Genomic DNA, 144,179 nt, shown 5'->3' on the forward strand with positions numbered 1-144,179 from the left:
TCAGCAAAATCAAAGTGAAACTTAGAGAATAATGGCCAAGACCTGGCTTCCCACCGCTGCCAGAGACGGCGGGGTAGGCGGTGAGGGGGTCGCCCCAGCAGCCGTTCAGTTCCAAAGGTACAGAGGGTTAGTTCTGACACGATTACTAACTCACCAGAAGAAAGTGAAGCAACACGGAAAAAAGTAGCGTGGGACGAGCACAAACACTTACACGCCACCACACAGACCGTCTGAGCCGAGCACGGAAGGCAACAGACTTTCAGCACTGCCTAAGTCAGGGTTCAAACAACATCTAGTGTTAGTGGCCTCTTATGAATATCTCAACTGTTCAATTTAAACAGAGGTGAAGAGATAGGAGAAACGATATGATGAGTTTGCCCAAGTTCAAATATTACCCCCAAAACCCGTATTTTATTCAAGAAACAGAAAAGGTCATTTGGTGCCATGCTTTTATTCAAATGAAAGGGGAAAAACTACACGGTACCAGGAAGTAGCAAATAGGACAGTCCTTTACAGCACAGCATCGTAAAAAACCTGTAAGCGATGCTCCGGGGCGCACGGTAAGCACACCAGACACTGCACCGCCCGAGGTGCCCATGAAACCACAGTTAAAAAGCTGAATTCGGCTTTAAAAACAGCCAAATAAAAACGGTTAACAGTCGTTCGAAAGCAAAAGGGAAAAGCCGAGAGGAATGAAAAGCTTTCCAAGGCTGTGTCACGTGGCAGAATCTGACAGGCCGCACTGGTAACCGTTACGGGTCTGTTTGGCAAACGTAACTGAATAATTGTCCTCATAACGTGACCCTCCAATGATGAGAAGCACCAGTGTGTTTCAATAAGGTGGACGGATATCTCCAGACTTTATGAAGTAGCATAATTTTCATGTGTATAATTTTCAAAACATAATTTAAAAAAGATCTGCAGACTTAAATAGATCCACATTCTTTCCGCATGAAGAAAGCAAAACATACCGAGAGCGAGGAACTTCTGTGGCAACATTACATTCTACCTTTAGACACTGTGGACATTGCTGGACACACACAAATTTGAGAATAAAGGGTGGTCCTGTCCGGTTTTACTTAGTCGGTTCCTCCACTGTCTGGCAGCCAATTAAAAAAAATTTAATGGCCAAGTAATGTCACCAAGAAGATTGCTTTGATAAAGGAAATTTAATTGATTGAAAAGAACAAATTTAGTAATGTAGAACGCTTATTAATTCTCCTTTTGTCTCTATTATTTACCACATTTTGATTAGATTCACTTACTTGTTTTTTTTTTTAAAACTAGTCAATCTAAACATGTATTTGACAATCATTTCCTTCTCATTGTGATAGAAACGGTTGTCTGAAAGGTAACATGTGCAGTCCCCCAGTTTAAATCTCCATATATTATATACACAGTATGTATACACTTAAAATATAAGAGTTACATATATCCTGGTCTCTTACATGCAAACAGTAGATCACAAATAGTTCTGAGCTACACATATATCTTGCACAGGTACTGGAAAAAAATCTGTGAATTTTTTTTTTTACAGTTTTAACAAATATACATAAATATAAGGACATAAATTACAGTAAAATATTGACAGCATTTGAGAAAATGTTGACAACCCAGATGCACTGATGCCTAAAGGCCTTATAATAATAGAAAAGTACAGTTCAGGGACATCTCATTCCTACTCTTTTTAAAAAATAAGTAAATACATCATATGAGATATTAGTTATTTCTCTAAACAACTCAGTTAGAGAAATGTATAGATTTTAGTCTCTACTTCCCGTGAAAGAAAACAGACTACACATCTCATATATGCTACAATGCTGTCTTTCCCTCTAAGTTTACACGGTTGTCACAACACTGAAACATAACAGGGTCACAGAATCATTCAAGTCTTTTCCTGAGAATGAAGTTTTTCCCCAACTAACCCTCTGGTATACACTGTTAAAGGAACAAAGACCACATAGAGAAGATTTCAAGTGTGTACTTAATCTAAGCTGAACCACTTGAAAAGGATAAAGAAGAAGAAAAACTCAACGTAAGCAAAAGAATGTGAAGCTATTTTAAAATTAAAACGTAGCCCTTTGTACATGTTTAAAAATTCTAAATATAATTTTTTATATCAGTTATAAATATAATGTAAAGACCTCTTGAGAACTCATGGCAGGAAGTCTTACATCCTCTGATTCCGAGACTATTCTCCAAGTGTCCTTCACTTCCGCCAGCTTATAAAGTGACAAACTTTCAGAGAGATAGAGAGCCTTTTTGTTAAAAGAACAATCCAAATTATTCTGAGTTGGTCAGAAGTGGTGTAAAAACAGCACTGATTTAATCAGCAACTTCTTATAACATCTTCTTGGTTAAGCTCATGTGGTTTAAGTGAACCTATAGCAGCTCTTCACAACTTCTCCTCTTATTTAATAGAGAAACATTAATACTTGAGTGAATAATAAATATGGAATTGTAAATACTCAGCAGAATAATTCTTGCAAATGCTCTAACACCATTAAAACATGAGGGTTGCTGTAAAACTAAACACTAGTGTTTCTCTCGGCATCCTAAGGAAGATGCAAGTTACCTCTGAAGGCCTATTACCTACTCGCATGATCTCCACGTGAAACAAAATACAAAGGTATCTTGGGACAAACCCCCAGCAGAGAAAAACAGCAAAATAAACCATCTGAAGACAGGCATGTACGTTAAAAAGTTCTTTAAAAAAAAGCAACAAACAAAACACACAATTCGTAATCTTAGCCGTATTTCAACTAGTGTCCATATGAGAACTCAGTGCTTTGATGTATCGAATACCGAGCAGGCGAACCTCCACCTGTGAGCTGGACAGCGCGTCACCGCCTGGCCTATCACCCGTGTGGGTCCTCCTGCACTCCAAACACTGCGGTCTACATTCCAGTTGTCATGACAACAGAGCTGGATGTCCAGTTTCAATTAATAAAAGTCTGTTGGCAATTAGAAAGGTTTTCTATAGGCAGGAAAGATGCAGTGCAAATTTAGCATGAATGTTCTGAAGCGAGTATTTCCCGGTTCCTATGCTTTAGTGGGCAAAAGTTTCTTGGGCGTCACTGGTCTCTTGGTCTGCCATAAATGGCTGTGAATGGTAATGGCATCAACACTGGCAGATAAAGTTTTAGCGGGGATGTGGCTGAACTGTTTCCTGTCAGAATTATATTTGTAAAGGCCCTCGATCATCTTTTTAGTGATAGATTTAGGGCCTATCCCAGTCAGCTTATTAATCTCTTCAGTCTCTGGGCAGTAAGTGTACAAAGACCTGAACTGGCAGCCTGAATCCCGGAACAAGATTAGGAAGTTGTTGGCATCTGACTTCTCCATTTCCTTTAGGATAAGAAACAAAAATAAAAGCCCTTAAACATTTTGCCGAATATAATTTATATAACTGTGTTACATTTCTTGGCCAGTTTTTATGACACGTAATTTAAGATACAAGTTCTTAGTAGCCAAAATGAGGCATGCAATCCACGTCCAGCACACGGGGTTGAGATGTGTGCAGAGACCTTACCGCTGAGGTCCTGTTGGCTGTGCCGGAATTGTAGTCCCGGAGGGACTTAAAAGGGCTGCAGGGTCTGCTAACTCTCGGTCTCAGTCAAACTGTCTCTACCACTAACAACCAGGCATTGGCGATCTCCTTCGCAACAGAGCTTCATTTTAAAAAAGGCAGATCACGTTATCTGCATTTATGAAACGTGAATGAGCGACTCTGGGCAAGAAAATAATTTATAATTTTATATTATCATCTTAAGTCTATGCCTAGTCTTTAATAAAATCTGCGGTCTTCCAGAATCCCGTTTGAAAGTAAACTCAGTCTAACAGTGAGAACATAGTTAACAGATCTTTCATATGCTGTTGAAATTCTAGGAGTCCCCTGAAGGGAATTTCCTCCTGAACTGAAAGAGAAGACTCCTTCAGTTTTACAATGTTGCCAAATGTAATTTTCGTGCAAACGTGCTTACCTCCAGTATCTTTCTCTTCTGGCCTTCATTTACTCTTCCAGCCAAACAGCAATGAGCTAAAGCGTTTTGTATTATGTGCTTATTGGATTTTGCACTGGGTTCTTTGAAGAGCTTTGGTCCTGTGGCAGAATTTAATAACAGTAATAAAACAAAAACAGCATTCCTACGTCAGAAATACGACTGTGTTTAAACAACGCGACTGTCCCTACACCCATTAAACTCTGTAATGGAAAACCACATTCTGTGCCGGAGGGCCTCTGGCTGCTCTGCAGCGGTCAGAGCAGGTCAGAGCACTGTTGCATCCGCAGGGACACCCCTGGGGGCCTTCGCGGGCCTTGCTGTGATCGTCGCACTGCCCGTTTCCCCCCTTTCTCGGGTTTGGTAAGGTGATTGGTGACCTTAACGCACAATGGGACCGCAAGTAACTTTAGCTTTTAAAAGACAAGCAAAAGCTTCATCTTTTTCTTCTTCCGCACCTCTGGGGTTTTTTCTTAGCATTTTTTTTTCACAACGGTGTCTGTAAAGCACAGAAACCCTTTTTGCCACTTTGCTGGGACATTCGCGCTCGTGAAGGGCCGTGTGTTGGCAGGCTCCCTGCCCCTCACACTAACTCAGCTCTGCCCCGAAAGGCCCTCGGTAGTGTGCCGAGAAACTGGTTCTTTGGGAAAGAAAAAACATGAGCCCTGACCTTTACCTATTTCTAGAGTAAACTACTCCTACCGTGGCTGACTCAGGGCCAGCAATTGTTCTGCAGCCGCATAATTCCTGGAATTTTACAGTCAGCCCGTGAGCTGGTCTGAGCTGGTCAGGTGCCTGCCGCAGGCCTGCAGCTCTGGGCTCCCAGCGGTGCTGCAACACGGCCATTAAGCTGGCCTTGAAGGCTGACACGCTGCTGAACGGGGCTGTCGTAGAAGCCATAGAACAGGGAGGGAAAGCTCACACCAAGTCAGCCAGCTTTGCCTCCCTGGGCCTTTGGGGGCCACTTCCAGGGCCACACGGATGCAGGCGGGACGCGGGCGGTCTCTGCTCCTCCGCACTTCTCCTGTCCTCCCACCTACCTCTCCAGGGCGCTCACATTTCCTCTCCTGCTTCTTTTCTTTAGTTCTTACCTACTTTCCATTCCATGAGCTTTTCCTTCAATAACACCTCTGCAAACAGAGGCTGGAGGCGGGCCTGACGGGGACGTGCAAGGCTGGGTGCCCTCCTAGACCCAATGCATTCCCATGTCTTCTAGAGCCTCTCAACATTTTTTCAAGACGCACTGTTCCAGATACTGAAATCCCAGCGTTAGAGCAGGGGCTTGGTGGACTCTAGCTGTTCCCAGTACTCAGGACCGATGCACTGCTGAGGGACCCTCTCTAAAACTTCTTCAAACCCAAACCACAACACAGAAACGGCCTGCGTTTTTAAGGGAGAAGTAGAGGAACGAGGTGTTAAGTGGTGCTACTACCTTTTAGAAACTTACCTTAATTCTTCTGGGACAAACCATATCACTGAAACCGACTTACCTGAAAGTGACCACCTGCGTTCACTGTTTCGGATCAGTCTTCCGTGTTTAGACCGAGAGGCAAGTCGGTGAACCTTTCTTAGCACAGCCTGCGGTTAGTCTCAGCCCCATGTTAAACTGTTTCCCTAAAAATGCACAGGCACTGACCTGTGTACTCTGTTCCAGAAGCCACAGAAGAAGTGGTCGAAGCGTTCTCCCAGTCCTTCTCGCCATTTCTACTGCCACAACGGCTTGGGGACAAGAAGCCTTCTACAGACTCTGATCTAAATATAAATAACATTTTAATGCCTCAGATAGAGAAACACATTTGGGGTTCAGAAGGGTATACGTGAGCACCAAACACACTCAACCCAGAGGCTTTTAAACAAGAGGACGGTGATAACTTGGTCTCCTTCACAGCTATACATCCAAGTCCTGAGAACTCAGCAGGCACTCCCTAAGTGTCTGCTGAATGACAGAATGAATGGTTTGTCCACATGACAATCGGCAATTAACGCAGTGGGGTGGTAATACAAAGATCAGACCTCAGAGCTGATGACTGTCCCTAGAAACGCTCTTTTCTGTATATGGGTGTTATAGTATAAAATAATGAAATACTGATTTTTAGCTTCTAAGGTACATATATCCTAGAGAAAGAAAGAGACAGCGTACAAAAGAGATCTTTCCTAAGTCACGAGCAATAATTCCTTACTTTGGAATTATCCTAAAGGGGAAGAAAACTAGAGGCCGGCACTATACCGATGAGGTACTTTCTGTTTTTACCATGATTATATCACAATCGTAGTGGCAACGACTGATGTACAATTACGGTTAATGTCTTATTGGTGTCATAATTCTGCAGGATAAAAAACTGAAAGATGAACAGACCTCTTTACATATAAATTTCTTTTAACAGAAACCCAAACTCTCCTAGCGAGCAACACTTATAAACATTTGTGACTATGGTCCGTTCACTGGGAAATACAAAGTAACGTTTTCTATGAAAACGCTTACGCTGCAACTTACCTCGGGGTCCTCCTGCCTGAATGCACACTCTCGCTGTCGCCTGTGTTCAGTGACGCCAAAGAAAGGCTAGAGACTGAAAAGACACGATAAATTTGTGATCCTGAATAAAAACAAGATTAGAAATTCAAAAGGAACAACTGGAAAAGAGTCTGCTCATTAGGCAACACCAGCATATGAAAACGGAGCTCACGCAGTTTCTTTTCCTTTTTAGATGCATAATATGCTTGCATGCATGTACGCACAATTTATTCAAAATGAGCAAGGAACTACTTTTGAGAAATAATGAAATAAGTGAGGAATTAAGAGGTACAAACTTCCAGCTGGAAGATAAATGAGTCACGGGGATGAAATGTACAGGGTGGGGAACATAGTCAATAACTGTGTAATATCTTTGTACAGTGACAGGTGGTAACTAGACTAACCCTGGTGATCATTTTGAAACGTATGGAAACATCAAATGAATCACTATGTTGTGTAACAGGAACTAACACAGTGTTGTAGGTCAATTATACTTCAACAAACAAACCAACTCATAGATAGAGATCAGATTTGTGGTTACCAGAGGTGGGGGGAGGGAGGGGGAACTGGAAGAAGGTGGTGGAAAGGTACAACTTCCAGTTACAAGACAAACAGTCCTGGGGATGTGATGTACAGCAAGACGATTACGGTTTATAATTTATCTAACACTGCTGTGTGATATATGACACGAAAACTGCTAAGAGTAAATCCTAGGAGTTCTCATCACAAGGAACAAACATGTTTTTCTTTTCCTTTAATGTTGTATCTATACGAGATCAGATGATGGATGTTCAGTAAATTTACTGTGGTCATCATTTCATGATGTATGTAAGTCAGATCATTATACTGTACATCTTAAACTTATACAGTGCTGTATGCTAATTATATCTCAATAAGGCTGGAAGGAAAAAAAAAAGAAATAATGACAAAATTAATTGCTGTTAGGATTTATTCCAGAAACAACGTGGTAATATGAGATATAATACAGTGATTATAAGGAAGAAGTTAACAATAAGAAAAATTAACAAAGAAATCAACAAGAAGAATAAAATATATTTAGGAGTATCTAATTACCAGGTAGAAAATTAATTTATTAATTTCAGCCAATACCGGGTATCAAAAATTTTCACTGACTAGAAAAGGTAGAGTTCTCTTTATTTTTTGAACTGAAGTATAGTTAATTTACAATGTTGTGTTAGTTTCTGGTGTATAGCAAAGTGATTCACTTACATATTATATATATATATATATATATATATACACATTCTTTTTCAGATTCTTTTCCATTATAAGTCTATTACAAGATACTGAATATAGTTCCCTGTGCTGTACAGTAGGTCCTTGTTGGTTCTCTATTTTATATATAGTAGTGTGTACCTGTTAATCCCAAACTCCTACTTTATCTCACCCACCCCGTCCCTTTTCCCCTTTGGTAACCATAAGTTTGTTTTCTATGTCTGTGAGCATTAGAGGTCTCTTTAAACAGTCAATGTTATGTTATTTTCCTTCAGTTTTAGAATTACTCTAGGAATTCTCTAAAATTTTCCATGGCATTTAGTTTTAATAAAGTAAACATTAAAAAAATAAGAATATGCATGTTGAATTTAGAAAAAAATATTATCTCAACTCCAGAAATTATAAATTTGGATTTTTGACCATTTATATCTTAAAGGAGGGACTCATGAACTCCTGATCTTATATTCCTGGTTATACTGACATGTTCTGTACACATTCCTGGCACACAATGCTTATCCTTCAATTTACCAGTACAGAAAGGGCAGTTAATGATCCAGGGAGCTGACGTCTGCGGGCGAGCTCCCTGCCAGGTTAGTGTTTAAGCTGGATGTTCAGCCCCTGCGTTTGCTCTGTTGGCCATATGCATGCACACATAATACACTCAAGTCACCGGAAGCATCCTCTGCTCGTTCTGGTTCTGCACACAGGGAGTGTGCAGTTCAGCCCCGAGCACCCCCTGCCAGCGTGACTGCCCGGGCTGCTGTGGCTATGAACAGACTCCTCACAATGCACGTGTTACCTGGAGGACCTTTTATGGGTGTTTTGGGGGATTCGACGTGGTCTCTGTGGATAGACTTCGGCCGCTGCTTTTTCTGCTTTGCCCCCTGAGGCCGAGGTTTGATGACCGTGTCCATGTCTTCCATGAGCTTCAGCTGCTTGCGCCTCAGGTACTCCTGCCGGATGAACTCCCGGCGGGCTCGCTCATCCTCCTTCTTCTGACGTTCTTCCTCGGTTTTACGCCTAGGAAACAGGCGGGTACATTTCTTTGTGCACAACACTGTCAGGTGTGCGCTTACGTGAGAAGGAAGAATGATTCAGCCCCTGGGAAACTGGTTCATTTAAAATGTACTTGAGGGCTTCCCTTGGTGGCGCAGTGGTTGAAAGTCCGCCTGCCGATGCAGGGGACGCGGGTTCGTGCCCCGGTCCGGGAAGATCCCACATGCCGCGGAGCAGCTAGGCCCGTGAGCCATGGCCGCTCGGCCTGCGAGTCCGGAGCCTGTGCTCCGCAACGGGAGAGGCCACAGCAGTGAGAGGCCCGCGTACCGCAAAAAAAAAAAAAAAAAAATGTACTTGAGATCATTTAGGTCACTTAAATATACCATTAATAAGTAAGTACTTAAAAAATGCGTGTGTGTGTGTGTGGAAAATTACTTTCAATTAATGTTTCTGGAGAACTTTAAGATGCCTCAAACTCAGGATAAAAACATGCAACCAAGTAACACTTTGGGAAAATCACTTCTAAAAAGCACCCCAAATCAGCGTCGTCTCTATATTCTGCAAAGGTCCCTAAACACCGTTAACAAGAGTCAGGGGGACACCACCTCCCACGGACCCCGCGCAGCGGCCCCCACCTGGTCTCCTCTTTCTTGTGCTCCATCTCAGCTTCCAGCTGTTGCTTCCGCAGCTGGGTCTCTTTCTCCCTTCTTAATCGTTTCTCCAACAAAGCTGCCCGTTTCATGGCCATATCATTTTCTGCTTTTTGATCATCCTAAGAGTGAATGTCATTGAGAAAGAGGAAACATCTGAGGCACCAATATCCTCACGTTCAATGCTTGTGGCCACATGGAGGGGTCACTCTTAATAACTGAAACTCCAAACTGTCTAGTGAAGCTCACTCCAACCGCACCATAGATGCACATGTTCCAAAATTATGAGGGGAGAAATGAATTAAAGTGGTAATACTTTTATCAAGTAACAGAGGACACAAACTTCTTTGATTACATGTTTTCAAAACTTAGGAAGTTAGCAAAGAACAACATAAAAAGGAAAAAAAAAGACAAAGTTTTTTTGGGCCCTGATAAATAACTGATAGAGTGGAGAGTTTCCCCACAATTTTTAAAACATGCTTAATATAGAAAACTCAAGTAAAAGCATCAAAAAAATTAGCTACCCAAAGCTGTATCACATAAATGAAGCTATTGCTGCATGATTTTCTTTAAAAAGTTGAGGTCCTGACAGTTTGTTTGCTGGGTTCTGAACTATACCACAGGTTTTTCCTTTGAAGAGAAGACGAGCATACTTATACTCCTAACCCCAGAGCTAGTTCATGACCTGTAGGTGTCCTGAGCCTGCCCCAGCTTCTACCTGAACGCTCAGGGAGCTCAGAAGTCAGGAAAGTAACCAGCTGTAGAAGTGGTTCCCTGTTGTAACGATGCCTTGCTTATTAATTCAACAAGTGTTTCCTGCGTGTCTAATACATTCACAACATAGTGTCAGACATTACAGATACTAAAATATGAAAAAGATAGGGCACCTTAGGTTAAGGAGCTTCTAGATCCCACGGGGAAGAGGTACAAACAAGGTGCTTTGCACAGAAACCCAGAGAGAGATGAACTCTGAATGGAGAAAGTCAGAAGATACCATTCAAACAGTCAGTCCAAACATTCACACGTCTGTGTCAAACAAACTACACACACTGCAATATGCCAGGCACTTTACTCTGCTCTGGGGATAAGGAGATGCAGTGTCTCTAGGAGTTCACAGTCTAAGAGAAATCGTAACAGAAGCAAATCACAGGGTAGTTGGAAATTCTGGGTCAGCAGCATTACTATGAGGATGTTTAGGATACAAGAGACCCAGAGGAGAACATATTCACATCTACCCAAGGAATCATGAAAGGCTGCAGCAAACAGATGAGGCCTGAGGTTAGTCTTACAAAACATCCCAGAGTTATGGGGGGAGAGGGTGGACCAACAGGCTTGGATCAGTCTGTGAAAGGCCCCTGAATACATGCTGAGGGGTTTAAGTTTATCCAACAGGCAACTCTAAGAGACTCTGTCGAGTTATGCTACCAAGTGGCAGTGTGACGAATGGAACCATGACAGAGGCAGGGAGCCCCGTGAATGAGCTATGACCACGGTCCAAGGGGGGAGTACTGGGCAGTGAAAACTGAAGTGAGGAAACGAGGGTAGAGATGGACTGTACGTTTTACACCCAAGGATGCCCCTCTGTTCTCCTTTCTCTGCAGGAGCAGAGGTAGCAAGGTCTCTAAAATTAAACACATCTATTACTGTCTACAGTAGCAGCCTATTAAAAAAAAAATAGTAGTTCTACACGGTTAAGAGACAAAACACAACCCACATTCAAATTTCTAAACATTAAAAAGGGCCGAGAGGGCCATCTCTCTATGACCAACTTCAAAGTAAGTTACCAGGTTCCAATATTTAATGATCCTAAGTAAAACTAGCAATTGTAACCACTTCAGTATTCGCGGGTTTTGACCCCAATAGGACTGCTGTACGTTTCACTTAAAACCCGAAATTATAAACTGTTGCCACTGAGTGCTGTCTTTCTATCTATATTCCCAATTGTGGAGCTATTCAGGATCACAAACTATTTACTTTAGTCCCTTAACTAAAAAGAGAAACATGAGTAGCACACATATACATGTTTCTGATTATAAAGAACCCTATATTATTCCCTATAGGGAATTTGGAAAAATGTAAAGATGAAAAAAGGGATGACAGGAGAGACATTTTTAAATAATATTAGGCTTTTCTGGTTCTAATATCTATGATAAATTTCAAGATCTTACCATCACGAGGTGATACTGCTCAGTATTTGTGTTAGTTGGCTGTAGTATTGTTTAAACACATGTCACACCCAACACCGACCCTGAGATTAGGGGTCATATGCTACACCTTCGCCAATGCTTCTAGAGAAGCTATTTCAATGACAACTGCTCCAATTATATACTTTTAAATGTTTCACCTTGCACGAGTCTGTCTGGTCAGTTTTCAAAAGATTTTTTAGAAAACAATACATACAAGGGAAGATGGTCAGTATTAAGAAAATAAACTAAAACAGACTTACATGCAATGCCAAGTTATGAGCTTTTTACAAAGTGGCCACTGCACATCTTTTGGAAGAGTGTGAATCACTTGGTTTTCAAAAGGCTTTGGTGAAAGTGAGAGAGTCAGAGGGACAAAAACAGCACGTCTAAACATGTACCACGATGTGATGAAAGGAGGACTGTTCTAGAAACCAATGTGCCCGAACATAACTGCAGTCCGCAAGGGGCGGGCCAGAATACATTTTAGGATTAATGGCAGACCTGGAACGAGAAGGGCGGCTGCCGAAGCAGCAAGCGCGCCCACTGAAAACACCCACCGACGCAGGGGCCTGGGCCACGCGGGTTAGCGTTACCTTAAAGAAGAATCCACAGCATACTTTCTGGTCGTCATCAACTGGTTCCTTATCACTTTCTCCGTCATATTTTTCAACAGATACATCAGCCTTTTCAGGGGCTTTCAAATCTGAGAGGGAGACTTCAATCAGATTAGCACTTTTAGGAGCAGCGGGTGGGAAGGCAGGTCTGCAAGGAGGCTCTGCAGGCTGACTCACGCGGTCCTCGCTCCGGGTGGGCCACGCGGTCTCCGTGGCGGGCCGCGCCAGGCCCTCGGGAGCCGCAGGGGGCGGAGCCTGCGCCTCCTCGTCCTCCGGGATGTGCCCGTGCTGCTCCCGAAGGCCCGTGGACCCCTCCCCCTCCTCCTCCCCCTCCTCGTCCTCCGCTCCCTCCTTGCGTCCGGACTCCTTCGCTTCCGGCTCTCCGCCGCCCCCCAAGCACACGAAGGACCTGGTCTGAATGGGGACCTGACTCGGGGAGAACCTCCTGAGCCGAGGGAGGCTGTCCACAGAGCGAGGGGGCGTCAGCGTTCGGTGCAAGGGCGTGAGTTTCAATTCATTTGGCCTGGGAGTTCTCTGAGTTTTGACGGAGAAGGAGGCGCTCTTCCTGGCAGCGGGCTGCGGAGACGGGTGGGCAGGGCGGGGGGCTTCGGCCGGCGGCCGGTGGGGCTTCCCTGCGCGGGCCGGCCGGTGCGGAGAGGGCGGGGGCGGGGAGATGACCCAGGCCTGCTGCTCGCGCATGTGCATCAGCAGCTCCTGCTGCAGCGCCAGGCGCTGCATCTCCCGCTGCAGGACGAGCAGGGAGGCGTTGAGCCTCTCGATGGAGCGCGTGTGCTCCAGCAGCTCGCCGTCCTGCGGCGGCTCCTCCGCGGGGCAGGCCGGGCTCCACGGCCCCTCGGGGTCGCCGGGCGCACTCGGGGACGGCGGCCACCTGCCCACGGGGCTCTCCGTGCCCTCCTTGGGGTCCGCCGGGGACCCGCTCCTCGGGCCGTTCGCCTTCTGTGGCTCCTTCTCCGGCGGCCGCTCCGCGTACACTTTCCCGTCTTCCGCGCCAGCCGCCTCCTCCCGGGGCGGGGAGGGGCCGTCCCCTTTCCTTTTCACCACGGTGAGAAAGGCCGTCCGCCCCATCTTCTGCCTCTGCTTGGTGAACGCGGCCTCCATCTTCTTCTTCTGGGCCTCGATGGCCCGCCGTTTCTCCTCCAGCTTCATCCTGAGATGCACCACCTCGGAGGCCAGCAGCTGCGTGGTGTCCCGGCCGTGCGGAAGGCCCGTGTCCTCTGGGGTCTGTGCCCAGGCCACCACGTGAGGGATGTTGAGCTCCGAGCCCTCCGGCGTGGTCTTCTGAGAACTGCTGCCGCTGCTTTTTCCGTCGGTGTGATTCAGCTTCCTGAACTTCTGTTCGGCAAAGCTGGTCATCTTCACGCCGGAACTGGAGGAGGCGCTGCTACCGGGCTGGGACTTGGTGCTGACGGTGCTGGGACAGGGACTCAAGGCCTCTCTGGGGTTGTAGTCCTGGAGGAATTTGGATGTGTCGTCCACGTCAGAGTCCAGACTCACGGTGTAGTCTCTCAGGGAAGAGTCTTCATCCATAGTTTCCGGAATGTCCTCTGAAGGGACGTGGATCCCCGTGTCCACCTCCGTGTTGTCAGTGACGGGGCTCGAGGCGCCTTTCGTGTCCGCCATGCTCTCGGGACTGGACTGGCTGCGCGGGACGCTGCAGTTCAGGACGCCCACGTCCTGGCTGTGGAGGAAGAAGCCGTTGGCAAGCTGGTCCGGCCGAGGGGTGTGGGCAGGCTGCTCGGTGTCGTGGATTATCTGTAACGCTTCCTCGATGCTGGGGGTCCCGACCTGACTGCCGAACTCATCGAGGAGCACCCTGCTCTGCAGAGCTCCATTCGGAAGCCTGTGAGCCATGCTCTGCTTAGAACCTACTTCGTTTGTGTTTAGGGGCACGTAGGCCGTCAGGTGGCCGTGAGAGCCCACCTGAAGTTCTTCAATGCTTCCTGCTCCCTCCTCCCCATTTACTGGCTTGAAGGACAGATTCTTCCTAATGTTCTTGGATACACGACTGTTGTTCAGAGTAAGTCCTTCATTACTAATAGAACGAGTGATTCCTTGGTTTGGAGTGGATCTCTGTATACTACTTTCTTTATCGAAAGAAATATCAAATGAAACGCCATGCACTGATGATCTAAAAAAAAATTAAAGAGAAAATCTTTAAATAATCCCAGAAAGGAAACAATCTGATATCACTGAACAGCAACAGTTATTTGAAATTATGCTTCCTTTCTTTCCCATTTCTCATAATCACATTGTCCTCAAGGCGAGGGTAAGGCTGTCGGGCCACCCGTCACATTTGGCCCCTTTGGTCACTCTATCATCGGCCCACGTTGCCCTTTTCAAATGCAGGTACTAATTAAATTGCAATCTGGCTAACAAGGGGGTGGGGGCGGGGGATGAGCAGTTCTTGAGAACGTGAGTACACTTTTAAAAATAAGTCTCTGTGTACCTTTTCTCCTTGGGCCATGTCCCTATGAAGCCGTCAACATAGGACATAGATGAAGACCTTCTTATTCCTCCTTCAAATGCATAAAAGTAAAAGTCATTGAAATCATGTAAAAAAAATTTAACTTACAATAATTTAACAGATTTCACATAAGGTAAGTACATGTGGAGAAATAAAGATCATTTTGTTAAAAGCAAGCATAGAGAAGCAGCCCTTTTAGTGTGTCATATGTAACACTTTTTAGAAAAAAGAACTGGATACTTTTATTTACATTTATTCTCAATCATTTTCTAGTTAACCACTTAAATGGCATTTTCCTAGGCTTTTTCAAATACATTACCTGAGGCTGAAGGATGAGCTTGGGGACGTCTAGAAGGCAAATGAGGACGACAGTGTGTAAGCGCAGCTCCTTCCCCACTGCAACGTAAAATACACGTCAATCAAATGTCATAAAGTGTCTAGCTCTTGCATATAAATTTTAGATACAACAGCTGAAGTCGGAAACAACACTGTCACTTCCGACTCTCCATCCTAAGTGAAAAAAAAATTAATAAGGAAACATAATATAGTGTTTAAACCAAAGAATGGCGGTGATTATATGTATCTCTATGTATTTTATGTCTTTTAGCCCAAGAGCTTGAAACACTACTTTCATGTACAGCTCAATGTCCTTATGAGACAAGATACGGCACATTATTTTCATTTTACAAATAGAAAGACTGAGAATTAAAGAAAGTAAAGTCGTCAACTTGCAGTATTCTGGTCGAATCTCAATCTCTAAAAGTACAGGAATGATGAATCCCTGTGAAAGAGCCTGGCACCCCCTGCTCGCGGGCAGTCTGCACGTCTTTAACACTTACATTTCTTCTGATTTAACTCCACCCTGTTCCAGTTAATGCAGCGGATCACACAGTCTACTTCTCAGTTTCTGACGACATTTGGCCACAATTTAGTTTTTCTTTTTCTGCGTTTTCAGTCCACCACGGCCTACCTTGTAGCAGGTGAAACTAAGCATCCCGACCCCAATGGGCTGAGACTAAGCTGGGAGCAGGACGCCGTGACCTCTGCAGCTCTCTGCGACCACACTACCTCTCGGCTAATGCAAACTGCGAAGGTGGACAAGCAGCTAAAGGATACAAAGGTAAGCCACAATGCTGCATTCTTATTATTTAATGAAAGCTTAATTCACGAGCTTTCCAGAAGCAACAACGCCCGGAGCACGTGCACACCTTCGCTGTCGCTTAGCTCCCACAGCCCCTGCCCCTGCCCCGCACATCAGTTTCCTCTCACTGGCGTCCCGGGTCGTTGCCTGGGAAACCCGGGGAGAGGACCCCACGCTGCTCCCTGTCTCGTCCGTCTCTCTCATCCCCGCTCCAGTAGCCTTTCTGCAACCTCTACCCTTCCTACATCTACAACAGGAGCATAATCCTGAAGAGATGCAAGTTCAGTTATTAAAATAGGTTCACTCTTTTCTTCTTCCCCAAGTAATGGCTAAACTGTGGTACCTTCCTACAGTTGCCTTACTTCACGCCTGCACAGAGGATTTTGATGTGGGGTGATTCCCGTACAGGTTAGTAGCCAAGCAGTAGCTGCTACCAATGTCTTGCTTTGCTGTCTTCTTCCTTTGGCTTTTTTTCCTCGTAAGGTCACCATTCAGGTGCGATAACATTTGTAAATGTGGCTGCATTATTCCCAGGAAGAGCAGAAATCCTTGAATCCTTCCCCAAAAGTTCTACAATGGGAGAACTACAAATGGACCATATGGAAACTCATAGAAATGAAAGGATTACACAATGACTCTTCAAGGAAAAGGATTCAGACATCCATCTGGTTATAGAAAGTTCTTCCGCTGGGAGAAAGGAAAAAGGTAGCCACTCAGATATCTGAGAGACAGAGAAGGAATGAGTCTTCCAGAGAATCTTAAGACATTTCCCAGTGTCAGAAAGGTGGAAGGTCGTCCACTCAAGTTCCTAGAAATAATAATCATGGAATAACCTAGTCTTTAACTGGAAAGTTTCAGAGGTTTTAAAGATTTAACAGTACAAGAGTTACGACCCAGAATACTGAGTGTTTTCTAAATTTTCAGGGAAGGAAATGCCACTATCCAACCGACCCAGGAAAGCACTGAGGAAGTAGCGTGTACAAAGAAGTTTCCGACGGGATAAAACAGAGACGCTCCTGGATCAGCCACATTCTAACCTAATCCCTTTGTGGTAAATCTCAGGGGTGGTTACGAAATAGAAAACTTAGTGGAAGTAAGAAAATTTATAGGAGTCAATCAGAGGGTAAGGGAAGGAAAATGCCTTCTTAATCTGAAGGAAGTACTTTAGCGAGATGAGAAGTGCACAGCGCTAAGAAGCCCTACCGAAGGCAGTAAGAGTACTGTAAGGGTTCTGTCCATGCTCGTTAGCACACAGTGGAGAGAGAGACTTCTTAGATGTGAGGAGGGGGTGACAACTTCAGTACAAGTTCATATTTCATGCAGAAAGATTCAATTTCTTACTCATAATTTTTAAAATATATTTTTAATAGATCTGCTTGAATTTCTAAAAAAAAAAAAAAAATCCCAAAATACATCCATTTTAAACTTAAAATAAAAATCAGGTAAGTTAGGGAGCCCAAAGTCAATACACATTTTAGGTTCTAGTAAATATGCATTAAAAGTGCTTATAGGATCTGCTGAAAGACAGTTTTAAACAAATTAATGTCTCTATCACATACTTGGGTCAGAAGTCAGGATTACCCGGCTATTAAATGTTTACTTTGCTTCCAGTTCAGTTCCTGATACTAAGAACTAAAGCATGAGATAAAGATTCAACAGGACAATAAATATTCCACTGTGCTCTATGAATAGCTACAGTAACCAGCAAACAAAACAGTAGGGAAAACTGCCTCAAAGATTAAAAAATTATTAAAAAATGGAAAATTAAAAAATTTCCCCCTGGCCTAAGAGCTACCTGTCGTTTAAGCATCATATAATCTCAATTATAAACAAGTTATGCAGCAAAAGTTTAGTTTTAGGCTGATTACTTGGACCTTCCCACCTTTCAGTGCGATTCCTAAAAGCCTATTTATGAAACGTTCATTTCAGTGTAAATTTCAATTACGGTGATGTTAAAACAGGCTTTAATAGGGTAAGTTAATTGAAACGTGCTTAGTTCAAAGTCCAACTGAAACTTTAAAAACTCTAATGTAATAAGATTTTGATTTCCTGAGTGAATGGAATCGATGTTCTGGACTCTACCTTGGGGTGAAGTCAGAGCTGTCCAAGGCGTTTCTCTGGGCAGCAGTTAAGACAGGATCTGAGGGCAGATCGTCCACAGGTTCAGCTACAGGAAAGGAAAAAAAAACTCAGAATTACATAGTTAGCATGTTTCCAACACTGCTTCAGGAATTATGAGCCACAAATAAATGTTTAAGTTTAACCACAATTTTCCTTATTACTTATAGAGAAATCTTAGCATATTTAATTTTCTCCTTAAATAATTTTCAAAAGGACAGATTTTCTTTAAACTGTTCTTGGAAGTGTTCTGGCTTAAAAAATCCACTTGACTGGGGCTTCCCTGGTGGCACAGCGGTTAAGAATCCGCCTGCCAATGCAGGGGACACAGGTTTCAGCCCTGGTCTGGGAAGATCCCACACACCAAGGAGCAACTAAGCCCGTGCACCACAACTACTGAGCCTGCGCTCTAGAGCCCGCAAGCCACAACTACTGAGCCCACGTGCCACAACTACTGAAGCCCACGCGCCCTAGAGCCTGTGCTCTGAAGCAAGAGAAGCCACTGCAATAGGAAGCCCACGCACCGCAAAAAAGAGTAGCCCCCGCTCACCACAACTAGAGAAAGCCCGCGCGCAGCAACAAAGACCCAACGCAGCCAAAAATAAATAAATGAATTTAAAAAAATCCACTTGATTAAGGCTAATTGGGAAAAAAAAGGCTTAATATAAGATAAATAAACGTATTTAAAACAAAAATAAACGAGTGTCTAATTTTGCTAAAAGCTTTCACAGAACTTCAGTTACACATGGTCACTTCTACATCTATGAAACAGTTGGTATTTTGGTAATCAATTAGAGACAGAATTTCATTGGTTAGTAATTAAAACCACGGGTATAGTTTATATTTTTGTAAATAACGCTCATTTATTGTTTGCTTTGGAGGCCTAATATAACAGCTGTTGAATATTTTGAATAGTGGGCTTCACAGATGAGATCACACAAAGCGACGTACATGGAAACTCCATGTTAACGGTGAAAAGCTGTACAGTATCGTTTGTGGTAACTACTGAAGACACTTGGCTTTACGCAGTGGCCTTCGGGAAGGGCCTCGGCTGCTCTCTAGGTCTGCCTCGTTACACGACAGCTCTGCCCTAAGCAGCTCGGAAGCACAACAGGTTAAACACTCATTTCCTGCATGTTTTACAGAATTTGGCCTGGGACGCAGTGGGCCAGCCGACTGAAGGCAGCTCCTTCTACTCACCAGAGTGGTATCGCCCTCCCACGTCCCTTACCCACTGCCGCCTGAGTACGCAGTTTTCCCTCCTTCTTGATCTCTTGCTCTTCTTTAATATTTTTTGAGGGAAGGGGTGGGGATGGGGAGAAATAAGGGAAAATACAAAAATGGGGCACCAAGGAAAGCAGCTAGCTAGCTGGGAGGCACAGTAATCCCACTTCGTGCTGGGCAGACCGCTGGCAGCAGAAGAACCCAGAGTTGTGACGGGGGCAAGTTCTCTAGTGGGCCCACACTTATCACGTGGAATTGATTTTCCCCTACAGAAATTAAACTCTGGTCTTATAATGGAAAATCTGTTCTGCTTTAGAGAAAATACAGAGAGATTTTTTTCCTTTCATTTCCAGAGATCTTTACGGTAACTTACCCCTTTATTTCTTACCAGTGTCCTTATTATGAGCAATCAATAGATCGTGGTACCGTAACAATCACAAAACCTACTAGGGTTAAAAATAAATATAACAAGCCCCTTTATGGTTTAAGGGCAAGTTCAAATTACAGATTAAAGCCAAGCCATAATTTGAGTGGCTTCTGGGCAACAATGTTAAAAACTCAGACTCTGACAGGGAACAAAAAGCTAGGGATGGGGGTAAAAGATGCAAAGAGAGGAAAGTGGGAAAACAGTTAAAGCTACAAGTTCCACAGCATAAGCCGTGGAATGCAGGGCTATTCTCGCCACCCCCTTTGCCTCCCCTACACCATGTCTGTCACGGAGAATTTAGTGGCTTTAAACGTTGAGAGAGAATTTATCAAGGCTAGACTAGGACACAGCAACAGGCTTCCCTATAAAAGAATAACCAGGTGAGGCTATCTGAACGCTCCATCCTGCTTGTTTACGGGAACATTGATCACCTCCTTGCGGACGAGCATCGCGGGGCTGGACGAAGGAGGGCTTCACGACCTCAAACCACCAGAAGAGCTCCGCCATGAACACCAGGTAGTTACTCTGTGCGAGAGGCAAGAAGTTAGGAGAGAAAGCAGGTAACGCCCGACCAGAAAGCAATGACAGGGAGTTACCTATTAAAACACAGCTCGAAATAGCATTCACCCATCAAAATCTGTGATTTTTTTTTTAAAGAAATGATAAAGCTTATAATCCCTAAGGCTGTGCTGCGGGTTTCCTCCTCAGAAGCCTTCCATCCTCAGTTATATTTCTGTCTCCTGTATGTTTATTCTTCTCCTCAGCTGAGTCCTTCCTGCTTGGCTTTTACACGTGCTCAAACCTCTGCCACTGAACGCAGCCGAGACTGGCACGCGACCCTTCACCCTCCGGCATGCACCCACCTGGCCTGCTTCGGACTTGGGTAACACCGGCCTCCCCCAACAACCCGCTCTCAGCCCTCCCCTCCCTAATCCACTCCAGTCTGGCACGCAGGCGCCCTCGCTCTGAGCCAGCATTTGCCCAGGTCACCAACGTCTGCGTCACTAAATGAAACAGATTGTTTTCGTCTCCGTTGCCCCCAAGCCCTCAGCAGCATTCGATACCCCTGACGTCTGAAAACTGCCGCCCACACCCACCAGCTATCGAACGGCCCCCAAAGGCACAACTGCACTTGCACACGCACTTCCTGTTTCTCTCACTGTGCAAGTCGTCTTCCCCACAAGTCTGATCAGCTCCCATCCTTATTTCCCTGAATGGCAGCCACCCTCCCGGTGCACAAAGCAAAGCGGGGGTCACCGCGACACCGGCCTCTTTCTCCCCTCATACCCAGTTCACCGCCGAGCCTGCAGGTTCTGCGCCTCGACGGCCCTGGAATCCACCCACTTCTCTCCACCTGCAGCGTCACTACCCTCACTCAAACTGCTTCCGCCTCTTGGTCAGCACACGGTCATTTCTTCTTCGGCTTATGAAGCCAAACTTTTCAAAATGCAACGCCCCTTCCCCCGCTCGCCCTTGCCCTTGGGAGACTGACTACAGTTTACAAGCGGGTACCTGATGGGGTCCCTTTTCAGTTTCCCCAGCTTCATCTAATACCACATTCTCCAGGGTTCCTCATCTTACCCATCAGACTATATGGTCAAAAGGACAAAGCTGTGCTCACCACTACATCTTCAGTGTTTAAGACAGTGCCTGGTACATAATAGATGTCCAATAAATATGTACTGAATGAACATAGAAATGAATGAATAAACATATCATAAGAAAGGCCAGTCACTGGCAAAGCATCGAAATGTTGATACGGAATATCTCTGGGTAGTACGATGATTGTGATTTATAGTTTTTCTTTATACTTATCTCATAGTATACTTTCTAAAACCAAAGTATAAAATTATATCTAAAGCACTGGTGCTAGGTTCCAGCTCTTCCAGTACAGTTCACTGAAAGCTGTGTATATCTTTTGGAAAAACACTGTATAAGTACCCCGTAATTGTCTGTTGATAGGAAATTAATTACTATCTTAAGGACCCTGGAGCTCAACATCACTAATCATCAGGGAAACGCAAATCAAAACCACAAGGAGACACCAGCTCACACCTGTCAGAATGGCCATCGTCAAAAAGATAAGCGATGACAAGCGCTGATGAGGGTGTGAGAAAAGGGAACCCTTGTGCATTGTTGGCGGGGATGTAAAATGGTCCAGCCACTATGGAAAACGGCATGCAGACTCCTCAAAAAATTAAAAATAGAACCACCATATGATCCAGCAATCCTATCTGGGTACATAAGCAAAGAAAATGAACACAGATCTCTTGAAGAGATATCTGCACTTCCATGTTCACTGCAGCCAAGACATGGAAACGACCCGAGTGTCCACCAGCAGATGAATGGATGAAGATGTGGTGTACGTGCAGCCACGAGAAACAAGGGAGGTCTGCCATTTGCAGCCACACAGACGGATCTCGAGGGCACTGTGTGAAGTGAAATAAGTCAGACGGAGAAACACAGACACCGTACGGCATCACTTGTACGTGAAATCTGAAAAAGCCAGACCCACAGAAACAGAACAGAGTGGTGGTTCCCAGGGACTGGGGTAGGGGAAATGCGGGAGTACTGGTCAAGGGTGCAAACTCCCAATTATAAAATGAATACGTTCTGGGGATCAAATAATTATAGTTAATGATAACTGTATTATATACATGAGAATTGCTGAAAGAGTAGATCTTAAATGTTCACAACAAAAATGGTAATTATGTGACGTGATGAGGGTGCTGACTGATACTATGGTGATCATCATTCTGCTGTATATAAGTGAATCAAATCAACACGTTGTACACCTTAAACTTATACGATGTTATATGTCAATTATGGAAAAAATTTATTTTAAGCACCTTGGTAAGATAACTGTCCTAATAACATAATTGTAATGCGTCTGGCCACTAGATGTCAGCATAGTAAGAAATAATTTTCCCAGTAACTAGTTTATGAAGAGAATGTCTTTCTGAATTTACGATGATTAAACAGCAATAAATCTGTCACCATGTTCCTGGAATGGTACCAGATTAATTTCATTTAAGAGCTCTTCTTTCCTTCTTTCAGTTAAGACAGTCATGCAGCTGTACATTAACGTTCTTAAACACTGTAAATGACATCAAAGAATACAAACATACGGAACATAGAATAAAAAGTAAAAGTATGCTTTAACTCCTCTCCCTCAAATCCTAATACTGCAGTCAGAAGAAACCACTGTCAACAGTTCCGTGTTCATCCCTCTACAGACCTCTTCCCACGCCTCTGTATGTGTGCAGATGTGCATACAAACAGAAAAAGGATTTTTAAAATATATGTAAATTGCATCATGCCGGATATAAGGCGTGCTCCCCGCACGCTTCCCTTAGTAACTCCTAGCGAGCTTTCCGCATCCGTAAGATACCCCTGCCTCCTTCAAACAGCTGCTTTACAAGACGTTTCAAGTGTGGCCCTCCCAAGGTGAACTGCTGCCAACTCTTCACCACCACGAACAATCCTTATACGTCCTTCTGTGCACTTTGAATGTGGTTAGACAACGCCCATCTGCCCTCTAAAAAGAGCACACCGGTTTACAAGTCCGCCACGAGGGGAAAAGAGGGCTCACTCCCTACTCCCCACAAACAGCTGTTACTCAAGTCAACAAATGACAAGGCGGCCAGCACCATGGACCGAGCAACCTCTTGCGGGCTTAGAGCCTTAAAATACTCATTTGAGGTCAAAACTGTGGTTCTGATAATTTAGTAGAGAACATAGAAAGTGACCAAAGCCTTCTCTGCAGATAAGTATCTAGTTTTAAAGTGCCCGATTGAAGAAAATGTCTTTGTATCCGGATCACGCCCAGACTAAGTTGATCTAAACATCAGGGATATGTGTTATCTATTGGAAGTCCAAGGTATACAACTTAAGCAAATGTAACCTTACAATTCAATGTATTTAACGAGGTCATTTTTTTTCTTTGAGATCTCAGTAAAAGTATTTGAAATTTTTAATAGGAAGCGCCAGAAAAAGTATTAAGATAAATATGAAAATATCTCCTAACTTCCATTTTGGTAAAAACGGCAAAGTGTAAACATTCAAAATCAGTCCAGGTTTTTCTTGTGATGTGCTGGACAGTGGGGAGTGAGCGCTATTCTGGTCAACAGGGGCAGTGGCTTATTCTGGAAACGCCGTTGCCCCTGGCTCCGTCAATCTGCCTTGCGGTAACCGAGAAACGGGTACAGGAAAAAGAGAGAGACCGGAGAACGAGAATTTAAAGCATCACGAGGCACTAGCATTGCGCTGGGAGGGGTCCTTTGGCAGCTTCTATGAAGGTGGGCATCGCAGGCACAATTAGGACTGACATAAAGCTGTCCCTCTCGGACGTCAAACAAATCAATTGTAAGATCATTTATTCCTAAAGCCTTTAAACAGAAGTGTTAACTTCAGGCAGGTGTACAAGAGCCGTGAGGGAATTCTGCAGCTGCAGCTGCCGGTAACAAGAAGGGCAGCGTTCCCACCATGAAGTTCTGGAACCTGTAGCTAAGAAGCCATCATGCCTTAGACACGCGTCTGTCTTCACCACTAGAAAGAACGCCCTGAAAGGACGGGGGGTGGGGGGTGTCTTTGTGTTGTCTGCTGAGTTATCCCAACCACCTAGAACACTATGAGGCGCTCAATAAACATTTCTTGAAAGAAAGGCACTAAGCAACGGCCCCGAAGCTGAGAGGCCATGTGATGTCCTGAAGCAAGGGACAAGTGCATGGCTAGTAAATGAGATGACTTCCTGAAAGGTCCATTTCCAGGTAACTGTGATGTTTCCTTCCCTCTTCCTTTCCCAAGGCTCTGCCTCAAGTTCTGGGACCCGAGGGCCCCTTCTTCCCAGACAGAGTCCACAGTCCTGCTGAGTGTCCCGAGCGGCCACACCTCCTGCACGCTCCCCACAGGCGGCAGCAGCCCTCCAGGACCCAGAAACGCTTACTGGCTCGTCCTCTGTTTTGCTAACAACATCAGAACAGTGGTTTAATTCTGTACTATGACATTAAGTTTAGCTTTGCACTACAAAAGAAACCTGTAGCTAACAGTGTAGGTTTTTAAGAAATAAGAAATAAAATCAGCAGAAAAATCAAACAAAAACGATTTTTTCAAGAGTTCTTTTGCCTGAAATTACAGTTAATTTTGTAAGCTTAAAGCAGCTATACTGTTTATGTACCTGGTTATATGTTTTTTCAGCAAACTTGAACAAACAAAGGGGAAGAGGATGGTTGAAATACCTTTATGGAGGAAGCGGCGTACAGCATGTCTTCCAGGGCGAAATGGCAACACTGGTTCAAATATTCTTGGCAAAATTCTTGAATCAGCTGCAGATTATAGAGGCTATCAGCCAATGACATGGTTTCTTTCAAGCAAATATCTTCAAACAGGAAAAGAGCCAGGGTTAATTCTGATAATGTACATTTCATGTTCATTTTGTAATTATTACCTTAATACAGATACACAACTATGTAGAATCTGTCTGACCCACACATGTAACGGCAGTGATCACTACACAGAGGCTTAGAGACCAAGCACTCCTTCGCTCAACTACTTCCTAGAATTATACATAAATGTTCTTCTTAAAAGAAGCCGTCATTACTTATTAAATTTACCGTCTTAAATATTTCTTACCATCTATCCGCAGTTTCGAGACATTTCAGTGGAACACTTACCTTCTAATCTGACGACACCAGGACAGTAAAAATGAATAAGGGCAGCTAACGCACAGCCATCCGAGCCGTCTTTCAACAAATTTTCTACCAACGGAATGCAAGGCAGTTGCTTAAGCAATGTCTGCTCTTTCCTGTAACGAGCCTACATTAAAAAAAAAAAAAAAGAGGTGAAAATGAATAAGTACTAAGCAACATACAGGAAAAAGACAGTATTGTAGATTCCAATGTATCAGTAATAAAATATAAGTCAAGAGAAATGAGAACTACTCACCAACATCCTTCTTTTCTAAACATTACCTAGACCTCACTTTACCAACAGCCCTTTGGTTCTGAAGCCAAGTACTTAACGTAACATTACAGCGCTCATTTACGTGAAATTCACTTAGCCTAATTTACATGTAAAGCATCACAAAATGGATTTTGAACATTTGTTATCCAAATCATCAGCTCTGCTCTTTTGCAGATGATGAAAATCTTTCACTTTAAGGGTAGACTTCACTTAAGACCACACGTTCTCACATGGAAAGAGTGAGACTCGAGCTGAAAGAACGAGCAGAGGCATCAGAGTTGGGAGAGCGGGCCGAAGAATGTGAAACCATTCTTAAAGGAAATGTGGCGAGAAGAAACATCACTTTAGGAACTGGAATAATATCCAATACCATGAAGATATTCTGGCTCCTCATCTGAATGCTGAGACGATGCAAATAAAGTGTAACGACTTTGCAACTGAAAAACACCCTCCTGGTTGAGGTTGCATTAACCAATAACAGAGCAAGTACGGGGGTTTCTGCTCCCTCGCAGAAAAACAGATGAAATTCTTGTTTTCTAAAGACTGGCTGGCGTGAGTGGATACAAACGTGTAAGGCGGTTCTCTAGACAGGAGACGTGCTGTAGGACTCAGAGGTCACGAGAACGAGCTCTTAAGCCAGATCACCTAGGCTCAAGTCCTGGCTCTGCCACTTCTTAGCTCTGTGATCTTGGACGAGGTACTTTAGTGCTCATTTCTCGCTTTCCCCATCTGTGAACTGGGGACAATCACAGCACCTACTTCACAGCAGCACGAAGGACTACAGAAGATGATGGGCAGAAAGTGCGATGCACACACGGGCACACAGCGGGTAATCGCCAGTGGTCAGCTGCTACTAGCTATTAGCTCTCATTAAGCTGAAGGCTTCATGAAGATGCACCCTGAAGTGCTTTCTTAGCAAACTTTACAATTATAGTGGTTACTGATATTTAAATACAGTTTTTTTTAAGTAATCAAAACTAATTTTTCTTCTAACTCCATCTAACCTGATTATATTTCATAATTAAAATACAATTATGAAATATAATACTTTCGTGAGAATAACAGAAAAATATTATAATTTACTGAAAGAGAAAATTTACTATTTGGTGGTGAGGTCAGATTTCCTCTAAATGATATCCCTCAGAAGAGCACACACGTTCAAGGAGACATTTATCCCTATTTCCCTGTCACTGGCTACTCAAGAGCAAGGTTCATGGAACATCTCTTCCTCCGAAGATTTTCAGAGGAGCTTGTTCTTATGAATCAGTGGGGACTAGACATCTGTGTTTAATGGTATGTTCCAAACTCATAGACTACCTATATTCAGAAAAAAAAATCACACAGATACACTACATAAATTCTTTAATTGATTACTGACTTTTACATAATCCTTAGAAAACGGCCTCATTTTGCTGCTGGCAGATGGTTTAAAAATCAGCCATGAAAAAAGAGGAGAGAGGAGGGGAGGAAGGGGGAGAGAGAAAGAAATCAGCCAGTGGCCTCTTCCGGCCTTACGCTGCCCCTCACACTTGGTAGTAAGCACCCTTCCAGGTCCTCTTGGGCCAGCTAGAAACAAAAGAGCCACCTCTTGGGAATCCCCTACATGGGCTGGGCTCAGGGCCAAACTTCCCAGATCTCCAGGTCTACCCTTGTTTTCGGCCCACGGTCTGAACTGGACTGAGCCGAGTGCCCAGAGTCATGGAACAAAGAACTGAGCTGTGTGCTGTGTTGTACCGCACCCTGCACAAGGCACACACAGACACACACGTACAGAGCTTCATGAGGCTGCAGCCACAGAGGCCCACGGCTTAGACCAATCAGAGGCTCATACGTGGCGCGCCGAAACATCTTCCTGAAGATTGTATCCTAGGAGGGGCATCAGGTAAACCAACTTTTAATGCTCCCTGAAGGTTCATCTGCAGTTCACAAAGGGTCCAGAGTCTTTTATACTTGAACACGCTCTATGCCCCACAAACTTACTGCTCTTTCTACAAATGGAGAAATCTGGCATTTAAAAGGGACATACTTTCTATCTTTCAACATTATGGTGCACTTCTAAGTTACATTTCTGTTTCTGAGGGTGTGAAATACTTAAGTGGTCTATCCCCCAGATGTCACCGTGAAAGATCAACTCTTCAAGTCAAACCAGAATTGAATCTAGCTCAGGTCCAGTGCTGGGAGGGACACAGAACCTGTCACTTCTTTATTACACGAAAAGTATCCTCTACAGTTCAGGCCAAAAGGAAATGATCCTTTCGAAAAGATGACTTTACAATACAAATAATTTACATGTGCAATTCATATTCACTTTTACTAACATTATTAAAACTAATGCAAATCTATATCCATACTTTTTTTGTTACCTAGTTACTGATGGTCTGTGAATACTGACAGACTAGCTTACACTTTAAATTATTTTTAAAGCTTCTAATCCAAAATTTGACTAGATTTAAAAAATCTTTCTGTTTTACATTATGATCAAAAACACCTTAAAATCCAATCTCTACTTGTGACTAACAGAATTATACGTAATGACCATATCGGCAAGACATAAACGATACCATTCTACAATTACACTTCTGGAGAGCAAGTTGAAGAAGCTGTGCAAACTTACTGGAACCAATTTCCAAAACCATTTGGAAGGAGACTTCAGAGGAAGCAGCAGGAAAAAAGGGGAAGCAAAAGGTAAAGGGAAAATTCATCAGAAGTGTTTAAAATTAACAAGTTATAGTAAAGTTTCTGTTAGTGGAGTTCCAAGTTTATAGTTCTCAAAACATTTTTTAAATGTTAATACTTTACAATTTAGCTTAAACTATAGAGGTTCCTAACGATAAAGACCACCACCTTCCCTCCCCTCTCTCCTCTCCCAACATGGATGTGCGTTTTTAGGGTACCCAGGACATGCTGTGTACTTCGGCAGCAAAGAATTTTACCTCCCAGTTCTGGGATCACACATCACGTTAGAAACTAAATTTATATCACAAGAGGGAGTAGAGAGATTCTAGGGCTGGACTTGCAATCATTAAAATTCTTAGACATTAGGAGGCCAAGTCTGATAAGGGAGACTTCTTCCCAGAAGGAAAAGAAGAAAGACTGTTTCATAAGTGCATGAATAAAAGCAAATAACAATGTAGAATTGAACACAATGATCATTTCTTTTAATGACATAAAGAATTTCTTTCAATTAATGCGGGATAAAAAAGCAGTTGGCAATTCTCACCAGTTAGTATTTTGATAGAGTCTCTAAGGCAAGTAGCTACCAACACAAAGAGAATGTAAATGTTATTAATTTTACTATCTAGGGGTGTTCCAAAGAACATAATTTCATGTCTTTAAGAAGATGAATATACAATAAGCCCATAATTTCATAATTTGTCACTGTTTATCTTGGTATTTCCTAGCACAGTTTTCTGGCAGCCCTAAATGAATATTTGTTGAAGTGAACCAAACTAAATGGGGTCTCAGTTAAAATTCATAGTCAACTTCTATGCAGAAAGTTTTTCCTACAGAAATTAATAGCACAAATAACATTATTCGGAAAGATAATATAAATGAGGTATTTTCAAGAACTTCAAAGATCAGAAAAATGTCATCTCAAGAATCAGAAAAATACCAGCTTCCCACAAAGAGATAATATTTCCAATAATGTTTTCTTATTGCATCGGGAAGAATAACCCTAATAATTTTTTTGCATGTATTTGCATCTCTCGTTTAACCAAAAGTTTTTGGCAGCTGCGGTCATAATAGCCATAAAAAGTGCACGAGCAGGACCAGAGAGCAGGAAGCCCACGGGAACGCGTCAGGATTCCCAGTGAATGACAGGAATTTCAAAAACAGGAGTTCTCTCGTTTCTGAGACTAGAAGAATCCATAACACAGAAACTGACGATAACAAGAAACTACTATGGATTATACAAGACAGAAGATAAGCAAAGGAGTCTCTCGTGGTTCAAATGAGTCTGCATTTCTTGCAAAATATTCAATACTTGACCTTTTTACTAATTCAGACAACTCTGAAAGAGCTCCCCGTGGCTGCAGCTGGAAAAACGGAACAAGTCAATACCACAGGCTGGATTGTAACCCAAACTATACAACACACACTGGAGCCCATAACAATACAAATTAACACAGACTGGATTGCAACACCAGGTACAGAGCACATACACACCCATCCACACTGATACAAATGAACGGCTGAAGGACATAAATAGATGGAGAAAGTACGAATCTCACTTACAGAATTCCAGGTGGTGTATATACTCTTCCCTTCAGGGAGGGAGCTTAACTTCCCTCTCCTGGAACACGGGGTGGATTTAGTGACCCACTTCCAAAGAAAAGAGCATCAGAGGGGGAAACAGAAACTTTACAGTGAAGGAGACCACTTTCAGCAAGTGGTCAAGGTGGACACCATCAGTGACAAATCGTGTTCATGCCACGTGCTCCCTGATGTGGCGTGATGAGATGTGAAGCCACTTCTGTGGTGTTCTTCTCAAAAGGCCCACAGGCCCAACCTCATCACAGGACACAGGAGACAAACCCCAATTCGGGGACACTGGTAAAACACCCGGTCAGGACACAAACTGGTGTAATGTACATAAAGTCTGTAGTTTAGTCAATGAGAATGCACCAATGCTATTTTCTTGGTGTTGCCAAACAGGCCACGATTACGTAAGATGCTAACATCGGGGGAAACTGGACGAAGCTGTACTATCTTTGGAACTTCTCTGTAAATCTAAAATTATTCCACAACAAAGTTGATTTCAAAAATAAATACACACGAAATGAGGTGAAGGTGGCCAAAAGGCACAAACAGTTACAAGATAATAAGTACTAGGGATGTGATGTGCAGTGTGCTGTCAACACTGCTGCATGTTATATAGGAAAGCCGCTAAGGGGGTAAATCCCAAGGGTTCTCGTCACAAGGAACAGATAGGTTTTTCTATTCCTTTATGCTGTATCTATACGAGAGGATGAATGTTCACTAAATCTATTGCGGTCACCATGTATGTAAGTTAAATCATTATGGCGCACACCCTAAATTTACACAGGGCTGTATGTCAATTAGATCTCAATAAAACTGGGAATGAACGAATCAATGAACAAATGAATAATGATGGACAGAAACAGATTATAACCCATTAAATAAAATAAGAATGCATCAGTTCATACAGATAATAAAGAGAGGATAGGTAGATTGATAAATAGATGAGGTCACATTTGCTTATAATAGAATCCTAACTAATAAACGTAGAAGAAATGATAAAGTTAGAGAATTGCCATTTTGCAACCACCATAGTACAAAGTAACTGAAGTAGGTATCGTCAATAAATGCTAAGTCTAGGAGGTGGGGCAACACTGAAGAGGAACAGAATATTTACAGTCTCAGAGTACCCTCCTCTCCAATTACTTATTACGAAAGGAAAAATAATCATCATGCAGTCAAAAAACCCAAACAACATCTGAACCAACTGATCAAAATTAGTATCACCTAGTAGGGGCAAATGGATATCCCACGCCTCTGGATACAATACTGGGAAAAGGACACACTTTACATAGTATTCTAGGCTAAAAAAAGCACAACTTAATCTAACGATGAGGAACTATCAGAAGAACTGAAATTGAGGCATATTCTATGAAAATGACCTGTATTCTTAAAAAATGTCAAGGTCACGAATGAAAAAGAAAAGCTGAGGACTGTTCCAGTTTAAAGAAGATGAGAGATAACAACAGCTAAATACCTTACCTGACCCTGGACTAGATCCTGGACTAGAAAAATATATAAAGTTCAATTGGGATGACTGACAAAACTAGAACATAGGCCGTAAGTCTGATCAAAGCACTTTACTGACATTGTTACCTATCCTGTGGTCGTGTAAATGAATAGCTTTCTTCCTAGGAAATATACATTGAAATATTTAGGGGTGAAGGGGTATGATACATGCAACCTTCTTTCAAATGTTTCAGAAAAATGTACACATATATACGTCTGTGTGTGCAACATGTAATGCACAGAGCACACAAAATGTTACACTGATGAATCTGGGCAAAGGACATGTAAGGGTTCTTTGAACTATTCTTGCAACTTTTTGTTAAATCAGAAATATTTCAAAATAAATGTTCTTAACAAGTTATATTAAATCCATCCCAATCCAAATCTTTGTAGGGTCTTGTACCCAAATGCACAAGACTACTGATCTATAAAGCTGAAGAAATCTCATTTTTATAGTACTCTTAGGCAAAGAGTAAAATCACGGTACTAGGATATCTAACTAATGTGTAAGTTTCTTCAGACCAAATCATCTTTATAAAATATTGCTTGGAGAAAAAAAAAGTTATGGTACCATCTCTGAATTTTAAAAACGTTTAAATATATACATAAATGTGAAAGTTTATAAGGAAGAATTTTGTTTTTACAAGAATGTAAATCAAGAATAAAATGATTATATTTCTAGCCAAAGCAAATAGTTCAAATGCCCAAAATCCCACCGTTGGGTAACAGAGCAAGGCTGCATCACCTACTCTGTGCTTGGCAGTGTGCTCTTCATGAGGACCCCTGTACTTCACAGACTATGTGAAATGAACACTTACCTTCACAAAGATTTTCACAATGAGAAAAAGGATAAAATTCATTTGAAAATGAAGGTATTGAATCTAAAACATGGCACAGATGAACTTATCTACGAAACAGAAAGAGACTCACAGACATAGAGAACAGACTTGTGGTTGCCAAGGGGGAGGGGAGATGGGGGAGGGATGGAGTGGGAGTTTGCGATTAGCAGATACAAACTATTGCATATAGGACGGGTGAACAACAAGGTCGTACTGTACAGCACAGGGAACTATATTCAATATCCTGGGATAAACCGTATGGAAAAGAGTATGAATAAGAATGTATATATGTGTACAACTGAGTCACTCTGCTGGACAGCAGAAATTAACACAACATTTTGTAAATCAACTAGACTTCAATAAAAAAGTAAATGAAAACAAATAATAAAAGAGGAAAAAAATGAAAATGAAGGTATAAATGCTATGCTTGTGCTCAAGTAAAACTGTGTACTGACCCAAATATTTAAGTGAAGCACACTCATTCATTCATTTACTCAATCACTCACTCAGCAAATACTGGTTGTGAGGTCAGTATGTACAATTCCATGGGCCAAGTGCTGTGAAAAAGTCAGAGTGACGTGATCCAGTAGTGTCTGGATACCATAGTTTGCTTTTCTTAAAGGTCACTTAATCTGCAGTTGTTTGGAACACAAATAGCATTTTTTTCCATAGAAACAAGGTTTACTGGATCCTATGTCAGCATATAAAATCCCCATTTAGTTCATAATGTGTATGCAAAACTACAGAATTAAATCATATATATAATAAACGAGGTTTCCATGGAAATCCTGTAACGCAGGATGATGCTGAACCTTATTCCTGATTAGAGCCAGGAGCAAAATGGGGGGTGGGGGGGCAGGATTAAATCCATCTCTAGGGCAAGGATTTCTACTACTAAAGGGAGGGAAAGAGCAAGGGGGGAAACTGGAAAGGGCTGGGGGACTCAAGGGACAAGGCGGGGGCAGAGCTGGGGGAAGCAGTGAAGCGGGTGCAGATCTCCACTGGGGAAGGTGGTCAACAAAGACAAGAATCAAGCCCAGGGAAACCACTGTGACCCCAAGCACCAGATTGAGACAGAAGTGTAGGTGGTCTCCGCACAACTTGCCTGGCGCAGCTGGTGATGCACAAACCAGCTTTTTCCCTTTCCCTCCTCCGGTCTCCTCTCTTACAGAGTATCAGTAACTAGCAGCATTCGCCCAAAATGAACAGACGTGCTGTATAATAATGAAGAGACTTAAAATAACCCAGATGGAAAATAAAGTCTCTGCATAAGATAATTTCTTATACCTCAATTCAAATGCTAGACAACATGTTTAAAGGGCTCTCATTATAATATATTTTAAAAGATGTAGGAAATATACTTTAGGTCTTAGTATATAACAAACACAAACACACAAGTGTTTGGAGAAAAAAAACTCTAAAAGCCTGTTCAAGAAGTTTAAAGAATTAATCCGTGTTAATGTTTCTTCTTCCTTCACAAAATAACCATATGTACAACTTACAATTCCTGGAATGTAATTTTAGAGGCTGGTCTTACTACAAGTCATTATAAGGCTGATATATTGAAAAATGTTTTCCTGTTTCATATATTTTATCAAACAAAGACAAACCCATTATTTTTTGCCAAAAGAATGTCAGAAGCTGAGCTCTAGTCATTAACAAATTTTCCTAAACACCGTCATCCAATTAACCTTCATTTTGCACTGCTACTTACTTGGTATTTATGGAAAGGCTTTCTACGGTACAGTTAAGATCACCAAAAACTAATTTGATGAACACGCTCTTAACGCTTCCCCAAACAGCACACACATATGAACACAGGGTCTCACAAAGGCGCCTTTTTTTCTTAAGAACATGTACCTTTTGGCCTCCTGAAGCTTCCACTGTGTGGTGGTCTTTCAATTTCTGTGTTTGTTCCATTATGTCTTTCAAATGTTCATTTACCTTAAAATATAAAAACATTAATTTGAATTTATAGTCAAATATAACAGTAAAATAACATGTACCTTAAAATGCCTGTGTTCAGATCTCTGATGTCAAATACCAGTACCATGCAAATGAACAGAATTCCATTTTCCCAACCAGAAAAAAGTATTTTACAGGTGTTCTGTTTGAAATTCTAAAATTCATGACTTTACCAAATACTTGTTGAGTACCTAGTACATGTCAGGTACTAGCTGGAGTGCTAGGGGGAAAAAAAGGTACTTGATAACTTCTGTTTTAATGCTTGGAAACAATAAAACTTTTTTCAGTAAAAAGTTTACAATCTCATTTAGGACTGCTAAGTGAAAATTATTTTCCTCAAAAACACTCGGAATCAAACTCTTTTTTTTTTTTTAAATGTCTTCCTTGTGTTTTATTCTTTTCTTTAAAATAAATTTATTTATTTATTTATTTTTGGCTGTGTTGGGTCTTCGTTGCTGCACGTGGGCTTTCTCTAGTTGTGGCGAGCAGGGGCTACTCTTCATTGCGGCGAGCAGGCTTCTCATCGCAATGGCTTCTCTTGTTGCAGAGCACGGGCTCTAAGCGCCCAGCCTTCGGGAGTTGTGGCACGTGGGCTCAGTAGTTGTGGCTTGGGGGCTCTAGAGCACTGGCTCAGTAGCTGTGGCGCGTAGTCTCAGTGGCTCCGTGGCATGTGGGATCTCTGAGCCGGACGAGGGCTCGAACCCGTGTCCCCTGCATTGGCAGGCGGATTCTTAACCACTGCGCCACCAGGGAAGCCCTGAATCAAATTCTTAGGCTGTGATCTCATAGGCATGTCCCTGGATCATGAGTAGGTTTTCATGTGGTCATAAGGCCACAGTTAAAATACATGAAAAAATTTTGCATATGGGAACTTCTTAGGGAGAAGAAGTTATCTTCTTCAGTTATCTTCCCTGACTTATCTATCAGATTGTTCAAACAGCCCATAATTCAAGATGATTAAGAGACACTCTGTCTAGTGCAAAAGTATTTCTTCAGAATAGTTCAGACAAGTTTGGATTCTGAGTCACTGATTTTAAGGTCAGTCCAGTAATAATAAGCAAATGTTCAAGTTAATTAATAATGGCATTCTGGAAACTCTGAATGGTATTATCAACCACTGTAACTCTAAACTAAATCAATAATTTTCTAACCTCTTCTGCTGCTTAAAATTCAGTTCAGTGCCTAAGAAAAAAAGACTGAAGAATTTGAATTTATGATAAATTTAACTAACAGTTACGATACACTCCGAGGCGTTAGAAGGAATTTAACCAACACACAGATTCATCTTGGGCTGTACTGCCAAGTGGGCTGCCGTGCTCTAAGATCTTAGGGCGCCGACTTGGCAGCGTAAAACACTCTTCCGAAGAGAGAGCAGAAGCAGAAGCGACCCGGCTCTGACTCAAGACCCCCACTCACAAGCCACGGCCTTAATAATTTCCTGATACCTGAGCCTTCGTTGCCAGCTGGAATAAAACCTACTTCACAAGAGGTCTGGAGACGATGGCTCTAAGACGGTCCCCAATGATCCCCTTGAGCGTGGGCAGGGCCTATAATTTGCTCCTACCCAACAGAATACAGCTAAGGGGATGGGATACCACTTTGGCGCTTACGTCTCGCACACAAGCCCCACTCTCTCCTGCTGGCTTTGAGGAAGCACGCAGCCATCCCTCGAGCTGCCCTACAGAGAGGCCTGCATGGGAAGGAGCTGGGGGCAGCCTCCGGCCAGCAGCCAGTGAGGAACCGAGGCTCTCCGTCCAACTGCCGGACCTAAGCCCTGCCAACAACCATGTGGGCTTGGAGTGGACCCTCCACACCCAAACTTTCCAATAAGACCCCAGGCCTGGGCAACACCTTGACCCAACCTTGTGACAGACCCTGAAGATGGAGCATGCAGGTAAGCAAGGTCTGGATCCCCGACCCACAGAAACTGGTAATCCTGAGATGATTATAATAAGTGAGTAAATAACTGAGCTACCAGAAGTTTTAAGCAGTTAAGTTTGTGGTAATTATTACAGCAAAACAACTAATACAGAGAATAAAAGAGATAATGTATAAAATGTACCAAGTAAAGTGCATAATACAGAGCACAGACCCCATAAATAGAAACTACTGCCATGACTTAGAAACAATACAGCCCCAATGTAATTCCAGATATTACATGTCTGTAAGGGCTTTAACAAATCCTACTCAAAATACTTCAAGTTGATGTAATGGCATAAATCATCCAAAATACCAAACTCATGATTATAAGAAGATTTTACATGTTGATAAGTCATTAACTTTCTAATAGGGAAACTACACGGAAAGTACAAGACCTGGTCACTTCAAGTCATTTAACCTATCTGGGTACACAAGACAGATAAATGAGATAATTAGCTTAGTAATTCTTAAGCCAGTTCCCAGATGCTGGTTAGAAAGTTCTAGCACTAAAGTTGAGTCGTGACATTCTTTGCGCAACTCACGGATAAAAGTTAAAGATGTGTGTGTATCAGAGAGCCCATCGCGACTTGGAGGCGGTTCACCGCTGGAACGAGCGCTGAGGACCAGTGAACTAGAGAACATACAACGAACAGCCGGCGCTGGCATATGAATTAAAAATAAATGTGCTAAAACGTCACATGCATTTTTAAATATCCATTAATTTAAAAATGGACACTAGCTTTTATTTAATTTTTTTCATTTAAAAATACAAAATAGTCCTGTGTATCCCTGCCTTGATGTAAGTCTAAAGTCAGTCAATATTTTTTCCTTCCTCCTGAATAATACAAAAACCTTAGAAAGGCTTTAATTCAAATCACCTCCTCTCACCCCTCATGTTACTTTAACCTAGCAACATAGTTCTTCCTTTTTAAGGGCCTCAGAATTAGGCACGATGATGATTTTTTAATAACACTTGCTTAGATTTACCCATGTGCACACCAACCCCCCTTTTTATCATTGCTTCCTACACCCCACCTCTTCCTCTAGGTTCCCCTTCTTTCTTCCTGAAGTACAACCTTTCAGTACTTCTTTCTGCAAAGGTCTGAATGATAGACCACCTCTGTCTGAACAAATCTCGATTACAACTTTAGTCCTGGGCGAAAGTACAGAACTCTAGGTTCATCGTTATTTTTCTTCGGCACTTTGATGATTTTGCTGCACTGTCTTCTGGCTCAACTATTACTGCTGAGATGTCTACTATCCCGTTCCTTTGAGAGAGACTGTCTTTTATCTGTGGATGCTGCAGTTTCATTGCCATATATGTAGGCGTGGATTTATTTTAATTTCTCCTGCTTCAAACTCACGATGGTTCCTGAATTTGAATGTCTATGCCTTTCATCTATTGTAAAACATTTTCATCCATTGTCTCTTCAATTATTCTCTCCCCAGCCTACCCACTCCCTGTTAACTCCTTTTGGAATTCCAATCAGGCTTCTAGGCAAGTCTGTTAACCTCAATGTCATATATCCCATCTCATCTCTCTGGGCTGATTCTGGGTAATTTCTTCTCGTTAATTAACTCCCCTCTTCAACTATGTCTAATCTTCTGTTTAATCTTTTTATTTCAACGACTAAAATTTTCAATTTCTAAAGTTATATTTTATTCTTTTTCCAATATACCCTCCACGCTGCCTTATTCTTTCCTATGGCCTTTATTCCGTGTTTTATTTTCAGCCACTCAAGCATTTATTTTTGTCTTTTCAGACTGCTCTGCTCTCTGCAGCTCTGGCGTGTGGGCCTTGTTTGTCAGGTTTGCTGACTCTCCCGTGTACGTGACGGCATCTTCATCATTTCCTAAACGCTTGTTGTTGGTACTTTTGCATCTGCGAGAAGAGTGTCCCTCCCCCACTGCTGGGGACTCCCACGGTTTGGGTGTAGAAGTGACCTTCAGAGCAACTTTACCTCTGTTGGTCTGCCAGGTGCCAGGAAGATACCACTGGCCTGGCACTGGGCTTTCTGGTCATCTGTCGCCCCCCACCCCACGCTCAGTCCAGGAGGCCTCCTCCCCAGACCTGGAGGGAGATGCAAAGTCAGCCCAAGACGACCCGACAGGCCGCATCTTCTCGCCAGGGGGTGGTTTAGGTGTGGGCCTGAGAACCACCCTCCTGGGGGAGACCTTCTGGGGGAAGGTTCCTTTGCTGATAGCAGCGCCCAGAAGACCCTACTCTCATCTTTGCCGGACACCGTTATGACTGCACGTGTACGACCTCTGGAATCACCGCAGCCATCGTAAAACCATGCGTGGAAGTAGCCCCGTGGCAGAGCTGGAACCCCTGCATTACTGATGACACTAACACCGACAAGGCCCACCTCCAGGTGGCACTTAAGAGCAAAGACATCGCGGCTGGTGTGCTCGTTTCCACCGAGGGCGTGAGCTCTTGGTGGGTCTCCACAGAGGTCACGGTTCCAACTTCCCGTAACCGGCAAAACCCACGGCCTCCTCTGGCACCCAGCGACTCTCGAGCCCCGGCAGAGGCTCCACGGCCCCTGAGAGGCCACCAAAGCCTGCAGCCCCACTTTGTTTCTGGCACCCGACAGTTTCCTTTTCTGTCTCTGATGCTCAGCTCTGTAGCATAAACCTTTCCAACTGCATTTTATCACACACGTCCAGGAGTCTGTAACAGGAAGGGCTACCGCTGAATGTGACACGCTGCCAAAATAACTAAAATGTTCTGTCCCGGCAACATGTGTTACAAGGCGTCATAACATCCATGCATCTTGAAGCATTTTGATGGATTTACCAATTATGGGGGGCAGGGGTTGACAGGGCCCAAACTTGGGAAAGTTTATAACTTTTTCTGGGTTTTGGTTTGGTCCTTTTTCTTAGCATTTTCTTTTCTTTTCTTTTCTTTTTTTTTAAGTTAAAAAAGAAACACTTTCAAATTCAATATCAGGTAGTTGTAACTGATCTGTCAGTTTGGAAATATCTTCATGATTTTTTAAATAGTCCTTATCTGATTCTCTCCACAAAGCAAACTGGTCACACGTGAACGTTCTGAACCACTATTCCTTCACTTACTCATCCACACAGTCAACAGCGACTTACTGAACTCCGGACGTTGTGTTAAGAGGCTATAGGGACACAATGGTGCATCAATACAGTTTAGTCCCCGTCCTCACGGAACAAGGGAGACGGAACAGAAAAGGAAACAAGGGTGAAAAACTCCCCCCCACAAAAGCAATCTGTAAGGAGTGGTACAAATCAATAAAGAGGTGAGTAGAAAATCACAGGAGTGGGGAGACCTATCTTGGCAGGAACACTGTCCCAGAGGCGGGCTCTGAAGCGGCAGCCACGACACAGAGGAGGATGAGAGACAAGCAAAGGCCCTGTGGTGGGAAAGCCCGGTGCGTTCAAGGGAGTGAAAGAGAACAGGAAGGCTGAACCCAAGGGGGGCTACAGATGGAACTAGAGAGAGGTAGGGCCGAGTAACAGAAGGCGCCTGTATTCACAACTCTCGTGTACCCTGCCTGACTTAGCCATTGCAATCTTGTCCTCTGTGATCTTGCTTTTTTTAAGTTTAAGCTCATTTACAGTCAACAATGCTGATAACTATTCTAGCCATGTAATTCCCATTTTTCTATGGCAGCTTTTTTTTTTTTCTTTATACTTGTATTATCCAGAAGAAAAGGCAACTAGGTCAGGATGAGGCAAAATAAGAGCCAGAAGGAGAGCGGAAGGTGACGTCACACCCGGAGAACAGACGCCGACGCCGGGGCTGGTGGAACCAGCGAGAAAAAGCTACTCTGAGCTACTCTGAGGTGCAGGTTCAATCAACTGGTTCCAATCATGACCTGAAAACTGAAGAGGACACGGCTGCCTAAAGGTGTTGGACGTTCCGAATCAGGTGATCTCCTTATCTTCCGTAGACTCCCAGAGTTCTACAGTGCCAAGCCTGATTCTGTGGCTTAAACTCCCTCTTCGATGTATTAAACACCATCGCTTTGCCAAACACGGCACTAGTCCAGGCACTTACCACTAAAAAAAGAAAGATGGGCACAGTACCTGTCCTCACATCGATTATTCTAGTTTGTTCAAAGGATTAAACTCGGAAAAGTGCTATAAAGGAAACAGAGCATCACAGTAGAAAATAAGACTTGCCAGGTGCCTACTTTGGACAGGCTGCGAAGGAGAGCGCCATCCAAGCTGAGAAATGATAGCGCAGAGGCACCGAGCCGCACAAAAGGCTGGGCGATGGGCCACCCAGGAACGGGAAGCATCGCGTCCAAAGGCCAGAGGTGAGCCCCGCAGCTGGGATGAAGGTCCTGACCTGGGTCGGGCTGGGGGGTACTTTGTCGGCACTGGTCCACTTGACATCTTCAGTGTAAGATGTGAACTCAGCATGATCCGAGTGGCCTGAAAGCAACACCCTGGGGGTCCTGGCTCTGGTCCTGCTGAGGCAGCAGGTGTCACCCGGAGCTTCCCAGGGACACCGAGGAGAGCTCTGGACACGACGGCAGGACCGGGAGGGGGAGCCGCTGGAGGAGGAGCACGCCGAGTGCGGTCGGCCTGCGTGGCTCTGCCCTCAACCCACGCGAGGCTGAGTGGCTGGACTCAAGCAGGGAGCTGCAGCCCCGGTGGCTTGAGGAGCAAAGGGGTCAGTCACCGGCGTGGCTGGGTACCAAGGAGGAGCAGCCTGGCCGGAAGGACTCGTTCATGGAGGGGACCCCAACCCACACGGAAACTGCCACAGATCCTTGGCTGGCCTGCACTGTGCTAGCAGGAAGGGGCCCCGGAGCCCGGGGAGGGGACAACTGCTGGGACCCCGGCAGGGAGGTGGCGTGGCGCTCGGGCTTGGGGAACGCCCGGCGGTCCCGGGGCTTCACAAGGCTCACGTGTGAATTCGAGACGCGGACAGAAAAGCAGCCACTGGATTTGTCCAAATGGGAGCCTGCAGCGGCCTCAGCAGCGACTTCAGGGTGGGAGTGGGGGAGGGGACGGAGAGGTTCCGTGAACAGAGAAACAGGGTCTGAGGTGGATGGGGAAGCTTTGTTTATCAAGATGGGAGACAGCAGACCAGCCTTACTCTTAGAGGACGACCTGACAGGGAGGGAGTCGGGTGGCGGAGGAGCGTGAGTGTGGCCCACAGACCAGTGCTGGGACATTACCAGGAGCTTCTCAGAAACGCAGACTCCACCCCAGCCCAGACCTACAAGCTCCCAGGAGATTCTTTTTTTGTTTCTTTGTTTTTTTGCGGTACGCGGGCCTCTCACTGTTGTGGGCTCTCCCGCTGCGGAGCACAGGCTCCGGACGCGCAGGCTCAGCGGCCGTGGCTCACGGGCCCAGCCGCTCCGCGGCATGTGGGATCTTCCCGGACCGGGGCACGAACCCGTGTCCCCTGCATCGGCAGGCGGACTCTCAACCACTGCGCCACCAGGGAAGCCAAAGGTGAACGTTTTTAATAGTGGGGGTGTGAGAGTGAGGGAAAAGAGTTAATCAAGAACGGAAGGTCTGCGGTGGGTCGTGAAGGCCACGTGGTTTCTGACGATGAGTGGGTCCAGGATAGGACCGTGATCCCTACAGCTAACGAGTGGAGGGCAGAGTGCCACATGGGCCTTTGGCACTGACGCCGATACTACAGACCACGATGGCAGGTGCAGGAGTCTTCACACTTAGCTTCTCGTTACAAGCTCCACGCAAGCACTCAGCGGAGGACACCTGAAGATGCAACTGCTTTTCAATCCGTTCGGGTCTGTCTTGCTCACAGATAAGGTCTGATTTCTCTGGGGTTACAGTTGTAAACGAAAGAGAATCAAGAGGAATTAACTATTCAAATTGGTAAAGGGAGCGACAAATCGACAATTGAAGCATCTTCAGAGCACAAATAAGTAATCACAGCTCTATAAAAATTTCCAAGAGGAGGAATCTACAACCTATATAGTCGTATGCAAGTCAGCCAAGCAAACCCAAAAATCATCTCGTTGGAAATGAGAAACTTACTTCATTCCTGGATGTAAAAAATACTCACTGAGAGCTTGCAGCGTATAGTTAGTTCCCTACTTGGAGGGCTCTGAATTTTCTAATAATCTAATATGAACTAGATTAATCATTAAATGTAACTACAGATATTGTGGAATACATAAAATCTATTTCCTTCATTTTAACAGTATATATATATTTTTAAGTCTAAAGGGAATGGGAAATTTCAAGTAAGATCACACAACTTTCGTTTTCACTTTGATTTCAAACAAAAAGAGTAATGGAACCTGTCTTAGTCCGTTCAGGCTGCTACAACAAAAATACCACAGACTGGGTGGTCTGTAAGCAACAGAAATGTATTTCTCAGAGTTCTGGAGGCTGGGAAGTCTGAGATCAAGGCGCCAGCGGACTGTGTCTGGTGAGTCCGCTTTGTCACACGGCAGAAGCGGCGAGGGAGCTCTCTGGGGTCTCTTGATAAAGACAGTGGCACAGGTCCCACGCATGAGGGCCAGGCCCTCACGACCTAGCCACCTCCTGACACCACCACATTGGGGCTTATGACTTCAACATATGAGCTGGGGGGCAGGGGGACACAAACATTCAGTGTGCAGCAGAGTGAGGATGTGTGATGTTTTCTGGTTCTGAGACTTTTTTTTTTTACCCGAGGGAGCATATCCCTACCTTATTTATCCAGTACATGACGGCATCCTCGATGTCATAGGGCAGATCTGTGGCTTGGAAGAAAGCCGAGTACTGCTGAGCACACGCGGCCACCTTCTCCACACTGACCATCTCCACGGTGTAAGCCATCATGAGGGTGTCCATCATGGCCAGGTGAGCGCTCTGGAAACAGAAACCGAGAACAACCGTCAGAAACTGCTGCTTCTATATGTTTACACATTAATAATATTTCCTTACGAACAGGAGCAGAACTCAAGGCTATGGAAGACGAGCCTTGATGAGAAAGCACAAATGGTCCAGGCCAGAGGTGAGCTGACGGAACCCAAGTCATCTATCACTCAGATACTTCCTGAGGATCTATGCTCAAGACACTCGTTATCTCCTGCTCAGAGCACGCTCCTTTTCCTCTTGTCCTGCCTTCGAAAATGTCGCAGTCATCGGCTCGGCAACGCGACTTCAAACTTCAGAGCAGTCTCTGAGTAAGTGCTCTCCTCACTCCTCTCCTCCACGTGGTAGAAATGTACACATGCTACTTGTAAGCTGTCTCTCAAGGCTACCCTCCTGGTCTGGTGGCTCCGCTCCCATTCCCCTGAACAAAGCAAAAATCCTGAGTTTCCTGTGGCTCCAACTTCTTCCTCACGCTCTGCATCCGGCACAGGACGTCTAGTCTTTCCTTTGTGGCTGCTTTTTGGGAGGGGTGGTTTCAAACAGAAACGTTATATGGGGGGAGGGGGGTGTTTCTTAACATTTCCCAACATTACAAAGTATCTAAAGTCGAAAGTACCCTCTCCCCCTCCTGTTTCCCAAGAGCGTCTACGGTTTGGTACGTATTCTTACCAAAAATGTAATTTGGTAAGAATTTACACTGCTTCCTATTCTTTGGCGTCACAAACAACGCTACAACCTTGTGTGTCTCCAGGGACGATTCTCCGCCGTGGGGCTACTGGGCCCGAGAGCAACCGCATGCTAAGTTTTGATGAATAATCACTTATCTGCTCTCTAGAAAGGCTGCAGCAACGTTCACATCCCCCAGGAACGTTAGCAAGGGTGCTTGTTTCCCCACGCTGTTTGCCAACATTAGACGTCACTCCCTTTTTATCATCTGTATCGGTCTGAAGGTTAAAAACCCCACTCTTGTTCAGGTTTTGCACTTCTCTGATTGAGGACGGGCATCTTTTGTATGTTGGGCAATTATTTGTATTTTTTCCTTGGAAAACTGCTTGCTCATGTCTTTGGCCTACTTTTCTCTTAGGTATACTCACCTTTCTTTATTTCTTGATTTGTAAGGGCTCATTATTTATTAGGTACATTAGCTCTGGACCATTCAGGTAGCAAATACTTTTTCCTAGCCTGTCTTTGGACTTTCAACTTTATTCGGAATGTATTATGCTGCAGAGAAGTTCTAAGTAGTTACTCGGTAAAACCTGTCAATCTTAACGTTCTCCTTCACGACTTTGGAATTTCTCCCAAGTTTACAAGAGGCTCCCCCCGCACACCCCCAAGAATATAGAAATAGTAGCCTCTACTTTTTCTGTTATTGATACTTTAAATCCACGTGGAATTTATTTTTGAAGATGTTATCAACTAGGGACTAGTTATTTTTCCACATCAGAGACGTCATCATATCATGCTCCCCTAAAGTCTATCTCATCTTCTATATAATAAAGTCTAAGGCCCCTCCCCATCCATCCAGTTTTACAGCCCGCATTTCCTTCCCCCAATCTACATTCCATTTAGAACAGCCTCAGAAGAGCGTTTGCTGCTCCCCAAACCTGTCACCAGGCTTCAAGCTCCCATGCCCTCACCTGCTGTCGCCACCTCACACTGCAGACTAAGTCCTGTTGTTGGTCTGACTGTCACCCTCCTTCCGACCCCCTTTCCAATCAAGATGGATCATTCTTCCTACAGAGTGAGTGTACTATTTATACTTGCACGAAATTCTTTTCTTCTTTGAGCTTTATTGCGATGTAACTGAAATGCCACGCTGTGTGAGTTGAAGGCTGGACATACAGATATTGTGAAACGATGAGCACAAAAGGTTTAGTGACATGTTCACTGAATTCTGACTTCATTATCTGAAGCAGGGCACGGAAAACAGTATCTGTAAGAAGCTCCCCGGATGAGGCTAACAAGAAGCTGGCTGAGGACCACAGACTGTCCTGCTGCAGGACAGGCACCATCTCCCTGGTGAGACAGTGAGACCCCAAGGGCAAGGGCACTGTCTGAGCATCTTCGCACTCCTACACCTCACACGGTAACTGACAGCGAGCACGGGCTAAAGGAAGGAAAGGAGCTGGCCTACTGCTCATAAAGGGCGAAGAGCTAGCTCGACTCTGGAGGCTGAGGAAGTGGGTTCTGACTTGGAGGTGGTGACCAGCGTACTGAAAGCTTAGCGGTGTTTACAGGAAGGCAGGTGCTCTGTCTGAAGCGGAATGCCTGATTACGGCCATCAGAAAACCAACGGTGACTCCCGGTGCTGTGCTGAGGGCTTTATTAACACACGAGCTCTTCCAGTTCCAATCTCTGCGGAAGTGAGGCTGGAGATAATATACATTTGTTATAACCCTTAAAGCTCTGAAGGAAGCATCGTTTATGTTTTTAATGTGAGGAAGCTGAAGCTCCAGAAATTAAATCGTTCGTCCAAACCCATGTGCTCCTCCTATTGCGTCGTGCGGTTGGCGGAAGCTAAGTCACGTACCAATAGTTAGGCAAGAAATATGTTCTGGAAATGGTAAACAGACATCATATGCAAGAAAGAAAAATCAGCATCATTATTTGAACCTCAAGTCATATTTTCACATTCTCCCTCTTTTTCAGGCGGCTACTGTCCAGAGAGAGACCCCAATTCCTTTTCAGACTCAGAGTGGACACGGGATCAACCGCAGCGCGCCCTTCCACTCAGGTGATTTCTGCGTCCTCTCTCTATTCACTCGAGCCCTAGGGAGCGGGGTCCCGTCTTTCTCATCTTTGTTCCCAGCACAAGGTTTTGAGGGCAAAGTCTCAGTAATCAGTATTTACAGCATTACAAAGCATAACTCTTTTGAACAAAAATGTGGGAAAACATCTCAGGAGCTGTAAAACCATTCACCTCCTCTTCACTAAGACTCTTTCTCTTGGCAATTTATTCTACAGATACAATTTAAGGGAGAAAACGGAGCTGTAGGAATGAAACTGGCCGTTACAGAATTGTATGTAACAAGAAAGGAAGCAATGTTACCACCACAATGAGCAATTTATGCCATCCTAAGCTATTTAACAATAGGGGAAAATGTGCACAGTACAATGTTGAGTAGAAGAAACAATGCCATACTATAGCAATGCTCAAAATAAATATATACATATAAATGGGCAGACGTAAGCGTATGTACGTATACACCTTGAATATACATATAATATATATATAAAAAAACAGGAAGGAAAAGGAATGAATAAAAATAAAACTTACTTAGAAATGACCTTGTTATAATATGCAAAAAATACATTAAAAATCTATAGTTTACTTCAAAACTTAGGATAGTAAACGCTAAGTATAATTAGTAATACATTTTCAGAACAAAGCTCATCTCACTGATTACTTCACTTCCTAAATTTAAAAACAGACTTAAAAAAATTCCACTACAGTGTTTACAGATATTTCCATAAGACGTTCACCCACTTTTAAACTAAGAACCTTCAAATTTTATTATGATTTTTTTTTACCCCTTAACTTTATGAGGTAGAAGTAAATTTAGGAATTATATATAACAGAAACTATATACATAATGAATCTAGAAAGCATCGACGGTGAAAGATAAGCTGTAGGCTACAATCAATCCATTTGGGACGATTTATGTCTCTAAATAAAATACATGCATTTAATTGTTTACCCAAAGCATTGAGGTCAGAATAACAATAACGGCAGCTAGCACTGAGTGTTATGCTCCAGGCAATGTTTCCCGCATTTGTGTCAACTCACTTGATAACACAGCGCTGTGAGATGCACTCTTATTAAACCTGTTTTACAGATGAGAGAACGGAGCCACCTGTCCGAGGTTACAGAGCCAGGAGGTGCGGAGCTCGCATGGCCCAGCAGCAGCCTGCAGACCCCAGGGCTGGGCGCCGCGGTGGCAGTGCAGAGCCCGCCACCCAGGAGCAGCAGCAGAAAGGCTAGTGAGGAAGGAAAGCAGGAAGGTTCCCTGCATTTTAGTGAAAAAGGCAAGGACAAGGAGGCCCGGGAACTCACTGAGGCCTCTACTAGCTTCTAGATCTGGGTTACAGGTTACATTTTTGTTATCTCCGACCAGTGGAGTCTAGACAAAAATGATTTACATTTAGGTATCAGAAATGAAGGTTAAGGCTATTAAATAAAGAAGAGCATCGAAGTGTTGTAGGTAAGAAGGCTGTTAATGAGCCTCACAGATTAATAACATCCAAGTTCTACTATTTCATGGCTTTTTTATTCTTTTATCAGACGCAGGACGAAGAAAATATTTCCGAAACTGAACTCAGGCCTGTGGCGCAGTGGCCAGTGCACCAACCGTGTCCAAGCCCTCTTAGAGGGACACGGGAGGGAACAGACTTAACAGATGGACACGAACAGGAAGAATTGGAATTATTCTGCTAAAATGGCACACAACAGCATATACATATCACGCTATAGTTTGTCAAAGTTAATTCCGATTCAGAAAATAATATTTTACACATCATTTATTTATATAAACAAGTTCACCAAAATTTTCATTTATCCTTCATTTACATGGAGATACAAGGAAAATAGCACTTAAAGCCCTACTGAGATACCACTTCCCACCAGGAAGGCTATAATTAAAAAAGTCAGATAATAACAACCACTGGCAAGGATGTGGAGAAATGGGAGCCCTTGTGCCCCGCTGGCGGGAATGTTAAAATAAATAGTGCAGCCACTGTGCAAGAGTCTGGCAGTTTCTCAGAGTCTGCCCCAGCAGCTCTGCTTTTAGGTTCATTATACCCAAGAGAAACGAAAACGTGTCCACACAAAATCTGTACACAAATATTCAGAGTAGCATTATTTGTAAGAGCCAGAAAGGTGGAAACAAGCCAAACGTCCATCAACTGATGACTGGATAAGCAAAAACGATACCGCCATGATATTCTGAATGGAATATAATTCGGCAATAAAACGGAACAAAGCCTGACATAGGCCACAACATGTGTGAACCCGGTAAACAATGTTGTTTTCTAAAATGGATTGTGGCAATGCTTACACAACTCTGAATATACCAAAACCATTGCACTGTACGCTTAGAATGCATGAACTGTATGGTGTGCCGATTACACCTCAAGTCGTTACCCCCCCGAAAGATGAGATTGATTTATGATGCTCTGCTGACCCTTTTCCAGTGCAAACACCTCAAAAATGACCGTTCAGGTCTAAGTTAGGCAGTTAGCTATATCCGTGTGTTTGCAAAGTATCTTCAGAAGGACTTCAAGGTGAAGGGACACATTTTTCTGGACAGTGAAGTATTTTAGATATTATTAAAAAATAAATTAACATTTGCTTACTACCATAAGTTTGTTTCCTGCATAACGTTAAGCAGGAAACATCTATACATGAATTGATGACAAAAAGAAAAATAAATAAATATGCTGAGTGAATTCTATTTTCCTCCCACAGATATTTATGTTCACTTTCTTTTTTTTTTTTTATGTTCACTTTCTTAAGGCTGCAACTAATCTGGATAAAAGGTATAGTTTACTTTAGAAGATTATTATTTACGATCTTTCTTAGATACCGTTCATTATTTTAGTAGCTAGGATCTTAGCGATAGATTTCTATAGTTGGTATGAGAATAGAAATTTTCCAGAAAAACAATTTATTTCCAATCATAATGTTGGTCCCGTTATATGATAAGAAAATCTTAGCGTATCAAAAATTCAGGCTATCAAAAGTAGGCTGGACTCACAAGTGTAGGTAGTGTGCTACAGGAGGGGCAAGTTTTTTGCTAACATCACAAGGGTCTTTGGCCCAATGAGTGGAGTAATTTGATTTGATAGTAATACTTGCTACAAATGTAAGAAAAAAAAGAAAAAAAAAAAAGTAGGCTGGGCCAAGGAGCAAAAAGCACTGGCCTTAAAGACAAAGGCAGGACTTCCCTTGCGGTCCAGTGGTTAAGACTCCACGCTTCCACTGCAGGGAGCATGGCTTCGATCCCTGGTCGGAGAACTGAGATCCCACGTGCCGTGAGAGGCGGCCAAAAAAAAAAAAAAAAAACAGAGGCAGACTATCACTGAGGCAGACTATCACTGAGACAGCAAAGAGTTTAGCTGTAACCTACAGGAGGATCCAGGCATGGCTGTTCCAGTCATAATGATGCTGTATTCAACCTGTAGTAAACACACTCAGGACCAAAGTGGGCCAGCGTTGTTCTGCTACACCAGATGGAACGGTGGAACTGGGCGCCTTGGCAAGGGAGGTGATGTCCGTGAGGTTCAAACTCTTAACATGAATGACATTTGCTTGTGACCACACAAAAGTGATACATCGATTTTATTTGGACGCATCTGGTTAGACATGTGAATGGGGTAAAGAGAGAAAGGTAAAAAGTACGATTACCAGCATGGAACTGTTAGCACAGTGATACTTATTTAGCTGCCATTTAACTCTGCCTAAATTGAAAACATACCGTAGGACGCACAATAAAGCAGTCGAGAGTTCTCTTTAATCTGTGTCCATAAGGGCGGCACGAGCATCTGGCTTACATTCTGTCATTTGCACTTGGTGAATCTGATATCACACACCCAATGGAGAACTGTTTCCGAGATAATGTTGAACCAAACTGATATCAAGCTTTATTACAAAAGGAACACATGCAAGAAACAGTGCAGCCCAAATGTCTATCAAGATGCAAGTCCCAGGCCAATGAAAGAAATGATGTCTCCTGAGCAGCTCCATCACTTCCTCTGGACTATATTTAACCTCAACTGGCAAGTTAAGGATGTTTACCTGAGGCTGCACCGGGCGGACGCAGACAGGGACTGCACATTAGTAGCAAATAAATACGGTAAACACAGGAAATGGGTTACAGCAGTGGTTCTGAATCTGGCTCATCATCAAAAATCACAAATTTCCTGGCCCCAAACGTCAGAGGGGCCCCAGAATAGCATCCTGACAGGAATCCTGCCCCCAAAGGCCCTCAGCACGACAGACTGACAGTGACGTCACTCCACAACCCAGCGCCGTCAGGGGCGTCCCGGGGCCCCCCACCCTCCAGGGTCTCCTCTTTCACTGCTTCTCTGCGTGAACCTATGGTCCAGGAGCGCAGGTGATGAGCAAGCAGAGTGCCTGCGTGCAGCCTTGACTCTACGCCTCCTACGTAACCCTGGGCAAAGCCCGCAATTTCCTTATGCTTCACTACCCTCAACTGCAAAGTGGGCTGACAACAACAGTACGGGCATTTCGTGCCCTGACAACAACACGGTTTACGTCAAGAACAGGGCTGGGGTAGGCACCTCTGTGACCAGGAGGTAACCTGGAGAGCCCGGCTTCCACCGGGCTGGAAGCTGCCCCAGCACGCAGGGGAAACTGCACAGAAGCGAGTGTGGACGTGCTGCGTGCTTTCTAATTAGAGGCTGGCTGGTGGACGATGACATGATGACACAGATGGACGTGGATCTCAGCCAGCAGAGGTGGACCCGGGAAGCAGTGCAGCTGTCCCCAGCCAAGACTGCACTCGCGGGGCTGCCCTTGGGAAAGGGCCCTAGGCAGATGCCCCGCTGAAGAATGAAAAGGAGAGAAGGCTGTGGTGGCAGTTTTGGATTGGAGGCTGCCCTAAGAGCTCATGATCCTACGTGTACGTCTCTCCTAGCCTAGAAGCAGTAACACGATAAATATACCTGTGCCCATCTCCACATTAAAATAAACCCAAGGCTCTTTGGAGAATGGCTGATTCCAAGTCAGAGACAGGAAAAGCACAAAGTGAGCCTGGAATAGCTAGTTGGGTCAGAAAGAAAAAAGTATTCAAAGACTGCTGCGGAGCTGTTAAAAGGATACAGGAGTCAGCCTAGCGGGGCGTCCCATTGGCCAAATATGGGCCCACATGAATACAAAAAAGATTAACAAGAATGAATCATAACACAAGTAATCAAAACCAAAATGAATCCATGAGTCCACAGTGATGATCACTAAAGGGGAAAGGAGGATGAGAAAGCTCTTCTTCACAGAACAATGCCAGGTAAGAAATACAAAAGGAATGAGAGAATTTTTAAATCACCATATTGCAACCACCACTGCAGTAATTCATTCAGGCACAGATCACCCAGAGATGCTAAAACCGCTAGGTGGTGTATCACTGGGAAACACAATATGCAACAAATGTCAAAGTATCACTCCACATAATGCCCCCGGTTACAAAGGGAAAAGTGGTCAAACTTAGAATCACCAGTAATGGGACATGATAAGATTTAATCAAGAGTATAACACATCACCTATTCATGTCATAGCGCTCATGTCAAAAGATTTTACTTGGGCTTCCCTGGTGGCGCAGTGGTTGAGAGTCCGCCTGCCCATGCAGGGGAGGCGGGTTCGTGCCCCGGTCCGGGAAGATCCCACATGCCGCGGAGCGGCTGGGCCCGTGAGCCATGGCCGCTGAGCCTGCGCATCCGGAGCCTGTGCTCCGCAACGGGAGGGGCCCCAACAGTGAGAGGTCCGCGTAACGCCAAAAAAAGAAAAAGATTTTACTCTGAATCTTGTATTGATATTCTTATCCCACAAAATTACGTTTACAGAGCAAGCTTTAAATGCTGTCTAGCTAAAACAGGAGCTGCTGATACATGCACAGAATAAGCTGTTTCTGTTTACCTTTTTAATTCCTAGCTAATTGTTGGTGGCTTTCTCCCCAAACCGTACCACACAAGGAATGCATTCCACATGTGTATCTGTCCATTAAACAAGTCATCAGATGGGTACAGGAGAATGTACGGCCTTAATGAAGTTCTAATTAAGCGATACTTGCCAGTCCTGTTGCTACAATTAGATACAGAAACTGAGGAGTTTTCAATAAGCCAAAAAGAAAATATATATAAAATCAAGAAAAAGGCTTAAGGAATAAAAGACCTTCAACTGAGGTACATATAAGCCCCGTAAACGATTGGTCAGTACCCAGAGCAAAGAGGTCGGAAAACTGTCCTGGCATCAGTGCCATCCAGGTGAGGCAGGCTTCTCTGCAGCACCCCGTCCAGAAACAGTGCCACTCCTAAGAAATTTTAGGATCTAAAGTGAAGATAAATTTTATTTCTTTTAGTTACTATTTTGCTTTACCACACATTAAGTAACCATTTTTATAACAATACATATGTAAATATATTATTTTGAATTAATTAACATACTAATATTCAGTTTACAAAAGACCTAGCAAGAGAAACAGGGCAACAGAAACTGAGCACAATTGCTAAAATTTACTGACCTCCTATCACAGGTCAAGTACTACATTAGACGCTTCCCCGGCCTACTCTAATTCATCCTCACAACTGTGGCAGGTAGACAACAGTGTCGTTCCTTACATAGACAAGAAACTGGACCGCAGAGAGCTTCAGGACCAGTCCAAAGGCAGACAGCTATTTGCTGCCACGCGAGCCTGTCCTGCTCTAGCGACAAAGGGCTCCAGCACCACCACTCTGCCTCACCAGCAGAGACGCGTTTGCCAAAGGGCACAAACCATTTCTGCTCCAAACTGTAGCATTTCCTTTCAATCTTAAACATCCATCCTTCATAAATTTTTTTTAAATCAAGCTTTTTATTTTGAAATAATTACAGGTTCACATGCAATTGTCAGAAGCAACACAGAGACGCCACGTACCCTTTACTTGGTTTCCCCCCACGGTAACATCTTGCAAAAGCACAGCGTAATGTCACACCCAGGAGACGGCATTGACACAACTAAACTGCAGAAACTGTCCATCCCAAGGGTCCCTCCTGTCGGCCTCTTACAGCCACATCTACCTCCCTCCTGCCCCTCCCTCTCCTTAGACCCTGGCAACACTAATCTGTTCTCTGTTTTTACAATTTTGTCCTTTCAAGAATGTTACGTGGATGCTATCATACACTATGAAGCTTTGGGGATGGGCATTTTTCACTCAGCGTATTCTGTGGAGATTCATACAAGCTGCTATGTTTATCGATCGGTTGTTCCTTTTTATTGCTGAGTCCCAATAAAGCTCTTGAGACACTGATTACTCGAGATTATGACTGTTAACACTTCTATAAATGTAAACACATCAGCTTGAGCTACACGTTGAACATCCGACAGAAACTATCTCACTGACACTTTTAGGGGCCTGCTAAATAGATTACGCTGACGTACTAAATTAGTCAACATCATAGGTGGCTGAACTTTCCCAGTTTAACTGACCTTTCTTATGAACATTTAAAGCTCTAACTAAAGTTTGCACTCTTAAAAAGAAGGTTGTAATGGCACAGTTAAAGTAAGAAGCAGTTTATTTTTGGTCAGTATTAACTGAATTCTTGACCTAACCAGCTTATACGAAAGGTAAATGTCTGTGAAGGTGTTTAAGGAAATAATAACTATCGGTGGTAGCTGCCCCAGAACACGTCTTCGATGGACAGCACAGGAAAAAGTCTAGAAATGTAACAGACCGCTCCAGCTCTCAGTGGCATGTCAGCCTCTCCAAGAGGCGACAGGAGGCGGTGGGCTCAGAGATACCTGTACACACAGGGTTATCCACTTCCTACCAAGCGTGCTCAGCCCGAAACAGACGAGCACACGCACGTGTGCACCTGTACACACATACAGAAAAATGCCAAGCCTTAAAGATTTCACAAGGACTTGTCGGGCAGTGAATAAAATGCACATCTTAGTTCTTGTGCTTTTGTATGTAATCTTCAGTTCACTATTTTTAACTCATGAGAAAAAAATCTAAGCTAATTTCTACTCATTTCTCTAGGTCTTGGACTACACATGGCATCACCCAGAAAGGTTTCCCTGATCACTGCTCCCCACCTCTGACTAGATTGGGCTTAGGTGCGTCTCTGGGAGGTTCCCCAGCACCTAGAGCAGCAGCAGGTCCCATGAAGCAGTTGCCTCTTCCCTGTCTGTCCCTCCTGCTGGACTCTACGTGTTCCGATGGTGTAGCTCTGTATTAACACACATTAGGTGATCAGCAGAGAAGAGCCTGCCGACGAATGAGCATGCAAGACACACACAGTGTAGCGCTGACTGGGAGAACCAGCCCTCTCATGACACACCCTAGAGAGCTGGGAACAGGTATCCCAACAAAAACGCACAGATGAATACTCAGAGCAGCACTGTTCATGGTAACCAAAAGGAGAGACAGCCTAAAGGTCCATCAGTTTATGAATGGATAAACAGAATGTGTTCTACCCCTAGCTGGCAATAAAAAGGAATGAAGTATGGCTACGTGCGTAGCAGAACCTTGAAAGTACCATGCAAAGCAAAGGAGCCAACCAAAAGGAGGCCACATCTTGTATGGGTCCATCTATATAAAACGTCCGGAATGAACAAATCCACGGAGACAGAAAGGAGACTAACGGTCGCTGTGGGCTGTGGCAATGGAGTGGGGAGGTTCGGGAGTAACTGTTGATGGGCTTAGGCTGTCAGGTGTGCGGTGGAAAGTTCTGGAGCTAAGTAATGGCGATGACCGCACAACATTGTACTGAATGCCACTGAACTGAACTCTGTAAAATGGCAAGTTCTATGTTTTATATAGTTTATGATAAACAGATAAATAGATAAATAAACTGGTCATACAACCAAAACAAACCCCAAGATTTGTCCATTATTAATGAAAGATTTCAACCCATAGAACCAAAAATTTAAGTGAGCCCTTTGCAGAATATATATAAAGAAAAATGCACACAGCCATCTCATAGTCAAACTTCTGAAAAAAGGGGAAATCTTGAAAGAAGCCAAAATATTAATATATGAAGAAAAACAGAATTAAAAAGAGAAACAGAGAAATCCAAAATTAGTTGAAGTTTTTAATACTTCTTTTTCAAGAATCAGTAGAATAACTGAACATAAAATCAGAAGGGGTATGGAAGACTTGAAAAGCATCAAGCAAAATGACCTGACGTTTACAGAACACGATACCAAAGAACAGTTCTTTTCAAGTACACATAAACACTCACCAAGACAGATTCAAATGCTGAGGCATAAAACAGTCTCAACATATTTAAAAGGACTGAAATCATACAAAATATGTTCTCTAACCACAACAGATGTAAATTAGAAATCAATAATAAAAAAAAGGTATCTGGAAAACATCTAGGTACTTGGAAATTAAATCATCTGAATTTCTATGAGGCAAAGAAGAAATCACCAGGGAATTCAGAAAATATTTTGAACTGAATGGTAATGAACAACATTCACTGGTTTTTGACTCCATGTCAAAATTTGCAGGTTGCAGCTAAAGCAGAGCTTAGAGGGCAACTTATGGCTTTCAGTGTTTTTAACAGAAAAGAATACTTTTAAATCAATTACCTATGATTCCATCCTTAAAAAGCTAAAAAAAGAGGAGCAAATTAAATCAAAATAAGGAGGAGAAAGGAAATAATAAAACTAAGAGCAGAAATTAATGAAACAGTAAAAAAGCAAAAAAAAAAAACAAAGTCCTTGAAAAGACACAAAATAACCAAAACTGACATAAGAAACAAAAAAATTTATAGCTGTAAATATAATTTACAGCATTTATAGCATTCACCACCCACCTAAACCTATTTTTTTAATGAAGTTGTAATTTTAAAACTTTCCCGCAAAGAAAACATCAAGCCCTGATGGTTCACTGGTGAATTCCATCAAACATTTAAGGAAGAAACAATGCCAATCTTAGACAAAGTCCTTCAGAAAACAGAAGAGGAAAGAACATTTTGCAACTCAACGTGTAAGGTCAGTATTACTCTGATTCTGAAACCAGACAAAGAAATTAGAAGAAAAATATCTTTCATACAAATGGCTGCAAACACCCTTGAGAAAATATTAACAAATGAAATCCACCAATATATAAAAGAGATAATACATCATGACCAAATGAATTTAACTCCAGGAATTCAAGACTGGTATAATATTTGAGAATCAATCAATGTAATTCACATGTTAACAGAATAAATGAGGAAGCCGTATGATCATATCAACAGAGGCAAAAAAAGCATTTGACAAAATACAGCACCTATTCATGATTTAAAACACACACGTACACAGAATTCTTAGCAAGCCAGGAAGAGAAGAGAACCTCCTAAACTGGATAAAGAACATCCGACAGATATTCAAAATTCCTACAGATAACATCATGCTTAACAAGGAGAACCAAATACACTCTCCTTAAGACCAAGAATAAGGCAAGGATGTCTGGTCTCACCACTTTTATCTAACATTGTCTGGAAACCTCAGGCAGCTCAATGAGAGAAGGAAAAAGAAGGCAAACATGCTGGAAAGGAAGACGCACGTCTGTTTATTCATGAACAACAGGACCGTGCATGTAGGGAATTCTGGCTACTCCACAAAGAGCCTACCAGGGACAAACGCAACGTTGCAACATACAAAAACCAGTGTTCAAAATTCAACTGTATGCCTCCGTATTAGCAACGAACAATTGGAAATTAATTTTTTAAAATTCCGTTTATAATCAAAATAAAAAATATGAAATAAAGTGAAATTTCACAAAATATGTGTAGAACTCATACACTAAAAACTACAAACACTGCTGAAATAAAGTAAAGAAGACCTAAGTAAATTGGGAAAAGATAGCATGTTCACACAGGAGGAGTCAATAGTGCTAAAATATCAATTCTTCCTAAAATGATGTACAGATTCAACACAATTCCAATCGATATCTAAGCTAAATCTAAGCTTTTTTGTAGAAATTGACAAGTGACTCTAAAATTTATGTGGAAATACAAAGAACCTAGGATAACTAAAACAATTTTGACAAAGAACAACAAAGTTCAATGACTGACACTGCCAGATTTAAGACTTATTGTAAAACTACTGTGATCAAGACTGAGTGGTACTGGCCTAACAGACACATGTGTCAAAGTCAGTCAGTGGGGAAAGGACGGTCTTCAACAAATGGTTATGGAATAACTAAATGTTCTGGTTAAATCAATAAATAAAACGTGACGCTTCCCTCCCGTTATACAAAATAATAACAATCCAAAATGAGTCACAGAACTAAACGTAAAAGCTGAAACTATAAAATTCTCGAAGAAAAAACAGAGAAAAAACTCTTTTACAACCATGACATAGGCAAAGACTTCTTAGGACATAAAAGCACTAACCATAAAAGAGAAAAATTATAAATTGGTCTTCATGAAAATTTCTGGAAAGACATTATTAAGAAAATGAAAAGGTAAACCACAGACTAGAAGAAAATATTTGTAATACATATAATGGACAAAGGACTTGTAGTCAGAATATAAAAGAATTCTTAGAGTAAGAAAATAAAAAGCCCAATAAGAAAATGAGAAAAAGATTTAACACACAAAAGACAACGTATGAATGACCAATAAGCATATAAAAAACACTAAACTACATTAGTCATCAAGAAAACGGAAATTAAAACCATACGGAGATACTGATTCACACTAGAATGGCTAAAATTAAAAAAACACCACCAAAAGTGTTGACAAGGATGTGGAGCAACTGGAATCCTCATACACTTCTGGTGGCAAAATTAAAAATACAGCCACTTGGGCTTCCCTGGTGGCACAGCGGTTAAGAGTCCGCCTGCCGATGCAGGGGACACAGGTTCGTGCCCCGGTCTGGGAAGTTTCCACGTGCCGCGGAGCGGCTGGGCCCGTGAGCCGTGGCTGCTGAGCCTGCGCGTCCGGAGCCTGTGCTCCGCAACGGGAGAGGCCACAACAGTGAGAGGCCTGCGTACCGCAAAAAAAAATAATAAATACAGCCACTTTGGGAAACTGCTGGACAGCTACTTAAAAGTTAAACACGTGCTTACATATGGCCCACCAATTCAACTCCTAGGTATTTACCCAAGGGAAATGAAAATATATGTCTTCACAAAAATGTACACAAATGTTCACAGCCACTTTATTTGTAATAGGTCAAGCCCTGTAAGCATCAATGTACACCAGCAGGTGAATGAATACTGTGGTTTTCATAAAATGGAATGATACTAGGCAACAAAAAGGACCAGACGACACATAACAACGTGACTGAATCAACAAAGTATGAGCGAAAGCATCCAATTTCAGAAGTTCGTTTTTCACTGCAGCGGTACGTGCTGGGAGGTGGCGGCACTGACTCCTGGGAGCCGGGCACAGGGACAGCCGTCACCCTCGGACCTCCTCCGGGGACCCCTTCTGGGTGCGCCGAACCATGGATGGTGTGGGGCTGACTCTGACGCTAGGAGCTTTGGCCTCTGGGGTGTCTCTGGGCATCTCCGAGCTCAACGTGAAGACCCTGGTGAAAACTTGAGAGTGGACCACATTACAGATTGAAAAAGGAGCCTCAAAGGAGTCAGTTCTTAAAAACTCAGCTTCCAGAGATGAGTCACCCGTGGAAAATGGGCTGTCCGGTCTGCGAGGAAGGGACTTGGAGCTGTCTGACGTGTTTTATTTCTCCAAGAAGGTACTGGAGGCCACTATGGAAGATGAAGTGACCCAGCGGTTCTCCGCAGAGGAGCTAGTGTCATGGAATCTCCTCACAAGGACCAATGTAACTTTCCAGACATCCGTCCGTGGCTCACCATGGTGTGGCGCTGGGCGTCACAGTGCGCTACTGTGTCCTACTGCCTCTGAGAATTACCTTGGCTTTCACTAGGTTTACAGCAAGTACCCTGGTTGGACAGCTGTCAGGAAGCAGCCTCAAAAACCGGCTGAGTGAACTTGTCCACTGCCGGATCTGTGTTCATGCCCTCCCTGTACTACTCGCTATCATAACACGCAGTACAGACCCCAGAAGGGAGGCATTTGTGTTGCAACCATACCTCCCTGTAGATGTTTTATCTTGACAGTTGGATGGATGCTATGCTACGGTTGGCCAGGTGCATGCATGGTGGATGGGAATTATTCAGAGCTATGGTCAAGGCTTGTCCACGTCTGGTCCGAACGCTCAGAAATGAAGGCCTGACACCTGGTTACCAACAGACTAAAAGAACATATTGCTGATAAGAAAAAATTACCCATACTCATCTTTCCTGAAGGAACTTGCATCAACAATACTTCAGTCATGATATTTAAAAAGGGAAGCTTTAAAACTGGAGGAACCATACATCCAGTTGCAATTAAGTATGATCCTTAGTTTGGTGACGCATTTTGGAACAGCAGTAAGTACAACACGGTGAGCTACGCGCTTTGAGTGATGACTAGCTGGGCCATTGTCTGTGCTGTGCGGTACGCGTCCCCCATGACCAGAGAGAAAGGAGAAGATGCAGCCCAGTTTGCTAATAGGGTTAAGTCTGCTCTTGCTGTACAAGGAGGGCTGACTGAGCTTCCTTGGGTTGGAGGGCTGAAGAGAGCCTAGGTGAAGGACGTCTCTAAGGAAGAGCCACAGAAGAAGTACAGCAAGATGACTGTGGGCAACGGGTATCTCAACACGGAAGCAGACTGAATGCCACCCAGGCTTTCCAGAACTAGCCCTCGGAAATGGAATGTGGTGGAGCTTCTTTTGTGTGTGTGTGGGGGGGTGCACTGTTTTGTTTTACCGTTTTTGTTTTTTTATTGTTAATCTTTTCTACTGGATGACTGTCTCTACCTCTTTATGCCAGAGGCAGAATCCACGGTGCCCTTTTTGGCTTTTGTTGTTGTTACAGCATTAGCCTCATGAGCTGTTAAGTAGTTTACTGAGTTTCAACATGTTCTGCCTTTTGTAAAACGACTGTGTCACTGTGAATTGAATGAAATATTTGCACCGGAAAAAGTACTTCTAAAACATCTGTGGAACTCAGTTGTGTTTGGAACTCGTTGACACAGTAATTCTCAAGAAAATACCCCGAGCTGCATTCATGATTAGCTTTCTCACGCCCCCTCCTCCCATTTCCTTCTATCACTTAAACATGGATTTCACATCACTCGAGTTACTGTTATGGTTTTGTTCTACTGCCAGGTTGAAAAGAAAAATGGAGGACAGTATTTAGGAGAAAGGACAGATTTGTGGCCACTTGATCTGAAAGTTGAAAGGAAATTAAATATTTTTTACTAGCATGTTAGAAGAGACCTTCTATTTGGTGAGCTTTACCAAAGGAAACGAGTCCACGTTACTGTATGTGCACGTTTGTACGTAGGCAACTTGCGAATAAGTTAGCCAGCAATAGGTGATAATGTTTTTAGTCTTCCTTGTTTGTATGCTAAAGATCTATACTTAAGGCCTCTCCCATCTACTGATTTGTCTGATCTTGTAACCAAACACATTTCAAATAGGAGCCTTTGACAACTGCGAATCCCACTGAGTGTCTTCAGCGGGGGCAGGAGTGAAGGAAGCACTGTTCCTCCCCTTCCACCCCTTCGTCCTTTATTGCAGAATTTTCCCAGTTTCTTGAACAGGAAAATAAGTGGTAAAACTACCTTTTGGAAACTGAGCTTTAAATTTTTTTAAAGGGGAAAGTAAGTGTTTCCCGACTCTGCAGCATAAGCAATGTTGATAGCAATATAGTGTCATCCAAGTGTTATTTCTCTTCCGGTAACCATGTACAAAATGTGACACCGTTTTACGGTGAATATAAGTAAATTCTACATTTCTAAAACAAATAAATTAAAAAAATAAAAGTTCATACATTATGCTTTCATCTATATGAAATTCTAGAACAGGCAAAACTCACCTACAGGGACAGGAAGGAGACTGATGGAGATCTAGCATGGGATGCAGATAGGGACCTGACAGCAAAGAGGCACGAAGGGATTTTGGGAGCCAATAAAAACATTTTATATTTTAACTGGAGTAGTATTTACATGAGTGTATACATTTGTCAAAACTCAAACTATTTACTTTAAATAGGTACACTTTATTTAAATGATGCCTCAACAAAGCTGATTTTTAAAAAGAAAGCTCTGACCTGAAAGTCACTCAGACTTCATTGAGATGCCTCTTCTTCATCTGTTAAATGTGGATAATACATAATTTCTCACCCCACAAGGCATCAAATGAGACCAAAGTACATCAAAGTACTCTAGAAGTTGTTATGTGACACAATGATTTGTAGTGTTTTATTACTTCAGGTATTAGTCAGTGTATGACTACGGGATTAGCCTGCAGAATAATTTATTACCTAAAGATAATCTTCAAACTTCATCATAATCATTTATTTTTTTTATTATTATTATTTTTTTGCGGTACGCGGGCCTCTCACCGTCGTGGCCTCTCCCGTTGCGGAGCACAGGCTCCGGACGTGCAGGCTCAGCGGCCATGGCTCACGGGCCCAGCCGCTCCGCGGCATGTGGGATCCTCCTGGACCGGGGCACGAACCCGTGTCCCCTGCATCGGCAGGCGGACTCTCAACCACTGCGCCACCAGGGAAGGCCCTGTAATCAGTTATTTTTATGTTCCCCCAAACAAATGCTACATGGATCGATACTTTAAGGAATGAAATTAGGAGTGTGCCTGGCCCACTAAGAGTGGGGCTGCAATGAGCCACCAGACAGTGGAAGCAGGAAAAGACAGCCACCACGGGGACAGCAGAGCGTGCGCTGCTTTACGGAAAACCCACGAAAGTAGATGATTATATCCAACACATCGCGATTTAAGTACAGAACGTCTGTGTTTTTCAAACGTCCTAACCATAGTGACCTGGGCAAGTTTTATTTTTACGACCGTTTATATATGGCAGCCCAGGCTCGTCCACCACCACTCAACATAACTGCTGCCACCTCATGCCAACAACGCAGAATGACAGCTATGTTCTTTCATTTGCTAACCAATGTGACATTCCTAGTAGAGCTGAACCAGCCACATATGGTGTACTTCAAAGTATGTTTGTGTTTTATAGCTTTCCAGATTTGAAAGTTTTCCAGGCATATGGATATGCCGAGCCAAAAACTGCCTCAAATCCCAAAATCGAAAACAAGTTGCATAAAATACACCGAAATATGCTTCATATAAAAATAACTATCAGTAAAAGCTCCAGTTAACACTCAAAAAATTACCCGAAAGGAAGTTGGTCAGCAGATTTCTTTCAGCTGGGTACGTATGAAGACTGCACCTGACAGTACTAGCTTTACCAGAGAAAAAAAGAAAGTGAACCACACGAGGTTCCGACACAATCACAGCTGCTCCCTGACCTGCCCACCATGCAGTCAGGACTCACCTGCCAAGCACTGTCTACGGGGAAGAGACAAAGGAAGGTCATGATGTCTCTCCCTGGCGACGTGGAAGGTTACCACCCAGGTTTTTAGAAACTACAAAGACAAGTTAAAGTTGAACAACAGTGGGCAAAATGTCACAAGATTTGGACACAGCTATGGCAGAAACTCAAACAGCAAAGGAAGAAGCAGGAACACCTTTCCTCCAAGCCACCAAGTAGAGGTCACCACTTCCTTCCAGATGAAGGCCTGTTGGCAAGCAGTGCCGAGACACACATGCCACAGCGGCAGAACTAAGACACCTAACTTCACCGAGGCCGGCATCACGGCCTCTACACATAGATACTGGCCAGAGGCAAAGAGCTGTAGATCTGGGAGGTACCTCACTAGGTAACTGGCAGGAAAACGAGTGCTTACATGAAAGGAGTTTAAATATGTATAGGAGCCAGTGCACTTAGAACAGATGCTGTCAGCACGAGACCCCCAAACTAATCTGGTGACGTAACTCTCAAGAAATGCTCCTACCTACGATAAAACGGTCAAATCTCCCCTATGTTCATTCTAAGGTGAAGAAATGTGTAAAGAGATCAAACGACTGTCAAGTTTTTTTGTTAACCCTCTGAGCTGGTAATACAATACCTTACTGTCCACATAAAATGACACGACTATAGTTTTGGTAGACCATAACAAACATAACTCCTTTAAAACATTGATTTTTAATGACCCATTAAGTACTGACATTATTCAAATCTAAATTCTAGTTTAGATCACTAAAAAAGTCAAGAAATAATGCTATTATTTATCAATAACAATGCTGTCTAACAAAAGAAAGATAGAAAAAAATCAGTTTTCCTTGTATTTTCAGGCTTTCTTCAGTAACGTTCTTATAGCTATATGGAAACTAGCGGTGTGGCATCAATTCTGCCAAAGATGGGAAGGAAAAGCTGAATATAAACAAGTGGTACCAGTGCACCATACTGCAATTAATAAAATGTCAAAATACCCAAAGCATTTCTGAACCTATATGCCTCATCGTTTTTTTTAAAGGAAACTTTTAAGGTTTTTTTTCAAAAGTACTTTAGAAAAATCTATGAGATCACTCTTAATATATCAGGATGTTCTACCTATTGAACAGACAGGTTAAAATATTTTCCCAGTCTGGGATTTAAGACGAAAAGAATAATTACCGAGCAAAATGAGGATAAAAATCATTAAGAAAAATAGATGTCATCAGAACAAGAAGACTCCTGATACTATCCAGAAATGTTCAATTCTTCATCCCACACCTTTGTCTGTTCTCCACAGTGTCTTCTGTGCATTACTTAAATATTGGTTGCTTCTAACAGTTCCATCCCTAACCTTCTCTCTTTCCTCTAAAACATGCCCTCCCCGGTCATCTCAATCCCATGGCTTCAGCTATCCAGGACTACCCAGGTGATTCCCAAATCTCTATTTTCAGCACACGCCTCAACAGGCATCTCTTCACTGGAGCGTGGCCATTCCCCGCACTGCAATTCCTCCTCTCCCCGTTTCCCTACCTCAGGAAAGGTCACTACGATATGTACTCAGCCTGCTCAGTCTTAGTGACACAGCCTCCTTTTCTATGTTTTAAACATGGAACTCTGATCACGTCACTGTTATACTTACAAACCTTTCAGTGCGGGGAGGTTCTAAACATCCATCAAGGAACTGGGCAAATAAATTATGGTCTTTGGGCTTCCCTGGTGGCGCAGTGGTTGAGAGTCCGCCTGCCGATGCGGGGGACACGGGTTCGAGCCCTGGTCTGGGAGGATCCCACATGCCGCGGAGTGACTGGGCCCGTGAGCCACAGCTACTGAGCCTGCGTGTCTGGAGCCTGTACTCCGCAACAAGAGAGGCCACGACAGTGAGAGGCCCGCACACCGCGATGAAGAGTGGCCCCCACTCGCCGCAGCTGGAGAAAGCCCGTGCACAGAGACGAGGACCCAACACAGCCATAAATAAATAAATAAAATTTTAAAAAAATAAATTATGGTCTTTTCACACCACAGAGTATTGTACAGTCTTGAAAAATGATGGCATGGGTCTATACTCATCAATATGGAAAGATGGTTATGACCCTTTCCAGGCGCTCTCCCTGCCCCTAACTCCACCGTCTGCCATGCCTTCCCAGCCCTAACTCTCCCTGCTCAGGACTCTCTGCTTAGTTTCTCCATCTGCTAACAAGCAAATTCCTTCCATGGTTTGTTCAGATTTCTGAAGCAGAGACTCTCATTGGCTTCATTTATCACCTTGGGCTAAGCAACTAGGCAGAAGCTAGCGGTCAACCACTCCTTGGATTTAATCTGCTCTTAGCAAAAACTGGCTCTGGCCAAATGCAACAGAACTCTGAAGTTACTTTATAATTAAACTATTTCTAGAGAAATACCACGTAACTCTATAATGAAAGAATCTGAGCAACCTAAAATCTACTGTAACTGGATTTAGTTTCTAAACTATATCCTTGGTATTAACAGACCTAATTATATCTCAGGCATACTTCACTTCATGAAAACAAACTGGTAAAAATGCATTAATTAATTCTGTGTTATAAACAGAATTAATTAATGTGAATTTTTAAAAAAATTTCAGCTTTACTGACATAAAATTGTTAAGACATTTAAAATGTACATCCTGGTGATTTGATATATGAATATGAATTGTGAAGTTGTTTTGTTTTGTTTTGTTTTTTTACATCTTTATTGGAGTATAATTGCTTTACAATGGTGTGTTAGTTTCTGCTTTATGACAAAGTGAATCAGTTATACATATACCTAGGTTCCCATATCTCTTCCCTCTTGCGTCTCCCTCCCTCCCACCCCTCCCTATCCCACCCCCCCAGGCGGTCTGAACTGTGAAGTTTTAAATGGCACAGCTGGATACAGAAAGCAGAGGTGGAGAGGGAAGTCAACACATGCTCATCAGCTGATTATCTGAAAGCGGACAGGCGCTTACTATATTAAAATGGTAAAGTAGAAAGCCAACAATCTCAACACTTAATTAGATTCTCAGGGCCTCCCTCCCCCAGAAGACCTCATGTGGAAGCTCAGTAAACATGCGTGTCGTGTCATGAATAACCAGAGCTCACGCTTTTCAAATCTGTAGGCAAACAAAAACAAAAACCACATCTCTACCACTCTCGGTTGTAATTCTGAATGACTTCTCTTTCAAAATAGATTTACTTCTTAATTTAAATATTCACTAACATCTCTTCTTCCTTCACTGAGGCAGCATCTTCTCTGGGCCAGGAGCTGGGAACACAACATGATCAACACAGCCCTGATTTTGTGGAGCTGATTCGGCACAAAAAGCGCACTCCCTGTCGGCTGGATGGAGAACTGCGAAGTAGTAAACGATTTTTCCCCATTTAGAACTTTATCTGAGGAATTTCATTTTGGCTCCAGCATACAAAAATAAGCTGAACTCTGTGATTCACTCTTTCTAAAAAGACGACTTCTTATAGAGTTAAAAAAAAAAAGAAAGACAGAAAGAAAAAGAAAAAAGCTTTAGCAGATAAAGCCGTTTGTTGTGTGTAGGATCAGTACTATCTCTCCATCCTCATCTCCCAAACAGAAACCCAAAAGGCTTCAGAGTAGGGATAAAACGGAACCTACTGCAATCCAGCAATATAAACATATATGCTGTACACCTAAAACTAATACAACGTTCTATGTCAATTGTATCTCAATAAAAAAAACACTGTAAGAAAGAAATGGAGATAAATACAATATTCTATTTCCTTCCAGATTATTATCCAAGATTTTCCACCATTGCTTTTCCAATTAGTTTTAAGTGTTTTTCTGAAGTAGCTTTATCATCCAGACAAACAACAACAACAAAAATCTAAACCCTTTTAATCATAAAATTGGCTTAAGGAAAAGGAAATACACTCTCTCTTCTAAGCCCTCACATCCTTCCCTTTAGTCCATACCCAGGAAAGGAAAATATTGATAAGAAATGGACTCCAGCCAAAGCAATTGTGAGAAAAAAGAACAAAACTGGAGGTGTCACGATCCTTGACTTCAGACTATACTATACTGTCATCAAAACAGTACGGTACTGGCACAAAAACAGACATATCGATCAATGGTACAGAATAACGAGCCCAGAAATAAACCCACACACCTATGGTCAATTAATCTACAACAAAGGAGGCAAGAAATACAGAGGAGGAAAGACAGTCTCTTCAATGAGTGGTGCTGGGAAAACTGGACAGCTACATGTAAAAGAATCAAATTAGAACATGTTCTCACATCATACACAAAAATAAACCTCAAAATCATTTAAAGACCTAAACGAACTCCTAGAAGAAAATACAGGCAGAAAACTCTTTGACACTGGTCTTAGCGATCTTTTTCTGGATCTGCCTTCTCAGGCACGGGAAAGAAAAGCAAAAATAAATCAATGGGACCTCATCAAACTTAAAAGCTTTTGCACAGTGAAGGACACTGTCAACAAAACAAAAAGGCCACCTACTGAATGGGAGAAGGTATTTGCAAATGATAAGGGGCTAATATCCAAAATATACAAAGAACTCATACAACTCAAATCAAAAACAAAACAAAGCCAAAAAAAAAAAAAAAAAAAGACCAAAAGAAAGCAACCAAAAAAAAAAATTTTTTTTTTAAATGGGCAGAGGACCTGAATAGACATTTTTCCAAAGAAGACATACGGTCGGCCAACAGGCATCATGAAAAGATGCTGAACATCACTCATCATCTTGCTCATGACCAACCTCAGTGGCCTTTCAGTTCCTGAAACACACATCCAGGCCTTTAGCTTGCTGTCCCTTTTCCCTGGATTGTTCTTTTCCCAGATGTCACACACGCTGCTTCTTTCTGGTATTTAGGTCTCAGTTCAAATGTCAACTCTCTAGACAAGCCTTCCCTGACCACCTCCTATGAAAACAGCATTCTTCACTCCCTCCACCTCTTTCTTTTTGATTTATTTTCTTCAGAGCGTTTACTACCATCTGCAATTATTACAATTTGTTTAGCTTTTCATCGCTCATCTTTGCTACTCAAATATTAGCTCTGTGCAAGCAAGGCTTGGTCTTCTCATCTCTGTCTCCTATCGCCTAGACCTACAGTAATTCTCAACCAGGATTACTGAATGAATCAAGTAGTTCATACTGTACAAATTACAAGTCAAACAAATGTGGCCCTAAAAATTCAAGTTCCTGAACGTTTCGTCCAGGAAACTCTTAGTAGGAACTTTATCATCCAGACGTGAAGCTGATTTCTTTTGAGGCGCCCTCTGTCGGCGATGCTCCCCCCCTTGTCTCGGCCTCACTGAACCCTCACGGACACCTCTGCTCATTCTCGCACACAAGGCTGCCCCAACCATTCTATCCATGACGGACCTGCACACGGTTCCCCCGATCGCTCTGTCACATCATCCCGCTTTTATATGCTCCACAGTCCTTCCTCATCACTCTCTAAAGTCACCTTTTTAATCTGTTTACTAGCTGGACTGTTTACCACAAACTAAACATTTTAGCTTCAGGAGAACAATAATTAGCATTCTTAGATCCCTGAAAGTATATAAGAACTTCCTGAAAAGACAGGCCCCAGGGACGGCTTTGTAACACAGCTCACTTTGTAACACAGCTCATTAAAACCCTCTTTTCAACCACAGAACAGTGTGAGCTCAGAAGAAACCGAGTATTACAAAGATTTTTTTCCCCCATTACAGAAGCTCATTTATCCAGGTGTCTAAACACAGGCAAGCATTCAAATGGAACAGTCTGTGAAGTTTTTTTTTTTTTGGTAAAGTTTTTAAATAATCATCTATTTTCCTCCTTTAAAGCTCATCACTGACATTAATTAAAAACAATCTGCTAAACTACTACACTCTACCAAGCTACAAAAATGGGTCGGTATCATGGGGATGGGGATGGGGGATCAATCTGTTCGACACAGACTGGGGTGTCCGTGGCTGCGAACCACTGCTGGGACCGTGCACCGCTAGACAGCACTGGACTGTAAGCGTGCATATTAGAAAAATCCGCATTTCTACACCAAACCTGCTAAAACAGCTCAATCTTGGTGCTCCAATTATATATACTAATGCTGTATATATCATATAAATAAAGAAAAATCATCCTCTGCAGTACTACCTACGTAAGTTTAGTAACCTACAATGAATAGTTATCTTTCTTCCCTTCTTAAAAGACAAAAAGTCCTAGTTAATATACATTTACTTCACCTTCAATAATCATCAAAAAGTACTGCTGGCAGGTCTGTAATATCAGACAACTTCCTAAGTATCTTAGCTTTTGCTACTTTGAATATGTTATGGAGATGAGATCACAAACAGAAAGAATAAAACTTTCATTATTTACAAGTGAATTATCTATTTTACAGACAAAGTTTGAAGTAATTGGTTACACCACACTTTAGACACTAGCTCTGAAAGTCAAATTTTTTCAAAAGAATACGCATCTGAATCTGTAATATATACTGCATTTCAAGTCAAATAAAAATGATTAAAAAATTTTAATTGGAAAATAAGACATATCAAAGTGTTATTTCAGGAAAATTAATCTGGCAGCAGTATACCATAGAAATTAGATAAGATAGATAGATATAGATATAGATATTTTTTGCCTCACTGTGTGGCTTGTGGGATCTCAGTTCCCAGACCAGGGATTGAATCTGGGCCCACGGTAGTGAAAACGCTGAGTCCTAACCCCTGGGCTGCCAGGGAAGTCCCTAGGTAACATAAATCTTAAGGAGGCAAGTCCACATACAAACTCTATTCCCACAGTTCTTTTCATTAAAACAGATCACGTTGGTAACTTGTATATTAGAATACATTTTTAAGAAAAACATGAGTATGGTTATTTAGTTTTCAGCACCAAGACTGTCATTGCACCATTTTTTGTCTATAAAAAAAAAAAAACTTAACTAAACAAGCAATTTTAAACGTGGGTTTATGCCCCACTCATGGTCACGCGTGAAGTAGGTTCAGTCAATTGCAGTCCACATTTTTTCCAAATAGAACAGGAAAAAAATCAAGTTACAAGGATAACTGTCACATGCGTTTATCTAGCTAGACCAGGCGTGGGTCCTGAGGCAGAATGTATTTCTAACTGTGAGTCTTAGTCAAGAGAATTTCAGAAGTCCAGGCCGGATGGCTGTGATGGTCTCTTCGCTCTAAAACTTTTACTTTTACAGTTAAGTCTGTCCTCACCTGGAAATAAAGGGAAATGAGTGGCTTCTTTATGTAATGTTTAGCTATGTTTCTTTTAATGGCAGGCAACAGAGTCTGTGGAACTAATTACGCTAATTTAAACAACAACTGGGACTTACTGATGGGGACATGGAAGCAGTGCACAGAGTCTGGGAGCGCTGGACCAGTGGGTTCAGGAAGGACAGAAACCGAAGGGCTCCGGGGCCTCGGCAGGGCACCTGCAAGCTCGGCCTCGCCTTCCACCACAGCGCTGTGAGTTTCTCCCCGCACAATGCCATCAGCCCTCCTATCAGGCAGCCTAACTCCTGGATAAACCAGCGACAGCAGGGAGGGAGTGCAGACATGGTCTCTGGGGAAACAAACTCTCCACCATCCCAATTTGTCTAAAACATCTGATTTTTATGGCCAGAAATTAACATTTCATTTTTAAGCACTATGTACTAGGCATAATATTTGGTTCGATATGATCAGTATACATAGTGTATGTGTATATTAAAACATTAAATTATATACCTTAAATATATGCAAATTTTATCAATAAAGCTGGGGAAAAATGAGAAATATAAAATATGTTTTCAACAGATAAAGGAGACTGTGCACTATATGTAAGAGCAAGTCTTTTAAAATAATGAACATTACATTGAACATTATAATATGGACGATATTTTTCATTTCACATATTCTTAGAAACTTGGGTTATTAAAAGGCGTATTTTTCCAAAGCAATGTTGTGAAAATAAATCCTGGTGTAAAGCATTTTTAAAATTTAAAAATTATTTTGCAAAGTGAATCACTGTATTTTTAAAAGTCTGTATCTTCATACGTCAGCTGTCACTAAATGAGACGTCCCTATGTAAGAAGAGTACCTGCTGTGATCTGAATGTCTGTGTTCCCCCAAAACTCCTATGCTGAACCCTAAAGCCCCGGGTGATGGTACGAGGAGGCGGGGCCTCTGGGAGGTGGTCAGGTCCTGAGGTGGGGTCCTTGTGAACAGGATTCGTGCCCTGGTAAGAGAGGCTCCGGAGAGCTCCCTGCCTGTTCCCCCACGTGAGGTCACAGCGGGAAACTGGCAGCCTACAACCCAGAAGAGGCCTTCATCAAAACCCGAGCGTGCTGACTCCTTGATCTTGGCCTTCCCAGCCTCCAGAACTGGGGGGGATAAACTTCGCTTGTTCAAAAACCACAGAGTCTGTGGGATTCTGTTATAGCAGCCTGAGGAGACTAAGACAGCCCCTCGCTTCGGCGACCGGAACAATTCCCCTTCCCGCCGCCCTCCCCTGCTCTTGGGGTCCCTAACCCTCTCCTCTCACCATTCTGTGTGTCTGCTGCACACCCTCTCACTGTGTCACATCCTGCTTCACGCTGACATTCTCTGCCGGTCTCCCCAGGATCCATGCAGAATAAAATCCACAAGGACAGGAACAAGGGTGGCAGCACAGTGTATGTGCAGAACAAGCACTGGGTCAGGAGTCAGGGAGGCCCGAGCCTGTCACTGTTCTGTCACCAACTGGCTACACAATCACCATCTGTTCACTGCCTCTTTGCACACCTGTTCCAGTCGGAACTGAACAAGTAGTTACTCACAACATCCATCCATAAAGTTTCCTTACTTGTTATAAAAAGAGATGGTAATAACTGCCCTATTTACTTTTCCTAGTTGTTACCAAAAAAAAAAAGTGTAAATGCTTTATAAACTGTTAAGCACTACAGAAATAGTAGGGTTTTTTTTGTGTGTGTGTTAGGGTTTTTGGAAGGCCATACGTATAAACGGGATGAGCGTGGGCTTGGGAGTCGGCAGATACAAGCTAAGCCCAAGCATCAGCATTTCTCACCTGTCTGGCCTTGGGCAAGTCAACTCACCTTTTGGAGTATCAGTTTCCTCATCTATAGAACAGTGATACTAACACCTGTATCACATATTGCATGGATAGTTAACATCTGTAAAGTATATTCAACTCTCCTCACACCTGACTTCATCCCCACAACCTTCCGCCTTCGGTCCTATCCCGTTTTCACACTACAGATCCTTCAATCCATGTGACTCCTCACCTCAGGTCTCCAGGAGCATCTTTAGGGCAGAGACCATAGACTTCATCACCAACGCCTAACCTAGAGTACACAGTGGGAGCTCAGTAAGTACATTAAAGAAGTGAATTCCCATCCATCTTCTTGGTAAAAACATAAATGTAACATAACAAACTAAAAAACCAGACATTTCTAACAAAATGCATATCAATCTTACTCCATTCCTTAGTACAACAAAGACCCACTTTCACTTACATACATCCCTATGTTTTTCAACAGGTGCTAAGAAGAAAAGAGAAGCTGAAGACGAAACTCAGAGTAACCTTTATCTTTCTGACCAAAAATAAGACGTAAGACCATCAGCTCAAGATTCTTAAACTAAAAGGCTGTCCCTTTACTTATTTTGTTTTTTTAACCTATTAGGTAAAAGTATCAGCATTCAAAACCACCAGAAGCAACAGAGGACGGGGAGCTAAAATCTAGAGGCTGAGGCTCCCAGAACGAAGCGAAACCAGAGAGCTGGTTTTCCCAGCTTCTAGCAGTTAGCCAACAATTAATTACTTGGAGTTGATCTAAGGGCTAAAATCTTTTGGCCAGTCCTTATCCTAGGTTCTCTTCTTCATTTCCCAACTGAGGACTTGACTTCGGACTATATTACAAAGCTACAGTCATCAAAACAGTGTGGTACTGGCACAAAAACCAACATACAGATCAATGGAACAGGACAGAAAGCCCAGAGATAAACCCATACACTTATGGTCAATTAATCTACAACAAATTGTAGAGGTTTGAGGCAAGACTATTAAATGGAGGAAAGAGAGTCTCTTCAATAAACAGTACTGGGAAAACTGAACAGCTACATGTCAAAAAATGAAATGAGAACACTCTTTAACACCACACATAAAAATAAACTCAAAATGGATTAAATACCTAAACGTAAGACCTGATACCATAAAACTCTTAGAGGGAAACATAGGCCAAACACTCTCTGACATAAATCGCAACAATATATTTTTCGATCCATCTCCCAGAGTAATGGAAGTAAAAATAAACAAATGGGACCCAATTAAACTCAAAAGCTTTAGCACAGCAAAGAAAACCATAAACAAAGCAAAAAGACAACCCACAGAATGGGAGAAAATATTTGCAAAGAATGCAACCGACAAGGGATTAGTCTCCGAAATTTTCAAACAACTCACACAGCTCAATACCAAAAAAACAAATATCCAATCAAAAGATGGGCAGATGACCTAAAGAGACATTTCTCCAGAGAAGACATACAGATGGCCAAGAGGCACATGAAAAGATGCTTAACATCACTAATTATTAGAGAAATGCATATTTAAACTACAGTGAGGTATCACTTCACACAGGTCAGAATGGCCATCATCAAAAAAATCTACAAACAGTAAATGCTGGAGAGGATGTGGAGAAAAGGGAACCCTCCTACATTGTTGGTGGGAATGTAAATTGATACAGCCACTATGGAGAACAGTATGGAGGTTCCTTAGAAAACTAAAAATAGAAGTACCATATGACCCAGCAATCCCACTACTGGGCATATATCTGGAGAAAAACTTCGTTCAAAAGGATACATGCACCCCAGTGTTCACTGCAGCACTGTTTACAATAGCCAAGACATGGAAACAACCTAAGTGTCTATCAACAGAGAAATGGATAAAGAAGATGTGGTACAGATATACAATGGAATATTACTCAGCCATTAACAAGAATGAAATAATGCCATTGGCAGCAACAGGGATGGACCTGAAGATTATCACACTAAGTGAAGTCAGTCAGACAGAGAAAGACAAATACCACATGATATCACTTACATGTGGAATCTAAAAAAAAATGATACAAATGACCTTATTTACAAAACAGAAACAGGCTCACAGACTTAGAGAAGGAACTTATGGTTACCAGGGGGGAAGGGTGGGGGGTAGGGACACAGATTAAAAAAAAAAATCATCTCAATTCCACCTCAAAAACGCTTCTGCTGAAATTCCACGGCCTCCAGCGGTGTCTCTTCCATGGCGGAGTGACTGTAACACAAGTCTGATGCCCTCCTCCCTGGTTTAAAGCCCCATCACTTCCAGGATGAAGTGACACTTGGGGGACACAGAAGCTCATCCGTGCCCTGCCCCCATCCAACGGTCTGGCCTCGGTTCTCATCGGCCCTGACACGTACCCTGGGCTAAAGCTGTGACGGTGCACACGGCTCTCACACCCTTGGCACTCACGCACCATCTAACAGGCGCTTCTGTGCCCACCTGGCAACCCCTTCAGAGCCGTCAAGACTCAGACTAAGATTAGGACTGAGTTTGGTGCCTCTGAACTCCTGAAACGTACGTACTACAGTGTGCTTAGGTTTCTATAATCTCCAGTAGAAAGTGAGCCACTGAAGGACAGGGACTGTTTCATCACAGCAGGTAATACAGAGTACACGACAGAAGCTCCGTAACTAAACTGAATAAATTAATAAACGGCCTGACTGACTTCAGTTTTATTATACATATAAAGGTTACTGTGAGATCATCTGGTGAAATAAGCACGAGTCGTCAAGTTATTTCTACGAGAAGGTAACTTGGAGTTCTAAATAACTGTTACAGATAAACTCAGACACAAGAAGCACGGCTGTAAGATACCAAGAGATACTGCAACTTTGTAACAGGCGTACATGCTACCTCGAAGTACTAATGGAGCCCAAACTAGGTACATGACCCATGGGAAACAGAAAGACCCGGCACTATGCGTGAAGAAAGAACCCTGCTCAACAATAGCTATGAGAACTTAAAATCATTTTTCACAGACAAGCTCTGCTCTTAAGTTTGTAAGGCACTATTATACAAGGGTGACTAGAAATAAGTACCTTCTCAACCACTACTATAATGTTACATGTATATAATCCTTTTCCTCTAAAGTGTAATTTTTAACCTTCTTACATGGGGAAAAGATTTTTTAAAGCTTCTACATGGGTACAGGACCCCGAGTTCCAGCGACAGAGGTGCCAAGGAAATCCCAACAGCAGCTGCTGACCGGACCAGTGTGCCGGCAGTTGGCAGGGAGGCAGGGAAGGAAAACAGGAGGAAGGAGGACTGCACGACGCTCCCCCAGCTCGGCTCGTCCGTTCCGCGCTTTCCGTGTGCCCAGCAGAATCGGTGGTAACCGGGGGATCACCACGCACAGTCTTAAACCACCCCCCAGGAAGACCTGATCACAACTGCTTCACCCGCCCTCCGTCCGCAGCCCTTCACACAAGGCTACAGGAGCAGAAGCCAGGGCAGAGGGCTGCGCAGGCTTCCAGAGGCACAGGGCCCTGCTCCCTCCCGCCTACAGCCCCTCTCTCCTCCCACCCGCTCCCGTCGGCCCACCTCCCAGGACTTCCCGTACCCAGGCGAAGACGAAACTACAGCCAGCCGCAGCAGAGCTGGCCTGGATCCCGCCTCCGCCCCTCCCTGCGCTGGCTCCGAGGCCGAGGCCGCGTTCTCAAAGCCTCAGCTTCCTCATCCGTACGGCGGGGACCATACACTCTCCTCTAAGGACTGTTGTAAGATTTAAATTATGTGAGACGGGGGATGAAACATGGAGGCACACTGCCGGGCACAGAGTAAGCTAAACCAACAGGGCTTCCAGGTGGGATGGTACGTGAACACGTATACAGATGGATATAAGCAAATCAGCACACAAAGTGCTCCACAGTGTTTTGCCATGTTTTGCTTGCTTGACGCAGGCTGGAAAAAAGAAGTCAACAAACCACCACTACCACCACCACCACCGACAAAAACCCCAGAAAAACAGTATGAAAACTTACCCCATGATCCTGTAACCACAAAAAGAGCTACAGACTCTCAACTGCGGCTCAGAGCCTCCTCACCATCTAGGAAGCCCACCCTATCTTTCAGCCTCATCTCACATTTATGCCTCCACACAGGCAACACTGTAAGTAGTGACACATATGCTTTCAGTTCCAACTTGGGTCAAGAATTCCTTCAGGGCAGTCACCTCTGTCACCCACCCCTTTTCCCAACCACTGGAAGCCCATTAACCATTCATCCTCTGAAGCCTTTCCTCATCCTCCCCGGCAGAAATCATCACGCCCGTCTGTACGTTCCCAACGCCTATTGCTTAAACTCATACTTAGAGCACTTGTTTCATGCTAGTTAGCATTTTTTCCAATCTTCTTCCTCGCTGGATTCTAAGTTCCACGTCATTCAAGTGGAGGTGTCAGCGGTCAGGTGAATGCACAGACCACAAAACGTAACAAAATAAAGGAACACTTCTTCACCTACAGGAATGTCCTTCTTGAGGGTAAACAAATATTTCAGTCATCTTTGTGTTCTAAACACAGCTTCACTGGCCTGCCACTACTACAAAGCAGTGTAATGGACAGGAGCAGGGATACGTACTAACTTTTTAGCTTATGTTTTCTGAATATCCAAAAACATCCCTTATAACAATCCTGACAGTTCACTGAGAGAACATTTTATGCCTTACTTATCAAATGATTTATCAGCCCACTTTAATTTCCATTAATTAAGCAGAGTATTAAATCTTTTTGCTACTCATTAAAAGAAAGCGCTTCAAAATAAAATTTGTGTTATATGAGGATGATTGTTCCAAAACAAGATCTGATTAAATAATAAACGGTATTTTATAAATCAAATATGAAAATCAATCTCCTTGTTTCATATCACACATACTATATACATTTACTTTGTGGAGTTTCAGAAATATCAACTCTTATTTCCTACATATACAAGCATGGCTGGAAAGCTGATTTACAACCAAGAGTTTGATTCATAAGCAGTCTACGGTTTAGACAGCATGAGTCCAAATATTAAAGTGCTCAAATTCGCTTCCAATTACAGCAGTCTAAATTAGAAAGCCACAGTTTTAGCTCATTCAGATTCTAATTCTACTTTTGCTACTAAATAACAGTGCTGCCCTAGGCAAGTCACTCAACCTCTCTAAATGCTAAGTTTTACATATTTGAAATGACTCTGGATTAGATCAGATTTCCCAGATCCCATTCTTATCATACAAATCACCTTGAACACTTGTTTGAAAATACATGTGCTGACCCCTCTTCTAAAGGCTCTATGCTAGCAGCTCTGCCTTGGGGGCCGGGGGTCTGTGTTCAAAGCTCCCACAGACTCGTGTTCCCCAGGCTCCTCCTGTTTGGGAAGTCTCCTACTACACACTGGTTTCTGATCTCTAATGCTCTTTATGGCTCTAAAGTTCTATGAATTTAAGATTTTATGGCATGGATCAAATCCCCCAGCCCAACCTGATGATATCGAACACAGTCCACACGCAACTTCATTTCACTGTGCAGGAAAGTTCAAAAGCTATCATTCTTAACATCTGGCTCCATTTGCTGCACAAGTCCCTCGACTCTCAAGCCATCCTACATACCAGTATTTGTGCTGACAGATAATCTGACAGCTAACCCGATCTGGGTCAGAACACACTTCTGGTGGGAGGCGCTCCCCTGTGGTTTTAAGGCACACAGCTCGCCGTACGTTTAACGCGGACTCACGTGGTAGCGTCAGCTCTCAGAGCCTGTGCTTCCAGCCCTGCAACTGTGCCTGGTTCACAATCTGTCCTTTACTCACATATGTGTGACAGCCATCAGGCAGACCACGACTCTACAACCCCTTCTAGCGATCTGACAGATAATTCAGTTAATAGTTATGAATAAACTTTAATACGTCATAACTATTAACTGGCTTTGAAACGTAATGCCTGAAAACACTTGCCCATGGTTATAAATACAGAAGAAAACATTTTAAAGGCTATACTCTCAAAATCTGTCTTTAAAAGCACTGTGATAGAAAGCATGTGCTCTGCAACGGGTGTTGTCATCTTTTTAAAAAGGCATTGCTTTCAATCCCCACCCACCCCAAGTTAATAAAATCTGGTTAGTCAAACTTGCCTTAGAATGATACTTCTGCCACCACCACACACTTCTTTCCCCCAAAAGGCTGTGAGGCAGCATACAGAAATAAAAGGTCTCAAACACACCAAGATAATTTAGAGGTGGGAAGTGTGGTGGGGGTCAATATATTCAGTACAGTTAAACATACCAGTTTTCATTATACTTCTCAAAAAGCAGGACAAGGCAGGAAACTGATTCTTACTACTGTCAAACCAGACCAAACAGCTTCTCAGGAAACAAAGCTTTTACTAGTATCTGAGAAATGTTCTCACAGGGGTCTTAGAAAAATAGTTAGAGTACGGCATCATCAGTCAAAATTTCACAGCAACTGGAAAACTTTAAATCAAACTGTAAGAAAAACTGAAAGTATACAATTAAAACACAGATCAGTAGGTGTGACACCGCAAGGGTGAAGGTGAAGTAGTCAAGCATGAGTGCCTGATGCCCACAGACAGAAGCCAGACCCAGAGGACCAGAGGCCGTATCATTTACATCACGTTCCTTAAATCTCATCTACTGGAGTCAGATTTAATAGCAGGATCGATACAGAGTGAAAGAAACCTGACAGGAATGCGATCAGTCGTCTACCAGACTGTATCTTCACACACACAAGCTGCACTAGGAAAAATAATGAAGAAAATGTGGCAGGTTTGTTTCACTCTTATTAAAGAGGATCTAAAATGGATAACCTCCTCTAATGCTACAAGGACCAGGTCATGTGACGTGTATCTTTGGTACCTGAAAGAACGGGTACTGAGCAAACACAGACACAGACTCAACGTTGCGGACGTGCTTTACAACCATCCATTTGGCCTGAACGATGGAAGCAAAAACAATCAGAGCAGGAGCATCCCACCAGCGCAGTGACTGCAGAGAGGTGGCGGTGAGCGCCTGTGGGGACACCTGAGCACAGAGACAGGTGCACAACGATAGGGGGAACCCGCAAGGTGGACCTGAAGCCGTCAGTGAGAGGTGAAAATCTCACATCTGATAATAAACACTTCGTTTTCCTTAATAATTCTATTATAAATCTATTACTAAATTCATTAAGTTTTTCTTGAGACGTTATTCTCCATTTCTTGAAAGTAACTTTTTTAAGAAGGAAAATAGGCAGAAAGCAAAAGCGGGTCAATCATCTCTTTCAGCACTATATTCGGGAAACTAATTTTCGTTCATTCTTCGAAATTCTTCAATTTCAAAACTTCCTATCTTCTTCTTGTATATTTCCCTCCTTCCTCCGAAGTAAGGAATGTCTCATACAAGAGCATGATTTAATTCAACGTGCGAAGCCGCTGTTCTAATGCCATTCTTGACGATGCCCAGCGGTTTGTCAACCTGAGCTACCGCGGTACCGCAGATTGAAGCGGCATGCGATGCACCTGAGCGTCTGTGTGTCTCCACAGACTCTCATGAGAGAGGCCTGCCTGCTAGTCCCCAGCCAGCGCAGAGCCCGTCGTTGTGTGTTTTCCACAAGAACGCATTCACGTTGTTAAATAAACTAAAGTATCTGATACACAGACATTTACCGAGAGGTCATTCAAGCATGTAAATGAACACTACAAACCCCATCTCTTTCCCAATGAGAATAAAAGGATGCACTTTACATCTCTTCTAGTCTCTATGATGGAAAGAAGTTTTTAAATCAAAACAGAAATCACTTTCCTTTAGTTGGAAATTATGTAATTGTTTCTCCCAGGCATTATGATAGCACCAAACATTCCAAACTAGTTTATTAAAATCTTCCTTAATTTGTTCACTTTGCTATACACCTGAAACACAACACTGTAAATCAACTATACTTCAATTTTAAAAAAATCTTCCTTAATCTGAAAATGAGGCTTGTGAGAAAAAAGGTATTTTTTAAACTCTAGGCAGAGATGCCAATGCAATTGTAAAACCTATGTCCCTCTGTATTATAATACAAGTCACAAACGTACACACTTGAAACAAAATAACCTTGGGTGTATAGACTCACCATCTGTATGGGCTTCTTGTGGAGATCTCGTTCTGTTACCAACTTCTCTTGGTCAGTGACATACAGACCCTTCTGTGCTAAAGCCTGGATGACAGCGTCATGGCCCAAAAGGGGTTTGGCAGCGTCGCTCTTCAGAATGAGGCTCCCAGCGCGACAGTACAGTTCAGCCGAGAGAAGCAGATTCACAACAGGCGGCTTGATGTGTTCCTGGTCATACTGATCTGTGTAAAATGGCTCTCGAAGCTCCTCTGGCACATTTTCTACAAGATTAAGGGGAAACAATTTCTTACAAGGTTTTTATAAAAGAAACACAGTTTATCTAATAATCATTCATGTCTTAAAAGTTAAGATTCCTTCTAAAAATAACAATAACCCTTTAGCTGAAAAGATGATTTAGTCGACCTTGGCAGGTAATCTGGAACGAGCAAGAGAGAGAATTTTCCTTTACGGAAGATACGGTTCCGAGAACATTCTAAAAAGCGACTCTACCAAGCCATCAGGGAGAGACGTCTTCTGAGTCCGGGCAGTCTGCGGAAAGTATTCCCACGTGCATGCTGGAACACAGAGAGCGAGCTACAAGGCTCCGAAGAGCCCATTCCAGCGGATCCGCTCACATTCAAGCGCTCACGGTAACAGCTGCTTCCGGGCACCGCTAGGCCTCGACGTCTGGGAGTAGAAAATCCTTTGCCCAAAGCTGCCCGGCTCGCCGGCTGCCAAGCAGGACGCGCCCACTGCGCGCCGTCCCTCCGCCTCCCGCCGCCTCTGGCCTCTCCTTCCTGCTGGCCCGCGGAGGCTGCTGAGGGGCAGCTACAGCTGCGGTTCTCGGAGAACCACCCTTACAGGTCCCGAACGCCAGCAAGCCCTGTTTCCTCCGCCTTCCCACCGACCCCACCCCAACCCCAAAAAGCCTTCCTGGGCACCCAGCTGCTCCCTTCGAGCGAGACAGACAGGGCAGCTGGGCGATGGGACGGTCTCCGAGCTTCCCTCTGGCGGCCAGGCCATCGCCCGGGAAGAACGCCAGGCAAGGACGGGCGTCGTCCCCCGCGAGGAAAGGCGGGCATCTGAGCAGGAAGCTGGCGTAGAGCCACAGTCACAGAGCCTGGCAGCTCTGGCCCGACACCAGCCAGGCCCCCGCCTGCCTCCTCCGGAGCATGAGGGCTCGGGGCCACCCGCCGCCCATCGCGGCTTTGAGGAGCCTCCTGAACAGGCAGCTTCAGCGTGAGCCCGACGACGCCACAGCGCTCAGCCACGTCAGCCTTCCAAAAGGTGGACTCGCGAGTATTAATGTACTCCGTAGCAATTTTACCTTCAAGTTCTTGACAGGTCCTATCATTTAGAAAAATATTTTCATCAAATAACAGTATCATCATGATTGCACGTTCACCTTCTATATGAGTATGGTTCTGGGGAATTCAAGGATTTAGAAATAATCCTTACCCTCAAGGAGCCAGTAGTCTACAAATAATCGAGACAGACAGGTAAAGTTCAGCAATTCAGAAACTGGAGACAACACTAAGCAAGAAATGATCAAGGGGCTTCCCTGGTGGCGCAGTGGTTAAGAATCCGCCTGCCAATGCAGGGAACGCGGGTTCGAGCCCCGGTCTGCGAAGATCCCACATGCCGCGGAGCAAATAAACCCGTGCAGCACAACTACTGAGCCTGCGCTCTAGAGCCCGCGAGCCACAACTACTGAGCCTCTGTGCCACAACTACTGAAGCCCGCACACCTAGAGCCCGTGCTCCACAACAAGAGTCACCGCAGTGAGAAGCCCGCGCACCGCAACGAAGAGTAGCCCCCGCTCGCGGCAACTAGAGAAAGCCCGCGCGCAGCAATGAAGACCCAACGCAGTCAAAAATAAATAAATAAATTTAAAATGAGAAAAATAAAAGAGAAAAGAAAATCAGAGGAAGCATCAACTCCAGAAGCAAGATCATAAACTTAGTTTTACATATGCTGAGTTTGAAACAATAGCAAAAATACCCAAGTGGAAATATCCAAAAAGCAGCTGGGAATACAGGACTCTGGAAAGAGGTCAAGAGTAGATGTACCAATTTGGGATTTTGGAGACATCTAAAAATATCATCCTCATTTAATAATTGAAAACACTTTCCTTCCTTCATAGCTGCATTAACCAGTAGTGAGCCAGCCTTAAACTTAGCAGCTGCCTCAGCGTGACACATGAGCTCCGCTGTAATCTACAGAACACGGTGCTGGCGCTCACTTAAATTCTCGTATCACAGGAGCTAAATGGAAGCTACTCGTAGAGCAAATTTAAAGGGAAATTATTTGATTTGAAGACAATTATTATAAAATGTATACATAATAGATTTTTTTCCCCTATAACAATAAAAAGTGACTAATGTGGTGACTTGGTACCTAAACATCTGCTGTGCAAAGAAAAGTGACTGCTCATCATCAGGGTTGCAAACTTCACCGCACCTGTACATCCGCTTACATTTATTTACGGCTTTTACATCCATTCTCACACACGATCTTTATTACAACTTGGTGGAACTGTCAAATCAGACAATACACAGAAAAATATCAGGAATGTATAATACTTAAAAAGGGCTTTATGTGCGGGCACTGTCACAAACATGCATTCTGTCGTTCAATACTAACAACCCTCTTGTCCCTATTTTACGGATAAGGAACTCAAGAAAGGTTACCTTACCCAAGGACACATAGCTGATAAGTGCAGAGTCTTAGCTCTAAACCTTGTAGCTAAACAGATTCAAAAATAACAATGGTTTGCCAGGATCAACAGGCTGGAAGGTGGAAAACATACAGCTTAGGGGCTATTTTCATTTTATTATGACGAACCCACAAATCTAAGTGATGAAAATGTAAGTTTCAAAAAGATCTCAACGCAAGGAAAAGGGAAGGAATCCAGCAAGTCAAAGAATGTTTCAAGAATATGACAAAAACAGATTATTCCACCCCAAAAGAATGCAAAACTGCATACTGAGTATTGTAAAGTAGGTCACTTCTAAGAGCAAGTCTTCAGGAACTAAATATGCTTAAAAGAAGACTTCGAAAATGTCTATCGTTTTGCCAACAGTACAAGACTATCATTTGTTAGAAAACAGTTTGGACTTGTATCACATTTTTAAAACAAATGACCTGAAACCACATATTAGAAAATAAACAGGCAAAATCAAAGATAAGAGGTTTCACCCTGCCCCTCACCTCCAGAGTACAAGAAGGTAAGAAATTAATACTTCAAGAAACTGAAACTCCCAGAATTGCAAAGGATAAGAGACAAGTTTTTCTTGTGCACCAGGACTTAAGCAAGAACCTACCTTACTCACGTTATTATAAATCCTGACTAGAGCTAAGCTTTGAAATTAACAATCACCTGAAATGCTTGGGCACAGGCAGAGGGCACAGAAACAGTCTTGCCCAAGGCACTTTTCCATAAAGCTGACTTAGTACTAGTTGCATCCATGCACCAGCAAATGACACAGATTTCCTTAAAGCAGTGAATGGTCAGGGTGTAAGGGGAATGCAGTTCAGAAATATCAGCACTCAACCATGGGAACACTGCCTTATTTTCCAAATCTAAAAATTATGTCTAAGGCAATTACTAAGACAGAATTTGTGAGTTTCAAAAACTCCAAGTAAAAGTAAGCCCTACACCTGGAACTCTAAATTAACCAAAAGACACAAAAATGGTCAGTTAACATTTTTTTAAAAAATCATAGTACTGGTAATCAAAGAAAGTTACAATGAGACTTTGCCTATCAAAATGGCAAGTAATTTTTAAACCCACAGTTGACAAGGATGTATTAAAATGAGTACCTCACAGAAATCCAAAAAAAGAGGGGAGGGCTTCCCTGGTGGCGCAGTGGTTGAGCATCTGCCTGCCAATGCAGGGGATACGGGTTCGAGCCCTGGTCTGGGAGGATCCCACATGCCGCGGAGCAACTAGGCCCGTGAGCCACAACTACTGAGCCTGCGCGTCTGGAGCCTGTGCTCCGCAACAAGAGAGGCCGCGACAGTGAGAGGCCCGCGCACCGCGATGAAGAGTGGCCCCCGCTTGCCACAACTACAGAAAGCCCTCGCACAGAAACGAACACCCAACACAGCCATAAATAAATAAATAAAGCAAAACTGTCAACAAGTAAAAATAAACACTAGTATAAAAAAAAAAAAGAGGGGATATATATATACTATAGCTGATTCACTTTGCTGTAGAGTAGAAACTAACACAACGTTGTAAAGCAACTATACTCCAATAAAGATTAATTAAAAAAAAAAAAGAGTATCTCCTACATGACCAGAGGGCAAGGACCATAATTATTCCCCATAATACAAACCGTAGCATCTTAGTGCCTGATCATGGCGAGCACGAAATAAATATTTGATGAATGAAAATGTTATTATTTTTTTTTAATTTTAGTCATCAGTCTTGTCCTAAAGGGACTCCCAGATTTCAAATTTCCCCTCAACTCCCAGATTCTGTACTAGTAATCCTAATTTACTCCGAGTACCTGCTTTGAAAAACCTGACAGTTTTCCCCTAGGCCACTCTTTACTTCTGCAATAGTATCCCTCTCAAAACCAAACCTTTTCCAGTTAACCTACATTCACTACCAGCAGGAGGCAGCATGACAGAGTGGGGAAAACGGGCTTTGGATTTAAAAGCTGTGTCTTCCCTGACCCGGGACCGTGAGTACAGGAACTGCCTGTCCTGAGTTCGGGCTCCCCAGCCTGCACAGGTGTGCAGCCATGGTCGCTCCTGACTTCAAGTTCCTCCACCTCTGGGCCCACCACACCGCAGACGCTACAGGGTGCCACGTCTGTCCCTCAGGGCCTGGGCACCAGCTACTCCCCGGCCCCTCACCCTCCTCCCGCGGTCGGCCCTTCCCATCGGGAGCTCAGTCAGTGGTCATCTCCCAGATACACCTTCCCTGACCCCACGCAGTCGTCCTGTTTCAATGACTACTATCCCATAATATTTAGGTTAGCCTATTTCTACCCCCTCCCACTACAATGCAGCCTCGAGGAGAGCGGGATACTTTGAGACGCAGGGACCTCTCCTGAGCTCCAGGTCCTCACAACCCTTCACAAACCCCACACCAGAGCCTGGTTTCTCAGAAACATGGAAAGGGCGGGGGGGTCCGAGCGAGCTCTGTGGGGCTGGACTGAGATGGGAAGTGTCAGTGTGGACACATGGTGGTTGGCATGTATCTGTGACAGAGAGAGTCACACCTGCACGTGCGTGTTTCCTAGCTCTGTCTGCTAAATCCCAGCGGCAATAAGCCTCGCACCTATATCTCAGTTTCTAATACGCCTCCCATTAAAACGAACCAGGACTCCTCCAGAAATGGCTGTTTCCTCCCGGGCTGGAGCAGGAAAACTGCAAGATCAGCTAAGAACGTGTGTGTGTGTGTGTGTGTGCGTGTGCAAAAGCTAACAAATGATGGGACCATGTCAAAAGTTCACAGGATTCAGAAGGAGATCCCACTGACCAAACCTGAGACAATCTGAACATCAAAATAAATAATGACAATAAAAGATTAGAACCCACGGAATAAAACAAGAATGTCCACCCTGATGGAAACAAATAAATGAATAAGTATGTGAAAGAAAAAGAAGGGAAAACTCTTCTTTGTAGTGGAATACCAACTAAAAATGGGATAAAATAAATGGGATAACAACTGATTCAAGCAAGAATCATTCTGGATGCTAAATTGGTGGGTTTGATGAACAGGGTATTTCAAATTATCTCCCCACGAATTGCTTCTTAATTAAAGATGGAAAATAATAACTTTATAGCGGAGAGAAGTGGCAGATACCGCCTGAAGCGAGTGATCAAAGTCTGCACCACCAACTGAACGTACATCGCGTGTCCCCGACACAACCCACACTGAAAACACAGCACCTCTTCTGTGGTCGTCCCGCCAGGTTTGTATAACTTGAATCCATCAAGAAGACACGTTAGATCCAAATGAGGGACGTTCTATAAAATAACTGGCCTACAGTTTTCATAAGATAAAAATACATTTTAATAAAGGGAGCAAATCAACACTGCAGGCTCAGACATTTCGGGGGTACTGAGAACCTGGATTTCCTACTTCCTGACCCCCCCCTCCCCAGCATCTCGGTGCATGAGGGAGGATGTCAAGCGGTCTGATCCTGGGAGCAACAGAGGATAAGGAAACTGCGCTCTGTCTAGATACTTCTCCTCTGCGGCTGCCTAGCTGCCCAGCGGTTCATCTCTGGTGCCTCCCGGGCATCCCTGCCCAAGCCTCCTGAGGGACGCAGGGATGCGGCCAGGCAGGGGGCAACGAAGCACACCTGCTGCTGGAGAGACAGGTGATGGAGGTGGCAGGGATGAGGGGGTGCGAGGGCGGGTCAGCTGGAGGGGAGCAGGGAGGGAAGGAGGGAGAGTAGAGAGTAGGTGGTCAAAGGACAAGAAGGAAGAAAGCCAAAGAAGACGGGGTGGCACCAGGGGACGGGAGCGGGGCGGGGGTCGGGAAACGTCTCCGGTTACTGGGTCTCCATCACTTCTTGTCTGGGGCAGGGGTCTGTGTACTGTTCCTTCAGACTGTCTAGGTTTTCTTGTTGGGACACTGCCCGCAGCCACACCAGAATCTCGTCGTCGTCCCAGTCATGGAGCCCAGGGGCGGAATGAGGGCCCAGCGTTCCAGAGAGGGCAGAGGACCACGAGGCAGGAGGTGGCCCAGGTGGAGCCTGCAGGGAACTGCCTGCTTGTGCCAGGGGCACCGGGCAAAGACAGTGCCCAGGGCAGGGGCCTACCACCCAGCTCAGCAGGCAGCTGGGGCGCTGAGGCTTCACCATGTCCGTATCACGGGAGACAGAGACAGACCGAGACGCCGTTCCAGGTTAAGGAGCCGACGGAGACAAGCCTACCAAATGTGATGCCCGATCCTGGACTGCATCTTGGAACGGGGAAAAGCAGCAACACGGGACATCAAGACGACGGCAAACCTGAACAGGGGGTGTGGACTAGGTAATACGGGGTCCAAGTTAAATTTCCTTATTCTTATAATTTTACTGAGATTACCTGAGGCTTATCGTTCATCTCTCATCAGGAGACAGCCTGAAGTATTTAGGGGTAGAGGGTACAATGTCTCTAATTCTTTCCCAGACAGCTCAGAAAACATTATGTGTGTGTGTGTGTGTGTGTGTGTGTGTGTGCGTATATACAGACACACACGGATTTGTGTGGGGGAAGGGGAAGGGAGAAAATGGGACAAAAGGTTAACAACTGGTAACCCTGGGGAAAGGGTATGCAGGAATTCCTTGTACTATTCTTATGCATTTGAAATTACGCTGAAGAGAGTCATGAACCTCAAAGTGCCCCAAATCAATCTTCTCCCCAAGCGTAATCATTCCCGGGGTTCCCTGCGTCACAGAAGTACAGCGGCATCTAGGCGTTGTCCCTCAAGCCCCAGACCAAATCCATCACCAAACCCAGCCCAACCCTCCCCTTCTCGCAATCTCAACTCCCACCTCCTGGTCCTGGCTCTCGGAACTTTGCACCTGCACTACTGCATTACTCCTCAACTTGTCTTTGCAATGCTCACACCTGTCCCCACTCCAAACCATTCTCTACTGGAGCCAGAATCTGCTTCCTTCCCGTGGGCAAACTTGAGCAGGTCACACACCCTGCCAGACCTCAGGGTTTTCGATGACCTCTGCTTCTTTAAGGACTCAAAGCCTTCCTCTGACCTACAAGAAAGACATGCCCTGCCCCTGGCGGCCCATTCAGTTCCTGGAACCACGCACGCTCCCTCCCCCCGCAAAGCCTTTGCACATTCTCGTCACCACTGTTCACATGCTCTTCCTCCCTGTTCTTTCCTCCCTTCCAGATTCTCGGGGGCCAGTGATCCATTCAGTTTGGTCCAATAAAGGGAAAGAACAGAACAGTTATCCTGCCTTTCCTGTACCTCAGAAAATGCACTTTTACTTCCGAGGCTATCCAATTCTGTTATAAAAGATGCTTAAGTTTGTAAAATATATGTGAAACCTTTTAAGATATGTGAGGTAAAGACAAGTAGTAGTAAGCAAAAAGTTGTTAATCACGGACAGAACTCAAAGAATTTACCAAATAAAGGTTAAGTGGTTAGCAGCATATGTATGTTAAACATAGTAAGGAATGGAAAAACCAGAAGATACCTAATATTCATGAGGTCCCAACGTGCTAACTATTCATGATACACAAGATACACCAGGCAATAAATATTCATGATATATTAAATATACATGAGGCTAAACAAACAATAGGCAATGAACCCTAAATATACATGAACACTTAAAATTCATGAATGCTTAACTGGGCCACCCATCAGTGACACACATTCTGGCCTGCGTGTGCTCTGCCCAAGGCGCACAGGACCCAAGCCTATTCATCAGGCTTCCCGACAAGCCACAGCTGCGGCAGGCATGCATGTCCTCTGCGTCTCTGATGGAGCAAGTGTGCGGCCTTGTGTCACTGTGGGCCTCCTTGTTCAAACCTCAGCGCTGGTTGTTGCAACCGCACCATCTGTGGGCAAGGCTGATGGAGCACAAAGAACGAGGTGTGGTGTGCTGCAGGATTCGGGGAGGGTGTGTTAATTCACCCCACCTTTCTTTGCCCTCGCTTCTCACTGTAAACCGATTTAACAATCCCTGTGATTGAAGCTCTCTGAGTTTGTCTGTGAATATTCCTGCTCCGTGACCTCCAGGGTGGCTGCCCGGCAGTTCGCTGTGGAAACTTCTCCCCCAGGGCACCCAGACATTTAATACAGGGAAGAGAATTCCCACTAACAAACAAAGAAGCCGTGACACAAAGAGAAATAACGAGACATTAAGTGCCTCCTGGTGGAAGTACACAAACCTATGGAGTATGCAAAAAAAAAAAAATCAAACTGTAATCTGTACAATTCTCTATATTTAGCTGTCAATGTATAAGAAATACAGGGGACAAAAAGAAACCTGTTAAACAATCTCATGGCGATCCAGGCCGTGGGAAATGACAGGACAAATACTATGGTTTCTCCAGTAAGTAAACTGTAAGGAAAACAAAATTAGATGGAGGGGGAGCCGATATATTTAAAAAACTTAGAGACACATACCAAATTGCAAAGGCTGGCCCCTATTTAGATACTGACTGGAACAAATGAACTGTAAAACAGAAAAGTGAAAACAAAAAGATGACTGGTGACGTGGAGCAGTGTGATGCTGGCAGCACCACGGCAAAGTTTAAAAAGGGAGCGCCTGGGGACTTCCCCGGCGGTCCAGTGGTTAAGACTTCACCTTCCGAGGCACGGGGTGCGGTTCGATTCCTGGCTGGGGAGCTAGGATCCCACATGCCTCCGGGCCAAAACAAAAACCAAAACATCAAACCGAAGCAACACCGTAACAAACTCAATAAAGACCTTAAAAATGGTCCACATCAAAAAATCTTAAACAATAAATAAATTAAAAAAAATAAAAAGGGAGCCCCTGGCTGCCGGAGACACTAGTATGTTTACAGATGCAATGACACCACGTCGGGGACTTGCTTTAAATAGCCGGCGGCTGGGTCGGGGGTGAGCCGCCGGCCGCGGAGGTCAGACGCGGGATACAGGGAGCTCGCTGTCATCGTAGCTGTTTGGGATGTGCCATCGTCACATGGCTTTGTCTGCTTGAAGAGGAAGGAGGAGGCGGGAGAAGGGCAGAGAAGTTTCTCTGAGGAGCCCTGGGTGCCGTGGGAAAGGACGTGAGAGAGGGCGGGGCGCGGGAGGAGGGCTTCCCCCCCTCTCCGCCACCGCCGCCGTCCGCCGACCCAGGTGCGCTTTCCGTGCCGCAGCGAACACGCCCCGGCCGCCCCGCCCGCTTCGCTCCCCTGCTTCCCCTCCACACCTTCTGCCGAGCTGCGAAATCCCGAGGTGCCTCCGGCCGCGCCTTCACCCCCCAAGCTGGGCCTCCTGTGCCGCTTCCTCGCTTCCCCTCTGGTCACTCTCTGCGGCTCTCCTGTCTTGGGGGCCTCCCCACACTCTCCCACGGGGTGACTGGCACCTACCCACCCTGTGTGTCTCCATCACCACCTCGCCTCTCATCCCCGAGATCTTCTGAGCCCCACCTGAGGGGGACTCTTCAAGGGCCCAACGCACACCCCACCGTCTCGGCGGTGCTCTGTCCCGCCCTCTTTCCTTCGCACACACAACCTGGCCCTCTCCCACTGTTCTGTTCCCCAGTAAGGAAAATCAGTCTTCACACGCCCCACAATATCATCAGGTCTTACCTTTGACGCGCATCCACTTCCTTCCGTATCCATCCACCTTCAAGCCGCTGCCACCTCTCACCTGGTCGGTAACAACTTCCTAACTGTTCCCCCTTCACAACCCTTCGTCTCCCTCCAATGCATTTCCTGCTCTGTATCCAAGAGATCTTTTTCCTTGTTGTGGCCAAATACACGTAACATTAAAATCACCATGTCAACCATTTGTAAGTGCACTCCCAGAGATCTTTTGAGAAACAGTCTTCCAACAACATTACCAAGTTTAAAACACAAACTGAGTGGCTCAGGGTCCAGGAGAGAAGGAGATTTTCCACTAGACCTAGGCTTTTACACCTCTGGACTTTTGAATCGGTGCCTGTCTCACCTCTTCAAAAACTATTAAGTGTCAAAAGTAAAATTTCAAGAACTTATAATCAAGACCTCTAAAGTCTATGTTAAAAAAAATGGAGGTAGCGAAAAAAGAAAAAAGGTTATTTCTGCTGTTTCAAAATCTGTTACAATACAAAATTCTACAAAACGCGTAAATTAGAGAAAAATTTACAAGCCAGCACCCTCGTCATATGAATGTCATAAAACAAAAAGAATGGAAAACAAGAAGACAGTTGAAAGAGAATCTTGAAAGTAGCAATAAAATGCCAGCAGACAAAAATGAAACCATCTACTTTGAAACGTTCCTTTGCTGAGGACAAATGTCTTTTAAAGTATTTCAAACATTTCAAATATTTTTTATTCCAAGAGCCTAAAGTACTTAAAATTTCCTTGTAACTCCCATTTAGAGACAAAATGGTTTGAAGGAGAGGGCTGGGAGTGGGAGTGGGGGTAGATTCAAAATAACTTTTCAAGATCATACACACATGTTCCCAGGAACCTATATTTGTTAAATATGGAGTAAGGAGACGAACACTTTTTCAGTGAACTGAAATTCTATTTCTTTATCTCAAAAAACCAGTTTCAGGTGCTTCATAAACACGACTAGGCCTAACACTCAGGGTGCGACCGTGACGGTTACAGAGGGACTTCGGTTTTCTCTCTAGTGCTGGAGTCCCAGCCTCTGTTTTATTTTTCCCAGTTCATAATTGAAAAAGTTTATTTTTTTTTAATTTTTGAATTGTATTTTATTTATTTTTGTATACAGCAGGTTCTTATTAGTCATCGGTTTTATACACATCAGTGTCTACATGTCAATCCCAATCGCCCAATTGATCCCACCACCACCACCCCCGCCCCCACTGCGGCTTTCCCCCCTTGGTGTCCATACGTTTGCTCTCCACATCTGTGTCTCAATTTCTGCCCTGCAAACCGGTTCATCTGTACCATTTTTCTAGGTTCCACATATATGTGTTAATATACGATATTTGTTTTTCTCTTTCTGACTTACTTCACTCTGTATGACAGTCTCTAGATCCATCCACGTCTCTACAAATGACCCAATTTCGTTCCTGAAAAAAGTATTTTGAATAAAAAGAATTCTTTGAAATTATTAAAGAAATACAATCCCATTCCACAATGGGAAACAGAATATCCAAAAGCAGCCTAAGTGTGAGATGGATCAATTCATGTTTCAATGTATACGCTTTTTCTTCTAAAGAAGGCAAAACAAATGCTTATTATCATGACTATTTGGCAAGCAGGGGAACTGAGACAAAGACTTTAGGAAAAAGGCCCCCCAAAAGGGAGCAGGTGGTAGAAGGAGAGCTGGAAAGACACTACAGTGTTGGGGTGTCGCCCTTTAACCCAGAATGTTACATTGATGCAGAATCCGTGTTTAAAAAGGAGAGATCCTGCAAGGCACAGGAAGGAAAGTGCTAAACGTGATCAGTGAATACAATTATTATCTCAGCAGAAGCACCACACTGTGACTACTAACAAATGTGTAATATTAATTTAAAGATCATTATTTGTAATTTACCAATAGAAAAGGTCCATGAACTAGGACCTAAAAAACTAGATCCACTGGGGTGGGGGGTGGGGACGACCCTGAAATGACAGACCGATGCTAAATATTTCTGTACTAACTAATCAAATACAAACAGGTTTGCTGAAGAAAAATTAAATATACTTTTAAATTCCACAAAAAACAAAAAATGTAAGACTTACTTTTGAACGGTTTTCACGCTTTCTTTGTGCCTTCACTTCCAGTATTATACTACAAAACTGTAATGAACTCTAGGCACAGAGGTATAACACAGAGGTCAAAATACAAACTTTAGTATCATAAAGGTTTTGACTCTAATTTTTGTTCCACCATCTACAAGCTGGATGATCAAGGGCAAGTTATTTAACCCCTCTAAACCCATTTCCTCTTTTATAAAAAGGGCAAACTGTCATATTTCCTAAATTCTTATTTTCCATTTGAATATCTGTGAAATCAGGACATGTAACAAATTTGTACTTCAATGTCCAAAAAACCTTTTTAAATTGAAGGTGTATCTCACAGTCTTCATAGCAGTGATTCTTAAGCTGGGGTCGTATTGGCCCCAGGAGACACTGGCAATGTCTGGAGACATTGCTGGGTGTCACAACTGGGGAAGAAGTAGGAGTGGGGAATACCACTGTCACCTAGTGGGTAGAGGCCAGGATGCTGGTGAAATCCTACAATGCATAGGACGGCCCCCTCAACAAGGAAGGAGCCAGCCAGAAGTTCTGCAGTGGGAAACCCTACCTTAGAGTGGCAGACGAAGAAATAAAATAGTATCTACTTAATAGGGTAGTTCTCAGGATTAAAATAAGGCATATAAAATGTTCAAAACTGTACTTAACACGAAGTATGTGCTCAATAAATCATAGTAGCTTTTCCAAAACTCCAACGTGCTTAGGATAATTTATTTATCTACTAAACAAATACCAAATTCCCTAACGTGGTCCTTCAAACAATCCCAAGTTACCTTTCAAGCTGCATCTCCCACTACTCATCACACAAACCTCCTCCAATCCTACTGGGCTATGTTGTTGCACTAACGGTACTCGGGTTCGGAGCTCTGTGCCGGCACACAGACCACGTGCTCCACCCGCCACCCGTATTTGCCACTCAGGCATGGTTTAAATACCTGTAGCCTTTGACACTGTTAATAAGACCACCCGCCTGGAAACTTTCTCCTTCCAGGGCCTCAGTGTCTTTACACTTTCTTAATTCTCTTCCTAACTCTCTGCTCTAATTCCACCTTCTTTTCCTCAGCCTCCTCCCAAAACTAGTCTAAGTGTTCACCACCCTAGATTCTGTCTCAAATCTTTTCTGTCGCTCTACGGTGTCATCTCCTTCTGATTTCAATCACACTTTATACGCAGAAGATTCCCAAATTGCTATTGTGTAGCCTCACCTGGTCAATCATGCTCCCTACCCACATTTACAGCTACCTACCTTACTAGATTTCTCAGATAAGGCATCTGGCCAACACATCAAGCTTAAGGTTCCCCAGAACAAAGCCGACTTGCCATTTAACTTGCTGCTTGCCATCTCTGCCAGCGGCACTGGACTCACCCTTCCCAGTCCCCAGATCTCAAAAGCTCAAGTAACCTCATTCTCCTCGCCACCTCAGGGGGCCTCATCCTCCCCCCATGCACCCCGAATTCAGTCATTTAGAAACACTAGGGATTATACCTTTGCAATGTTTTTTCTACCTTTTGCCTCTTTTCCATTAATTTGACTTCTCCCCAAACAGCACATGGTAAAGTGGGAGGCCTGAAATCAGGTTCAGAACACAGCACCATAAGCTGGGTGGCTTTGAGTGAGTCCCTAACCCTCTGGGCCTCATTCCCTCATCAGTAACACTGGAGTGATGGACAGTTTCCACCTCTCAAGGCCATCATGATGATTAAAATGAGATGATACATGGAGAGTGACCGACACACAGTAAGTACTCAATAAATATTAGCAGCATTTCCGCGCGGCTGCTTCAAGCTCTCACCATCTCTTGCCCAGACTCCTACGAGAACTTCCCAAACAGGCCTCTCTGCAATCAGTCTCTCTTAACCAGAGTGCTGTCCGCTGACAGCACATCCTTCACACGTGCATGAGAGTCAGGTGTGAGACGGGATTTTGAGAAAACGTGTTGGGATATATAAAGAAATGAAATAAGGGGTATTTAAAATAGCAGATGATTTTATATTCTCCTATATGTTTTGTAGTTTGTATCAAACTACACTGTATGAAAGGGAGAATGATAGTTGATAAAGTTGAAATGATAAAGTGACACTAGGAATTGGGTCTTAAGCTCCATGTTTCGAACTCCAAATGCTGGGAATTCCCTGGCAGTCCAGGGGTTAGGACTCAGTGCTCTCACTGCCATGGCCTGGGTTCAATCCCTGACTGGGGAACTGAGATCCTGCAAGCCTCACAGAGTTGCCTCCAAATGCAAGACTTTAGTAAGGAAGAAGGTCATAAAAGGGTTTGCACCCACCATTTTCCCCAAAGCACTTAAAGCAAACTCAGTAATATCACTGCTAGATGGGTTAAGCTGTTCAAATACAGCAGACACAGCACAGTTTAACTTCCCCCCTTCCGCAATTTGCTTAAAGTATCTATTTGGTTTACAGATTAAAATTCACCTAAACAAACTTATTCTTCATTTGATCAAAACCGTACCTGCATTCTTCCACAAAATAAACTATGAAGATTTGAGCTATGTGGAATATTTTTAGTGTAAAGAAAAAGAATATGATTCCAAGCTCTGACAGAAGACTTCAAATTAAGTAAATACTCCATTTGCTTTCTAGGTACTACAATGCTAGCGCTTTATTTACTTTTTATAGTTCAGTAACTTCATTCTGTGCCCAAAATTGATTTCTAGCTATCATTTTAAATGAATTGTCCAACATAGGGTTTAAAATTGACTTCTTTTTAATATGTCAAAAGTTAGAAACTTTCTCACAGAAAAAGACTAAATTGGTGACTGAGGACCGGACATGTCATCATTAAAGAAGCGATTTTAGTAAATCATAACTTTAATTTGGGCTAATGTTCTGAATGATTAGCTGAACACCACCAGCAATACCTCTGAAATATGTTGTCTACTATCATCTGCCATGTAACAGTGTCTGCAGCAAATGCACAAAATTTACATCAAAAGAAATGAAACACGACATTGTTTCAACTCACTCCATATAAATTTATACTTTCAAATACTGTTGATTAAATAATAAACAAAATGCACAAAGATAACATTCTTAACAATATAATTTCTCGTTACTAAGTGACTCTTAAGGTCTTCTGAGCTTATTTTCATTCCATTTTGAATATGACTTTCATCCACTCTGTTGCCAAGACAACTGCAAGTACCAACAACGTTCACCTAAGCCATTTGAGAGTGTGTTAAGATCTGCCCATCCTTTAAAGAAAATAAATCAATAAGACTTCTAACACGTACTGTATGCCCATTCTGCACACTGGCAGATGAGAGGCTTACTCTGCAGAGCAGGGTAAACAGCGCAGACTTAAGAGTCAGAAAGACCTGCACTGGCCCGCAGGATCCACCGCTCGCCAGATGTTTAACCTTGAGCAAATTCATCTGAGCTTCTTCCCTCACCTGCAAAATGAGGACAATATCTTTCTAGAGGGATGCTGTGGGAATAAACGAAGCAATGTGTTTGAGGTATCGGGCATACAAGAGGCATGCCTGCCCTCACCAACGCCATACCCTTTAGGCAGACAATCAAATCAAAGCTCACGTCTGCCCGTACTAAAACTGTGACCGTGGGGAAGTTGTTTAACCTCTCTCTGCACTGGCGTCCTCTCTTTTTTAAATGGGGAGTACGCTACCTACATCACAGAGCTGCTGTAAGTCCCGAACATACAACATAATGCAAAGCATCTAGCGCAGTGCCCAGGCACAACACACATTCCACTGACACTGTTTCTTCCTCTTCTCTTCTTCGCCAAGTGTGTTCAACACTTGTTTCTCAAGTGGTCCAGGATCTAGTAACCTTGCCTGACAGGCATCCAGAGAGTAGGCCGTTTTCTGGTTAGGAACCCTTGTGAATCCAGGGCAACGTTGTGACATCTGTACTACAAGTTTCCTCTCAGTTTCAGAAGGAAAGAAAATATTTTTGCTATTCCCTCTGCCTTCCATTTTGTACACACTGCTTTTCCACAGAGGTCACTATATCAATTTTACTCTTTCCATCTTTTCTAAATACTTAAATAGGGACTTCCCTGGCAGTCCACTGGTTAAGACTTCGCCTTCCAATGCAGGGGGTGCGGGTTCGATCCCTGGTCGGGGAGCTGAGATCCCACATGCCTCCCAGCCAAAAAACCAAAAACATAAAACAGAAGCAATATTGTAACAAATTCAATAAAGACTTTAAAAAATGGTCCACATCAAAACAAAATCTTTAAAAAAAAAACCCCAAAACTTAAATAGCTTTCATTTCTCTTCTAAATGGATATTAGCTTCAGTATGCTGCTTAAGTTAAAACCAAAATACATCAATTATTTTCACCACCGATATCAGTGGTGCCAGAAAACAAAAATATACTAACACTTTGTGTTTCCTCCGAGCTGTTACTCTACACATTTAGTTCCAAAGAAATCTTTAAAATCTAAATTATTTCAAAATAAATGTTTTATTATATTTACTCCTGATGCTAGTTTTAAAACCTTTAACATCAGGACTTCCCTGGTGGCGCGGTGGTTAAGAATCCGCCTGCCAATGCAGGGGACACGGGTTTGAGCCCTGGTCCAGGAAGATCCCACATGCTGCGGAGCAACTAAGCCCACGCGCCACAACTACTGAGCCCACGCGCCACAACTACTGAAGCCCGTGCACCTAGAGCCCATGCTCCGCAACAAAGAGAAGCCACCGCAATGAGAAGCCCACGCACCGCAACGAAGAGTAGCCCCTGCTCGCCGCAACTAGAGAAAACCCCGCACGCAGCAACGAAGACCCAACGCAGCCAAAAATAAATAAATAAAACCTTTAAATAAATATTTAAATATTTAAATAAATAAAATATTTATTAATATTAAATTAATAATTAAATTAAATAAATTAAATATTTAAATAAATATAAATAAATAAAATCTTTCTACTTCAATATCAAAGCATGATAATTCAAATAAAACAGAAGCTGTCATAAGCACAAAATCACTGTAACGTGAAGTTTCCCTCAAAACTAATTCAAATAGTTTTCTAAACACTGAGATTCATTTGCTAGTTAACTAAATATGCAGCCCTGATAGTCACCTATGTATGTATCCAGCTGTGTATGTTTAAACAGTAAGAATGAATTAAAACATTTACCCACAAATTTTCACGGTCCTAAAGTTGGAAATAAGCCATCCTCTTCCCCTCAAAAAAAATAAAACAAAAAAACCCCTGTATTTAACATCCGGAGAAAAGTTTGTAAATACTAAGAAACTTCTCAATAAATATTTTACACATCCAATCTTTATGACCTAGGCCACAGAAATCTTACAAAATAACTCGAAGTTATCAGATTAAATTACCTTCCAGGAGCATCTCCACATGAGAAGGTAATGCTTCCAGAGCTCCACAACATGGGCTCCTAAAGCAACAGCTAAGGAATTACAACAGGAGGCCTTTTTCCTGTCATTTTGCAAAGACTGGGTAAAGGTGGGAGTGTCTGACGCCTACTGTCCTATACAATTTGTGTCAACAGCACATGCCCTCAAAAAACTCTTCTATTAAAAAAAAAAAATCCCACAGTAGGGAGTTGTTGTTTTTCTTAATTTATGAAGCCAAAATGTTTGGGAAAAGGAATGTGTCTGCACACGAAGTAAAAATAGGACGTGACACTCAGCAAGCTAAATATTAAATAGCTGGTTTAATAGAGCCTGAAACGTGTACGGGAGGACACGGGCTTCAAAAATGACGACAAAAATTAATACTGCGCTCCGACAGAGGCCACGGTGCAGTCCACGGATCCTGAATCGCAGCCATGGTTACAAATGTCAAAATCAATGTAGTCTGTGTGCCATCCACCTCTTTCCAATAATAACGAAACCAACTCAGATTTCTCGGTGGTGTAATCACAACTATGACTGTGGGGGAAATGAATGCAGCACAATGAGGAAAATACCACAAATTAAAACCACCCCATGTAAAAACATGACAAAATTGGTCACTGGGAGGGGGAAAAAAAAACCCACCCACTTTTGCTATCCAATAAAAGAAATCTGGCTGCATCCCACCTGCCCAAATCAAGGGCTCCTGATTGAAGAGCAAACCTGCGTTATCCCCCCTCCTTTCTTCTCCCATCGCGTCCCCGAGCCTGTGCGCGGAGACACGCGCGAAGGGGACCAGAGGATGGGAAACAAAACGGGGACGCGCGCAGCCTGCGGGGACGGAGGGATGGAGGGATGGGGGGCGGGCACCACGTACCTGTCCCGAAGGCCTTGGCCACCAGCCAGGCCAGATTGCAGGCGATTTTGGCCCTGGAGAAGTCATAGTGGTCGAAGGGCTTGATGGCTGGAACAATGAACGTCCTCCTCCCGTCCCGGGGGTCCGCAGCATCCCCCATCTTCACGCGCTCGGGGCGCCGGCCCGCCCTTCACATGGTGCTGCCGGCCGCGGGGTAGGCGCTGGGGGGTGGGGGTCGGGGTCTGGGTCCGGGCCGGGATCCGGGCCGCTCAGAGCATCGGCCCCGCGCGCCCGGCCCGGGATGAGGCGGCGCCGCGTCCGGCCGTCCCGCGAGCCTCCCGCGAGCGCGCGTGCGGGCGCCTCCCCTTTGTCTCGGCGCGGCCGGGCCCGGGCGCGGCGGGGGCGTCCTCAGCGGTCACGTCGCGGGGGCCGTCCCGCCATCGCGCCGCCCGCAGCGCCGCCCTCCGCTCGCGGCCCTGCCCTCGGGGCGCCCGCCGGCCGGAGCGCGGGGCCGCTGGGACTCGCCGGAGACGCGGCCGGGGGACTCGAGCGGCCCCCACCCGGCGCAGCCGGAGCCGCCGCGGAGAACGTCAAAGTCCCTGCGGCGCGGGCGCCGACAGCCGTCCCTCCTGGCACCCGCTCCCCGCCGCCGCCGCGCTGCCGCCCCGCGCCCTCCGCCTTGTGGACGCCGTCAGCCCGGAGCTCGGGCCCCGCCCGGCCAGCCCTGCCCCGCGCTTCCCCTGCGGCCGCCCGCGCTGTAGCCGCCTCCGCCGCCGCAGCTGCGGTTTTCCAGCTGCCGCACTGGACCGAGCGGCGGCGCGGGTCTGCGCATGCGTCCTCGCGCGGCCCGCCCCGCCCGCCGCCCCGCGGGGGTCCAGGCGGCCCGCGGAGCATGCGCGGTGGCGGCGGTGGCTCTGCTGGTCAGCCGAGTGCACATCGTGGCGTCCTGGCCCGGCGTGAGGCGGCCGCTGACCCTGCTGGAGAGGCGGGGAGGGAGGGGGAGACGGGCCTCGCTGTGGCTTTCGTGTTTTCGCGACGCAGTGCTGAGGCACAGAGAACTGATGTTTAGTAAAATGCTTATTCGGTGACACACGCTTTGCTGCCAACTTGTGCCTAAACAATTCCATCTAGTCCTCGAAGTAACCCGAGGGGGTGGGTGTGATCGCTGGTTGACCACAAAGGTATAGAGGTTAACGTGGGGTGATTAAGTCACACGTGGGGCTTGACCACGATTGAGGATCTGGGAAGCTCCGCACCGGTGTTGATTTCACGACTTCAGGATACTTTACTCCATGCTCTCCACTTAAATGTCCTCTCTCGGGAGGGGGCACATCCATCAGCGCCTCCAAACAAAGCGTCAGTTCCTGCACGGAGCCAACCGCATGACCTGGCATCCACAAGCCCTTGTGGCTGCATTTTGTCAGAGCTGCTCCGTTTTCCCGAAGGGGCGTCTTCTCAGATGTCAGTGTCCTGGCTCGGCCGTACTCCTTCTGTCCCTTTGGCTCACTCCTACTCGGCCCGCAAGGCTCTCACAGGAATCACCTCCTCCTGGAAGCCTTCCCTGACAGCTCTTGATCCTCCCGGTCAGGGCTGCCAGGCAGGTGCTCTCCTGTTCCCAGAGCACCGTGTTCTTGTTCTGTCCCAGCTCTTGCACGTACTGTACATGCAATCATCTAGGACTTGTCTGTCTTCCCACTGATGACAGCGTCTATCTCCCGCACCCGTGTAGGGCCCAACCCATAGTACTTGCTCAATTAATGTACAAGGACTCGGGATGGATATCATTGTAGTTCACTCTTGTTGAGCTTATTTAACTCAGAATTCCTCACATTATCTCCTTTCAATACATTATTGACTTTTAATTGTCCAACCCTGTGTATCCTCATTTCACACACATACAAAAAAAGGAAAGCTCAGAAAAATTTGAAAATTACCCCAGATCACACAACTAGTAAACTGGTTGACCCAAGATTTGAACCCAGGACTGTCTTACTGCAAAGCCCATGCTTTAACTACTAGGGCTTCTCTGGTACTCCCTGCCCTTAAGATAGAAGCAGGACATATGAAGTATGGGGGGTGGGGAGGGGGTTTTGGACCCTACTATCTAAAAGGGCAGCTCCACTGGCAAGCAGGCCCCTTTGATCCCTACAGATACTCCCCCGGAACCTAGTAGGGCATTACAGATAAACCTACTAACAATAGGGGCTACAAAAAGAAGACAAGAATAATACACCACAGGGTGGTTGATGTCATTTTTCAATGAGTGAATGAATATTAATAAAGTATTTCTCATGGGCCAGGCCTTTTGCTAGATCATTCAGGGGATAATAAAACTAGCATATGAATGATAGTTGACACAGCCCATTCATATGATAACTACCTTAATTCTCACATCCATGCTGTGAAATAGGCGTTATTACTATCTTCCAATTCTAGATACAGGACTGAGGATCTGAGGGATTAAGTTGCCTGGGCAAGATTTCATGGCTGATTCATACCTGGGGCTGGCTTCAAAAACAAGCACAGGTCTTCTGGCTCCACTCCCAGGGTTCCTTTCCCTGTGCCTGTTCCCTCCCCAGATTATGGAGGTTGACATGTACATAAGTAAATACAATACAATGATGTAAGTGCACATAAAGTGCAGAGGGGACATCCGGATAGAGGAATCGGGGGTTCCGTAGAGACTCTGTTAAACCAAATGCACTCTGTTGAACCAAAGTTCACCTTCAATGAAATCCTAAAGTGACAAGGCAAATTAAGAGAAACCTATATACTGGAAAGGTTGAAGAGAGACACCAAAGCATTTCACCAGTCACCGTGACCATCTGCAAACAAATGCAAGATTCTCAAGGCCAGAAACCACGCCCAACCAACTCTATGCTGTGTCTGTGACCTAACACAGTGCTTCACTCACACAGGGTGCTGGGTGAATGCTTGTTGAATCTTACGGAAAACAATTTCAACCTAAATAAACACAATGAGGAAGAGAAGGGAGCACAGACAGTTGTTCTGCTTGTCCTTTGATTCAGTGGTGATGCATTTAGTAGCGATGGCATAACTATGACCCCAATTGGGTAGGAGTGTGTGTAGGAATGGAAAACAAAAAAATGCCTACACAAAGAGTAGCTTTTACTTTCAGGGAGGCTGTGAAACTTGGGGTCATAGTAGGAGGCTATTATTAACAGAGAAACACCCTGAGTACAAAGGAGGAGGATTTACTTTCAGGGAGACAGACACTCTAATAGGGTGCTCTTTGTGATACCTTCCGAATGATCCCTTTCAACAACTGGAAATCTCTGCAGAGGACCGCTGTCAAAAAGAAACGCTCTCCGCGGCTTTCTTGAGGTATCTGGCTTCATTAAAGAACAGAAACAAAACCCAATGATTCTTTGGGCCACCTTGTCCAACTGCACAGCCATCCCTCTATTTTTTATCTCCAGGCTTGGAATCTAGCCATCAGGCCACAGTTACACTATTCCTACATGTCTATTCCTCATCCTCTCTGTTTTAAAAGTTGATCTCCTTTCTCCTGGAAAATCCACAGTGTCAGCCAGACTTCCTTCCTTGGGGCCGTCCTCCATTTCTCTGTCTTTGGATAGACTCATACATTTATTCATTCATTCATAAGCCAATATTGATTGAGTACCTGCGTGCTGAGGCTGCAGTGTCGAACAAGACAGCTGAGAAAGCAAATTTTGAATGGGAAAACTGAGAGATCTCGGGGCCTGGGCAGCCCAGCTCTCCTCCCGTTGTCATGATTACATCTTCGTAGGCTCAAAGCCTTGGTACTTCACCCACGGAAATCTTCATTGCGTCCCCTCGGAAACAGAGAAACACTAAACACTACACTACACTAAGCACTACACTAAGTGCACGTTATTTCTTTAACTGAAGGCGTGTATTCACATACTGTCATCCATGTTCAATTAGTTACACTGACAGGAGCTAACGCTTATTGACACTTTCTGGGTATCAGGCCCTGCTCCACATACATTAACTTTTTTAACCTTCACCACAGCCCTATTTTCCTCATTTGGCAAATGGAATAACCAAGGTACAGAGGACTTAAGGAGGTGCTGGAGACCTTATGTTATTTTGAAACTCAAGGAACTAGAATAAGTCACCTTTGAATCATCCAAGTTAAGAATGACCGGCAGGGTTGCGGTAGGTTTAAAAAGGACAAGAATGCTAAGCTAACCGATGACAATAAGAGGTTAAACTGGCTGAAGTATAGCCGCAGCTGATAAACCAAGCTGGGGTAGAAGAGTGTGGGCCGAATGGCGGGCACTCCATCATTTCTAGACACGGTTGTGGTTTTCGTCCGCAGAGCTAACAGAGTTCTACAAGGATTACCTCATCAACCTTCACAACGACTCCAGCAAGGCCTGTGCGGTCTGAGGCCAAGTGTGGAGCTGCAGCAGCTGAAACACTGGGATCCCCGAAACCTCCTAGCGGGGCGGGAGGTGAGTCAGTGTCTAAACCCAACCGTGAAGCCTGGCCCTCAGCTTCCCAGGGGCGGCCCTCCCGTTTTCCAGATCCCTAAGACATTTGTCCTTTATTTATTCCCTGCTCAAACTTGAGTCTCCAGTAATGGGCAATGCTTCTACCACTTTCAGAATCATTGAAGACAGGTAAGGATGTTGGAGGAAACAGAAAGAACACCAATCTGGGGGAATTCCCTGGTGATCCAGTGGTTAGGGCTCTGCGCTCTCACTGCCGGGGCTGGGTTCAATCCCTGGTCAGGGAACTAAGATCCCACAAGCTGCATGGCGTGGCCAAAAAACAAACAAAACAAAAAAGGGAGTGAGGGCTTCCCTGGTGGCGCAGTGGTTAAGAATCCACCGGCCAATGCAGGCGACACGGGTTCGAGCGCTGGTCCGGGAAGATCCCACATGCCGCGGAGCAACTAAGCCTGCGCCACAGCTACTGAAGCTCGCGCACCTAGAGCCCGTGCTCCGCAACGAGAAGCCACCGCAGTGAGAAGCCCACGCTCACTGCAGCTAGAGAAAGCCTGCATGCAGCAACAAAGACCCAATGCAGCCATAAATAAATAAATAAATAAATTTATTTAAAAAAAAAAAAGGTAGTGGGGATACTGGGCTCCACTACTCTTTGGCCACATGATTTGGGGGAACACATGTCACTTCTCTGCTCTCTGATTTCCACTTCTGTAAAACAAAGGAGGTAGAGTTATGCAAATTCTAAGGTACTCGCAATGCCAACAGTCCACAATGGGAGCGTGACATCTCTGTACTTTACCAGACCATAACTGAAGGTTTAATCAGTCAGCTGGCTAGCACTCAAGATTTAAATCTTTAGAGCAGAAGTTACTTTTTTTATTTCCAGAAAGCATTATGATAGGATAATGCAAAAAGGCTAGGGGAGGTTACAGGACAAGAAATGGGGTCCTCCAGTGAAGGCAAGGACCAAATATAAACTGGAAGTGGGGGCTTCCCTGGTGGCACAGTGGTTGAGAGTCCGCCTGCCGATGCAGGGGACACGGGTTCGTGCCCCGGCCCGGGAAGATCCCACATGCCGTGGAGCGGCTGGGCCCGTGAGCCATGGCCGCTGAGCCTGCGCGTCCGGAGCCTGTGCTCCGCAACAGGAGAGGCCACAACAGTGACAGGCCCGCGTACTGCAAAAAAAAAAAAAAAACTGGAAGGGGACTTCCCTGGCGGTCCAGTGGTTAAGACTGCGCATTCCCAACGCAGCAGGGAAGGGGGCACGGGTTCAATACCTGGTGGGGGAAGATCCCACATGCTGCATGACTCGGCCAAAAAAAAACCTGGAAGGAGTCTAGCAAGAGGGAATGGATGCAGCTGTTTGTGGGTAGATCCAGCAGTTCTGCTACTTGAGTCATCAAGGTCTAGAGTTTTAGAACGTCCCCTAGTCACTCATGAAGATTTTGTTCCTTTTATCAAGTTCTTGATGGAAACATCCCACATATCCACCAGTAGAGGATTGTGTCAAGACTGATCAAATAAACTACGCTGTACGTCGGGATCATATAGAGAGATCTCCAAGACATCATATGGTCAAGTAGAAAGAGGGGTGCAGAGTAGTAGGTTTTAGTTGGTATTTCGAAAACATGCCTGATGTGTTACTATAAATTCAGATTATGAAGAATCAGGTATATATTAAAATGTGTGAAACGATCATAAAATAACAATAAAAAAATTCTCGGGACTAAAAAATCCCGAAAACCAAAACCAAAAATACCTATTCATTGACTCTCCATGGATATTCCTGAACATTTGAACAGAAATTGGAGGAGTAGGTGAGAGACCTAGGTTTCTCTCTATATGCTTTGGTACCTTTTGATTCATAGGCAGCTTTACCTATTCCAAATATTAACTTAATCTATTTTAAACTCACCTCTTCACTCTTTCCGGCGATGTGGCTTCGGCTCCCCCGGAACCACTGACACTGTGCTCACAGAAGTCCCTCAGGAGCTCCCGTTGTGACTCCTGTGCTCCTGTTTCTTTGGCCCCTGTGACGTGTGGCACTTACAACTGCCCCTTTGTTCCCGAGGCCATCTTCTCTCTCAGGTTCCGTGGGCTCCGGGAGACCCGTGTTCTCTCTGCTGTCCTTCCGAGCCCAGCAGACGAGATGGTCAAAACTCAGCCCTTGGTCCCCGCCTTCCTCTACACTCCTGCTCTTGGCATCACAGGGATGTCTTTATGGCTTCAACTCTCACCACTGGACCAGGCGGTTCCCTAATCCGCGTCTCAGCTTCTGCCTCGCACGTGCTGCTAACGTGTCGTTGTCCTTGAGTCCTGCACCCAGCCAATGCGAGTATCTCTCACTTGCATTCCCTCTCATCCACTCCCACTATTTCTCACTTTCTGAGCCCACAGGTGAATGTGAGAATCTTCCTAAACCTGGATTTTGGTGATCCAGCAAATATCCACGACCAGCAAACTGTCATGGTTTCCGACTATGTGTCTGATACTGTCCTAGGCCTTTCCCGTACTGCGGCTTATTGAACTGAATAATACGATAGCACGTCATCGAGGTATTAACCACATTTTACAGCCGGAAAATGGAGGCCCAGAGAGAGTAAGAGAATTCCTCAAGGTTTCACGGGGAGAACAGCGCGGACGCTCAAAGTCGCGCCTCCTGATTTCAAGGTCAGGAATCTCTCCATCCGCACACACCTGCTTGCTCGCTCTGCTTGGCTTCCTAGGTGCGGTCTAAACATTCGCCTGGATTCTGAGGATCCCCTACGAAATGGCCTTCGCTATGTTCGTATTTCCCCAGGACTCTCCAGTACATACCGAGCCATACTGCTCTCAAGACCTTGAACATACTGAACCCTTTCCCAGGCTGACTGGTTTGGCTGATTTTTTTTTAACCTCCTTCCATAACACCCTCCACCAGACCCACGTGAGCTATGGAAATCCTCTCATCTTTCAATATCTGCCTCAAATGCCACCTTCCCCATGAAGCCTTTACAGTCCCACCCTTGGCTTCCCGCATCGATCTGTGCCCTCTCATGGTAAGTTTTGTCTTGAATTATAATTCTTTCTGTGCACCATAAGAGACAATCTTCTCATGCAGCTCAATATTAAAAAAAATAAACAACCTAATCAAAAAATGGGCACAAGACCTAAAGAGACGTTTCTCCAAAGAAGACATACAGATGGTCAACTAACACATGAAAAGATGCTCAACGTCACTAATCATTAGAGAAATGCAAATCAAAACTGCAATGAGGTATCACCTCACACCGGTTAGAATGGGCATCATCAGAAAATCTACAGACAACAAATGCTGGAGAGGGTGTGGAGAGAAGGGAACCCTCTTGCACAGTTGGTGGGAATGTAAACTGACACAGCCACTATGGAGAACAGTATGGAGGTTCCTTAAAAAACTAAAAATAGAATTACCATATCACCCAGCAATCCCATTACTGGGCATATACCATGAGAAAACCATAATCCAAAAAGACACATGCACCCCAATGTTCATTGCAGCACTATTTACAATAGCCAGGACATGGAAGCAACCTAAATGCCCATGGACAGACGAATGGATAAAGAAGATGTGGTACATATATACAATGGAATATTACTCAGTCATAAAAAGGAACAAAATTGGGTCATTTGTAGAGACGTGGATGGATCTAGAGACTGTCATAGAGAGTGAAGTCAGTTGGAAAGAGAAAAACAAATATCGTATATTAACGCATATATGTGACATCTAGAAAAATGGTACAGGTGAAACCGGTTTGCAAGGGAGAAATAGAGACAGATGTGGAGAACAAACGTATGGACACCAAGGGGGGAAAGCAGGGGGCGGGGTGGGGCAGTGGTGTGATGAATTGGGAGATTGGGATTGACATGTATACACTAATATGTATAAAATGGATGACTAATAAGAACCTGCTGTATAAAAAATAAATAAAATAAAATTTAAAAAAAAAAAAAAAGAGAGAAGAGACAATCTTATTCTGCTTCATAACCTCCATCAGTGCCTAATATATAATAGACCACAGCAAGTATTTGTTGAATAGAAGAAAGAATCAGTGAATTAACAGGTAACAAAAAATACACATTAACACACATTCTAAGACCGTGAAACAGACCAATATAACTTAACTAGCTTATATGGGAATTGAAAATGGAAAGTTAATCTCAATACTATACTAAGTCGTTTCCATTGGTTCCTAAATACTAGTCTATTATGTTTTATTAGAATCTATAGTGAGAAAATGTAGTGATTTTTTTCCATAAACTAATTTTCTTCCTCTGAAGGACTATTTTTTATTATGAGATTGTTCCCTTCCTGATTTTTTTCTGTTAAAATGTCCTTTCTCTCAGGGAATAACCATGATTATTGACGATGGTTGAGCTTTTTGTATCATTTAGAGAAATGAAAAGTGGACAACCCTGTATTTTCTCCTCTCCAGTTTATTCACTTATTCATTCATTTGGGAACCATCGCTGCTCTGTGAAATCCCAGTCTGGAGGTCACTGCTCTAATCGACCGAACTAAGTGAATTAGTCCTGCCTAGGCTTCTGAAACAAAACTTGCTCCAAATAGCATTCAGAAAAACAAAGCACAGATGTGTTATTTTTGTGTTACCATATTTGCTATGGAAACAGTTATCACTCTCATTTCAAATATGTTCGTATTTGAACAAGTGATGGCATATGGGCTAAATTTTCCTTCTTTTTTAGTCACTAAAAGTATACATCAATTCTTCCTTTAAACCTCTTGTTAGGAGTTATGCTTCAACTTTTGTGGACCTCTTTCTAAATGGATTTCGAACTGTTGCTGAAGATAGGATATGGTCGTTCCTTTCGTGATGCCCTATAGACAGCTAGAAAAATGTACTGCCCCCCCCCGATGTTTGATCTTTTGGGCCAGGCTACTGGGAGGATGCTGCATATATGATTTTGATGAACAGAAACAAAATACGGTGGCTTCCTTCTCCAGATTTAGTGTTCTCATCTGTCCCCATCTTCCTTCCCATTTTCTACATCAGAGAAAGGCAGCTTCCTGTTTAGTTTCTTCTGTTGTTGATTTAAAGGTTCTGGATAAAACTGGAAGAGGAAAATTACAGCTTGGGCTTGAGCATCTGAAAAGGAAAAAGCCTGTGGCATCCAAAATGATATTGCTTATGGCGCTTGGGTAACTCAACATTATCTTTGCCACTTGAGAAACACTTGGGGTCTTCAAAATCAAAGCTGGAGGTGAAAAGGCAGGAAAAGCAACAAATGGCCCAGAGGGTTAAAAATATGCAGAGATCGTCCTCCACGATTCCCAAACTAAAGAGGTGTCCTTGAAAACAGAAGAAAGACTCTGGAGCGTTAGCTAATCCATTTTAAACCTGCTTAAACCTGTTTCTTATTGCATTTTAAAACATTTTTTGATACATTAGTGGACACAATTCAGAATAATAACAACCATTTGTAAAGAAGATCAGGAGATTTTTATTTGAAGGTAAATAGGATCGGAAATGCTCAGAGCCACCTGGACATGTGTGACTACCAAACCATTTTCTTACCGCTGATCTCGTTTGTCCACATGAATATTCACAGAGCGGGGCTGGTTCAAGCAGGTTGGATACTTGGACATCATCTAACGTTTGATTTCATTTGAAGTGAGTTTTGTTGTTTACCTTCCACAGGCCACTTAGCTAGTCTGGTTAACTTTTGGGAGTGAGGATGGACGTGAGAGATGAGAGCAGAGACGTGGTGGGTAGGATCGGAAAAAAAATGGTCGGGACCACAGCCTGTTCCCAAATCGTGGCCAGCACTTTTTAAAGTATGTATTTTTTCATTAGGAAAAGGGAACACAGTACAGATAACTTCAGGAACCCTACATTAATACTAAAAACAATTTAGAATACGGTCTTCTAACTGCAATTGAGTATATTTTTTATACTTAAAACTCACAATTTTTTCTCACGGTGAAAGCAATCCACATTTATTTCTTTGATTTAGAAAATACAGAAAAGCAAATGGAGAAAAGAAACACCTGTAATTTCACCACCCAGAGATATGCTTTGTATGTACTTCCATATATTTTGTACCAAAGTGAGATCATATTGTATATCCCATTTGTACCTTGTTTCTTTCACATAATAGTATTATTAATATACCTTGATGTTAATAATTATTCATCTAAAACATCAATTTAATGCATAGTGAATTCCATTGTTTCGATGCATTACTTTTGTTTGTTTGTAACCAAACCCCTGTTACAGGATATTTTTGTTATTTCGATAATTTTTGTTTTTATGATAAAGCTGTAAGGAATACCCTTGAACATACATCTTTGCTTACTTCACTGATTATTCTTAGATATGGATAAGTTCTTAAATGTGAATTGTCCATTCATTTTTGTTGCCTTTTGATATATATGCTATACTGTTCTTCGGAGAAGTTGTACAAATTTTCATGCATACCAGCAATAGGTAAGAGTACACATTGTTTTTTTTTGTTTTGTTTTGTTTTTTTGTGTTTTTTTTTTGCGGTACGCGGGCCTCTCACCGTTGTGGCCTCTCCCGTTGCGGAGCACAGGCTACGGACGCGCAGGCTCAGCGGCCATGGCTCACGGGCCCAGCCGCTCCGCGGCATGTGGGATCTTCCCGGACCAGGGCACGAACCCGCGTCCCCTGCATCAGGCAGGCGGACTCTCAACCACTGTGCCACCAGGGAAGCCCCACATTGTTTTTTAAATTTATATTTCTTTAATTGCTAACTAATGACGTGAAACATTTCTTCATAATTTTATTTGCCTTTTTTCTCTTATAAGACTAGTTTCCCATTTATCTATTACAGTATTCATCTTCTTGTATTGATTTGTGAGAGACATACTACATATTAAATATATTAGCTTTGTCTCTCAAATAGTCATTTTTCCAAATTTATCACTTCTTTTTTTTTAAAATTATTCCAAATGGATGCACCATTTGTTTTATTTTACTTTTTATTGGAGAATAATTGCTTTACAATGTTGTTAGTTTCTGCTGTACAGTGAAGTGAATCAGCCATATGCATACTTATACCCCCTCCCTCGTGGACCTCCCTCACCCCCCATCCCATCCATCTATGTCATCACAGAGCACTGAGCTGAGCTCCCTGTGCTATACAGCAGGTTCCCACTAGCTGTCTATTTTATACATGGTAGTATCACTTCTCTTTTAATGTTACTTATAGCATTTTTTTTTCGGTCGCACCATGCAGCTTCTGGGATCTTAGTTCCCCGACCAGAGATTGAACCCCGGCCCTTGGCAGTGAAAGCACCAAGTCCTAACCACTGGACCGCCAGGGAATTCCCACTTATAGCATTTTTTTTTAACAAATGTATTTTTTAAAATTTATTAATTAATTTATTTTTGCTGCGTTGGGTCTTCGTTGCGGTGTGAGGGCTTCTCATTGCAGTGGCTTCTCTTGTTGTGGAGCACGGGCTCTAGGCGCGCGGGCTTCAGTAGCTGTGGCACGGGAGCTCACTAGTTGTGTCTCATGGGCTCTAGAGTGCAGGTTCAGTAGTTGTGGTGCACGGGCTTAGGTGCTCCGTGGCATGTGGGATCTTCTTGGACCAGGGATCGAACCCATGTCCCCTGCATTGGCAGGTGGATTCTTAACCACTGCGCCACCAGGGAAGCCCTGCCTCTTCCTTTTTTTAAATAGGTCCCTTGACAAATATTCTTTGGGGGCCATCAGCTACAATATGTTTTGTGTCTTGAGGTAAGTTCTTTCCTTCAATAAACTGTTTTCCACCAGACACTTCCAACTAAACATCCAAAAGGATAGTATGTCATTTTACAGAATAACTGTATGTAAGAAAGCAATAAAACCTCAAAATAATGATGTGTTGTAGCAGGACCTATAGTATGACTCCACACAGAACTATCTCTTCTGAAACATAATGACCAAATACAGTAAATGTTTGAATTGTGCTAATCTATAAGTTACCTACCACCCTAATATCCAGGCCCAAACAGAATTCCAACGTAAGAAAAGAGGGTCATTGCCTTAATTTTAAATCTCTTAACGGAGATCAGAAGCCGCATTCAATTTAGGAAAACCACTCAGCATTGCTTCAGTTGATGAAATGCTGGAATAACAACTGTAATTCCAAGGACTGTGTTGTGTTGCTTTAGACATTCCAAGGGGACTAGAGAACAATGCTGAATAGAACAATGAAGGGGACAGTCTAGCCTGGTGGAAAGACAGACTGAGTGGCCTCAGAGGGCTTGTCCAGCCCTTGAGCTCTGTGACACTTCAGTGGCTTCTCACAGTTTCATGAAAGTTAATAAAAATGGTTTTGTCATCCTCTTTTTAAAAAATCTATTAATTATTGTAGTTTAGAACAACATTACATGGTCTCTACTACAAGGTGTTTTTTTCAACTGATTCAGTAGGACCCCAGGTACTTTTCTGCAGAGGAAATTCTCTAAAAGAAAACAAATTACCACTTTTTCCAGGCAAATATCTTAGTTCTTTCTAAATCCCAAATGGAACTAAAACTACATTATGTAAAAGATGCTTGCCAAGAGCATGATTGGGTTTTGATCAAAGGTCTTATTGAAACACACACTTTCCTAATTGCATCCTTTCCCCAAACTTCTTACAATAAAAAGTGAGAGCATAACTAATGGAGAAAGTCAGGCTCTACACAACATGTTCGGTTTGCTTTACCTGGTGTGTGTGTTTTCAGAATTTGTAAAAAAAAAACAAAACAAAACAAAAGAAAAAACCTACCACCACAACAATCCCCTGAAGCAAAGTTGTATGACGAATAAAGTGTTCCAGCCAAGTTATACATCTCTGCAAAGGGAGGTTTGAATGGCAAGTGCTGGGCAGGACGGAGCCCTCAGGTCAGCAGAGCTCCGAAACAAAGAAGCATTCAGGAGTCTCCAGGACACTGCACGCTCCAGTCTGTCACTAGCTAAACATGAGGCTGCTGGAGCTGTTAGTGGGGTTTGTCTGGAAAACTCAAAGGCATGGAAAGAAACACATTGAAGGGTGCCTGGATCTGCCCATGCACTGCACTTCTGATAGACCAAATATTATTTTGGCACATGGATTATTTCATTAGCTAATAATGGGCTTTTACCATCCAGCAAAACTAAGACACTTCAAGCTCAGTGTATCATGCCCCATTTGGTTTTTGTTTGCTTTTTTTTCCCCTTAACTTCACATTCTGTCTTAAAGCACATAACCAGTTCCTAACCATCAACGTCAAACAATCATCAAAAACCACAGTTTAGGGGCTTCCCAGGTGGCGCAGTGGTTGAGAGTCCGCCTGCCGATGCGGGGGACGCGGGTTCGTGCCCCGGTCCGGGAGGATCCCACATGCCGCGGAGCGGCTGGGCCTGTGAGCCATGGCCGCTGAGCCTGCGCGTCCGGAGCCTGTGCTCCGCAACGGGAGAGGCCACAACAGTGAGAGGCCCGCCTACCGCAAAAAAAAAAAACAAAAAACAAAAACAAAAACCCCACAGTTTACTGTTTAAATTTGATATGTCATTTTTTTTTAAAAAAAAGGCAATCACTGCAATCATCTTGGAGGTGTGCAGAGGCCAGCTTCTCCTCTGCGGGTTGTACTCTTCCTTTAGGGCCTAATTAGAGAAGATTCCTTTTAGATACTTTACTGGATTTCAAGGAATGAGTTACAGAGAATGTTCTCCCGGAAAAGCAGAAATAAAAATAGTATGAGAATGGATTAATGTAACAGTTCTCAACATTTTTTATTCTCAGCTGTCCATTTTTAATTCCCTATATCATTTGTCAATTTAAATACCTAAAACAGAAGAAGCATGCCCACTTAGCCTTTTTAAAGAAGGCTTAGGGCTTCCCTGGTGGCGCAGTGGTTGAGAGTCCGCCTGCCGATGCAGGGGACGCGGGTTCGTGCCCCGGTCCGGGAAGATCCCACATGCCGCGGTAGCAGCTAGGCCCGTGAGCCATGGCCGCTGAGCCTGCGCGTCCGGAGCCTGTGCTCCGCAACGGGAGAGGCCACAACAGTGAGAGGCCCGCGTACCACAAAAAAAAAAAAAAAAGAAGGCTTAAAAATACAAGAGGAAGACTACACAGGTGTAAAAGTTTAACTCACTATGTCCCTCTGCTGCCTTTTTTGGGTTTTTCTCAGCCTGGGTGTGTCCCTTGAACTGCCCTCGCACCCCACCCTCACCCAGCACCCCTTCGTGGCAGATGGAGACCCAGATGCATGAGGTGGTGCTGTGAAGAGAAAGAATCACTGCATCCAGGTGCCCTCAGGGCCGTGCATTCTTCCAGCTCTGCACTTGACCACAGGGTGACTTACCTCATTGGGACTCAGTTTTCCCATTTCGAAGTAGGGTGTTGAAGAAGGCGTTAGGAATGGCCTAAGTTAAATTAAATCACATTTGGCATCTAAGTCTGCCTTTTAAAATCGTTTCTATAATTACGTAACGAATTACCCACTCTATACATATATACAGTGAAATACTACTCAGCCACAAAAAAGAATGAAATAATGCCATTTGCAGCAACATGGATGGACCTAGAGATGATCATACTAGGTGAAGTAAATCAGAGAGAGAGACAAATATTATATGATATCACTTACATGTGGAATTTAAAATATGACACAAATGAACTTATCTACAAAGCAGAAGCAGACTCACAGACATAGAGAACAGACTTGTGGTTGCCAAGTGGGAGGGGATTGGGGAGGGATGGACTGGGAGTTTGGGGTTGGCAGGTGCAAACTATTATATATAGTATGGATAATAACAAGGTCCTACTGTAGAGCACAGGGAACTATATTTGATATCCTATGATAAACCATAATGGACAAGAATATTTTTTAAAAAAGTATATGTACATATAACTGAATCACTTTGCTGTACAGCAGAAATTAACACAACATTGTAAATCAACTCTACTTCAATAAAAAATACTAAAATTGAAAAAATGAAAATAAAAAAAATTAAGGTTCTGAACTTTAAAAAAAAAAATTACCCACTCGTATTGTTTTCAATTTGCTCCCTTTATTTTTGGTCTTGGGCCTGCTTATTTAAAACTTATTTTCCTTTCCTCTGGTTCCCTTCTCTCCTGGTTGCTCAGCTGTATTCCTCTCTATCCCTATGCTCCCCGCCAAGCCTGGTTCACTTTTCGCTTCATTGTTCTCCCAATTTTATTAAATATGACTTCATCTTCACTCTTTCACCCTAGTAAAGTAATTTTGGAAAACACTGCTTGATTTTAAATGATTTCTTCATTTGCTGTGTTATAAGTAGAAAATGCTAGTATTAAATCAATGTATCATAAGACATTCCTACTCAAGTTCAAAATGTTAGAATAATAGGACTTGTATTTCAGCAACTACTGCAACATTCGAAGGTATAAATCAGGCAGGACTGGTTTTACTTTGTTTTAAAATATTTCAGGAAACTTGCTTAGAATATTTCAAGAACACTACAGAAAGTTACAGAAAATAGCATAAAGTACTGACCATTGATCTTTGTCAAATCTGAATATTTTGCTATATTTGCTCCAAGTTTTTAAAAATAAAATGTTACAGGTACAGTTAAAACCTTCTGTATGTTTTCCCCATCTCATTCCTCACCCTCTGCTTCCCATGTATACATTATACACTGAACGTTTTTTCCCTTACTTCTTTTTATAATTTTATTACATATGAGTGTGTAACAAATAAAACACATTATTGACATATGCTTTTAAATTTTATATTAATGATATCAGACCACCTTTCAATGTTAACATTTACCCATGTTGACCCACTCAACTCAAGTTCATTCTTTTTTTTTTTTTTTTTTTTTGCGGTACGTGGGCCTCTCACTGCTGTGGCCTCTCCCGTTGTGGAGCACAGGCTCCAGACGCGCAGGCCCAGCAGCCATGGCTCACGGGCCCAGCCGCTCCGCGGCATGTGGGATCTTCCCAGACCGGGGCACGAACCCGTGTCCCCTGCATCGGCAGGTGGACTCCCAACCACTGCGCCACCAGGGAAGCCCAAGTTCATTCATTTTGATTGTTGTATAGCATCCTTTTATATGAATATACTACGGTTTATTGATCCACTTTACTATTAGTGGATATTTAGGTGGTTTCTAATTATTTGCTATTGCAAAGTGTTACAGTAAATATTCTTGTACCTGTTTTCTTGGGCACGTGTGTGAGAGTTGCTGGGGGTTACAAAGATGCACCTTTTCAACCTAAATATGTATTTCTCAAAGGCTCTCAAAAGTGTGTGTTTCAGGGGACTTCTCTGGTGGCAGGTGCAGTGGTTAGGAATCGGCTTGCCAATGCAGGAGACACGGGTTCGAGCCCTGGTCCAGGAAGATCCCACATGCCTCGGACCAACTAAGCCCATGTGTCACAACTACTGAGCCTGTGCTCTAGAGCCCGCGAGCCACAGCTACTGAGCCTGTGTGCCACAACTACTGAATCCTGTGTGCCTAGAGCCCGTACTCGGCAACAAGAGAAGCCACCGCAACGAAAAGCCCGCGCACCGCAACGAAGAGTAACCCCTGCTCGCCGCAAGTAGAGAAAAGCCTGCGCCCAGCAACAGACCCAATGCAGCCAAAAATAAATAAATGAATGAATGAATTAAAAAAAAAAAAGATGTCTCCTCGGTTGTAAAGAAGTGTGTGCGTTTCTCCTGGTCCACATCCATACCAGCTCTTGACATCATCAGATGTTTACATTTTTTCTGATCCGATGTAAGGAAATGCAAGATCATTTTCGTTAGAATGTGCATTTCTCTGATTGCAAGTGAGTGGGATCATTCTTGTTTCATGTTAATTGAATTTCTTCTGTGACTTGCCTATCTTCACCCTTCACTCATTTTGCTTTTGAGTAGTCTTTATTTTATTTAGGCTTTTCCTTTGTGCATTGTGTGTGATAGGTATGTTATTTTATTTTTTCCCACATGATTGATCAGTTTTGCCACCAATTATTGAAGTGTTTGTCCTTTCCCCGCAAATTTGTAATGTCATGTGCAGATTCCATGTAGGAATGGTTTCATTTTGCAAATTGTTTGGTGTTTTTGATCTATTTTCCCATCACTGAACCAACATTAATTATAATAGGCACAGTCATAACTTATAATAAGCTTTCTTACATGGCAGGGAATATTCTTTTACGTTGTTCTTTTTCTCTAAAAGCATCTCTTCATATAAATTTTAGAATTCATTTGCGAAAACCCTGTAGAGATTTTGGTTGGAAATACTGTGAGTTCAGAGATTCACTGGAAGAGAACGGACATTTTTACAATATTGAATCTTCCAACAAACAAGATATAGCTCTACATTTATATGTCTCCCTTTATTTATTTTGATTAGTCTCAGATTATTTTTTTACAGGTTTAGATTTACTCCTAAGAATCTTATGGGTTTGGGTACTATCATATTGATGATATGTAGAAATGCAATTTGGTTTTCTAAAACTCTATTATTTATTTTATTTTATTTTTTTTTTGCAGTACGCGGGCCTTTCACTGTTGTGGCCTCTCCCATTGCGGAGCACAGGCTCCGGACGCGCAGGCTCAGCGGCCATGGCTCACGGGCCCAGCCGCTCCGCGGCATGTGGGATCTTCCAGGACCAGGGCACGAACCTGTGTCCCCTGCATCGGCAGGCGGACTCTCAACCACCGCACCACCAGGGAAGCCCTTGAGTCAGTTTTGATCAGTTAAATTTTTTCTAGGAAAATTTTCCCTTTCATTTATGTTTTCAAATTTATTTACATAGACTTGCTCATAGCATTTTCTCATTACTATTTCAATTTCTGCTTAATCTCCTAGTTATTTCCCTTTTCTCATCCCAATATTTCTTCCTTGTGTTTTTCTCTTATTTTCTGATTAGTCTTGCCAGAAACATGTCTATCTCATTAATAGTTTTAAAAAGTAACTTTTGGGGAATTCCTGGTGGTCCAGTAGTTAGGACTCAGCACTTTCACTGCCAGGGCCCGGGTTTGATTCCTGGTCAGGAAACAAAGACCCCACAAGCCATGCAGCGCAGCCAAAAAAATAAGTAAATAAATAAAAATAAAATAAAAACTAACTTTTGTTTTTATTGATCTAGTCTCCCTTTGTTTCCTACCTTGTTAATCTCTGCTCTTACCTTTATTTCCTTCATTCTATTTTCTTTGGGTTTACAGTGCTGTTCTCTTTATTACTTCTAAAGTTGATTCTAGCTCACTAATCTTTACTTTTTTTCCTTCTTTAATGTGACTATTTAAGGCCATAAACTTCTAAGAACTCCTTAGTCTTTGACCCACAAATGCTGATGTATATTATTTTTCAGTTATAAGAATTGTCTAGTTTATATTATTACTTCTTTCTTGACACGATAATTATTTGTGCTTTTATTAAGAAAAATTTCAAAGCACTATGTTCCGAGAGCACATCCTATGTAAGATATTGATTATTTGATATGTGTTAGGATTTTTATTGTGCTCCTGTGTGATGTATTTTATATATGTTCCATGCATGCTTGGACAGACTGGATTTTATCTAATTATTTGTTGCAAGGTTCTTTATACGTGCATTTGATTGAGGTTGATACATGTTTTTTCCAAACATCTATATCTTTTCCAATTTTTGTCTGCTTTCTATGTCCATTACTGAGAGAGGCATATTCATACCTCAACAATATGCTTGTTCATGTTTCAGTTTCTCCTTGTACTTTGGACAACTTTGGCTTTGTATACTCTGAAGCTATGTTATTAGGTGCCTGCAAGTTTAGTGTTATTATGTTTTTCTGGAAAATTGTTTCCTCTTATCATTGGATAGTTACTCTCTTTGTCCCTGATAACGCTCTTTGGCTTAATCACGGAGCTTTCTTTTGTTAGAATTTACCTAACATAGCTTTTCCCATCTTACCTTTTCACCCTTTTGGTGTCCTTACATTTTAAGTTTCCTGCTTATTGATGAGAGACAAACAGGTCGTCCTTGAGGCTCATTCCCTCCTACATTTGGTAGCTTAAGGAGAAAGTAGCTCAGCAGATTAACTCGATGGAAGGACTGGCTGATATCACATCCTAGTAGTGCCAGCTTCCTCTTTCTAATAAGTCCATTTCTTCCATCAAGAAGGTCCCACTGTTTTGCTGTAAAATAGATGTTCCTTGCCTCTCCTTCCAACATCCCTAGAAATATGTAGAACGATAAAGGGGGAGCCTCCTTTTGGATCCTGTGACACATCACAAAGTCCCCACTTGCGCACATTTCTCTGCGGGATAATGAGAGATGGGAAGGTCGTGTGCCCTCTGTTGTTCTCGGCCTCTAAGTTTCCTCAACAAACAGCACTTTAATTTTCCATCACATGTACCTAGTGGTATATATTAGTCTGCTCAGGCTGCCAGGACAAACACCATAGACTGGGTGGCATAAACAACAGAAATGAATTTTCTCCTAGTTCTGGAGGCTGAAAGTCCATGATCAAGGCTCCAGATGACTCAGTTTGTGGTGAGAGCTCTCTTCCTGGCTTGCAGACAGATGTTTTCTCGCTGTGTCTTCACATGGCCTTTCCTTGGTGTGCACATGTGCACACGCACGCATGGACACACACACACCAAGCTCCCCGATAAGAACACTAATTCTATCAGATCAGGGCCCCACCCTTATGACCTCATTTAACCTTAATTCTTCCTTAAAGACCCTACCTCCAAATAGAGCCATACAAAAGGCTTGAGAAAAACTCCAGTATAAGCAGTGAGAGGTAAGGTAAATGATGTAAGGTTATTTTTATATTTATTTAAATTTAGAGAATTTATCAGAAACATTTAGTCAAATATCTCCTAATAAATTTGGTATGAAAATCTGAACATGCGCTAAGTCAACTATCACATGAAGCGTTAATCATTCTGTTATCACTCTAATGTTAGCCAGGAAGGGTTTCATCTTGCATAACATCTATAATATACAGCAAAGTAGATGAGGAGATCATCTTAATGCATTCTGTAACTCATTCCTTAAAATTAAATATCAATTATAATCGTTTTGCCTAAATTCTAAAGTGTCTCTTAAAGGAACTTTGAAATTACTACTCTTTTTAAAAAAATAAGTTTATTTATTTATTTGTTTATTTTTGGCTGCGTTGGGTCTCCGTTGCTGTGCTTGGGCTTTCTCTAGTTGCAGCGAACGAGGGCTACTCTTCATTGTAGTGCACAGGCTTCTCATTGCGGTGGCTTCTCTTTGTTGCAGAGCGAGGGCTTCAGTAGTTGTGGCTCGCGGGCTTAGTTGTTCCGCCTGTGGCATGTGGGATCTTCCTGGACCAGGGCTCAAACCCATGTCCCCTGCATTGGCAGGAGGATTCTTTTTTTTTTTTTTTTTTTTGGCAGGAGGATTCTTAACCACTGCACCACCAGGTAAGTCCTGGAATTACTACTCTTATTCAATATTCAGAGAGGGAAATTTTGATGACAAATCAATAACATATTGCTTTAAATATTTTATAGAAAGTGTTTTAAATAAGATACTTGAAATGATAACCACTTTTTCAATAATCAATTTCTAGTACTTGCATTTAGGTGCAACTTTGCCTACCAAAAACCTTGAAAGAGCCGACGTACATCTACACTAGCAATAAAAACTGTCGTAAGTCCTTTAAGTGGTGCTTGGGTGAAATCAACTTCTAAATACTCAGCTACAATGAATGGCAGGGTTTCTTAATCAGAACTGTTTTGGTTTTGGGCAATAGATATCTACTCAAGCCATCTTGAAAATATACTATATAAAGGGTTTCTTATAAGTAATTAGGTTATCACAAGGAACCTCAAGAATGGGGTAATGTGAAGAATTAGACAACTAAACAAGAAAACTAAATTAGAAAACTAAGCCTCTGCATTCTTACTTGGGGACTCTGTGGTTTCCTGTGTTCATCACATTTCCCTCTTTCTCTCTGCAGACCTCCTTCCCTGTGCTCATAGTCAAACATTTGCCCCCATTTGCTCTCAAGTATAATCATAACGTAAGCCTGAAAATGTATGAAAGGACTCTCTAATTTCAGGTAGTCATATCTAACAACTAGGCTCAAAGCTCAGGAGTAAAGGTGATTTTTTCAACAATTGTCTAAAAAGTTTAGAATTCTTATTTTCATTCACCAAACTCAGGAAGGAAACTATTAATTTTTGAGTTGGTTTATTGCTGGAGTTTCATGAGATTAAAAGCAAGGTTGAGGGATGTGATGGTTTCTTTTTCCAAATCACCATATTTGGAAATATAAGACATGCTCCAATTTTACAAAGAAATCTTTCATTGGGAAAATTAAATACTTGTCATCACACGTGTATTGATCCTGCCTTGCTTTCCATCCCTTCTTCCCGGGACCCCTTCATCAGTCCCCAGCCTCTGGCCCCCGTTGCTTTTTGCCCGCGTCCCAGGCAGGACTGCTCACTCTTAACTGTCCCTCCTGAGATACTAGCTGAGGTCAGAGCCCGGGCTTTCCACCACCAGGGATAAAGATCACGTGTCGGACATGTTGCTTTAAACACTACAAATTAACTTTAAACAAGTGAGGGGAAGATGGAGGTTGGGCTGACTTATCTGTGGAATAGGCAAATTCAGATCCAGGTGATGACAGGTAATCTAGACAATTCCATTTCTGGACTTGTTTTCCTGAATTAGCCAGACAATTAACTCGGCAATTAAAGCTCACCAGATAATCTCATCATCTTTCATTCGGCAGCTTCTCGAGACAAAGCATGGCTACTTGCTGCATCGGGAGCAAATGCTGATTTTGTACTTAACCTGCCCTGTGCCGTCATAGGGCACAGAAGACTCCTGGTGACTAACAGAGAAAGAATTGGAAAACGGGAGTTAGGTACAAGTTTCAGCCTTTAGAGGATGAGGAGCCTTTGGGTTAAGTCTCTCCTTACATCGTTTGAATCTTTGAAATGAATCACGACTGATTCATGGCCCAGCTATTTTATTTTATTTATTTTTTTACTTTATTTATTTATTTATTTATGGCTGTGTTGGGTCTTCGTTGCTGCGCGCGGGCTTTCTCTAGTCGTGGCGAGCGGGGGCTACTCTTCGTTGCGGTGCGCGGGCTTCTCATTGCGGTGGTTTCTCTTGTCGCGGCGCACGGGCTCTAGGCGCGTGGGCTTCAGTAGTTGTGGCTCACAGCCTCAGTAGTTGTGGCTCGCAGGCTCAGTAGTTGTGGCACATGGGCTTTGTTGCTCTGCGGCATGTGGGATCTTCCCAGACCAGGGCTCGAACCCATGTCCCTTGCACTGGCAGGTGGATTCTTAACCACTGCACCACCAGGGAAGCCCCCCAGCTATTTTATGTCTAAAGGACTGACATCTTGACTTTTAAATTGACAACAGTAAAAAGTGAAAGTCTTTCTTTGAGAAACTGGTATCCTTTCAGATCATTTCTGTATCTCTCCAGAAATGATGTTGCAAAAGGCTAATGATATATAATCAGATTTACAGAGCCAATCAGTTCACATCATTTCATTTGGTTCTACTAATATGTTTACTGGTTATGCAGAGGAAAATAGATTGTTGTTCCCGTCTCAGACATAGAGAAAGTGGCACAAAGTCCTTTTAGAGTCCTGGCCCACAGATCGCTGGCAAAACAGGGAGTGAGCCGGTGGAGCCCCGCCCCCCATGGTTTGAAGTGCTATCTTTTTCCCTATTTGCTGGCTCTTCTGTGTTGAAACGCTTCATGCCTTCAGTCGGGAAATGCCTTCATTAGAAATACAGTTTAGTCATTCTGGCCTTTTGGAAGTGGCTGTAAAATGACGGATCCTCGTGTTTTGGTTTGTGTTGGGATGTTTCAGAGCTGGGCGGTCCAGGAGATAATTTACGGGCAATAAGGACTTGCAGGAAGCTCCCAGGAGGCGGGAAAGCACTGAATTATTAGCACCGGCAACACCACCAACAAACACTCCCGAGAATCTACTGCAGGCTAAGTCTGGAGACATAAGACCAAAACAGACAAACACATAATCATGATGTAAACACTGCCCTCAAGGAGTTTCTAATGAGGTGTGGGGCATAATCGTAAACATAGATGACAATGTAAAGTAATAAGGCTAGGTGTACAGTGAGCACTTTTTTCAAATGAAATTTGGGTGGTGTGGACTAAGGGTACTTATGGGGGTGGAACCTCTTATTTTATTGCCAGTCAGCAGATGGACCTCAGAAGAAGGGGTGATTCTTAAGCACCTGGCTGGTTGGTTAGACCTTGTGGAGGAGGCGTGGCTTGAAAGGAAGCCTTCAAAGAACATTGGAGCATAGACAGGCAGAAAGGAGGTAAGGAAGGCATAACAACAAAACAGGAGATGGCGTGGGTGTGGGACTTCCGCGTAATGTTAGTTGGAATAGAGGGAATAAGTCATTAAGAAATAAACTTGGGGGCTTCCCTGGTGGCGCAGTGGTTAAGAATCCGCCTGCCAAGGTAGGGGACACGGGTTCGAGCCCTGGTCCAGGAAGATCTCACGTGCCACGGAGCAACTAAGCCTGTGCGCCACAACTACTGAGCCTGAGCTCTAGAGCCTGTGAGCCACAACTACTGAGCCCATGTGCCACAACTACTGAAGCCCGCGCGCCTAGAGCTCGTGCTCTGCAATGAGAAGCCCACGCACCGCAGCGAAAAGTAGCCCCCGCTCACCGCAGCTAGAGAAAGCCCGCGCGCAGCAACGAAGACCCAATGCAGCCAAAAATAAACAAATAAAATAACTAAATTTAAAAGAAAGAAACTTGAAGAGCACGTAAGGGCCAGATGGTAGAGGGCTTTGGATGCCAGCTAAGGACATACGAGTTTACAGGTAGCGAATGGGCTGAACTTGGTTGGATGCAATTAGGAAGTGATTTTACTTATCACCACTTGCTGAAAACATACTCCAAATAGGAATTCTCTTCTTCACCCCTTGAGTGACTTTTTGAGCAAGGTCCATAGTTTTCAGGGAAACTTAGGGCTTTGAGTAAATATAAATAAACATGCCAATCCCTCATCCGGTCAGAGCTCCTCTCTTGCCCTCAGCTCAGGCCAGACCTCTGGTTTGGGAGCCAGCAATGGGTGGGCGTCTGGTCTGTTCCTGCTCTATATCCTACCCACCACTGCTCTTGGCTTCTTTAGGGTTGGAGACAGTGGCAGGTAAGGGATTAGAGGGAAAGTGGCAAAGTCTATTTCTCACATCTGGTGATGTCTGTAATTCTCATTTGGCCACCTAATGTGTGGCGCGCATCCAAGTGCTGGCTCTTTCACACAGCATGTAGCGAGGTCTTTGGAAGTCCCACTGGATGTCCTGTTACAGCACTGTTCCTGGCCTGTATCACCTCCATCCCCTGGTGGATCACCCAGAGTATCCCTCTGTAGGGATCTAGGCAGATGGTTCTCTTGGATGGGGCTCCTCCAAGATCATCCTTTCCCAGCTACTCGCCATGGTACTCACTTTGTCCACCGGAAACATTGCACATCCTTGCTCCAGGATTGGACGATGCTCTCCGGAACAGCAGACTGTTCCCACTGCTGCCTTTTCTTCCTGCCCTGACACCATGGGCAACTCCAGCTCAGCTCCCCATCCGATGAATTTTCCAGGGGAGAGTTAGACATTAGTCCCTACCTTCGTCCTGTATGACCCAATTTCCTGGGGACATTTTCTCCCCCAAATGTTATGTTCCCACATTAGTAGCAAAACAGCCGGCTGGAAAGTGAGATTCCAATCTCCCCTCTTGTAGATAGCGCCAATCTCTATAAATGGGTCAACTGGGATCCCTTCTTTTGGTTTGGAGATGGGAGGGGAAGCAAAACTACAAGACTTTCTACTCACATTTGAGTTCCCTTACTACCAAGAATCTCACTGAGGAATCTCTTCTGTTATAAAGGTTGGAAATGGGGGATGGTATTGATTATTGATGGATCCGTGTGGTCACCCCTTAGTTAGTCCTGCAGGGATGTGTCTTAAATATGGGTGCATTGTCACCCGTTGTCCAAGCCTTGAGGCTTTCACTGAAATATTGAAACAAAATCTCCTCTCACATCCTGTGACATGGGAAGTGGGAGTCCAAGGAGGAGGAAGACACGAGGAAAGGGAACACATTTAAATTCTCTTCCTTGCAATTTGCCGAGGACTCTAGTGGTCTGTCTATGAGCTTCTGCAAACCGTCCTAAATGACTCCATTGGCTTGTTGGCTCGTTGGGCTGTGGCTGCCTGAACTGAACTGGAGTGAGCACTCACAGGCCCTAAAGATTGCAGCTCTGTCTCTTTGCATCATCGGTATCACATGTCCAGCCACACGAGTCCATCTACCTCTCCTGCTTCGCATTAAGAATCATTCTGATGCTTTATTTTCGAGCAGTTGCTATCTAATATTCTTTCAAGCTGAGATTAAATGAATATTTATGCACCTAAATGTGGGTATTATTTTCTCTCCCAAGTTATGTTCCTTAAAGTACATCCGTTTTCAGCCACGAATGCCCGTATCCCATCTCCAAAATGAGTTTTCAGTACATTCCTCTTTGATGTGTGCTCTCCACAAAGATTATGGCATGCATTTGAGGCGTCATGTGGGAAAACTTGGGGTTTATGTTTTTTTAATTTTTAAAAATGTTTTGAACACTTCTAATAACAAGTGCAATAACATGGAACGAACATATATAAAAGACAAAGCTAATTGTCTCCTCTTTTTTCTACCTCTGCCCCAACGCCATCCATTCACTGCTGCTACCCTGAGATAACCAACGTCAGTATTTTAACACATATACAAATATATATTCAGATACGTTGGGGGCTTATCTGTTACCATACTTTATACAGTTCCAGATTTTCCAAGATTCAGTACCGAATCCCAACTTGCTTTTAAGTACCCTCAGCCCATGCAGCCCAACTTACATTTTGTTAATCTGACAGTTTATCATAGATTTCTCTGCAAGTTAGTAGATCTACGTCTGTAACAATGTTTTCTAATTTCTTCATACTTAATCTCCCTCACACATGCCATTTTACATAGAAGAGTTTATTCCGTGTATACTAGAGTACGTTCACTTTGCTTAGTCTTTCCATATTATTTATTTATCTGCATCCTCTCCTTCTCTCCTCTCCTGCTCCCCCATCCCTCTGACCACCCCTTTCTCCTCCAGGGAATTTGTGCAAACAAGATGATGCATATTTTTCTGTGTTTTTCTCCAGACATATAACTATACATAGATATGTAGATTGTAAACCATTATTTGCTTTGCAAAAATGCGATTATATTATATACTCTGCTCTCAAACCTTAGTTTTGTCTTGCAGTAACGTCTCATCCAAATCCCTTTGTGTCGACTGGCAGAATGCTAATGCATTCTTCTTCATGGCTGCACAATATTTCACAGTGTGAATGAATGTAACATATTCAGCCATTCCTCTCTCAGTGGACACTTTGTTTCAAATCTTTTTCACTATGAATGACCGCATGCGGGATCTTCATTGAGGTATGCAGGATCTTTTGTTGTGACACACAGGCTTCTCTCTAGTTGTGGCATGCAGGTTTTCTCTTCTCTAGTTGTGGTGCGCCGGTTCCAGAGTGGGTGGGCTCTGTAGTTTGCGGTACACGGGCTCTAGTTGGGGTGCACGAGCTCAGTTGCTGCGGCACGCGGGCTCAGCTTCCCCGCGGCATGTGGGATCTTAGTTCCCTGACGAGGGATCGGACCCATGTCCCCTGCATTGTAAGGCAGATTCTTTACCACTGGGCCACCAGGGAAGTCCCCTATTTCTGAGTTCTTTATTCTAAACCATTGAACTACGTGTCTTTCCCTCTTCCAAATCCACACTCTCTTAGTCACTGTAGCTAGATTACAAGCCTTACTATCAGGTAGAGTGATTCCTCCCCTTTTATTCTTCTTTGTCAAGATAGTTTAGCTATTCTAGGATGTGTTCCATATAAATTTTAGAATAAGCTTGTCTGTGTCTTAAAAAATCTTTGCTGGGATTTTGATAGGAACTCCATTGAAGCTACAGGTTGATTTGGGGAGAACTGACATCTTTACTGTTTGGTCTCCCAGTCCGTGAACACAGAAAGTCACTTTATTTATTTAGGTCTTTTATTTCATCAACATTTTACAATTTTCAGTGTACAGATCATCTACATGTTTTGTTAAATATATACCTAAGTATTTCATTTTCTTTGGGGTGATTGTAAATGGTATTGTGTTGTTGTGGGGTGTTTTTTTTTGCAGTACACGGGCTTTCACTGTTGTGGCCTCTCCCATTGCGGAGCACAGGCTCCGGACGCGCAGGCTCAACGGCCATGGCTCACGGGCGTAGCCGCTCCGCGGCATGTGGGATCTTCCCGGACCGGGGCATGAACCCGCGTCCCCTGCATCGGCAGGCGGACTCTCAACCACTGCGCCACCAGGGAAGCCCGGTATTGTGTTTTAAATTTCTTTTCCACATGTTCATTGTTAGTATGTGGAGATACCCTGTGTTTTGTGTGTCGATCTCTTATCCTATGATCCTGCTGAACTCAGTTCTAGGGTTTGTTTGTTTGTTGCAGATTCCTTGGGATTTTCGATTTTCTATGTACACAATCGTGTTATCTGCAAATGGGGATAATTTTATTTCTTCCAATCCAGATGATATGCTTTTTATTTTATTCTTGCCCTAGAGCAGCGACTAGACTTTCCAGTACTACGTTGAATAATAAAATCGTAATAAAAGGGGACATCCTTGTCTTGTTCCCAATATTAAGGAGAAAGCATTTGGTCTTTCACCATTAAGTGACATTTTAGCCATAGGATTTTGTAGATTCTTTGTGAAGATGAGTTAATTCCTCTATTCCTATCTTGCTGAGAGTTTTTTTTTTTTAATCATAAATGGGTGTTGGATTTTGTCAAATGCCTTTTCTTTGTTAATTGATATGATCATTATGATCCTATGATTTTTCTTCTTTAGTCTGTTGACATAGTGATTACATTGATGGATTTTCAAATGTTGAACCAGTCTTACATACCCAGAGTAAATCTCACTTGGTCATGGCGGATAATTTGTTTTAGATGCTATGTTGCAATCAATTTGCTAACATTTTGTCAGAATTTTTGTATCTAAGTTCAAGAGAGATACTTGTCTGCAGTTTTGTTTTGTTTTACTGTCTTTGATTTTATATCAAAGTAATACTGGCCTCCTAACACATGAGTCAGGAAATATTCCTTCTGTTTCTATTTTCTCGAAAAGACTATGTAAAACTGGTATTAATTCTTCTTTAAATGTTTGATGATCTCTCCAGTGAAGACATCTGGGACTGGATTTCTTTTAGGGAATTTTAAATTACAAATTCAGTTTTTTAACGGCTGTAGAATGATTTAGTTTCTCTATTTCACCTTCATTGAATTTTGGTAGTTGGTGGTTTTTAAGAAATTTGTCCATTTCTTTTAAGTTGTCAAACTTATGAACATAAAGCTGTTCATGGGATTCCTTGAAGGATTTAGAGTAGCATCCCTGATATTGTTTTGTGTCAGCTCTCTTTACTTTTGTCAGTCTTGCTAGAGATGATCAATTTTAGTGATTTTTTTTTTTAAGAACCAGCTTTTTTTTTCATTGATTTTCTATTTCCAATTTCATTAAATTTTGTTCTTTTTTTTTTTTAAGTCTCCTTCTACTTGCTGGGGCCTTATTTTGTTTCTCTCCTTTTAGTTTCTTGAGGTAGGCACTTAGATGACTGGTTTAAGACCTTTACTTGCTTCTAATGTGTGTGTTTGATGCTATAAATTTCCCTCTCAGCACTGCTTTAGCTGCATCACACATATTTTGATATGTTGTATTTTTACTTTCCATTATTTATATTTTTAAAAAATTTCCATTGAGACTTTCTCTTTGACCCATGGGTTCTTTAGAATTATGTTGCTTGATTTCTCCATGTGCAGAGGAACTAAGACCTCTGGCCAACAGCCATCCAACTTGCTGGTCGTATGAGTGACCCATCTTGGGTGCAGATTCTGCAGCCCCAGGTAAGTCTTTAAGTGACTGTAGCCCTGGCCCCACTGTGAGTTCATCTTTGTAGCCTCCTAGCTAAGCCACTCTTGATCCACAAAAACTGTGAGAGATGATTAGTATTGCTTCAAGCCCCTAAGTTCTGGGGTAATTGTTATCTATCATGGATAATTAATACAATATAAGCTCTGTTCAGATTAATTTGTTATTTTTGCTCACTTTCTCAAGTTTTTTCCTCAACTGGTGGTTTGTCTATGATATATTCTCTGAATCCTTGTATATTTACAAGTATCTTTCATTCAAACTGATGGGTAATTGATCATTCACCTGGGTATAGAATTCTTGGATTTCAATCCTTTTCTCTTAGTACTTTGCAAAGTTTGCTCCACTGTCTTTTAACCTCCAGAACTGAAGATAAATCACATGCCTGTCTGATTCTCTTTCTTTATAGTTTGCTCATTTATTTTCCTGGAAACTCATAAGATTTTATCTTTATGTTGAAGTTCAAAAATTTTACTCATATATGCCTAGATATGGTTCTCGTTATTATGCCTGGAACTTAGTCAGCCGTTTGAAGTTGCAGACTCTGGTCTTTCTTCAACGCAAAAATATTTTCTTCTATTTTTATCTCTTCTCCACCTGCTCCTTGCCCTCCTTCTAGAATCTATCCTCCAAGGTCTATCTTCCAAATCTCTTATCTTTATGCTTTTGTCTATGCAATTTCTATCTCTTTGTGCTTTTGCTCTGTCATTTGAGATTTTATTCCATTGAATTTTCCAGGCCTCTAATTTGAGTCTCAGCAATGGCCTTCATTTTACTAAAATTTTAGTCAGAAAATAAAGGTTTGATTTATCTAGAGAGCCTCTTTTATGCTGCACATAGATCTCCTTCGTGTTCTTATTAGTTTTTTCTTACTGTTTTTCTTACAAGTTGTTGTCTGTCTCTTCCAGTGGCTCTATTTCCTAAGGGACTTAATCTGATAGTTTGATTTGCTCCTTCTCTTTCTGGTTGTGGAATCCTGGGAGAAGCTTAAGTATCAGTGGTCCAGGGAGGATGGAAGGACAATGGTCTCTGATTGTCTGATGGCATGGCAGCAGACAGGTCCTCAGGAAGGAAACCCTTTTGCTCCCTGATCTCCTTTAATTCTCCTGGCCTCGGTTTGGTTCTTCTCCAGCTCTTTGGGGTCAACAAGAATATACCCATGTACAAGGGGCAGAAATCAACCTGCTGGCAGGCCAACTATCATGGCACAATCAGGGGGTCTGTCTACTAGACATCATCGTTTTTAGTTCTTTACATCAGTTCCATCCTACCCTGACCCCCAACCCCCGTCCCGCCCAGAGTGAAGGCGGCATCACACAGGTCTGTGATTCCCACCCCTCTTGCCTACTGAGTGGCCCCAGCAGAAGGAGTTGGAATGCAGTTGGAGTTAGAAGCAGAGGGAACGTGAGAGACAGTAAGCTACAATCTTTCCCTTGCGTAAATTTGAAATTAATTATTTTTTCACATTCATTCAGATCATCTTTCATGCTAAGTAGACAGAGTGCAAATAAAGTTTTTGTGAGTCACCTAAATATAAAAACATACTTGGAACTAAAATTCCAAGAACGTTTCATAGACTCCTTACAGCACTCCAGCCAACCAAATGATTTTTGTTCAGACTCTCCAATGCGAATGTTTATACGTAGACATCGAGCATGAGAAATGTCAGACCTGGCATAAAGGCGGAACCGACGGCAGAATCTATGGTCTTAGAAGGAGCGGTTATTTGCTCTCTGTGCAAACCTCAGCATGTTTCCTCTCTCTCCCTTTTTTATCCTCTGGAAAGCTATAATTTGAATTTAAGAGCAGTAGTTAGGAGCAAAATGCTCATCAAAATCAGAAAACCATACATTAAACCCTCTCATGAGTGAGGCACTATGTAAAGCAGAACCCAGCAACCGTTCTGAAGACTCGAAGCCCTTTTTCTGACCCCAGCATCAGCCCCTCACTGTCCCAAATTTCTTCTTGCTGATCCCAGGATTTCCCCAGATGGCTCCCCTCCTTGGCCATGAACAGTCTGGTTTCTCTTCCAGAAATCCCATTCTCCAAGGTTAGCCTCAAAGGGGGCTACTCCTGCCATTTTTTAAGCCGGAAACAAGCCTTTTCATTTGAAGGGTTTTCACTGCTCCACGTTATTAAGAAATAGGGAATTAAAAGTAAACAAATGTTGGAAAAGTTACAGAAGTTTAAGAACTTACCAAAAGTTATCCTAAATACGTGTCCTTAGGCCGCAGTAAAATGTAGCTGAGGCCGGGATGCCTCATCCAACGTCTCTCTTTGGTTGCTCACATAGAGAGTTGTAAGCGCCAGCCTTGCGGGGCTCCCCCCTTCTGTTTCTATCACCCTTATTCCTCTGGCTACAGCTCAGGGAGACTTCCTCTCCCAGGCCCCCACCCTGAGCCCCTCTCCTTTTCTATCAGGTTCGGATATTCTGATGATCTTATTGGAGTAGAACTTTGGGTGCCCTAGTAATTCAACCAAATGCCTACAGGCATTTGAAGTGGGTCATTTATATCCCCAGAGCAGTTCTGTGTCTATAACCTTCATACAGGACATGTCATTAAATTATCCTTTAACAAGTATCACAGATGGAGGGAATTATAAAGCAATTATGAAGTCAGTGTCCTTAGTTTTCAGTAACAATCAGGCTCACGTGTAAGTCACAGCTCCAAATCCAAGTGGGGTAATGTAAGTTGGAGAAGAGGTTCAAAGCAAATTCAAATGATTAAGGACTTCCCTGGTGGTGCAGTGGTTAAGAATCCATCTGCCAACGTAGGGGACACAGGTTCAAGCCCTGGTCCAGGAAGATCCCACATGCCGTGGAGCAACTAAGCCCATGCGCCACAACTACTGAGCCTGCGCTCTAGAGCCCGCGAGCCACAACTACTGAGGCCATGCGCCACAACGACTGAACCCCTCGCGCCTAGAGCCCATGCTCTGCAACAAGAGAAGCCACCACAACAAAGAGTAGCCCCTGCTCGCCACAACTAGAGAAAGCCCGGGTGCAGCAACGAAGACCCAATGCAGCCAAAAATAAAATAAATATTTTAAAAAATCAGAAAGAAAATTCAAATGATTACTAAAGGTCTGGAAAATAAGAATATACTAAGAAGATAACTAGTTTATCAACCTTGGTACTATTAACACTGGAGGATAATTGTTTGGAGGGCTGTGTGCATGTGTGTCCATGTGTGTCCGTGTGTGTGTGTGTGTGTGTGTGTGTAGAACCACCCTGCGCATTGTAGGGTGTTTAGAGCATCCCTGCCCTCTACCCACTAGACGCCAGTAGCATTTGCCCTCCAGTTGTGACAACCAAAAAAGGCTGCACACGTTGCCAAATGTCCCCTGGGGATAAAATCACCCCAGTTGAGAATGACTGGGTTAAAGGTTAAAGATATTCAGCACAGTGGGGGAGAGAAATTAGGAGTTTGGGATTAACATGTATATATAGAATAGATAGACAACAAGGACCTACTGTATAGCACAGGGAACCATATTCAATATCTTATAACAACCTATAATGGAAAAGAATCTGAAAAAGACTATTATGTATATATACAATTGAAAATATATACAATTGAAAAACTATATATATACATCTATATATAAAACAGAATCACTTTGCTGGATACCTGAAACCAACATAACATTGTAAATTAACTCTACTTCCATTTAAAAATGGTTTTTAAAAAAGAAATCATAAAGAAGATGTTCAGCACAAAACAGAGCTTTTAATACAGGGTTCAAATACACGAAGGGGGCTCACACTGACGACAGCCAGTAGCTTTCTAATTCCACTGAGGACAGAGGAATTTCAACCCAACGGATTTGGATAAAACATAGTTGATTAACTTCTTGTGAGGCTTGTTACGTAACTACATGGGTTACTGAAAAGGACTGGAATTCCCTCCTTTGCCCATCTTTTTAAAAAAATTAATTAATTATTTATTTATTTTGGCTGCGTTGGGTCTTAGTCGCTGCGCGCGGGCTTTCTCTAGTTGCGGTGAGCGGGGGCCACTCTTCGTTGCAGTACAAGGGCTTCTCTTCGCAGTGGCTTCTCTTGTTGGGGAGCATGGGCTCTAGGCGCGAGGGATTCAGTAGTTGTGGTGTGTGGCCTCAGTAGTTGTGGCTCACGGGCTATAGAGCGCAGGCTCAGTAGTTGTGGCGCCCGGGCTTAGTTGCTCCGCGGCATGTGGGATCTTCCTGGACCAGGGATTGAACCCATGTCCCCTGCACTGGCAGGTGGATTCTTAACTGCTATACCACCAGGGAAGTCCCTGCCCATCTTTAAGATGAGATAAACCCTTTGTTTCTAAGGTAACTCTGATGCGGTCGTTCGTTAGAGAAGATGTGACAGAACACCTTTGCATTCCCCTCTGCCCGCGCGTCCCTTAATCTCGCACAAGGCAGGAGCCTTGCAGGGTTCACGTGCCTGTTACCAGCACCACCCTGTCGGTCAAACGGGCCTTTGCCAAACAGACAATGTGAAGTATGAGTGTTGTTATTATTTTGACCTTATTAGGAAGAATAGAGGAATCCATAAAAGCGTCCTTCAGTGTTTTCTTTTGAAGATACATCTTAAAGGGCTTGGAAGAAGTCTATCAGTTCTAAGTTCCACTCGGTATTATATTACCCTGAATTATTTATTCAGTGTAAGTGGTAAGAAGAAGTATTGTTGGCGTCTTTTAAGAACCACAGGGTGAGAACAAGAGGTCTGTGTAAAAGGAGAGTTTGACTTCCTAGAAAAGAAGCTGTTAGAAAGAGGAAGGAACGGCTTGATGCCTTTTAAACTTATTTATATTCCCACGTCGTTCCAGAAAGATTTCAGGCTGAATTGTTGATAATGACGGAATTTTCAAGCTCTTAAATCTACAGTAATATTCGTTACCGAGCAACGTGTGGCAAAGAATTCTTGCAGCCTGTGATCAGGCTAGGGCTTCAGATTCTGGCTGCACAGTGCAGAACAATGACGCTTTGTATATCTCTGCTATATAACAGTTCATTCATGCGAATAGATGAACTAGTCAGATATCTTACTTGGTTTTTAATTATCTTATTTAATTATTTTAATTGTTTATTGTGTTATTTTCCATGTAGGAGAGTTAGGAATAATCTCAAATGTATCAGTTAGGATTTTTTTTCTATTGCAAGTTACAGAAAACCCACTACAAACTGGTGTAAGGAGAAAAACAAAACAGGGATGGAGAAGAGGATTTCCTGGATCTCGTGGCTAAGAAGCCCCAGTGGAGAGCAGACGCGAAACGTGGCTGGATCCTGGGCTAAAAAAAAAGTTCTTTCATTGTCATATGCTCCACATGGCAAGATGGCAGCAGAATTAAAGGAACCTGCTTTTCTAGTAGCTGGAATGAGTCACGTGCCAATCCCGACCCAGTCACGCTCGTCTAGGGACTGTGGGGTTCTGAGAGGTTTGGCTAGGTCACAAGTCACCCCCAGACTCCCCCTCAACCAGATGGACAGAGAGGAAGACTAGATGCCCAAACAAAACCCGGAATTGTGACTGGAGGTGGACTGAACGGGTGTTAGCCAGCCAAGAACAAACGTCTTTCACACACGTTCCTTGTATTTGAATATTTCAGTGAAGCTCTCAGTTTAGGACGGTTACGCTGCAGTCTGTGCTCCCTGCTTGTCTGGTGTGAAACTCCTCGGATTCAAGCTTTGTTCAGCAGTCAAAGCGGAGTCCCAACGGCCAGCGTCAACTGCCAGGCTAGTTGTTCCAAAGCGTCGGGTGCCGGGCTGTGAGTGCGTCCGTATGGTGAGCTAAGAGCGTTCCTTTAGATGAGGACTTTGTTTTTTGTTTGTTTGTTTAATTTTTATTGTATATTGAAGCATAGGTGATTAACAATGTTGTGTTAGTAAGACCAATATACGATATCGATATGCGGAATCTAAAAAGAAAGATGCTACAAATGAACTTGTTTACAAAACAGGAAGAGACTCACAGACTTAGAGAATGAATTTAAGGACTTGCCTTGTAACATCACGGAAACCTTCGCTGGCACAGAGTAGCTGCTGGAGACGAGAGGCCCTGGGGCAGCACCTGCCCACCTCCAGGCAGACCCCCCAGAGTCGGACACTGAAGGCTCTTGGCTGGAGGACCCGACCAGACACTGTGGAATGTCCAGGCGCTGCCCGAGGCCCTGTCCCAGCCGAGGGCGAGTCCCACTCACAGACGTCCTGAAACCATCACCAACCAGGGACCCTGCTGGCGCTGAGCTGCCTCCTCCCGGACTTCACCTTGGCGAGGTCGGTACCCCTTCTGTGTTCTCCCTACTCTTACTAAGCTGTGCTGTGTGCTCACCACGTGCACTAAATTCTATGATTCCTGAACTGAATACTGGCTCCGTTCTGTGTGTCTCCACTCCCGTGACCCTTACGCAGCCTCACCGCTGGGCCTGGTGACAAAACCAGGACACACTGTCATTATGCTATGTGGTCGCATAGATTCTATTTAGAGTTATCGTGGCAGAAATGCCAAGAGCCCCCCACGCTGCCTCTTCCCTCCTTCCAGAGCAGGGAAAGTTTTACCCCGGCGCCTGGGTTGCCAGACACACACTACCTCCCCCAGCTCCCTGACAGCAGGTGCAGCCACGTGGCAACGCTCCAGCCAATGAGATGTGACGACAAGTGATGTGTACAGTCGCTAGGTCTTGTCCTAAAAGTGAGTGTGGGTGAGGCTACCCTTTTCTAATAACATACATATATATTTTAATATAATATACATGTAATTTCTTATATATAATTTATACCTCATTATTTATTATATTTTAAAAAATATATAAACCTGTATTACCAATATTTCAAAGAGCAAGCAATGTTTACCCTGGGGAAGAGAAAACTTAAGAGAGTGGTTTTAAAACCACTTTTAGGGACTTCCCTGGTGGTCCAGTGGTTAAGACTTCGCCTTCCAACGCAGGGGCTGTGGGTTCGATCCCACACCCCCTGCACTGCGGGAGCTAAGCTCCCACATGCCTTGTGGCCAAAAAACCAAAACATAAAACAGAAGCAATATTGTAACAAATTCAATAAAGACTTTTAAAAATGGTCCATGTCAAAACCAAAAAATCTTTAAAAAAATAAAATAAAACCATTTTTAAAGATTTTAGTGTATGTTCTTGTTTTCTAACCACTGAAATAAATTTCTAACCTCAACAGAGCATCACGGCATCTAAGGAAAAGCCCCCAACTGCTAACCTTGGCTGTTCCAAGGAGCTGGTATTGTCCAATAGGATGGCTGTCCCCTCACATTCCCGAGACTCCAGGTAGGAATCACTGACTCGGGGCGGGGATGAGAACACTGTCTCTAAGCCTCGAAATGCTGTCCTGGGAAATGGGGAAGACTGGTTCCTGGTGAGGCAACAGTGAAGCTTCATGAAATGTGGCTGAGATTTCCTGCCATTGGAGGTGTTTATAGAGAGTGGATGGTCACCTACCAGGGATGCTGTCGAAGGACCTCACACCTTGCCTTTCCACCTTCACTTGGATTTCACCTTAATTTGAAAAGCGAGCCCGTGGCGTATGGCCCTGGGAGACCAGGAGACAGTCTTGCTGCTTTGGAGTCAAAACCGCACCAAAGGGCTTCACTGGTTGGTTTGAAATATTTGGTCTTCTAAACTCTCGTTCATTCCTATGAAGACATACAGAAAAAAAAAAATTCCAAAGACAAAACACACAAGAAATCAGAACATCACCAGCTTCGCCAGGCCTGCTCCAACCCCCTTGACCAGCGTATCACTTGCAATGGACTCTGAAGAATCAAACGTGTAAAGACCAGGGAGCTCAGTACCCTCATGAAGTCGGTGGCTTTTAGAAAAATCATCACCTTCGAGCTGTAGATGTTTCACTGACGCCCGCCCTTGGGAAACTAGCTCATGAACTCAGCAAAGTCTGAGAGTCTGTGACTGATGAGGTTTAATGTGCTGACTTGTAAAGGGTGTGAGCTCTGGACAAGAAGGGTGAACTAAAAGGCACACCTCTTTAATTACAGGATTTAAGCCAAGAAAAGGCAAAGACAGTGGGTGGGGTTTGTGACCCTGTCTCTGCCTTTAGTAGAGAAAGCCTTCTGGGTAGCTCTTGAATTTTTTTCTTTCTTAACGACCAGTTTGTTTAAGAGCCAAATAAGGGTCACGTGTTACATTCAGTTTCTATGTCTCTTCTAAGCCATGGGTTCCTCCTCTGTTTCAGTCAGGCTCACTTCCTTTCTTTTCCTGGAAATGTATTTGTCATTTTTTCCTGTAAGTTTTTCCACAGTCTGAACCTTGCTAATTGCATGCCACTGACGTTGTTTAAAAGCCTCCTCTGTCTCTTATATTTTCTGTAATTCATACATCTAGAGGCTCAATCAGATTTAGGTTCAATTTCTTTGGCATGGACACTGTGTAAGTGGTTTTGCGTGCTTCCATCGGGAAGCACGGAATATCTGTCTGTTTCTGTGACGCTGGGATTGTTCAGCGGGCTCAGGCCCTGCCAGGCTGACTCATAACACTGTCAAGTTCTGTCCTTTTTTCACCTAATGCTTTTAGCAGCCGTTGGTGATCTTTGCTTACACCCGCTCTTTCACTGGAGGCTGCAGCCCTGTGATATTTCTGGATCTAATGAGGCCTGCTTCGCTTCTTAGCTGGAATCTCTCTACAAAGGGAAACCGTTTCATCAACGAGTGGTTACCCTCAGGTACAGTTTGTACAGGAAGGCCAGACAAGTGTTTGATTCTTTCTTTTCATTTATAAGTTGTTAGAATGATAGGTTGGGTCCTGAAAGAAAACTATGACTATTTCTTCTACTCACAAAACTTCTGAGGCCAGATGTGTGGGATGCTCTGTCCCATTAAGCAATTCTGACACTAACTACCCGAAGTTAGTGCAGACGGGCTAGAGGCACAGTCCCTCAAGACCATCCCCAACTTGAGATGCTAGTTGCAAATCCCGGGTACCTGTACTTCTGACCAACCAGCTAGAAATCGGAGATCCCCACAACCCTCACCTCAGCTTGATCATTTGCTCACAGAAGTTGGGAAAGCACTTACTATCACCCATTTATTACAAAGGACACAACTCAGGAACAACCAAAGGGACAAGATGCACAGGTATGGGGGGAGGGGTGGGGCATCCATGCCCACCACTCCCAGGACTTTGACGTGTTCACCAGCCCAGATGCTCTCCAAAACCTGTTGTGTAGGGTTTTTACGGAGGCTTCATTTCTTAGGCGTCATCGATTAAATCATTGGCCATTGGTGATTAAGTCCATCTCCAGCCCCTCGCCCCTCCCCCGAGGTCAGTGGGTGGGGCTGAAAGGTCTGACCCTCTAATCAACCCAGCCTCCCCTCAGTCCCATCCTTAGGGTCTTTTCTAAGTCACCTCATTAACACAAACTCAGGTGTGGTTATAAATAAGCAAGGAGGCCTCATTTTACCCGATCGCTCAAGAAATTCCAAGCGTTTCAGGAGCTCTGTGCCAGGAAGCCCGTGTAGACACCAAACACATATTTCTTATTATGTCACATTTCCCTGGCGTCCTCTGTGGGTGACTCATGGTTCCTTCTTTTCTTCTTTTTTTTTTGTCATTATGAAATCTATCTACATAAAAGATAAACATAAGAAAGGCTAAGCAAAATGATTTATTACATTCATTTTCCAATTTTTTACGTTGTAAAAGGAAATCGATTCCACATCCTACCGTATAACATATTTAAGCTACTACGGTGTCTTAATCTGTTCCAGATGCTCTACCGAAGTACCACAGACTGTCATTCTGTAAACAAAATTTATTCCTCATAATTCTGGAGGCTGGGAAGTCCAAGGTCAACACCGTGCCAGCAATTCGGTGTCTGGCGAGGGTCCAGTTCCTCATTCATAGACGGTGCCTTCTCACCGTGTCCTCACGCGATGGAAGGGGCGAGGAAGCTCTGTGGGGTCTCTTTTATGAGAACACTAATCCCACTCATGAGGGCTCCACCTTTATGACCTAAGCATCTCCTCAAAGTCTCACCTCCTAAGACTATCACGTTGGGAGTTAAGATTTCAACAGATCAATTTTGGGACGACACAAACATTCAGATTATAGCATATGGGTTTTTTTTAAAGTAATTGAAAGGTAAACTAAATACTGATATTTTTACTCACAAGATGAAAATTATCATTATAGACATACAAATCGATACGTGGCTATTTACAGACAGCAAGTGAGGTAAAGTCGCAGCAGCCATATTCATAGGGAAATCTTACTTGATTTAGGACATGTAGCATCTTCACATTTCTCAAAGTTGAACCCTAATCCAGAAATATTGGTAACGCTTTTTAGGAATAATCCAAGTGGCACACTTATCTCAATCTATTACCTTTCAGAGAAACAAGCTAACCAAGCTTGTGGTACAAGCTTTTGTATGACCCACTCTTATAAAAGGGAGATACTGGGACTTCCCTAGTGGTGCAGTGGATAAGAATCTGCCTGCCAATGCAGGGGACACGGGTTCAATCTCTGCTCCGGGAAGACCCCGCAGGCCACGGAGCAACTAAGCCCGTGGGCCACAACTACTGAGCCTGCGCTCTAGAGCCCGCGAGCCACAACTACTGAGCCCTCGTGCCACAACTACTGAAGCCCACATGCCTAGAGCCCATGCTCCGCAACAAGAGAAGCCACCACAGTGAGAAGCCCCAATGAGGCAATGAAGAGTAGCCCCCGCTCGCCACAACTAGAGAAAGTCCGTGCACAGCAACGAAGACCCAACGCAGCCAAAATTTAATAAATAAATAAAATTTTAAAAATAAATAAAAAGGAGATACTCTAGGTGTAGGAACGAGAATGTTTAAGGTGGAGAATATTAGGGGCCAGGAACTCCCTTTGGTTGTTATCTTACCCAATGAGAATCTGCAAACAGCTCCTGTTAGCAGCTCTCTCTACTCTGAGAGCCACCAATTACCTTAAACTGGAAAATAAATTCTTATCGTTTAGTTGGTAACTTGGTAGATTATTACATCCTTGTAAATCATTCAAATATTTTTGATGTGCCAAGGCTTACAGAGGTGTTGGTGACAAAAAGGGGAAAATTCAGGGTCTCTACCCTCAAGGAATTACAGCAGGTGAGGCAGACAGGAGACAGGCAATCTTAGCAAAGGGCTCTGATAAAGCCTCAGTGTGATTCTTTTTCCTCCAAAATAAGAATTACACAATAATCCTGAGTGGAACCGTGTATATTGTACTTGACAGCGTTTCTCCGACGCGCCACCCTCTGGTCTTTTGCTTAAGCAAAGTCTCCAAGGGGTAAACACACAACTGCATCCTCCGCTCTTTGACACAAATCTGGGCTGTTATGTAGCAAACACTTCTGACAGCGGGTTCTAGCCCAGCTGCGGGTCTGCCTGCATCGCCATATAAGGGCTTTCCCTTTTCCACCTTAGAATTCAGGGGCAGGTCACGACTGCAAAGATGTAAACGTTTACGTAAGTGGTCACTGAAAAACCAGCGTTGGTTTCCAAGCTTTTTTCCATTTTTTTTTTAAGCTCCAGACCAAGTATTTAAATGAAATCACCCGTTGGTAGAAAACTGAAGGCTGCTACCCACATTCCCAATTTCCAGGCGCCTCTGCAGAACTCCGGCTGTTTCTCAGAACACTGACTTCAAGGATAAAAATGCAAAAACATAAGCAAAAACCTTCAACTTGAAATTTCTTGCAAAGGCTTATGTTCATGCTCTTTAAGAACATATATCTTCTTGCTTCACATAATAATAATAATTTCTATTTTATACTGCTTTTAACTTTCGGAAGTGTTTTTCTATGAATTATAGCAGATTTTGTGGTCTGGTCCCCCCTCCCCCTTTTTAATGTAGTTATTTCTAATTTCATGGCCTATGTCTAAGAAGGAAATTTGATATTATTACCTATTCATGGATTTTTCTCACTGTTTAAGCAATGTAGCCTTTTGACTGAGTAGATCTCTTTTAAGCAAGTATGACTTGAAAGTTATTTTCCTTAAGCCCAGTTATCATCTGATACTGATTGCTCCACCCACCTGCAAAAAAGAATTAATCAACATATTAACATATGCTATAATAAAGAGAAAATCTCCAATTCTTTAAAATACTTTTATATAATCTTTCAGACTATTTATAATCTACTTTAACACAGTCATTTTAATTCCCACAGTATATTATTATACTGTCAAATTGAAATTTAAGTTTTTTTTTTTTTTTTTTTTGCAAAACACTGTTGCTTGTATTTATCACTGTGAAGGGATTACCACCAAATGCTAACCCGTCATGGGGTAAGGGAAGGATGTGCTAAAGTGGATTAAAGTATTAAACCCAATTTGTGAAACCACACTGAATATATTACCATTGCAAATTAAGATTTTTAAAGTGCAGAGGTTCTTGGGATGCAGCAAACAATGAAAAGTCAAAAATGGAAAGGCATGCAGCCTGGAATGAATCACCACACAAGACGAGAAAAGTAGAAACACCCACCAGATATCATTATTTGATGGAAAAAAAAACCCAAAAACGTTCCTCTATTCTACAGTAGAGGACAGTTAGAAGATGTAGGAATGGCTTGGGAGAATGGAGCAGTTTGCCTCTGAAGACAGTGATTTAACTTAAGAATGGTCTTGGGGCTTCCCTGGTGGCGCAGTGGTTGAGAGTCCGCCTGCCGATGCAGGGGACGCGGGTTCGTGCCCCGGTCCGGGAAGATCCCACATGCCGCGGAGCGGCTGGGCCCGTGAGCTATGGCCGCTGAGCCTGCGCGTCCGGAGCCTGTGCTCCGCGACGGGAGAGGCCACAGCGGTGAGAGGCCCGCGTACCGCAAAAAAAAAAAAAAAAGAATGGTCTTAAACCCAAGAACTTCTATACTTAATTCTAAGAAGTTACCTTGCTGAGACAAACCATTGAAACGAATAACTTTCTTTTTTCTTACGACTAGAAACGCTTGTTCACTGCAGGGGATACAGATGAACAAAAAGATAAAAACCAGCATAAGCTCACCTTCCAGGAAGAGCTATTAACACTTTAGAAAGCTTTCTTGAGATTCACATACCGTACAATTCACCCATTTTAAGTGTATAGTTAAATATTTTAAAATATGTGTACTGGGTTGTACAACCATCACCACAATATAATTTTAGAACATTCCATTACCCCAAAAAGAAACCCATTAGCCATCACTTCCCATTTTTCCCTACCACACAGCGCCCCCTACTCAGCCCTAGACAACCACCGATCTGCTTCCTGTCTCTGTAAATCTGCTTATTCTGGACCTTTCATATAAGTGGAATCACAATATGTGGTCTTTTGTGACTGACCTCTTTCACTTCGCTTAATGTTTCCAAGATTCATGCAAATTGTAGCATGTATTGGTACTTAATGTTTTATTGCTGAATAATATTCCAATGTACGGATATGCCGCTTTTTAAAAATCCATTTATGACGCACATTGGATTGTTTCCAGGTTCTGATGGTCGGGAATAATGCTGCTATGAATATTCCTGTACAAGTTTTTGTTTGAACACCTGTTTTTGAGTCTCTTGGAGTGTAGGAGGAGAATTTCTGGGTTACATGGTGACTCTATGCTTAACATTTTGAGCAACTGCTAGACTGCTTTCCAGAATGGTTGTGTACCACTTTACACTCCCGTCACCAATGTAAGAAGGTTCCAGTTTCTCCATATAACACTTTTTATTGTCTGTCATTTTTCTCTTTTAAATAGCAATCCTAGTTGGTGTGAAGTGGTATCTCCTTGTGGTTTTGATTTGTATTTCCCTAATAAATAATGGTGTTGAGAGTTTTTTTCTTATGTTTATTGGCTATTTGTATATCTTCTATGGAGAAATGTCTATTCAAACTGTTTGCCCTTTTAAAAATTGGGTTACTTTTCTTTTTATTGTTGGGTGGTCAGACTTCTTTATGTACTCTGGATATAAGCCTCTTATCAGATATATGAATTACAAATCATTTCTCCCAATCTGTGAGCTGTCTTTTCACTTTCTTGATATCATTTCTAGCACAAAAGTTTTAAACTGATCTATTTTTTTCTTTTGTCCCTTGTGCTTTTGGTGTCATATCTAAGGTTTTGCCTAACCCAAGGTCATGAAGATCACTCCTATGTTTTCTTCTAGGAGTTTTAACATCTTAGCTCTTACATTTGAGTCTATCCATTTTGAGTGAATTTTTGTGTATAGTGTGAGGCAGGGACCCACCTTCATTTTTTGCATGTGGATATCTGGTCCCACCACCATTTACTGAAAAGACTATTCTTTCCCCTATTGAATTTTCTTGGCACCCTTATTGAAAAACAGTTGACCATAAATGTAAGGATTTATTTCTGGACTTTCAATTTTATTCCACTGATCTAAATGTCTACTATTAATATTTGCCACAACTCCTCCCTCTTTTTTTCTGGGTATTTATTAATATTTTTCAAAATAATTGGATCATACTAAATACAGTTTTTAACCTTTTTTTTTAAAAGAAATCACTAACATCCTCTCATGTCATTAAATATTCAACATAACTTTTAATGGCTGCCTTTTATTCCATTGTACAGATATACAATATTAATTTAATTCCCTTTTGGTGAATACTTAGGCTGGTCCCACAACAACATTATCATCAAATGATGTAATAAAAAAATACACCCAAAATATACCTTATGTGTATCAGTAATTAGTTTATAAGGAAAAAACCTAGAGTGGGAATTGCTATGTAAGAATATTTTTAAGTCCTTGATACATATAAGAGCTTAAGCGTCCCTCAGTATAGACGGAGATTACTGTTGTGAAATCTTGACTAATTCTGAATTCACATTTTATCGTAGACTTACACAAAGAGGGACATCTCAAAACTAATAGTTTTTGATAGCTTGACTTAAAGTCAAATAACCAACTCTTCCCCCTGTCTTAAATATCTCAGCTTAATGTTATTTTCTTCTCCTATATGAAGTACTGATTTGTTTTGCTGCACTAGGTAAACTGTCACTGAAAGTGAACATCTCAAATGAAGTAACTGAACGAAACCACCAAGGTTTGTGGCAGGTGTGCTGAAGTTAACCCCCCAGTACAGAATCTAAGTTGGATACGATGGGAAAGGAAGACAGAAGATGGCATACATGTTGGGAGAAAATAGAGAAATTAATAGACTAGTGGTCCCAGTGTGGTTGAAAAATGATCACGGCAGGAAAAGTAGGGCAGGGAAAGCTGGGAGGAAGGAAGATTATTGCCAGATAAAAGAATATCTGAATTGCCGCTCTCAATATGTCCACTGCTGAGAAATTTAGAGTTGCCTTGGAAAAACTTAAGATCTCTTGAGGGGACTTAGCTGGTGGTCCAGTGGTTAAGAACCTGCCTGCCAATGCAGGGGACGCGGGTTCGATCTCTGGTCCGGGAAGATCCGACATGCCGCGGAGCCACCAAGCCTGTGCGCCACAACTACTGAGCCCACATGCCGCAAGTACTTAAGTCCGTGCGCCCTAGAGCCCATGTGCCACAACTACTGAGCCTGCGTGCTGAAACTACTGAAGCTCGCGTGCCTAGAGTCCATGCTCCGCAACAAGAGAAGCCACAATGAGAAGCCTGCGCACCGCGACCAAGAGTAGGCCCTGCTCGCTGCAACTAGAGAAAGCCCGCGCGCAGCAATGAAGACTCAACACAGCCAAAAAAATAAATAAATATTTAAAAAAGAAAAAGAAAGATCTCTTGAGAATATAATGTCCCAGAAACAGGCCTAATCTTGAAAGGGACAGTCCATGCAGCATCTTTCCCTCTGGAAAATGGACGCACACTGGCAGATTTCTAAGTGTTCCAACGGGCACGGCTTTTGTATGACGTCTTCAGAGTATACCAGCTTTGCAGTGTTTAATGAAAACTGTATGTACCTCCCTTCGCTAAGGTCTACATATGCAGACTTTATAGTGTAGGGGACCAAAATTTCCACTCCAAAATGTCTCTTTGGGATATGGATTATTTTGAGCTGAAAACAATCAAGGCCAAAAGACGCAGGGAGAAACTCTGACCTTCCCCCAGCTGCCTAAAAGAATTTCGATAGAGGGCCTGTTCCCAAAATAGAGCTATTGCCAGAGATCTCTGCAAAGAATACGGGCCGGGCCGGTGGTGTGGTGGGGAAGTCGGCAGGGCCTGGAGACCAGAGTCCACTCTGTCGCATTGTGTCTGCTGGCTCAGCAAACTCGCTCACCAAGCATTTGCTTTTCCATCTCCATGTAAATGGCCTTCCTCCCCTTTGAGGTCCCAAACCACTACTCGCAACTTCCTCTTTTGTCTTTAGTTGAAGACGGTATTTAAGGTGAGGGTTTTGGCCGTTTGGGGGAGTTACTCAGTTTTTATGGATCTCTCCCATGAAGACATGTTATGAAACTTTGCGTGATTTTCTCCTGTTAATGTTTCATGTCAATTTAATTCTTAGACCATCCAGAAGAACCTAGAAGGGTAGAGGGAAATTTCTTCCTCCCTGACAATCGCTCAGTACCAGTCTATTTTTCTAACCATCCAATGACTTTGTAAGTTCGAGGGGTATTTTTAAGATTTTTTTTTTTTTTTGATGTGGACCATTTTTAAAGCCTTTATTGAATTTGTTACACTATTGCTTCTGTTTTATGTTTTGGCCGCTGGGCATGTGGGATCTTAGCTCCCTGACCAGGGATAGAACCCGCACCCCCTGCATTGGAAAGCGAAGTCTTAACCACTGGACCGCCAGGGAAGTCCCATAAGTTCAAGTTTTAGGATGAAGTTTTAGATTTCTAACACACCCCTAGTTTTAACTAGACACCTCCTGATTTGGCATCCCAGAAGCCTCACTGCCAAGAACTATGTAGTTCTGTGAATACATCTGTGCCAGGAGTTTGGGCAGAAGGAATAATATGATTACCAAGATCATTAACTCTGTGATGTGTTCAAGATTAGTAGGAAGACGTTTCTAAAATTATTAACAATAAAATATTTATCACGCTATTGTATTAAATTCATCTCTATAAAAGCTTTAATCTTCCTGCTCTGCTCTGTGGTTAGAATAAAGCAACTCGAGTGACAAGCATGGTTCCTTTCTTTCACCCTCCACATCCAGTCAACCAGGGAGAGCTAGTAACTCTACTTCTTATGCATCTCTTGATCCCGTCC

The 144,179-nt window shown here is 43.3% G+C and overlaps 1 protein-coding gene, 1 long non-coding RNA gene and 1 pseudogene across 3 annotated transcripts; 1 reads left to right on the forward strand and 2 right to left on the reverse strand.

Annotated features, from left to right (window-relative positions):
- Positions 1 to 445: 445 nt before the first annotated feature.
- On the reverse strand, positions 446 to 97,861 carry CAMSAP2 (calmodulin regulated spectrin associated protein family member 2). Its single transcript, XM_082659973.1, has 17 exons — positions 97,663 to 97,861; positions 79,094 to 79,353; positions 42,702 to 42,863; positions 34,020 to 34,103; positions 25,263 to 25,404; positions 24,828 to 24,967; positions 20,022 to 20,115; positions 17,904 to 17,988; positions 15,000 to 15,076; positions 14,663 to 14,732; positions 12,175 to 14,344; positions 9,381 to 9,517; positions 8,549 to 8,769; positions 6,496 to 6,568; positions 5,638 to 5,753; positions 3,984 to 4,102; positions 446 to 3,348 (listed from the first exon to the last, which is right to left on the reverse strand). The coding sequence occupies exons 1-17, from the start codon at positions 97,799 to 97,801 to the stop codon at positions 3,043 to 3,045; spliced, it is 4,395 nt and encodes a 1,464-aa protein (XP_082516099.1). The 5' UTR covers positions 97,802 to 97,861; the 3' UTR covers positions 446 to 3,042.
- Positions 58,025 to 59,369, forward strand: LOC309821157 (glycerol-3-phosphate acyltransferase 3-like; annotated as a pseudogene). The gene has a single exon. The product of its transcript is annotated as a glycerol-3-phosphate acyltransferase 3-like (transcript).
- Positions 97,862 to 133,061: 35,200 nt separating the features above from the next.
- On the reverse strand, positions 133,062 to 136,497 carry LOC309833171. Its single transcript, XR_014297729.1, has 3 exons — positions 136,481 to 136,497; positions 134,506 to 134,699; positions 133,062 to 133,467 (listed from the first exon to the last, which is right to left on the reverse strand). It is a non-coding gene; the product is annotated as an uncharacterized lncRNA (long non-coding RNA).
- Positions 136,498 to 144,179: the final 7,682 nt, after the last annotated feature.

The sequence above is a fragment of the Grampus griseus genome (assembly GCF_964374135.1).
Source record: "Grampus griseus genome assembly, chromosome: 1".
NCBI classification, from domain to species: domain Eukaryota; kingdom Metazoa; phylum Chordata; class Mammalia; order Artiodactyla; family Delphinidae; genus Grampus; species Grampus griseus.

Bases quoted from the DNA above. Each gene is read 5' to 3' on its own strand.
- CAMSAP2 (XM_082659973.1), bottom strand. From the start codon at position 97,801: ATGGGGGATGCTGCGGACCCCCGGGACGGGAGGAGGACGTTCATTGTT. The intron at 79,354-97,662 runs GTACGTGGTGCC...TTAATCTTGTAG, and splicing joins GGCCAAGGCCTTCGGGACAG to AAAATGTGCCAGAGGAGCTT. The intron at 42,864-79,093 runs GTGAGTCTATAC...TTCTGTTTCCAG, and splicing joins ACAAGAAGCCCATACAGATG to AGCGCTCACCTGGCCATGAT.